Source organism: Triticum aestivum, chromosome 3B, assembly GCF_018294505.1.
Source record: "Triticum aestivum cultivar Chinese Spring chromosome 3B, IWGSC CS RefSeq v2.1, whole genome shotgun sequence".
Taxonomy (NCBI): Eukaryota; Viridiplantae; Streptophyta; class Magnoliopsida; order Poales; family Poaceae; genus Triticum; species Triticum aestivum.
Window position 1 is genome coordinate 829151152 of NC_057801.1, and position 144179 is coordinate 829295330.

The 144179-nt window shown below is 46.3% G+C and overlaps 2 protein-coding genes and 1 pseudogene across 49 annotated transcripts; 2 read left to right on the forward strand and 1 right to left on the reverse strand.

Moving 5' to 3' along the window:
• Positions 1-21397: 21397 nt before the first annotated feature.
• Positions 21398-24663, forward strand: LOC123066902 (uncharacterized). The gene is made up of 4 exons (XM_044489885.1): positions 21398-21505; positions 22074-22377; positions 22639-23151; positions 23242-24663. Exons 2-4 carry the CDS (start codon positions 22085-22087, stop codon positions 23396-23398), a joined length of 963 nt encoding a protein of 320 aa, XP_044345820.1. The 5' UTR covers positions 21398-21505; positions 22074-22084; the 3' UTR covers positions 23399-24663.
• Positions 24664-44346: 19683 nt separating this feature from the next.
• LOC123072724 (uncharacterized) lies at positions 44347-116254 on the forward strand. Of its 48 annotated transcripts, none has more exons than XR_006435360.1 (17): positions 44516-45300; positions 45973-46180; positions 50593-50700; positions 50784-50799; positions 51296-51722; positions 51793-51891; positions 52172-52286; positions 53292-53363; positions 54201-54421; positions 55176-55251; positions 56476-56673; positions 57585-57742; positions 112174-112223; positions 112386-112499; positions 113062-113357; positions 114147-114317; positions 114403-116254. XR_006435360.1 is itself a non-coding variant. In XM_044496349.1 (14 exons), exon 14 carries the CDS (start codon positions 81929-81931, stop codon positions 82913-82915), a length of 987 nt encoding a protein of 328 aa, XP_044352284.1. In that variant the 5' UTR covers positions 44347-45300; positions 45973-46180; positions 50593-50700; positions 50784-50799; positions 51296-51722; positions 51793-51895; positions 52073-52179; positions 52268-52290; positions 53292-53363; positions 54201-54421; positions 55176-55251; positions 56476-56673; positions 57585-57742; positions 79151-81928; the 3' UTR covers positions 82916-101060. The 48 variants fall into 48 exon arrangements, 22 of the variants coding, with proteins under 22 accessions (XP_044352284.1, XP_044352287.1, XP_044352281.1 ...); XR_006435364.1 differs by having other exon boundaries at positions 115598-116254; XR_006435371.1 differs by having other exon boundaries at positions 115917-116254.
• A 16954-nt stretch (positions 116255-133208) lies between these two features.
• Positions 133209-135432, reverse strand: LOC123066903 (GDSL esterase/lipase At5g03600-like; annotated as a pseudogene).
• Between the last annotated feature and the right edge of the window lie 8747 nt (positions 135433-144179).

Consider the following 144179-nt stretch of genomic DNA (forward strand, 5'->3'; position numbering starts at 1 on the left):
TGAAAAAGTATGAGCACCGACGTCTAGCAATGAGTGTGTGTGTGAACATAGATATAATGTCGGTGAGAAATACGTACGGTGAAAAAGTATGGCCTAAGTTGGTTTATTGCCAGGGATAGCCTGGCGGATACCCGTAGGTGTAGCTGGGGTCGTACTGCGACGAAGAATAATTGGGATCATACTGTGATGCAGCGGTTATCGCCTGCTGAGCTGCAGCGTGGAGTCGGGCAGCCTCCGCTCTCCTCTTGTACTCATCTGCCTCCTCCCTGGTGATGGTGTATCTTCGTTTTGCCTGAGCATCAAAGAAGGCAGGAGCAGGGAGAGTAATACGGATAATGTGCCATTTGTTAAAAATTAAACGATATAAGAGAGGTGATTCAGGCCTCTCGACAAACTGGTGCGAAGCCATAGAGTTATAATCTAAATATTCAGGAGGCAACTCCGTATCACCCTCACGAATGTCTATCTCAAGAAAATTAGCTAAGCAGGTTGCATAAATTCCTCCAAAGAAATCTCCATTATGTCTATTATGATGCAACCTACGAGCTACAATGGCTCCCATATGATAAGATTGGTCTCTTGACACAACACTCCTAAGAATGCTAAGGTCAGGGACACACATGTGACATGCTTCATCCTTAGCATTTATGCATCTACCAATGAAGAGAGCAAAATAATGTATAGCAGGAAAGTGAATGCTCCCTATGGTAGCCTGCGTTATATCTCTGGATTCCCCTACAGTTATACTAGCAAGAAAGTTTTTAAATTCAAATTTAGGGGGATCCCTGACACTACCCCAAGATGGAAGTTTGCAAGCAAAAGTGAAATCCTCTAAGTCCATGGTATAAGATTTGTCATAAAGATCAAACATGACTGAAGGAGAATTACGCGAAGATGAATACTCAAACCTCCTCACAAATGAGCTTGTGAGATCATGATATTGGGGGCATTTGTCAGCCTCAAAATCCTCAAGACTGGCATTGCGCAAATATGCTTTGAATTCTTCTTTAATTCCCGCATGGTCCATAAAATTTTCCGACGGCCATTAGCAAGGTCGTACTGGAGCGTCTCTTCATGGATCCTCGTCGGCATCGCGCATAGCAATCCTGGGTCCTTGCTTCTTAGAAGAACCACCTTGGAACATCTTCCTAAGCATATTGTTTTTCTCTGAAATTTTTTTAAAATTTTTAGTAACTTCAAACAAAAGTGAACCAACTTCAGTAAAACTGATAGCAACTACTCCTACAAGTGTCTAGAGCCTATATCAAGCATTAGAACTACTTGGAACCATATAAATTTGACATGCAAGCTCAAGAACATGGTCACCTATGCAGCACAAATTTGCAAAGAATAAAGCACTAGAACAAAAACTAATTGGACCAATGGAGGAGTCGCATACCAAGGAACAATCTCCCCAAGCAGTTTTGCGAGAGGTGCTTTGAGCAAGGAGATCAAAAATCACAGCAAAAGTGGCTGGAACTCGAGCTTGAGTTGGTTTTTCGGGTTTGTGTGAGACAGAGGAAGAAGATGGGTGCTGGGATAAGTGGAGGAGGGCCACCATGGGCCCACGAGGCAGGGGGCGCGCCCTAAGGGGGGTGCCCTCCACCCTCGTGGCCAGGTGGCAGCTCCTCCCGCGGTAATTTTTCCACAGTAAATCCTCAAATATTCCCAAAAAGATCATATTAAATTGGCATGCCATTCTGAGGACTTCTATTTTTGGGATAATTTTATATTGCACGGATAAGTCAGGAAACAGACAGAAAATACTATATTTACTTTATTTCTACTAAATAACAGAAAGTATAGAGAGGGTACAGAAGGTTGTGCTTCTAGTTTCATCCATCTCATGCTCATCAAAAAGAATCCACTAACAAGGTTGATCAAGTCTTGTTAACAAACTCATTCCGATAATCATGAAACTGGAGAAATTTCGAATAAAAATAAGTTACCTCAACGGGGATATGCACATCCCCAATAATAAGTATATCATATTTCTTTTTGACAGTAGGAAGAAGAAATTCAAAACCTCCAATTATAATCGATGGAATTTTTCCAATGGAGTTGATACTATGAACTTGAGGTTGTTTCCTCGGAAAGTGTACCGTATGCTCATTACCATTAACATGAAAAGTGACATTGCCTTTGTTGCAATCAATAACATCCCCTGCAGTATTAAGAAAAGGTCTTCCAAGAATAATAGACATACTATCATCCTCGGGAATATCAAGAATAACAAAGTCCATTAAAATAGTAACGTTTGCAACCACAACAGGCACATCCTCACAAATACCGACGGGTATAGCAGTTGATTTATCAGCCAATTGCAAAGATATTTCGGTAGGTGTCAACTTATTCAAGTCAAGTCTATGATATAAAGAGAGAGGCATAACACTAACACCGGCTCCAAGATCACATAAAGCAGTTTTAATATAATTTCTTTTAATGGAGCAAGGTATAGTAGGTACTCCGAGATCTCCAAGTTTCTTTGGTATTCCACCCTTAAAAGTATAATTAGCAAGTATGGTGGAAATCTCAGCTTCCGGTATCTTTCTTTTATTAGTAATGATATCCTTCATATATTTAGCATAAGGATTTGTTTTGAGCACATCAGTTAATCGCATACGCAAAAAGATAGGTCTAATCATTTCAGCAAAGTGCTCAAAATCCTCATCATCCTTTTTCTTGGATGGTTTCGGAAGAAAAGGCATGGGTTTCTGAACCCATGGTTCTCTTTCTTTACCATGTTTCCTAGCAACAAAGTCTCTCTTATCATAACCTTGATTCTTTGATTGTGGGTTATCAAGATCAACAACAGGTTCAGCTTCTACATCATTATCATTACTAGGTTGAGCATCATCATGAACATCATCATTAATATTTTCATTAGGTTCATGTTGATTACCAGAGTGTGTTTCAGCATCAGACATAGATATATCATTTGGATTCTCAGGTGGTTCAGCAATAGGTTCACTAGAAGTTTGGGAGGAAAAGGCATGGGTTTCTGAACCCATGGTTCCCTTTCTTTACCATTTTTTGTTGCAACAAAGTCTCTCTTATCATAACGTTGATTCTTTGATTGTGGGTTATCAAGATCAACAGCAGGTTCAATTTCTACATCATTATCATTACTAGGTTGAGCATCATCATGAACATCATCATTAACATTTTCACTAGGTTCATGTTCATTACCAGATTGTGTTTCAGCATCAGACATAGAGATATCATTTGGATTCTCAGGTGGTTCAGCAATAGGTTCACTAGAAGTTTGCACAGTTCTATCATTTTTCTTTTCCTTCTTTTTAGAAGAACTAGGAACATCAATATTATTTTTTTGAGAATCTTGCTCAGTTCTCTTAGGGTGGCCTTCAGGATACAAAGGTTCCTGAGTCATTCTACCAGTTCTAGTAGCCACTCTAATAGCATAATCAATTTTCTTACTATTCATTTCATCAAGCACTTCTTTTTGAGCTTTAAGTACTTGTTCTACTTGAGTGGTAACCATAGAAGCATGTTTGCTAACAAGTTTAAGTTCACCTTTAATATTAGCCATATAATCACCCAAGCGTCTAATCATATAAGCATTTTCTTTTAATTGTCTACCAAAATAAGCATTGAAGTCGTCTTTCTTAAACATAAAGTTACCAAACTCATCCAAGCACTGACTAGCAATTTTAGTAGGAGGGACTTCAGCTTTATCATATCTATAAAGAGAATTTACCTTTACTACCTGTGTTGGGATATCGGGATCAGGAGGTTCTTTGGTAAATAAAGAATTGAGATCATATGTTTCTTCGACATGCGGTAGATTAAGACCATGTATTTCTTCAATATGAGGTAAATTCTTAACATCTTCAGCTTTAATACCTTTTTCTTTCATAGATTTCTTTGCCTCTTGCATATCTTCGGGACTGAGGAATAGAACACCTCTCTTCTTCGGAGTTGGTTTAGGAATAGGCTCAGTAATTGGAGCAGGAGCTGGCTCAGGAGGTGCCCAATTATTTTCATTTGTCAACATATTATTCAATAGAATTTCAGCTTCATCCGGTGTTCTTTCCCTGAAAAGAGAACTAGCACAACTATCCAGGTAATCTCTGGAAGCATCGGTTAGTCCATTATAAAAGATATCAAGTATTTCAGGTTTCTTAAGAGGATGATCAGGCAAAGCATTAAGTAACTCGAGAAGCCTCCCCCAAGCTTGTGGGAGACTCTCTTCTTTAATTTGCACAAAGTTGTATATTTCCCTTAAAGCAGCTTGTTTCTTATGAGCAGGGAAATATTTAGCAGAGAAGTAATAAATCATATCCTGGGGACTACGCACACAACCAGAATCAAGAGAATTAAACCATATCTTAGCATCACCCTTTAACGAGAACGGAAATATTTTGAGTATATAACAATAACGCGATCTCTCATCATTAGTGAACAGGGCGGCTATATCATTTAACTTAGTAAGATGTGCCACAACAGTTTCAGATTCATAGCCATAAAAAGGATCAGATTCAACCAAAGTAATTATATCAGGATCAACAGAGAATTCATAATCCTTATCAGGAACACATATAGGTGAAGTTGCAAAAGCAGTGCCGGGTTTCATTTTATCTCTAAGTGATTCTTTGTTCCATTTAATCAATAACCTCTTGAGCTCATATCTATCTTTGCAAGCTAGAATAGCGGCAGAATGTTCTATATCAAAAACATAACCCTCAGGAATAACAGGCATATTTTCATCATCACTTTCATCATTATATTCAGATTCAATAATTTCTTTTTCTCTAGCCCTAGCAATTTGTTCATCAAGAAATTCACTAAGGGGCACAGTAGTATCAGGCATAGAAGCAGTTTCATCATAAGTATCATGCATAGCAGAAGTGGCATCATCAATATCATGCGACATATCGGAACGAATAGCAGAAGCTGGTTTAGGTGTCGCTAGCTTACTCATAACAGAAGGTGAATCAAGTGCAAGGCTAGATGGCAGTTCCTTACCTCCCCTCGTAGTTGAGGGATAAATTGTTGTCTTAGCGTCTTTCAAGTTCTTCATAGTGTCCAGCAGATATAAATCCCAAGTGACTCAAAGAATAGAGCTATGCTCCCCGGCAACGGCGCCAGAAATTAGTCTTGATAACCCACAAGTATATAGGGGATCGCAACAGCTTTCGAGGCTAGAGTATTCAACCAAAATCTATTGATTCGACACAAGGGGAGCCAAAGAATATTCTCAAGTATTAGCAGCTGAGTTGTCAATTCAACCACACTTGGGAACTTCATATCTGCAGCAAAGTGTTTAGTAGCAAAGTAATATGATAGTGGTGGTAACGGTAACAAAAGAGTAGTGCGAGCAATAGTAAATATTTTTGGTATATTGTAGTGATTGTAACAGTAGCAGCAGGAAAGTAAATAAGCGAGAACTAGTATATGGAAAACTCGTAGGCACCGGATCAGTGATGGATAATTATGTCGGATGCGGTTCATCATGTAACAGTCATAACATAGGGTGACACGGAACTAGCTCCAATTCATCAATGTAATGTAGGCATGTATTCCGTATATAGTCATACGTGCTTATGGAAAAGAACTTGCATGACATCTTTTGTCCTACCCTCCCGTGGCAGCGGGGTCCTAATGGAAACTAAGGGATATTAAGGCCTCCTTTTAATAGAGAACCGGAACAAAGCATTAGCACATAGTGAATACATGAACTCCTCAAACTATGGTCATCACCGGGAGTGGTCCCGATTATTGTCACTTCGGGGTTGCCGGATCATAACACATAGTAGGTGACTTTAGACTTGCAAGATAGGATCAAGAACTCACATATATTCATGAAAACATAATAGGTTCAGATCTGAAATCATGGCACTCGGGCCCTAGTGACAAGCATTAAGCATAGCAAAGTCATAGCAACATCAACCTCAGAACATAGTGGATACTAGGGATCAAACCCTAACAAAACTAACTCGATTACATGATAAATCTCATCCAACCCATCACCGTCCAGCAAGCCCACGATGGAATTACTCACGCACGGCGGTGAGCATCATGAAATTGGTGATGGAGGATGGTTGATGATGACGACAGCGACGAATCCCCCTCTCCGGAGCCCCGAACGGACTCCAGATCAGCCCTTCCGAGAGGTTTTAGGGCTTGGCGGCGGCTCCGTATCGTAAAACGCGATGATTTCTTCTCTCTGATTTTTTCTCTCCGAAAGCAAATATATAGAATTGGAGTTGGCGTCGGAGGGTCTCCAGGGGGCCCACGAGGTAGGGGCGCGCCCTAAGGGGGGCGCCCCCCACCCTCGTGGACAAGGTGTGGGCCCCCTGGTCTTCATCTTTGGCGAGGATTTTTTATTATTTTTTATAAGACATCCCGTGGAGTTTCAGGTCATTCCGAGAACTTTTGTTTTCTGCACATAAAACAACATCATGGCAATTCTGCTGAAAACAGCGTCAGTCCGGGTTAGTTCAATCCAAATCATACAAGTTAGAGTCCAAAACAAGGGCAAAAGTGTTTGGAAAAGTAGATACGACGGAGACGTATCAGGGACGTCAGGATGACACCAGCCCCCAGACTAGCCAGCATTTTGGAGCCGTCGAAGTGCATGATCCAATTGGAGTATGCACCGTACTCTTTAGGGAGTTCGGCTTCCGTCCATTCGGAGACAAAGTCGGCCAATACTTGCGACTTAATGGCTCGTCGGGGTTTGTATGTTATGTCGAACGGGAGGAGCTCAATGGCCCATTTGGCAATCCGACCCGTGGCGTCGCGGTTATTTATCATATCATTAAGTGGCACTTCCGAGGCTACTATCATTGAACACTCTTGAAAGTAGTGTCGCAGCTTCCGGGATGCCATGAATACCGCATAGGCTATCTTTTGATAATGTGGGTACCGTGAATTGCATGGAGTGAGGACAGTGGATACATAATATACCGGCTTTTGAAGGGGGAATTTATGTCCGTTCATTTCTCGTTCGACGACGAGCACTGCGCTTACAACCTGATGAGTTGCCGCTATGTACAACAGCATTGGTTCACCGATGTTTGGCACGACCAGGATTGGGTTGGTTGCCAGTATGGCTTTTATTTCTTTCCAATCCGGCTGTGGCAGCATCCGTCCACTCGAAGTGTTCGGTGCGCCGAAGGAGGCGATAAAGGGGTAATGCCTTTTCCCCTAAGCGGGAGATAAAGCGGCTTAGAGCTGCCACACATCCGGTTAATTTCTGGATTTGTTTGAGGTCCGTTGGAATAGACAACTGTGACAGAGCTCGGATTTTGGCCGGATTTGCTTCAATTCCTCTACTTGAGACAATGAAGCCCAGGAGCTTTCCGGCTGGTACACCGAAAACGCATTCTTCCGGATCGATCTTGATGTCGTATGTTTGGAGGTTGTCGAATGTGAGCCCCAGGTCGTCTATTAGAGAGTCAACGTGTTTGGTTTTGACGACCACATCATCTACATATGCCTCTACTGTTTTGCCGATCTGTTTCTCCAGACATGTCTGAATCATGCGCTGATATGTTGCGCCGGCGTTTTTGTGCCCAAAAGGCATTGTGTTGAAACGGAAGGGGCCGTATGATGTGATAAATGTCGTTGCGGCTTAGTCAAACTCCGCCATCTTGATTTGGTGGTAGACGGAGTATGCGTCAAGGAAACACAATGAATCGTGTCATGCGGTAGCATCGATAATTTGATCGATGCGGGGGAGGGGGAAGGGATCCTTTAGGCAAGCCTTGTTGAGGTCCTTGAAATCGACACATAGGCGCCAGGATTTGTCCTTCTTTGGTACCATCACCAGGTTTGCTAGCCAGTCCGGGTGTTTTATTTCTCTAATGAATCCGGCCTCCAATAACTTGGCTAGTTCCTCTCCCATAGCTTGTCTCTTAGGTTCAGAGAAACGCCGAAGATTCTGCTTGACCGGCTTGAATCCCTTTAGAATATTAAGGCTGTGCTCGGCCAGCCTGCGCGGGATTCCTGGCATATCTGAGGGATGCTAGGCGAATATGTCCCAATTCTCGCGCAGGAACTCTCGTAGTGCGGCGTCCACGGCGGGGTTTAACTGTGCCCCGATGGAGGCTGTTTTTGTAGGGTCCATTGGGTGGACTTGGAATTTGACTATTTCATCCGCTGGTTTAAAAGAGGTGGACTTGAATCTCTTGTCAAGTATCACATCGTCCATGTCCACTTTGGAGCGCAGTGCAGTTAATTCCTCGGCCGCAAGGGCTTCGGATAATGCCTCGAGGGCCAATGCAGTTGTTTTGTTTTCGGCGCGGAGTGTTGTATCCGGATCACTAGCGAGAGTGATGATTCCGTTGGGCCCAGGCATTTTGAGCTTCATGTACCCGTAATGGGGTATGGCTTGGAAGATCGTGAACGCCTCCCGCCCTAAAAGGGCGTGGTATCCGCTACTGAACGGGGCCACTTGGAATGTAATTTCTTCGGACCTATAGTTCTCCGCGTGCCGAATACCACATCTAGTGTGATTTTCCCAGCACAGCGTGCTTCCCGACTGGGGATGATTCCTCTGAAGGTTGTGCTGCTTTGCTCAATGTGGTTCCAGTCTACTTCCATTTTGTGAAGAGTTTCCTCATAAATGAGGTTTAATCCACTGCCGCCGTCCATGAGTACTTTGGTGAGTCGAAAGCCGTCCACAATTGGACTGAGGACCAGTGCAGCTGGTGCTCGGGCTGTTCGGAATTTAGGTTTGTCATTGGCATTGAAGGTAATAGCCGTGTCACTCCATGGATTTATTGCTGCCACGTGGCAGATTTCGGCAAGGCTGCGGAGTGTTCGCTTACGCCTATTATTTGATGTGAAAGTCTCAAAGACTGTTAATACCGTATTGTTATCCCCGGGATGGTGCTCTGTGGCATCTGGGATGAGAAGATCCTCACCACTTTTGGCCACCTGCCTGAGTACCCAACATGCTCTAAGGCTGTGTGTTGGTATGGTATCCGATGTACTATGAATTTTGCAGGGTCCGTTGAGCCATCCCTCCAATACGGTTCCATGCCCTGTAGAGGGTTTTTGCTTTTTTGTAATTAACTCGGGTGTCTTATGATAGTGCACCCTTTTACTTCGGACTGGGTGTATATTCGGAGCCGGATTATCCCAAAATTCCATTTCGGTTTTCCAGGCGCTTTCCATCGCACAGTACTTTCGTACTATGGACGCCAAGTCAGCGAAGCGTGATATGTCACAGTGACTTATGGCGTTAAGGATTCCCTTGTCCGTGCAATTATTGCAGAAAAATGAGACTACGTCTTTCTCGCGACAGTCCTTAACCTTGTTCATCACAAGGAGGAATCTGGCCCAATAATGATGTACTGTTTCTTGGGGCTCTTGCCTGATGTGGGAAAGATCGTTTATATTTGGGTGGGTGGGTGGATTTGAGTCCGAACCCTTACCCGATCTGAGACCCAGGGGCCGAGGAATTTCCAATCTTGGAAGTTCGGGTTCCGGGATGTTGCCCGATAAGTCTGGTCCGCTGCCTGACTCTAGGTCCAGGGCTTGGGTGATGTCCTCCCGTAAACGAGTATCCGGCTCGGAGAGCTCAGGAATCTGGACATAATTAGTCCTCAAGATAGAGGAAGAATCGCCGCATTGTTCCTCCACCACCGCAATATGATGGGTGACCGGTGGAGAGTTAATATCCCTTTGATCGGGTTTAAGCCCAATCCGACCATAGTCCGTAGCGACTCCCAAGGCGGCGATGCGATCCAAGATCTCGTTTAGGGAAGAGAGATTCATTGGATCCATCTGCTCGGCAAGTTCCGAGCCGACATGGAGGCTGTTTTCGATGACCCGAGAAGTCATCATCGGTGCAGCAGCCGAACAGGCGGTCATGATGAAACCGCCTAGCCGGAGAGTTTGGCCGACAACCAAGGCTCCCCCAGCGGTAATGTTGTCTTTAAAAACGAGACGAGACATCCTTCCTTGCAGTGATGGCACAGTGGAACTCTCAATGAAAGCACCAATGTCGGTGTCAAAACCGGCGGATCTCGGGTAGGGGGTCCCGAACTGTGCGTCTAGGCGGATGGTAGCAAGAGACAGGGGACACGGTGTTTTTACCCAGGTTCGGGCCCTCTCGATGGAGGTAAAACCCTACTCCTGCTTGATTGATCTTGATGATATGAGTATTACAAGAGTTGATCTACCACGAGATCGAGGAGGCTAAACCCTGGAAGCTAGCCTATGGTATGATTGTTGTTCTTGGTCCTACGGACTAAGACCTCCGGTTTATATAGACACCAGAGGAGGCTAGGGTTACACAGAGTCGGTTACAAGGAAGGAGATCTACATATCCATATCACCAAGCTTGCCTTCCATGCCAAGGAGAGTCCCATCCGGACACGGGACGAAGTCTTCAATCTTGTATCTTCATAGTCCAACAGTCCGGCCAAAGCATATAGTCCGGCCGTCCGAATACCCCCTAATTCAGGACTCCCTCAACTACTATCATATTACTTTGCTACTAAACACTTTGCTGCAGATATTAAGTTATCCAGGTGTGGTTGAATTGACAACTCAATTGCTAATACTTGAGAATATTCTTTGGCTCCCCTTGTGTCGAATCAATAAATTTGGGTTGAATACTCTACCCTCGAAAACTGTTGCGATCCCCTATACTTGTGGGTTATCAGTCCCGAGGATATGATATACTGCTTCTTTGAAAAATATTTTCCTCCTCATAAGAAACAAGTTGCTTTATAGGAAATATTTAACTTTGTGCAAATTGAAAAGAAGAGTCTCCCACAAGCTTGGGGGAGGCTTCTCCAGTTACTTAATTCTTTGCCTGATCATCCTGTCAAGAAAAACGAAATACTTGATATCTTTTATAATGGACTAACTAATGCTTCTAGGGACCACCTAGATAGTTGTGCTGGTTGTGTTTTTAGGGAACGAACTGTTGAACAAGATGAAATACTATTGAATAATATATTGAGCAATGATAATGATTGAACTCTACCTGAACCACCTCTTAAACCTACTCCAAAGAAGAGACGTATTCTATTTCTCAGTCCTGAAGATATGCAAGGGCAATGTCACTTTTCATGTTAATGGTAATGAACATACGGTACACTTTCCGAAGAAGCAACCTCAAGTGAATAGTATCAACTCTATTCGAGGAATTCCAATAATTGCTATTGGAGGTTTTAAATTCCCTATTCCTACTGTCAACATTATATTCATCTCTGTTTTAAAAGCTTCGAGCTCTGGCACCTCCGCAAATCCCTGCTTCCCTCTGCGAAGGGCCTATCTATTTACTTTTATTGCCGATTCATCATCTTCTTATAAAAGCACCAGTTAGAGAGCACCACTGTCATTCATATGCATTGCTATTAATTGGTATTAAGTTTGATTGTGACTGGATCTCTTTTGCCATGAACTATAATGTCCAGTCAGTCCTTGGTCTTCAGAGGTGCTCTCCATTTATGTTTTGCGGTCTCAAAAAGGGCTAGCAAGATACCATTATATCATATCGTATCATGATTGTTTTGAAAAAAGTGTTGTCATCCGAGATATCTTATTATTACTCGCTAGTTGATTATGTCAATGATATGAGTAAATGTGAGACCTAAATGTTATGCGAATATGGTTAGTTCATAATCTTTGCTGAAAACCTGAACACTAGTTAGACATATTTACAACAACAAGATCAAACAGAGTTTGTAAAAGTTTTTCTTTGTCGCTTTTAGTTTGTCAACTGAATTGCTTGAGGACAAGCAATGGTTAAGCTTGGGGGAGTTGACACGTTTCCATCGTATCTACTTTTCCAAACTCTTTTACCCTTGTTTTGGACTCTAATTTGCATGATTTGAATGGAACTAATCCGGACTGGCGTTGTTTTCGGCAAAATTGCCATGGTGTTATTTTTGTGCAGAAATATAAGTTCCCGGATTGACCTGAAAATTTACGGAGAATATTTTTGGAATTAATAAAAAATACTGGCGCAAGAATCAACTAGAGGGGGTCCACCCATTGGCCACAAGCCTGGGGGGCGCGCCTAGGTGGCTTGTGGGCCCCCTGAAGCCCCTCCGACCCTACTTCCAATGCTATATATTCACATCCAGAGAGAACAAAATCAAGGAGAAGAGTTCATCACGTTTTACGATACGGAGCCGCCGCCACCTCCCGTTCTTCCTCGTGAGGGCAGATCTGGAGTCTGTATTGAGCTCCGGAGAGGGGAAATCGACGCTGTCGTCATCATCAACCATCCTCCATCACCAATTTCATGATGCTCACCGTCGAGAATGAGTAATTACTTTGTAGTCTTGTTGGACGGTGATGGGTTGGATGAGATTTATTATGTAATCGAGTTAGTTTTGTTAGAGTTTGATCCCTAGTATCCACTATGTTCTGAGATTGATGTTGTTATGACTTTGCCACGCTTAATACTTGTCAATAGGGCCCGAGTGCCATGATTTCAGATCTGAACCTATTATGTTTTCATGAATATATTTGTGTTCTTGATCCGATCTTGCAAGTTGTAGACACCTATTACGAACTATGATCTGCATACCCCAAGGTGACAATAATTGGGATTCTTTTCGGTGATTACTGTAGTTTGAGGAGTTCATGTATTCACTAAGTGCTAATGCTTTGTTCTGATTCTTTATTAAAAGGGGGCCTTAATATCCCTTAGTTTCCATTAGGACCCCGCTGTCACGGGAGGGTAGGACAAAAGGTGTCATGCAAGTTCTTTTTCATAAGCACGTATGACTATATATGGAATACATGCCTATATTATATTGATGAATTGGAGTTAGTTCTGTGTCACCCTAGGTTATAACGGTTATGATGAATGCCATCTGACATAATTATCCATCACTGATCCAATGCCTACGAGCTTTTCATATATTGATCTTTGCTCAGTTACTTTGTTGCTGTCACGGTTACAATTGCTACAAAACTGCTAATGTTACTTTTGACACCATTACCGTTACTTCCATACTACTTTGCTACTAAACATTTTGCTACATATATTAAGTCTTTCAGGTCTCGTTGAATTCACAACTCAACTGCTAATACTTGTGAATATTCTTTCGCTCCCCTTGTGTCGAGTTAGTAAATTTGGGTTGAATACTTTACCCTCGAAAACTGTTGCGATCCCCTATACTTGTGAGTTATCATTGCCCAATAGTAATTTGTTTACCCACTGTATTCTATCGAGAGAGAAGCCTCTAGTGAAAACTATGGCCCCCGGGTCTATTCTTTACCATCTTCCAAAAATACTTTGCTGCAATTTATTTTCCTTTATTTTATTTTGTGTTTTTATTTATCAATCTACCATTATCAGATTTAATCCTTGCAAGTAATCGTTGAAGGGATTTACAACCCCTTTATCGAGTTGGGTGCAAGTATTTGTTCTTTCGTGTGTAGGTGCTATTAATGAGATCTTGATTGGTTCTCCTACTGGATTGATACCTTGGTTCTCAAACTGAGAGAAATATTTATCTCTAGTTTGCTGCATCACCCTTTCCTCTTTACGGAAAAAACCAACGCAAGCTCAAGAAGTAGCAGTTACCCATTAATGGCATCATGAGTGAGGTCAATGCGTAGATGTATATGCACGAGTAGAACACAAAAAAGGTGTGGGCGTTGATGTTCGGATTGCTTGACTCCCTTGTCTTATTTGGATTAAGCGGTATTGTGGGCTGAAGCGGTCCAGACCAATTTGTCCACGCACAAGAGACCGGTTTCACTAACTGACATGTAACTTGTATTGCATAAAATTGGCCGGCGGGTGCATGTCTCTCCTATTTTAGTTGAATCTTATTTGACAATGCCAGTCCTTGTAGAAGGTTAAAACTCAACTTGTATATCACCGTTGTGGTTTTGCATAGATAAGAACGGTTCTTATAGTTTTCCCTGGCAGTCACGTAAAATTTGCAACAACAAAATAGAGGACGTTTAACTTGTTTTTGCAGGGCATGTTGTGATGTGTCATAGTAGAGATAAGTATTTTCCCGAAAAGAATGGGAGATGTAGTATAGTAGAGATAAGTATTTCCCTCAGTTAAGAACCAAGGTTATCGATCTAGTAGGGGAACCACACAAACGCCAGTGAACAACATCTGCACGTACATAACCAAACACCCAACGCGAGCAAGAGGGTTGTCAATCCCCTTGAACTTGTTACTTGCAAGGATTAAATCTTGTATATGTAGATAGGTAAATTACAAAATAAAAAGAAAATAATAAAATTAAAGGAAGGTATTTTTTAATTTAATATCTTTATCTTTACCTAATATTAAAGGGAGTAAACTTTGATAGTTCTCCATGCGTTTATTAGTACCTTTTCTTGAGTTATTTGGTTTTCTTTGTGTCCTTACGATGGAAGTTTCCGTCGTCCGCACGAGGGAAATATAAAAATCATAGATAAATCGGGAGAAAACCAGCCTCATGTATCGTCTCCTCCTCCAACTTCCCTTGAACGACACCCCACATAAATCCGGAAAAATCAGCGAGACCGGCCAGAACTCCCATCTGATTCTCGTCGTGATGCTCTTCCAAGTTCCAACGCCTTCAATAAAAACAGGTCTCCAAGGTGTCCTCCCCGTGACGCACTACCCTTGCCAGCCACCGCTACGCATCTTGTCCCGGAGCAACTCGCCCGTGGTGCATTCCCTGCTGCCGGACGGTGAACAATCGGCACCCTTGCTGCTCACTCCAGCGTTGGGCTTGCGACCTGACGACATGGAGAACCGAGAGGGACAGGGGAACAAAAAAAAAAAGTTAGAGCCTGCCACTTTCGGGTTCAGGGTTGAGACGACGATCAATGGGCTGGGCGGGCAACGACGCCCGTGTCTAACGATGATGGAGACATCAGTAGTGTGGGCGCGGTGGCACATGTGGAGATTGCAGACAAACACCTTGTCGTGGCGCTTCTGGAGGTTGCACACGGCTATCCATTGGTACTCCCTCCGTTTTTTTTTGTCCGTATATAAGATTTGGTCAAAGTCAAACTTTGTAAAGTTTGACTAATAACTTTATAAAAAAAATTGACATGTCCAATGCTAAAGTTATATGTTATGAAAATTAATTTCATCATGCATCTAATATTATTGATTTCATAGTATGGATGTTGATATCTTTTTCTACAAAGTTAGTTAAATTTTATAAAGTTTGACTTTGATCAAATCATAGAAAATATGCAAACAAAAAGAAACGGAGGGAGTACATGCCCATAGGGACGCCGCCGAGACAGCAGGCTGATGTGTGGAGGCTCGAGTGCCAGTACTCGCACGGGTTGCATAAGAACGCACACAAAAGGAGCGGGGACAATTGAAGCATGCGCTGCACGTCAACGCAAGGATGGACTAAGTACCTCTCGCCACCGTCGAGGCACGTGATCGCCACAGGACACGCAGAGTCATCAACTTACATGCGGGCGCCGTCCACAAGCCAACGGTTGGCCTGTCGCTACATGCTCTGCCAGCCAATCTATGCCAAGCAGAGCGGCGGCTGCTCCACGATACAAGGGGTTGCGACACCGCCTCTACCAGCTTCTCTTTGCCCTGCAGCCGCATGCTGCTAGCCGACACGGCCGTTCAAGGTGGATGTTCTCCTTGGGGAGTATTGCACTCTCCGTGTTTGGCCTTTGTTCTTCGGCTCACATGCATAATTTTTCTGTGCTTTGCCAGATTAGGTATGGGATGCCTGCGTAACGAAGGCCCACTGGGAGGGTTTCTGGCTTAGGGTTTATTTATTATTCCCACTGGGACCGATGTGGAGGAAGAAGCAGTGCATATGAGCTGCTCACATGGGAAAATCATCAATTTGGAAGTCTTCTTCTAGGATGGCAAGTAGAGTACTACTATTCGTACTTCCACTCTGTTGGTTACGGGGCAAATTTGACTATTTTGACCTGTGAACGAAATCAATTCACAGAATGAACTGCCCGTGAAACAATTTTCACACCCCTGACCTTTTCGTGCAGCGCCCGCCACGACGGCGCCACACCCTATGGTGCAGCGCCTAGCTCGGGGGCGTTGCACTTCAGTCCACCGTGGCAGCCCCTGGGCCCACACCCAGCAGTGCAGCGCCTCTGAGCTAGACGCCACACGCGTAATGTGCAGCGCCTCCGAGGTAGGCGCCACACATTTAAAGTGCAACGGCGCTGCACATTACGCGTGTGGCGCCTAGCTCGGAGGCGCTGCACTGTGACTTATCCAGCCACTTGGCTGCCCCCCCCCCCCCCCCCCCCCCCACCCCCCACACCACACACCCAACCTGAGCTTTGCCCCCTCTCCCACTCTCTCCCCCTCTCAAATCCTCTCCCAAATCTTGCATATTCGAAGAATTTGTCCGTGGATTTCGAAGTCAAACCCTCCCTCAAGGTAATCTTCTCCGATCCCCTTGTTTTGATCCAAATAAAGTTCTCACATTGCTCATTTCTTGCTAGTTTGGGGAAACCCTAGTTTTGTTTGGATCTAGAGATTTGCATGGAGATGTGAGATGTTTGTTTGCCAATTTCTATGATTAGGCTTTGTTAGTATGCTAGGGTTACTCTTATGGGTGTTCTTATGTTGGTGCTAGGGTTAGGTTTAGGGCTAGGGTTATGGTTATGGTTATGGTTAGGGTTAGGGTTATGAATAGGATTAGGGTTGTTGTTTGATATATATATATATATTAGGGTTTCTATTCCGTGTTAATCCTTGGATTAGTACTCATGGAAGCAATGTTACCTTGTGTTTCTTGGAATGCTTATAGGGATGGGAAGAACATGTGTGTTTGTTCATCATGGGGACAAAGACGCCTTTTTGAGAGGCAATATAGAACCGGACCCGGATGAGCTTGACATGGTGTTTGATAGTAGTCCTAGCTATGCGGAGCTTTTGCAACAAGTTAGGAAAGATTTGAATTGGATGGACCCTAATGATATCATTGAGTTGGAGGAAAGGCATAATGTTGGTTTTGGAATGCACGTCCGTTGGAAGACAATGCGTGTCAACTCGGAGCAACGTTGGGTTGCATACAAGGAGACGGTGGCCGAAGAAGGTTGATTCAAGCTTGCATTTGGACTTGAACCGGAACCCCTCCCCTTTGGTTGCTAGTAGCCCCCCACCCTTGAAGCGAGATGAAATTGTTGAACCGCTAAGTCAAGGTGTGTGATATTTATTTCTCCCGTTGCAATGCACGGGCAATTTCCCTAGTATGATTTAAGTAGACTCGGGGGCAGTAGTTTTCACTAGAGGCTTCTCTCTTGAACACATAGCATACAGTGGGTAAACAAACTACTATTGGGCAATTGATAGAAAAGCGCATAGTTATGATGTTATTCATAGCAATGATCACATATATAGGCATCATGTCTGTAACAAGTAGACCGACTCCTGCTTGCATCTACTACTATTACTCCACCAATCTACCGCTCTCCAGCAGGCATCTATGTTATTAAGTTCATGACAAATAGGCATCTATGGTATTAAGTTCATGACAAACTGAGTAATGCCTTAATCAAGATGACATGATGTAGACAAAGTAAACCCAATCAATATGAATAAACCTCGTTATTTTATCCTTAATGGCAACAATACAAATACGTGTCTAGTCCCCTACTTTCACTGGGATACAGAGCACCACAAGGTTGAACCCATTATAAAGCACCTCTCTTGGTGAAGATAAATCAATCTAGTTGGCCAAATTAAACGGATAGATCGGAGAGAAATACAAAGCTATCATAATCATGCATAATAAAGTTCAGAAAAGACTCAATTACTTTCAAAGAATAATCTGATCATAAACCCACAATTCATCAGATCCTAACAAACACACCACAAGATTAAACCCATTACAAAGCACCTCTCCCACTGAAGATGAATCAATCTAGTTGGCCAAACTAAACGGATAGATCAAAGAGAAATATAAAGCTATCATAATCATGCATAATAAAGTTTAGAAAAGACTCGATTACTTTCAACGAATAATCTGGTCATAAACCCACAACTCAACGCATCCCAACAAACACACCGCAAAAGAAGATTACATCGAATAGAACTCCAAAAAGATCGAGGAGCACATGGTATTGAAGATCAAAGACAAAGAGAGAAGAAGCCATCTAGCTACTATCTATGGACCCATAGGTCTATGGTGAACTACCCACGCATCATCAGAAGGGCATCAATGTTGATGAAGAGACACTCCGCTATCGATTCCCCCTCCGGCAAAGTATCGAAAAAGGCCTCCTAATGGGATCACGGAAGAACGGAGACTTGCGGCGGCGAAAAAAGTATTTCGAACTCGTTTCTGTTGGTTTGGTAATATATGTGAATTTATAGAGTCGAAGTTAAGTCAAAAGGATCTGCGAGGGGCCCACGAGCTCAGGGGGCGCGCGGGTGAGCTCGTGGCTCCCTCGTAGAGCTTCTAGCCTCCTCCCGAATCTTTTAGGGTACCTTTTAAAAAAAGTCACCATAAAGTTTCATCGTGTTTGGACTTCCTTTGGTATTGATTTTCTGAAAAGTCAAAAAAAAAGCAGAAAACAGCAACTGGCACTAGGCACTTAGTTAATAGGTTAGTCTCAAATAATGATATAAAATAGCATAAAATGCATATAAAGCATCCAAGATTAATAATATAATAGCATGAAACAATAAAAAATTATAGATACGTTGGATACATATCATTGAACTTCACGAACCTCTATGTTGATGCCCAATCCTACTAGCCTGTGACCGCCGTTCTGCAATGTTTCCTTATTCTTCTCAATTCCTTGAACAATATGCTGCAGTTGCAAAAAAAGGAGGCAAATCTGATTAGCTAACACGACATACAGAATATATTGCTACTTACAAAACCTAGATGCAAAAGACCCTGTGGTGGAAAACAATGAGGGGCCATCTAATTAAAAAAATCATCATGTTGTAGTGCAGAAAACTGGATAAAATGGAAATAAAAATCTTGAGGATGCCAACGTGATATCATGTTGTTATGCAACTATAAACAATGAGCATGCCAACTAAAAATAGATGCTCTTGCGGAACTCTGAAAAAACTTATCTCTTCTGCACCTAGAAAAAAGGGGTGGCAAAACAAATTTCCTCTCTTGTGCAATTACAAAGAGTGAGGATGCCAACTTAATTATTGGATACTCTTGTGGCAACTCTCAAAAGAACTTGAGGGTGGCAAAAAAAATTAACACCTGTAGAACTATAAAGAGTGAAGGATGCCAACTCATAAGATACTCTTGCGGCAATTCTCAAAAAAACTTGAAGGTAGCAACAATTTTTCCTCTTGTGCAACTAGAAAAGATGAAGATGTCAACTCAGTTTACTCTCTTGTGCAACTCACTAGCTTGAGCATGCCAGATGCCGCTTCAAATACCCCCTCTCTGGGCGCCTTTCTTCTCTGCCGTTTTACTAAATGGGATTTCTCGCCACCCTAAATACCAATGGATCAATGCTCTGTACTAAAACAGGTTGAAAGAAGCATGTATGTGCTACTATGTAGAACAGGGGAAAATGTGAAAAAGAAAGAAGGGCCCAAAAAAATGAAGGGAAATAAAAAATACCAATGGACCAATGTTCTGTTCTCTTTTGGTCATCCTCTCCATACCCGTCGTTATCATCGCCATGCGGCTGCCGCTCAGCAGCCCGTTTTGAGTTCCGCCGGGAGACCTGATTTGCAGAACCCTACAACAACCAAAAAAGAAAAGCGCATAAAAAATGGTCAGCAAAAATATCAAAAACCTAAAGCATGATGATGGTTGATGTATATGATTGCTGAGGCTAAAAATGGAACAAGTTAAAACCAAAAAATAAGAAATCGGTACCTCTCCTTCACTGCCACGGACATGTCCTCCTGAAGCCATTTTTGTGTCTGCAAAAAGTAAAACGAACAAACGTATTGGTCAAAACTGCCAAAGCTGCACAGCGGGTGAAACTTGTCAAAGGTGTCCTAGGTTCAACAAGTACGAAGTTGGCAACTCGACATATCAGAGTTGCACATGGGGTGTGTGGTTGCCTAGGTTCAATATGGAGTTGGCAACTCAACATAACAGAGTTGCACATGGGGTTGTGAAGAAACGAAGCATAATTCCAGTGAAACTCATCCCCCCCCCCCCCCCCCTGCTTTAAAGCTCATTTAGAATCTTCAATTTGGCTAGTTGTATTAACAAATTGCACAAGAAAATCCTGGATAGTTGCACATGAAAAAATGCTGCCTGCCAAAAGTCAGATAAAAAAGCAGAGCGGGAGTTGCACGGGGCACGCCTGCCCAGTTGGACGAAGAGATGCCTGCCCCGGTTGCATGATTTGTTGCCTCATTTCATTAACAACTGCCATCCCCAACAAATATGTAACGAAACACAAACTAGTTAAAAAAAAGTTGCACCGGGGTATTGAATATAAGTTGGCAAACTAATTCTAACAAGTTGCACAAGGAAGCACACCTAGTTGCACATGGGGTGTTTGTGGTTGGTTAAGCTATTTCACATTATCCGTGCAACTAAAACAAGCGCCCCAGCCAACCAGTTAGTTCTAAGCTTGCAACCAATAATGGATGTATTAGGACTACTCTCTCTGTGACCTCTTCTGAACATGAAACTCGTCAGGGTTAAGACACCACGCCATTAACCGAGGCTTCTGCACCATTAACTGCAGGATGAAGATGTGACTCGAGACAATGCATTTCGGGCGCATTTTACCCTCAGGTGACACGGATTTGAAAAATCGACTGAGAAATGCACGACGACCATCCATCCCAACCCCGTCCAACCCCCTAACCACCCGCCCCCGTTCGCACGAAAATCCAGAGGGGGGGAGGGGGGGGGGGGTCGACCACCGACGCGCGCAGCCGTGCCATTCGCGAACATCGACCTTACCGAACCGGGCATGATGGATGCAAGCGAGGAGATAGGGGAGCGGAAAATGCGACGTCGAGAGCTGTCATACCTTCGCCGGCGACAAACAGGGGTACCTCCACAGCGCGTGCCTTCGCCTACCCCGCGCCCCGTTTTCCGCTGCAGAAGGGGACGGCGGCGGATTCCCCCTTCCCCTCTCCCCTCGCGGCGATGTCCGTTGGTTCGTCAATACTCCCTGAAATCGGGAGGAGGAGGAGAAGCAACGAGAGAGAAGAACGGATATTGGTGCACGAATTTTGAAAACAGCCGCCCACTATCTATGAGCGCGCACACTTTTTAGTTTTTAGGAAAAAATTTACCTTTTTTTAGGGGAAGGAAAAAAAATTACCTAATTAATAAAAAACGAAACGTGCTAATGTATCCAGCAATTACTTTTTATTTTTTTGAGAAAAACATCCAGCAATTAGTATGACTCATCCGAGGGCTAGCGGTCGATGGAGGAGGGCACGTGCATGGAGCCCCGAAAAAAGGGTGGGCCGGGCTGGGCTCTTTAACGCTCCACAAGATCAAACTGTCTGTCTCTTGATCCACTCCCGGAACGCGCACACACAGCAAAGCAAAGACCACCTCCCGAACTGTACGGCGGCGGCGGCGGCGGCGGCGGCGGCCGAGCGGCAGTGGCCGGCATTGGTCGCCGGAATTTCAAGGTAGGCCCTCGCGAAGCTTTGTCCGACTCTAGGCCCGCCCCTGTTTTCCACTAGCTTCAGTTTTCGATTGCTCGTTGACTAGTGTAACCCTAAGCGACGGCTGTCTTGTGGCCGGCGGCCCCAGCGACTCTCGGCAAGTCTGAGATTCATAAATGGAAGAACACGCGAACATTCTTCGCTGATTCAGCCTATTCAATGCCTGAGGTGTTGGTTGGATGCCTTAACGTTGCCCGGTGGGTTTGAAATTAATTGGGGATAACCGTGAATGCTCAGTGTGCTTTCACAATTTATAATGTGACCTTATTTCACATGTGCCTATACATAGTATCTATTGACAATAGCAGCACGCAGTTGGAGTACTTAACATAAATGACTCCTCATATGCTGGTATATTAATTAAAACAATAGTAGTAATTGGCAGAGACACAATAGGCGGTTACTAATGAATGTTAAGAGGGAATCCTGTGTCCTACTATTCGTTGTATCAGCCTAACACTTCTCTTTCAGCTAGATGGCTGACAATTTTAAGTAGAATTATACTATAATAAATTTATGTTGCAATTTTCAGTCATTTTCAACATGGAACCAAGTTTTGACATGCTGGAAGAGCAGATGCTGCCAAATTCAACTAATGTCTGGGTGGAGTGGTGTGGCAACGGTTTCACCGTGACCTTGCCATCAAATGCCAATATTGGGGCTTTGAAGCGGCGTGTCACCGAGGTCCAGGGACTGCCTATCAAGAGACAGAAACATACAGCGAGTGTCGTGACCAGACGTGCGAATAAACCAGATGACGTGACCAATGTTGAGTTGCATGATGATTATCGTCTTGTTTCTTCATTGACCAAGCCCCCCACGACTCATCTTGTTGGGTAATGACTTCTTTTTTTTCAATCGGTGAAGTACACATATCTGGTGCTTTGGAATCTGATTCTGTTATCATATTACCAACTTGGAACAACCATAAAAATTGCTAACAAATAATTATTAGTGTTCTCAATTTTTGTCGTTGTCAAACTATGAGTTGGTAGCATATTCCCGAATATACACATTCAAATCATCTATTTGTTAACATTGTTAGGTAAATATATAATCTGATTTCTATTAGCATTTATTTTGAAATCCATATATAGATTGAACGAGGTGGATGATGAGCTCTACAAGAGGCACTATGATGAAGTTAACAGGCAGTATACTTGCACCATGACTGGAATTAATAAGAAGAACTATCTTACTGATTATGGCAACATGAAGACCGAGACTGATTGTGGTAAAATGAAGACTGAGACTAATTCTGATAAAATGAAGATTGAGACTGATTCTAGTAATATGAAGACTGATACCGATTCTAGTAACATGAAGACTGAGTGGATAAGAGTGAATTACACTGTAGGCAGCATGACCATCGATTGCCTTGTCAAAAAGTACGAAGCAAGTCATAAATCAGAAATCCTTCTTTCGCTCCAAAAGATGAATACATGGAGGCATCCTAACGTGGTAGCTCTGGAGAACATGTACGAGAGAGGTCCAAGTTGTTGTCTTCTGGTATCCAGTTCGTTCGATCAAACGTTTAATGGATGGCTCAAACAAAATCAACCACTAAATCAAGATGGAACATTTACCCCTATTTTCAACAAGCTTATGTTGTAAGTAACCATTTCGTTAAAACTTAATATTTCTAATCATCTCTGTTTGACTGTTTCCACTCCCCCGTTAACTAATATACTGCTTTGCAGGGAGCTACTTGACGTCGTGGACAAGTTGGTTCAACGCAAGATCTGGCCAAAAAGCCTCACAACACAAAGTCTGTATGTGAAGATGCTGAATGATGAACCTCAACTTAAAGTACTCATTGACAACGGTAATTTTCTTTGCACTCTCCACTACAATTGAGCATCTGTAACATCTATATAAAATTATCGGTAGAATTTTATTTTGCAAGTAAGAGCACCTCGAATAACAGATGTAAAACATATTTAAAATCCACCTAACTGCAAAAGATCCTGAAAACAGCTCCAGCGGCATTACTTGTCCCATATACCTATCCCATTTGCTATCTCTATATTTAGGCCATAGCCTATTTTCTCTCCGCGGTCTATTTTCTCCCTCCATGTATCCACCTCGCCAAAACCCCGCCTCTCTCCGGCCTCTCTCTTGACCCCACCTGCACCTCCCCACCATTGCTAGTGCCACCACAACACCATTCCATCGTCTCTCTTTGGCACCTCCCCTAGCCGATGCCATGGTGAATTTACTCATGACGTGGTGACTTTCGATATACGACTACCATTGTGAAGCCAACAACCGTCCCACCAATGTCGCCTCTAAGGTTTCCAACTCGAGTTCCCGCCAAACTTCATGCCACTGCCGCGGCCCTAGGAACTCGATCTACTCCTCAAACTCCTACGGCGATCCTGAGAGCTCATGTGGCTGCGTCGAGCCCCCGGGCTGCCCTTCCGGGAGATCCCGTGGCCACGGTATACCCCGTCTTCCTCAAGCCCTCATGGCCGCACCAAGTTCCCCACTTCCTCGAGCTCCGTGGCTGCGCCAAGCACTTGCAACCAACCTTGAGCTCTTATTCGGCATGTGGAGTGTTTGACAACATGTCACACATCGCCCGGTCCAGGTCCAAGTTCGAGGATGGTGTTGATTGGTCGCTTGTAGAGCAAATATACAATGTCGCCAACGACAAAACTGATGAGGAGGAGGCCGCAAACATTGCCGCGGCCATTGCCACCTCCGAGAGGGACTTCATAGCAAGCCAGCACCAAGGTGTGTGCCGCCGCCTTGGCCTGGCAAGAGAAGGCAGATGTTAACGCATCCGTTGGCCAGTCCCAAGGGAAGGTTGATCATGATTTCCTTCGGTGACAGACATAGACTTCGACGACAAGTTGTCATCCCATCTATCTTAAGTTAGCATTGCTTAGTTTATTGAGCATTGAGGTTGATTGAGTATCTAATTAATTATCCATGTTAGTTATGGCATCTATGTCAGTTACGAAGTATCTTAGTTTAGCATAGCTCGATTTGTACCTAAACCTAAAACTTCAAATATTATGTGTGGAATTGTGGTGCTGTGTTCTAATATGTTTGAATATTTTTATATTGTGAAATATTCCAATTGTTTTGAGTGGAGAAGCACATACAAAGAGATATAGAATGGGTCTTAGTGCAGTAACCAAATTTAGGTATGCTGACCCACTCTTTCCTTCTTTATTTTATGCGTGAGTAGGGATATGTGATGGCCTGGCTTTTTATGGTTTTATTTTTGTGTTTTCTATTTTACTTTCCTGCCTCTTTTTTATTTTTTTGCAAGTGATTTTTAACAACAAAAGATCGGTGTCCTCGTGACATTAATTTTATATTGCATTTGTACTTTTTTACCATTTTTGTTGTTTCATTTTTGTTTATATTTTCTTCTTTTTATTTGCTTTCTAAATAATTTCCTTATTTATTTATTTATTTATTTATATTTTCTCTTTTTGTTGCTTTGGAAACATTTTCTTGTATGCCTTCTATTAGGACGAATTGTAAGTGTCACCAGTGACTGTAATTTATTAGTCTTTTGTCGAGGGAAGGGTGGTTGCATGTCTTCAGTAGGCATCCAACTGCAAGTGTAACCCCGACTGCAATTGCATGCCCACACAACCAACTCCAACTAACATTTATTTTGTAAGTGGGCGGTAGGAGAGGGAGGGGGAGTTGCTGTTGGAAATATGCCCTAGAGGCAATAATAAAAGTATTATTATATTTCATTGTTCATGATAATTGTCTTTTATTCATGCTATAACTGTATTATCCGGAAATCGTAATACACGTGTGAATACATAGACCTCAATATGTCCCTAGTGAGCCTCTAGTTGACTAGCTCGTTGTGATCAACAGATAGTCATGATTTCCTGGCTATGGACATTTGATGTCGTTGATAACGGGATCACATCATTAGGAGAATGATGTGATGGACAAGACCCAATCCTAAGCATAGCACAAAGGTCGTTTAGTTCGTTTGCTAGAGCTTTGCCAATGTCAAGTATCTCTTCCTTAGACCATGAGATCGTGTAACTCCCGGATACCGTAGGAGTGCCTTGGGTGTATCAAACGTCACAACGTAACTGGGTGACTATAAAGGTGCATTACAGGTATCTCCGAAAGTAGCTGTTGGGTTGACACGGATCGAGACTGGGATTTGTCACTCCGTATGACGAAGAGGTATCTCTGGGCCCACTCGGTAATGCATCATCATAATGAGCTCAAGGTGACCAAAGTGTTGGCCACGGGATCATGCATTACGGTACGAGTAAAGTGACTTGCCGGTAACGAGACTGAACAAGGTATTGGGATACCGACGATCGAGTCTCGGGCAAGTAACGTACCGATTGACAAAGGGAATTGTATACAGGGTTTGATCGAATCCTCGACATCGTGGTTCATCCGATGACAACATCGAGGAGCATGTGGGAGCCAACATGGGTATCCAGATCCCGCTGTTGGTTATTGACCTGAGAGCGTCTCGGTCATGTCTGCATGTCTCCCGAACCCGTAGGGTCTACACACTTAAGGTTCGGTGACGCTAGGGTTATTAGGAAGACTAGTATGTGACTACTGAATGTTGTTCGGAGTCCCGGATGAGATCCCGGACGTCACGAGGAGTTCCGGAATGGTCCGGAGGTAAAGATTTATATATGGGAAGTCCTATTTTGGCCACCGGAAAATGTTCGGGATTTTTCGGTATTGTACCGGGAAGGTTCTAGAAGGTTCCGGAGTGGGGCCCACCTGCATGGGGGGACCCACATGAACGTGAGTAGTGGGGGAAAGGCCCCACACCCCTGGTCAAGGCGCACCAAGATCCCCCCTTAGAAGGAATAAGATCATATCCCGAAGGGATAAGATCAAGATCCCTAAAAAGGGGGATAACAATCGGTGGGGAAGGAAATGATGGGATTTCTTTCCTCCCACCTTGGCCAACGCCCCAATGGACTTGGAGGGCAAGAAACCAGCCCCTCCACCCTTATATATAGTGGGGAGGCGCATGGGAGATCAACACAAGCCAAGGCGCAGCCCCTCCCCTCCCCAACACCTCTCCTCCTCCATAAGTGCTTGGCGAAGCCCTGTCGGAATACTACTACTCCAACTGCACCACGCCGTCGTGCTGCCATTGGAGCGTTCTTCCTCAACCTCTGCTTCCCCTTGCTGGATCAAGAAGGAGGAGACGTCTCCCGTCCCGTACGTGTGTTGAACGCGGAGGTGCTGTCCGTTCAGTACTTGGTCATCGGTGATCCGAATCACGTCGAGTACGACTCCATCATCACCATCCCCTTGCCAGCTTCCGCACGCGATCTACAAGTGGTATGTAGATGCAAACTCACCCCTTGACTCGTTGCTTAGATGAACTCATAGATGGATCTTGGTGAAACCGTAGGAAAAATTTTAATTTTCTGCAACGTTCCCCAACAGTGGCATCATGAGCTAGGTCTATGCGTAGTTCTCTTTGCACGAGTAGAACACAATTTTGTTGTGGGCGTGGATCTTGTCAACTTACTTGCCTCTACTAGTCTTTTCTTGCTTCAACGGCATTGTGGGATGAAGCGGCCCGGACCAACCTTACACGTACCCTTACGTGAGACCGGTTCCACCGACTGACATGCACTAGTTGCATAAGGTGGCTGGCGGGTGTCTGTCTCTCCCACTTTAGTTGGAGCGGATTCGATGAAAAGGGCCCTTATGAAGGGTAAATAGAAGTTGACAAAATCACGTTGTGGTTATTCGTAGGTAAGAAAACGTTCTTGCTAGAACCCAATTGCAGCCACGTAAAAGATGCAACAACAATTAGAGGACGTCTAACTTGTTTTTGCAGCGATTGATCATGTGATGTGATATGGCCAGAAGTTGTGATGAATGATGAAGTGTGATGTATGAGATCATGTTCTTGTAATAGGATTCACGACTTGCATGTCGATGAGTATGACAACCGGCAGGAGCCATAGGAGTTGTCTTTATTTTTTGTATGACCTGCGTGTCATTGAAGAACGCCATGTAACTACTTTACTTTATTGCTAAACGCGTTAGCTATAGAAGTAGAAGTAGTCGTTGGCGTGACAACTTCATGAAGACACGATGATGGAGATCATGGTGTCAAGCCGGTGACAAGATGATCATGGAGCCCCGAAGATGGAGATCAATGGAGCTATATGATATTGGCCATATCATGTCACAACTATATAATTGCATGTGATGTTTATTATGTTTATGCATCTTGTTTACTTAGGACGACGGTAGTAAATAAGATGATCCCTTACAAAATATCAAGAAGTGTTCTCCCCTAACTGTGCATCGTTGCTACAGTTCGTCGCTTCTAAGCACCACGTGATGATCGGGTGTGATGGATTCTTACGTTCACATACAACGGGTGTAAGACAGTTTTACACAGCGAAAACACTTAGGGTTAACTTGACGAGCCTAGCATGTGCAGACATGGCCTCGGAACACGGAGACCGAAAGGTCGAACACGAGTCGTATGGAAGATACGATCAACATGAAAATGTTCACCGACGATGACTAGTCCGTCTCACGTGATGATCGGACACGGGCTAGTCGACTCGGATCATGTAACACTTAGATGACCAGAGGGATGTCTAATCTGAGTGGGAGTTCATAATATGATTAGAACTTAATTATCATGAACTTAGTCTAAAACCTTTGCAAATATGTCTTGTAGATCATATGGACAACACTCATGTCAACATGAACTTCAACGCGTTCCTAGAGAAAACCAAGCTGAAAGATGACGGCAGCAACTATACGGACTGGGTCCGGAACCTGAGGATCATCCTCATAGCTGCCAGGAAACAATATGTCCTAGAAGGACCCCTAGGTGACGCTCCTGTCCCAGAGAACCAAGACATTATGAATGCTTGGCAAACTCGTGTTGATGATTACTCCCTCGTTCAGTGCGGCATGCTTTACAGCTTAGAACCGGGGCTCCAAAAGCGTTTTGAGCATCACGGAGCATATGAGATGTTCGAAGAGCTGAAACTAGTTTTTCAAGCTCATGCCCGGGTCGAGAGATATGATGTCTCCGACAAGTTCTACAGTTGTAAGATGGAGGAAAATAGTTCTGTCAGTGAGCATATTCTCAAGATGTCTGGGTTGCACAACCGTATGACCCAGCTGAATATTAACCTCCCCGATGAGGCGGTCATTGACAGAATCCTCCAGTCGCTCCCACCAAGCTACAAGAGCTTTGTGATGAACTACAACATGCAGGGGATGGAAAAGACCATTCCTGAAGTGTTCTCGATGCTGAAGTCAGCAGAGGCTGAAATCAAGAAAGAACATCAAGTGTTGATGGTCAATAAGACCACTAAGTTCAAGAAGGGCAAGGGTAAGAAGAACTTCAAGAAGGACGGCAAGGAGGTTGCCGCGCCTGGTAAGCCAGTTACCGGGAAGAAGTCAAAGAATGGACCCAAGCCTGAGACTGAGTGCTTTTATTGCAAGGGGAAGGGTCACTGGAAGCGGAACTGCCCCAAATACTTAGCGGATAAGAAGGCTGGCAACACCAAAGGTATATTTGATATACATGTAATTGATGTGTACCTTACCAGTACTCGTAGTAACTCCTGGGTATTTGATACCGGTGCCGTTGCTCATATTTGTAACTCACAGCAGGAACTGCGGAATAAACGGAGACTGGCGAAGGACGAGGTGACGATGCGCGTCGGGAATGGTTCTAGAGTCGATGTGATCGCCGTCGGCACGCTACCTCTACATTTACCTACGGGATTAGTTTTGAACCTTAATAATTGTTATTTAGTACCAAGTTTGAGCATGAACATTGTATCTGGATCTCGTTTAATACGAGATGGCTACTCATTTAAGTCTGAGAATAATGGTTGTTCGATTTATATGAGAGATATGTTTTATGGTCATGCTCCGATGGTCAATGGTTTATTCTTAATGAATCTCGAGTGTATTATTACACATGTTCATAGTGTGGATACCAAAAGATGTAAAGTTGATAACGATAGTCCCACATACTTGTGGCACTGCCGCCTTGGTCACATTGGTGTCAAACGCATGAAGAAGCTCCATGCTGATGGACTTTTGGAGTCTCTTGATTATGAATCATTTGACACATGCGAACCATGCCTCATGGGCAAAATGACCAAGACTCCGTTCTCCGGAACAATGGAGCGAGCAACCAACTTGTTGGAAATCATACATACCGATGTGTGCGGTCCAATGAGCGTTGAGGCTCGCGGAGGATATCGTTATGTTCTCACTCTCACTGATGACTTGAGTAGATATGGGTATGTCTACTTAATGAAACACAAGTCTGAGACCTTTGAAAAGTTCAAAGAATTTCAGAATGAGGTAGAGAATCAACGTGACCGAAAGATAAAGTTCCTACGATCAGATCGTGGAGGAGAATACTTAAGTCATGAATTTGGTACACACTTAAAGAAATGTGGAATCGTTTCACAACTCACGCCGCCTGGAACACCTCAGCGAAACGGTGTGTCCGAACGTCGTAATCGCACTCTATTGGATATGGTGCGGTCTATGATGTCTCTTACCGATTTACCGCTATCATTTTGGGGATACGCTCTAGAGACAGCTACATTCACTTTAAATAGGGCACCGTCTAAATCCGTTGAGACGACATCGTATGAATTATGGTTTGGGAAGAAACCTAAGCTGTCGTTTCTAAAAGTTTGGGGATGCGATGCTTATGTCAAGAAACTTCAACCTGAAAAGCTCGAACCCAAGTCAGAAAAATGCATCTTCATAGGATACCCTAAGGAAACTGTCGGGTATACCTTCTACTTAAGATCCGAGGGCAAGATCTTTGTTGCCAAGAACGGATGCTTTCTGGAAAAAGAGTTTCTCTCGAAAGAAGTAAGTGGGAGGAAAGTAGAACTCGATGAAGTACTACCTCTCGAACGGGAAAGTGGTGCAGCTCAGGATAATATTCCTGTGATGCCCACACCAAATGCAGAGGAAACTAATGATGATGATCAAGGTACTTCGGATCAAGTTGCTACTGAACTTCGTAGGTCCACAAGGACACGTTCCGCACCAGAGTGGTACGGCAACCCTGTCCTGGAAATCATGTTGTTGGACAACGGTGAACCTTCGAACTATGAAGAAGCGATGGCGGGCCCAGATTCCAACAAATGGCTTGAAGCCATGAAATCCGAGATAGAATTCATGTATGAAAACAAAGTATGGACTTTGACAGACTTGCCCGATGATCGCCGAGCGATAGAAAACAAATGGATCTTTAAGAAGAAGACGGACGCGGATGGAAATGTTACCATCTATAAAGCTCGACTTGTCGCTAAGGGTTATCGACAGGTTCAAGGGATTGACTACGACGAGACATTCTCTCCCGTAGCAAAGCTAAAGTCCGTCCAAATCATGTTAGCAATTGCCGCATACTATGATTATGAGATATGGCAGATGGACGTCAAAACGGCATTCCTTAACGGGCATCTTAAGGAAGAACTGTATATGATGCAGCCGGAAGGTTTTGTCGATCCTAAGAACGCTAACAAAGTATGCAAGCTCCAGCGATCCATTTATGGGCTGGTGCAAGCATCTCGGAGTTGGAATATTCGCTTTGACGAGATGATCAAAGCATTTGGGTTTATGCAGACTTATGGAGAAGCCTGCGTTTACAAGAAAGTGAGTGGGAGCTCTGTAGCATTTCTCATATTATATGTAGATGACATACTCTTGATGGGAAATAATATAGAATTTCTGGACAGCATTAAGGCCTACTTGAACAAATGTTTTTCAATGAAGGACCTTGGAGAAGCTGCTTATATATTAGGCATCAAGATCTATAGAGATAGATCGAGACGCCTCATAGGTCTTTCACAAAGCACATACCTTGATAAGATTTTGAAAAGGTTCAAAATGGATCAGTCCAAGAAAGGGTTCTTGCCCATGTTACAAGGTGTGAGATCGAGCTCGGCTCAGTCACCGACCACGGCAAAAGATATAGAAGAGATGAATACCATCCCCTATGCCTCAGCCATAGGATCTATTATGTATGCCATGCCGTGTACCAGACCTGATGTAAACCTTGCCGTGAGTTTGGTAGCTAGATACCAAAGTAATCCCGGCAAGGAACACTGGACAGCAGTCAAGAATATCCTGAAGTACCTGAAAAGGACAAAGGACATGTTTCTCGTTTATGGAGGAGACGAAGAGCTTGTCGTAAAGGGTTACGTCGACGCTAGCTTCGACTCAGATCCGGATGACTCTAAGTCACAAACCGGATACGTGTATATGTTGAATGGTGGAGCAGTAAGCTGGTGCAGCTGCAAGCAGAGCGTCGTGGCGGGATCTACGTGTGAAGCGGAGTACATGGCAGCCTCGGAGGCAGCGCATGAAGCGATTTGGGTGAAGGAGTTCATCACCGACCTAGGAGTCATACCCAATGCGTCGGGGCCAATCAAACTCTTCTGTGACAACACTGGAGCTATTGCCCTTGCCAAGGAGCCCAGGTTTTACAAGAAGACCAGGCACATCAAGCGTCGTTTCAACTCCATCCGTGAAAATGTTCAAGATGGAGACATAGAAATTTGCAAAGTACATACGGATCTGAATGTCGCAGATCCGTTGACTAAACCTCTCTCGCGAGCTAAACATGATCAACACCAGAACTCTATGGGTGTTCGATTCATCATAATGTAACTAGATTGGTGACTCTAGTGCAAGTGGGAGACTGTTGGAAATATGCCCTAGAGGCAATAATAAAAGTATTATTATATTTCATTGTTCATGATAATTGTCTTTTATTCATGCTATAACTGTATTATCCGGAAATCGTAATACACGTGTGAATACATACACCTCAATATGTCCCTAGTGAGCCTCTAGTTGACTAGCTCGTTGTGATCAACAGATAGTCATGATTTCCTGGCTATGGACATTGGATGTCGTTGATAACGGGGTCACATCATTAGGAGAATGATGTGATGGACAAGACCCAATCCTAAGCATAGCACAAAGGTCGTTTAGTTCGTTTGCTAGAGCTTTGCCAATGTCAAGTATCTCTTCCTTAGACCATGAGATCGTGTAACTCCCGGATACCGTAGGAGTGCCTTGGGTGTATCAAACGTCACAACGTAACTGGGTGACTATAAAGGTGCATTACAGGTATCTCCGAAAGTAGCTGTTGGGTTGACACGGATCGAGACTGGGATTTGTCACTCCGTATGACGGAGAGGTATCTCTGGGCCCACTCGGTAATGCATCATCATAATGAGCTCAAGGTGACCAAAGTGTTGGCCATGGGATCATGCATTACGGTACGAGTAAAGTGACTTGCCGGTAACGAGACTGGACAAGGTATTGGGATACCGACGATCGAGTCTCGGGCAAGTAACGTACCGATTGACAAAGGGAATTGTATACAGGGTTTGATCGAATCCTTGACATCGTGGTTCATCCGATGACAACATCGAGGAGCATGTGGGAGCCAACATGGGTATCCAGATCCCGCTGTTGGTTATTGACCTGAGAGCGTCTCGGTCATGTCTGCATGTCTCCCGAACCCGTAGGGTCTACACACTTAAGGTTCGGTGACGCTAGGGTTATTAGGAAGACTAGTATGTGACTACCGAATGTTGTTCGGAGTCCCGGATGAGATCCCGGACGTCACGAGGAGTTCTGGAATGGTCCGGAGGTAAAGATTTATATATGAGAAGTCCTATTTTGGCCACCGGAAAATGTTCGGGATTTTTCGGTATTGTACCGGGAAGGTTCTAGAAGGTTCCGGAGTGGGGCCCACCTGCATGGGGGGACCCACATGAACGTGAGTAGTGGGGGAAAGGCCCCACACCCCTGGTCAAGGCGCACCAAGATCCCCCCTTAGAAGGAATAAGATCATATCCCGAAGGGATAAGATCAAGATCCCTAAAAAGGGGGATAACAATCGGTGGGGAAGGAAATGATGGGATTTCTTTCCTCCCACCTTGGCCAACGCCCCAATGGACTTGGAGGGCAAGAAACCAGCCCCTCCACCCTTATATATAGTGGGGAGGCGCATGGGAGATCAACACAAGCCAAGGCGCAGCCCCTCCCCTCCCCAACACCTCTCCTCCTCCATAAGTGCTTGGCGAAGCCCTGTCGGAATACTACTACTCCAACTGCACCACGCCGTCGTGCTGCCATTGGAGCGTTCTTCCTCAACCTCTCCTTCCCCTTGCTGGATCAAGAAGGAGGAGACGTCTCCCGTCCCGTACGTGTGTTGAACGCGGAGGTGATGTCCGTTCAGTACTTGGTCATCGGTGATCCGAATCACGTCGAGTACGACTCCATCATCACCATCCCCTTGCCAGCTTCCGCACGCGATCTACAAGTGGTATGTAGATGCAAACTCACCCCTTGACTCGTTGCTTAGATGAACTCATAGATGGATCTTGGTGAAACCGTAGGAAAAATTTTAATTTTCTGCAACGTTCCCCAACAGTTGCATGTGTGATACCAGGCTTGCAACTACAAGGGTCGCCCTCGACTTAAATTGCATGCCCCCCTCCCGACTACAACTGGCCTTGTGTTTTTGTCAGAGAGGGGGCAATTGCATGTCCGACAGCAGTCCTGCAATTGCATGTGTCGCCCTTGGCTGGAACTGCATGCCTACACATCAGACTGCAATTGCATGCCCACACACCCAACTTCAACCGAAATTTTTGACTTGTTAGTGGGTGGCGGGAGAGGGGGAGGGTTGCTTGTCTCGTTCGCAACTGGGAGGACCTTTCTTTTGTCGGAGGGGGTGGCATCGAGAGAGATGGGGCCCAATTGCATGCCCCACATTAGGTACACAACTGCATGTGTTCGGCCATGGTCGCAACTGCATGTCTTATAACTTGGTTGCAACTCGACTTCCATTTTTGTTGTGCGGGGAGAGGCGCAAGTTGCATGTCACACAATGGGCACTCAACTCCATGTTTTCTAAGTTGGTCGCAACTGGAATGACCTTTGTTTTGTCGGAGGGGGGCGGGGGCATCGAGAGAGATGGGGCTGAGTTGCATGCCCCACACTAGGCACGCAATTGCATGTCTTCTAACTTGATCGCAATTGCATGTCTTATAACTTGGTTGCAACTCGACTTTCATTTTTATTTTACGGGGAGGGGTGCTAGTTGCATGTCCCACAACGGGCATGTAACTGTATGTCTTTGAGCATGGTCGCAACTGCATGTCTAATAACTTTGTTGCAACTCAACTTCCATTTTTTGTTGTACGGGGAGAGGCACCAGTCGCATGTCCCACACTAGGCATGCAACAGCATGTCTTCGACCATGGTCGCAACTGCATGTCTTATAACTTGGTTGCAACTCGACTTCCATTTTTATTGTGCGGGGAGAGCCACCAGTTGGCATGTCCCACAATGGGCAAACAACTCCATGTCTTCTAACTTGGTCGCAACTCGGAGGTCCTTTGTCTTGATGGAGGGGGCGGCGTCGAGAGAGATGGGCCCCAGTTGCATGCCGCACACTAGGCACGCAACTGCATGTCTTTCTAACTTGGTGGCAACTGCATGTCTTAACTTGGTTGCAAGCCGACTTCCATTTTTGTTGTACAAGGAGGGGCGCCAGTTGCATGTCCCACAACGGGCACGCAACTGCATTCTTCTAACTTGGTCGCAACTGCATGTCTTATAACTTGGTTGCAACTTAACTTCCATTTTTGGTTGTACGAGAAGAGGCACCAGTTGCATGTCCCACACTAGACATGCAACTGCATGTCTTCGACCATGGTCGCAACGGGGACGGTCCCTTGTTTTGTCGAAGGGGACGCCGCCATGAGAGATGGGGCCAGTTGCATGTCCCACAATGGGCATGCAACTACATGTCTTCTAACTTGGTCGCAACTAGGGGGACCCTTGTTTTGTCGAAGGGGGCGGCAACAAGAGAGAGGTGTCCAGCTGCATGTCCAACTATACTCATGCAACCACATGTCTTGTAGCATGGTTGTAACTTAGTGTCTTCTAACTTAGTTGCAGCTAGGTGCATTTGTTTTATCAGAGGGGTGACAACAAGAGAGATAGGGGGCAACTAGTCATGCAATTACAAGTGTTGTCCCCTGGACTATAACTACATGTCTTTTTACAAACATTTTTCACAACTAGTCTTTTTTGCTTGGTCGGAAGGGGGCAGCTCCCCCGTGAATCCCTACCCTCGCTATGTGTCACACGAGCACCTTAACACCCCTGTTTTTTGCCATGCCCGCAAACACAAATCAAGCACCCGATCTCACAACCAGTTTGTGTAATTTTTTTTTTGAAATCATACACATTTTCCCCCCTTTTTTTCTTTTTGCATTTTTTTGTTTTTCCAAGGATGAAGAAAAAAATTAACTTTTTTTTCTATCTGATTCTGACAGCGGAGCTCATTTTCTCCAAAAAAAGAGCATATTAAAGGAGAGAAGAGTTACTTGTCCAGATCCTCGGACACATTTTTAATGCTGTTGTGAAGGGAGTTTGCTAGTAGGCACGCAACTGCAAGCTTCGCCCCGACTGCAAACTGCAGTTCTTCCAATAGTTACGCAATTGCATGTGAGTCTTCTGATTGCAACTCCAACTCAGTACTGTTCTGTCCGAGTGAAGGAAGGCAATTGCAGTTGCTACTATGCACGCAAGTGCAAGCGTCGCCGGACTATAATTGCATGTCTTCAAAGAGACTGCAACTCTTGATTGTTTTGTGAGGGATGAGGGAAGATTCAAATTCGTATTTTAAATATTTGCCAGCAAACTTAATTATTTTCTTTTTTTAATATTTGGTATCAGGTGGCACACACATCGGCCACGTGAGTTGCTTGTCTGGCTACCCAGTTGCACACATGTCAGCCCCATGCAATTGCATGTCCTCGATCGAACACAATTACATGTCGCACACAATTACATGTTATTCGCATGCAAATTACTTTTTCTCCTTTCAAAGTAATATTGACACCCATTTGCACGCTAGTCGGCCACATATAGTTATTCGTTGGTCACAGACAATTAAAATTGTCTTCTTCTTTATATTTGTTTGTTTTTGTTGTTTTCTTTGTTGCATTAAATATTTCTTTATCATTTAAAAATACAAAATATTTTTTGTAAAAAAGATTAAAAAATATGACATAAAAAAAAGGAACAGAGCATTAGCAATGCTAGCGCAAAATATAAGAGCTACATTGTGCTGTGTAGCAATACACCAACGGGACAATGTTCTAGCAATTTCGGTAAAAAGCACAAATAAAAAAACAAAAAAGCACAGGCACAACAAATGGACAGTGTCAACGCACCCCAACAGCAGCCCACGTGGTGAGCCAACAAAGGCCAACGCAGGCCAACACAAAATAACGAACAAGGAAACTGACTCCAGCCATGCGAACGGAGCTAAATCGTGCGATCAATTTATATATGACGTCAGTCGACTTAGACTTCGCGAAGTCTAAGTCGACTGAGATCTAGACGGACCCTTTTGCTTTTGATCCAATGCGTCCTGTGCCCGTAATTGTCTCCCACACAAACTACACATCTACTTCCTGCGCCCATGGGGTGTTCGGCAGGGACTTCTTTGGCCATTCCACAAGCCGTTGTACACACATATAAATACACACCTACTCCCTCGGCAGAAGCCCCAGCACAACTTGTGTCGTTCCATTCTTGCTCGACATTGCTGTCTTGCGTCTCGTCGTGTTTTGGTGCCGGCGATGGCAGTTGGCTGCCAATGGGGCTATGTCCATTCCTTCTTTCGTTTCGATTATCGTTCCTTCCTCCGATTCCGTCACGGCGGCGTGAGCAGCGGCGTCGCTAGAAGAAGGTTGTCCAGGAGCAGGCCAGAGAGCCTGCGACGCCAGGTCAAACACTTTTTGTCCCAATGCCTCCATCTCGCTGAGCCTCTCCTGGTAGGCCCTCACGCTCCACCTTCCGGCATCTGTAGCTTCCTGAGACTAAGATACCACGATGAAGAAGGCGCCGCTGCAATCCTCGACCGCGTGAACCTTGTCCTCGCCGGATGTGTCAACGATCTTGGAACCGTCCAATCTTATCTCTTCTCACGCGTTGTCTAAGTAGGGCGGCCGCCAGCCTGAAGCACCTCGTGGCATCTTTCGGTGGTCAGTTCCGCTCATGACCGTGAAACTGACTTCACCCAAAAACTCAAACTGATGGGGAAATGTGGGTTACGCAATTATACATTCCTCCTCAAGTGACGCTTCCTCACGTGTAAATGTGGATCGAGGGTGAGCTACAATTTACTTGTGTCAGTCTAGTATTGAACATAAGACCTCTTGACTCCAACACCATGTAAAACTACACGCACAAATCACTTCACCTGAAAGTTCAAACTGATGGGAAAAATGATCTATGTAATTATACTTCAACAAGGACGCGTCGACCTCATGCATGGTACCGGCGCAGACATCCCCATGCCAGGTCGTGGCGAGGCGCACTGACCTCTGGTTGCTCGCCATGCCGAGGAAGGACTGGTCTCGGACAATGTCTGACAGCCGAACGTACAACAATGTGATGGCTTGCGTGTATCGCCATCGTGGGTCTCCTCGCGTTTGGATATCCTCGCGTTGGCTATCCCCACATTTCCCCATCAGTTTGAGGATATCCTCGCGTTGGCTATCCCCGCGTTGTCGCCATGCTCCGCACTCGCCTCGCCTCCCCTCCCCCTCCTCGGCATGCACTGCACGTACACTCTCCCTCGCGATTCAGCATTCCTTCACTGTGCATGTGCCGCTACGTCGTCCTGTCCGTGGCACGTAGGAGGCGAACCTGCGCCATGGCGGCGTCCGCTCCCTGGCGACCGGCGGCTTGAGAGTGGATGACATGCTGCTCCACGACGAAATTGGAGTTCGCCACGGTCATGGCCGCCATGGCATCCTCGGTCGCACGCTTGCCGTCGATCTAGCCCTCCGCCAGCCGGTGCTGCTTCAGAAGTAACTCCGACAAAGACGCAGGCACAGGTGCACCTCCACCATGGCGGCATGCTCCATGGTGAAGCCGGCGTGCACAGAAGGCGCGGGAGCTGGGGCGGTGTCGTCGGAGCCCGTCTCCATCGTGGGTGAGCTGGCCGGCAAGCCGGCCTCGATCCACCTAGCACGACGGCTTTGCCAGACAGCGGCAAGGGTGGGCACGACATGCTTCATCTCCGTGAAAAGGCTCTCTCACAGAGCTTCGCCGCCTGCAGTCATGGTGAATGCAATGCAAGGGAGGAAGGTGAGGAGCGGCTTGTGTTGTGGTGTGGAGTTAGCCGGGTGTGGTCGCCTTTAAATAGCCGGTTTTGGTGAGACGAGGCGTCCGGGTGCGTCAATGCGCGGCGTCGAGTGGGTTTCTCGACTGACGAGCGACATATGATCGGATGGGGCGTTGAACGGACGTGGTAGATGTCCATCCCGCCCCGTCTAGTCACGCGTCTCCGACATTGAACACGTGCAAACATCGGAGCCAACACCCCGCCCCAATGGTGGAGGCAGTGAAAGGTCGCGTTCGCTCTGAGTGGTCTTCAATATGGAGCGGCGCGCTCTACAGCAGCATGAATGCGGACAGCTGGCACCGGGCGAAAACACGCGCGGACGAGGAAGGAGGGGTTTGGGTCGGCCAGGGTGGTCAGAAGCGAAGTGGGAGCGGTCCGGTCTCTCATAAAACCCCGCATTTGTCTCCTGTTTGCGAGAGAAAATAGGTTCGAATTACGCCACGGACCGATACAGCCCCGCGTTGAATGACTTTGGCGGTTCAGGGTGACGAGAGATCTGAGGGTCGGGCGCTTTGTTTTTCCAATTTGTGCGAGTTGTATATAGTACTCGATGTAGAGCATAGAAGATGCATGTGAATGTGGTGTCGGCCATGCTCTGGCGTGAGTCATGGCCTCATGGGACACCGTTGCGTCCTTGAACCGCTGGGCTGGGCACATCGGCCGGCACAAAGCTAGCTAGCATGATGGGAGGCTAGCCTAGGCAGGGTGGGTGAAGAGACAGGACATGGCCGCGCGTGGGGAAGCGCGCGCACGCCGGAGTGGACGCCTGAACCAGCCCAACGGGCTGAGTGCACCTGCCCGAAGCAGATGAAGAAAATCTACCACAAGAGCGTTTGCTGCATTTTCTGGGATATACCGTTCAGGCTCCGCTTGGAATGGGTGTAAGATTATACACTTGTATTTATTTTACAAGTGTCAACACTTGATTTTGGCCTGAGATGAAAACGACGGGCCAAAATCAAGTGTTGACACTTGTATTACAAGTGTCTCAAGCCAGTTTTCTACTGGCACCCCACGTTCTGCTCCCGTGACCCCGTCCGTCAAGGGGCCTGCGGCGTGGCGTACTACTCGGTACTCTACTCGTCTGTGTCCGTCCTGCTCTCTCCCGCGCTTCGCGGTCAACAGGCCCTTCTCCAGCTCGACGCGGCCCTGCCAAGTGCCAAACATCAACATGCAGTGACCGCACCTCATCCAGTTTTAAGCTTGCTCGCCTGGAGGAACAGCTTGATACCTATTGGAAACAGAGGGCTCACGTACATTGGATGAAGGGAGGGGATCGTAATACAAAGTTCTTCCATGCCTCAGCCACAGAAAGGAGGAGGAGGAACAGAATTAGGAAGCTAGGGAGGGAGGATGGGAGTGTGGTAGAGAAGGTGGAGGAGATGAAGAAAGTGGCCACTAACTATTTTCTTAATCTGTTTGCGTCCCGTGCAGGCACACGACAGGACGAGCTGCTGGCCTCCGTTGACCCGCGTGTTACACCCAACATGAATGATCTCCTAATGCAAGAATTCACATGTGAGGAAGTGTTTGAGGCCCTGCAAAGCATAGGAGACTTGAAGGCACCTGGCCCGGATGGGATGCCTTCGATTTTTTACAGGAAGTGTCTTACAAAGTGAAGGTGAATGGAGAAAGCACGGATGAGATTGTGCCACAAAGAGGCTTGAGACAAGGTGATCCCCTTTCCCCATATTTGTTCCTCATTTGCGCGGAAGGGTTCTCATCTTTGCTAAACAGAGCGGAGGTCGATGGAACACTGAAGGGGATCCGTATTTGCAGCGGAGTCCCGAGCTTCAACCACCTACTTTTTGCGGATGATTCTCTAGTGCTCATTAAAGCTTCGCGGGAGAGCGCTAGATCACTGCAGAACATACTAACATTGTATGAGGTTTGCTCGGGTCAAGTTGTGAACTATGACAAGTTCTCTGTCATGTTCAGCAAGAACACAAGCCAAGTGAAAAGAAGGGAGGTTTTGGAAACTTTGAACATACGGGCGGAGGCTAAGACAGAGAGGTACCTAGGATTGCCGGTCTATGTGGGCCAAGCAAGAAAGAAAGTGTTTGAATACTTGAAAGATAGAATCTGGCAGAAAATTCAGGGTTGGCAAGAGCGATTGCTGTCCAAGATGGGGAAAGATGTCCTTATCAAGGCATGTGCACATGCCATACCTACATTTGCTATGTCTTGTTTTGATCTGACTAAGACACTTTGTGAGGAGATTGGCATGATGATTTGCAGATTTTGGTGGGCAAAGCAAGAGAAGAAAAACACCATGCACTGGCTAAGTTGGGAACTACTGACAAGGCCGAAGAAGGATGGAGGAATGGGGTTCCGCGACATATATGGCTTCAACATGGCCATGCTAGCCCGACAAGCATGGCGCATGCTGACGATGCCAGACTCTTTGTGTGCTCGGGTTCTGAAGGCGAGGTACTTTCCTCAAACATCAATTCTGGAAGCACAACCACACCCTGGAATTTCCTACACTTGGCGCAGCATACTCAAGGGTGTCGCTCTGCTGAAAGAGGGGATCATATACAGGGTTGGAGATGGCACCTCGATCAAAATTTGGAATGATCCATGGCTGAACAGGGAGGGTGTGCGCATCCCACTGACGCCAAGAGGAGGTTGCCTGCTTACTAGGGTCTGTGAGCTGGTAGATCCGGAAACCCAGGGCTGGGACGAGCAACTTGTCAAAGACATCTTCTCAGAGAATGAGGCAAAGATAATCTTGGCTACCCCTGTCAGAAATGATTATGATGATGTGTATGCTTGGTTTGATGACAGTAAGGGTCAGTTCTCCGTACGATCAGCCTATAAACTGTATGTCAAGGGGAGGGATGCTGGATTGCCAGAATCTTCTTGTCCACAGCCTGCTGTATGGGAATGGAAGGAGATTTGGTCCTTACCCTGTCAGCCGAAGATACAACAGTTCTTATGGCGCCTTGCCCACAACAGCCTCCCCCTAAAACTTAACATCAAGCGGAAGGGAATCGAGTGTGATACCCTGTGTGTCTGCTGTAAGCGACTAGACGAGGATGGGGCACACCTGTTTCTTAAGTGCAAGTATGTTAAAAAGGTTTGGCAGGCCCTACAGCTTCAAGAGATTCGTGAAAGATTATGCGCTTGTACTGATGCTAAAGAGCTAATGCATGTAATACTTCGACTGCCAGAGAAGGAAAAGCTCCGCGTGGTTTGCCTACTGTGGAGATGGTGGACATGGAGGAATAAACTGAATGCAAGAGACAGAGCCGGGCCGTTGGATAGTTTGCCAGCAGAGATTAATCATTGGGCGATTGACTCCCTGGCATTATGTAAGCCAACCAGCACTGGACATAGAACACAACTAATGTGTGAATGGACGAGGCCAGCTGAAGGCAGCCTAAAAATAAATTGCGACGGGGCCTTTTCTGAAGAGCATGGTACTGGTGGATGGGGCTTTGCGGTCAGGGATCATTGTGGCGATGTGAGGGGCTCAGGCGCTGGAGTGTTGCGGAATGTGGCGTCAGCATTGCAGGCAGAAGCCGAGGCGTGTGCTGCTGCTCTAGAGGCAGCGTCGAACTGGGGTATGACAGAAGTTCAGGTTGAGCTCGACTGTCAGTGCCTAGTGAACGGCAGTGATGCAGATTTAGCAGCCGAGGGTATCTTATTCAGAGAAATCCGTCATTTTGCCCGTCTGAATTTCAATCGCGTCTCCTTTTCTTTTGGCCCGAGGGCCTGTAATAGCTTAGCTCATGTAATAGCAGCTTTTGGCGCCCGTAGGCTTGTTAGTCGGGAACTATGGCCTGAGAGCCTCCCGGATGATGTATTGGTTCGTAAGGCCAGCGGCATGGCTAGACCTGTGTGAAGTATGGAATCCCAGTGTTCCATTTCAAAAAAAAAAAAGCTCCGTTGAACATTTGAGGACATTATTTCCTATTAAGTTTAGTTCAGAAAAAACAAGCGACGGGTTGATGCGATCGAGATTATAAGAAATAAGCGTCATAATTATATCGATTTGCTACTATCAGTGAACCAAAGGCTAACTTTAACAGAGAGGATAAGATGACATACGGAGCAACAGGGAGAGGATGCAGATGTGTCGTTCGTCGAGTCACTGAGGAGGTGGTCGACGTCTGGGATGTCGCCGTTCGCAACCACGATGAATAAGGATCCAGCAAGGGCGTTCCCCACAAACCTGGTCGTCTCTCTCCTGCACCACACCACCTTGTCATGCATGCATGAATGAGTCACGTGAGCCTCTAGGATTAACTACGAATCATTTACAGTATTCTAAGATACGTATTAAAAATGGGCCAGGCCCAGTAATTCCAACGAGCTCTCTTCATATGTATCACATGGTGCATAAAAGTGACGTCACCTCATCAAAGCAAACACCAACATGCTTATAAAGAGGAACATTCTACCTTGTAAAAGTTGCTAGTGTAGAAGAAGGCGACTTGATTGTATGTAATATATTGTCATTTTCTTTTAGTTATTATCCATCTAGTGTATTCTTTGATGATGATTTTGGTCTCGCTGACTAGCATCAGCCGTATTTTATGGTTTGCATCCGTGGATGCAAAGTCTAGGAGGTACAATCTTTCTTTTTTGAAAAATCCGTAGGGGTGTGACACTTGTCATTTTGCAAACATCTCTGTTAGAGTTCCTGCGTATATCTTCATATATCTTCTAGTCTTCATTTGGAGAGTAGTCCACATCGGTTCGAATCCAGATTTTGATAATAGATTGAGCACCTTCGGATCACCATTTAGTCAGCATGCCCCTTCGGTTTTAGAGGACCTGTTCCTCCCAAACCGCCATTTATAAAAGAAAATTATATTCCCTGTGTCCATGTGTACAAGGCCACCTCATAATTTGGGTCCATATTTTAACCATCGATTTGGCCAACGAAATGCTACATGTCACTTGTCTAGAAAATATATCATTCAAAACTTTTCTCAACTACAAATCGTTCAATTGTTCCGTTGGTAGCTTACCAAGCAAGACGCTTTGTAACTATATGAATCTAATAATATATTCTAGTGATATCCATATTTTTTTCCCCAAACAATAGGTGCGAGACGAGTGGCATGAAGCAATCCGGCCCTGACGTTTTTTACTACTAAAGTTATCATCCAAAAAAAAAAAAATCCAAATATTAATGGCCAAAGTTAGCTGTCGATTACAAGATGATTCTTTCTTTGCGATGGCATTGCGGGGTGGCATTGTATTCGTGTACGAAGAAAGTACAATTTGTTTCATTTAATCGGGAGGCTACTCAAAACATAAATTTCGTCAGCACGTATCCAAGATCATGGAGAAAGAACATTTCCACATTTCTAGGAAACTTAGACGGAGAAACAGTAATTAATGAATTAAATTTTGTCAATGAGACGATGTATGCGCATGTGGATTTTTTTAACAGAGTACATACGCAAACACTCATACATATGCACATCCTTATGCACACATACATATACTCTACACTTATGAGCACCTTCAAAAGATTGAGTCGGCACATCATGTTGATCAGCAGGGGAATCCTTTTGTACGGGTATGAAGAGAACACTCATAGTATGTTCACGAGGAAAAAACTTTCAGAGAAATGGAATGGCGTAAGAAATTCAGTCCACGGCATCGACGATGGATGGAACCGTGGATTTAATCCGTCATTTTTCTCTTATTTGGAAAAATTCCCACTGACCGACGGATCGATCGATCGGCGCGTTTGTGCAGCACACCACAGTAAAAAAATCTCCTCGAACTGGTTGAGCCGAACCATTCCCCCCTTCCCCTCTCCCCCACCCTCTCTCCCGCACCGCACCCGCACCCAGACCTAGCCACCACCAATGTCAGCGGCGCCGCCGCGCCGGCCGCCGGACGAGGTCCCCCTCCGCCTCCCGCCCGATGGCCCAGTACGCCTCCTCCGCGCCTCCTCCGCGCCTCCATGGCCCGCAAGACCTGGAGCCACAAGCGTCTCGCGCCGGGGATTCCGACGCCGCCTCCACGAGCTCCACCCGGCACCGCCCGCGCTCGGGTTCCTCCACAACCGGGCCGACGAGCGCAGCCCCTGCTTCATCCCCACCGCCGCCTCGTCCTTCTCCCTCGTCGCCCCGGACCGCCGCTTCCGGCGGGCCCTCGGCTGCCGCCACGGCCGCGCACCTCTTCCTCTCCAACGACGGGTGCGTGCGACCTCCTCGACTGCCTCGCGGGTCCTTTCCGCGAGGCCTTCCTCTTCGCCGTCGAGGGAGACGCTGACAACGACGCGTATGCTCGTCGGAGACTGGCTGCTGGGGCGAGCTGACCTCGATGCGCTGCGATGCGAAAGCGAGTTCTCCATGGAATTCACACAACATTCCTGCGTTCTCGTTGGCAGGTCTCTGCTCTATTCCATGTCCATGGGGACAGTGCGTCGATCGTGGAGCATGGCCTGGCAAGCCGCGACCTGACTCTGTTCGGCCAACCAGACAAGTACTACAAGCAGGGATGCTATCAAGGATGGGGATTTTGTCAACGCCTTTTAATGCGTCAGCCACAACCTCAAGATCAGGTTAGGGCTCTACTCTTGCACGCCTCACCTGTTGGGAGCCACACACAACCTTTTCATTGTCCAAACAACATTTGTATGGATGGAGTAGTTGGTTACTCTTTAGATCAGCCTTGATTTCTATTTGCCCATAGTTGCTTTGGGCTATTGAGTTTTGTAGTTTAGGAGATGAGTGTAGAGCAGTATTAGATGTTCTACAACGAGGTGGTTGCTAAGCGGTGTTTGTCCTTTTGTTCGAGGGCAAGCCTGATTGTGTGTGTGTGTGTGTTGGCATTTGAGGGGTTCAATGGGTCGAATTAGTGTTATTGTTATTCGATAGCAATTCTTCAGAGTTCAGAGTTAGGACCTGTCATCTTTTGGTATGATAAGTGTATTCTGATGAACATTCAATCAAAGTGCAGTTATTGGAGTAAATAAATGTTATCCTATTTGGGAAGAGTTATATGCCTCTGCTGTTGCCAGTTATAAAATGCGCCGTTTATTTGTATGGTACCTTGTAATTGTACTAAATAATTTGTGCAAACACTAGCCCGTTGTTAGAACGGAACATAGCACCTTGGGTCATTAAAACGGATGATTGAACAATTGTAGCTGTGCCACAAAACTTTCATGGCCTTATGTTATTTCTAACCTTAAAATTATAGACTGAAGATTTACACCTCTGTTTTCACCTAGGGCTCCTTGTTATGGAGAAGGTGCTCTCGAGGGTGCTAGCACACTCAACAAACATGGATGTGCCTTGCTACCCAAAGATTCTCCTGGTGATGTTCCTAAGAGGGCACCAGATGAAGAATCGGCGAAGGGTACAACCAGCAAAGATGATGCCGGGAACCTGACGACCTCTGATAGCAATGTTGATGGTGCTTCACCTTCTTCGGAGAAGGTGAGTCCGAATAATGTACTGTATATAATTTTTCCTTTCTTGAGAACATTGTCGGTGCCAGGACTGCACCTTTGTGTGGTGAAATGTGTGAATTCCACTGAGCTTGCATTGTTCATTAGGTTCTGTATGATTTTTCACTGGTATGGGGTGATTTCTCAAAGAAGTTCTTGAATTAACTGAGCCCACAATTTTAAAGCGGCATTGCAATATCCTCTAGACAGTCATATTACCCACATAGAACATGTTCATGTGCTTCTGTATGTGCGAAGTAACAGTCTTGTGTGGGACTTGGAACTCAATAGAACTTATCTCTTGAATTTACATCATCATTCTTTAAGGGGCCATTTAATTTTGGGTTTAAAACCTGTCTAGCAAGCGGCTGGGTGTTGGATGGATTGGCCAAGCACACAGTTAAAAAGGGAAATTTGCTACCCATGGCGACCCACACATACTAAAAGTAGTGTCACCTGGTCCCCGCACACACCCCACTGCCTTTTTTTTTCCCGAGAGTACACAAAATGCATACCATATTTATATGGGAGGCAGCAAAGTGTGTTACAAGAATAGCCTCTTCACATTGCAACCAATGCCACAGGTCAACACCACACCACAAGCCTAAGAAGCTACTTTCTCACAAAATTTTGTAAACACACTGCTCTGGCAGCCATCCAAGTCTGGAGTTCATCACGAATGTGAATCACAAGAGGCGGGATGGATCGCTGCTGCTCCACATTCTGGAATATCTTAGCATTCCGCTGTTTCCAAAGTTTCCAAGCAATGAGGATGACCACCGAGTCGAATTCCTTCTTTTGATCTTCGGTAACGCTAATTAAATATGGTCCAGGTGGCTCAGTGTCGTTTCCTTCTGTCCTTTGATGCCTTATTTCACATTACAGATTATTAGTGTTTTCCTGCAATGTTTTTAAGTTGGTCAGGCGAGGCAAGGCACGGGGGGGGGGGGGGGGGGGGGCACCGGATCTGCCCGAGAGGAGGGGGAGAAGCTGTCGGAGAGGAGGGTGGGGTGGATCTAATCTGCAGCTCCAGCTGCCGCCAAAGGTCCAGATTGGAGATCCCTCGCATGGACTGAAACGCGAGAGGGGTTCCATCTCCCTTCCCCGCCAACAGTTCCCGCCCTTTTCTTCCAATCTTTCTTTCGTCAACTGCATATTTCACCCTCTGGAGAATTTTACCTCCTCCCCCCCTAAAGGATTGCAGTAAAAAAAGGTTATTTTGGTATTAGAATTCAAATCGTGTTCCATCTCCAAACACAAAAACAACTACTCCCTCTGTCTGGTAATACTTGTCGGAGAAATGGACGTATCTAGACATATTTTAGTTCTAGATACATCCATTTTTTATCCATTTATGCGACAAATAATTTCGGACGGAGGGAGTAGGTAACTGGTTCTTAACCTAGGCCCCTCCCCATGCAAGAAATAGTTGCATGTTTTTCATGGGTATGTAGCACAAGAAAAAAAAATCTGCAATTAGAGGAACAACATGCATGACGTATGTTCACAAAATGAGAAACGGAAAGCAAGTTTGAAAGATGAAAATAACCAAGTTTTTTTTCTCGAATACACATGAGGCCTCTGTATAATTGCATTAAGGAGAACAAAAACTACCATTAGGTGGCAGCAGCTAACAGCTGCACCAAGCCCCTTGCTCCGACCATGCATTAGAGGTCTCCTTCCTCCCAAATTCGTCTAAGCACCAGCTAGGCACTCGATGTAGCACCATTAAACACACAGTCATTTGATGCTCCCACTACATCCATGCCCGCATGTGATCAGTGAGTTAAGCCCCTGTTTGAAGTTTCCCGGAGTCAAATAATTGATTCTCAGCCACCAAGCACAGAACACATCATTCCTGGCGTGTGGTGAGGAGTCTGGTAAACCAGAGCAACAGAAGATGATGCACCAAACTTGTTTAGAGAAGACACAGTTTGTCAAAATGTGTTAGATTGTCTCTGTCTCTTGATTACAAAGACGGCATTGGCTCAGGTGGGGCCGACCCTTTCGTGCTAATCTGTCGGCAGTCTAGCATCTATTGTGCGCTGCTGACCAGAGGAAAAACTGACACTTCTTTGTCACCCAGGACTTCCAGATAAGCTTTCCATGGCTCAAAATAAACAGCCCCATGGTATAAGGCCTTATAGGCTGAACTGGTTGAGAACTGTCCGGACTCTGTGAATTTCCATTGGTGTTCATCTTGCACATCCGGTGGCAGTTGCACAACCGAGATCAACTCCGAAATGTGCAAGAACTCAGCCAGGGCTGCGACCATGAGGTCGCCAGGACAATGTCCTGCATCCACCTATTGTCCAAAAGAGCCTCTTTCATGGTCCACTTGTCCACTCTTCGCTTAGGGATTACCGGCTAACTGAGTCATGAACATGTATAGAGAAAGCAGCCCATGACTTATCCGGTTTTGTCTTGGCCAGCCATAACCATCACATTCTCTGCGCCAATCCAGAGGCGAGTGTGCTGAACTACAGTTAGGCAAATTAATGGTATTGCTAGTCAACATGTATGTACTGGTACAATATATTATAATGGGATGTGTTTTTCGTTGATATGCCTAGAAAGTAGAAACCAAGAAGTTGGTAACCAATGCTATCAAGGAAGGGGACTTTGTCAACACCTTTAGGACCAGTAAATCAGGCACATAAGCAGCTGTCCGACGAGGGAACCAATCCTATCAAGGAAGGGGACTTTGTCAACACCTTTGAATGTGTCAGCCACGACCTCAAGATCAGGTTAGGGCTCTACTGTTGAGCGCCTCACCTATTCCGCAGCACTCAAACATTTGTATGGATGACATTGTCGAAAGAAACTTCTCTTTAGTTCGGTACTCTTTAGGACCAGCCTTGGTTTCTATGCGTCCTCAGTTGCTTTGGGCTTTTGAGTTTTGTAGTTTGGGAGATGAGTTTAGAACAGTATTAGATGTTCTAAGACGAGGCGGTTGCCAAGCAGTGTTTATCTTTCTTTTGTTCGGGGGTGAGCCTGATTGTGTGTATGTTGGCGTTTGAAGGGTTCAATGAGTCAAATTAGTGTTAGTGTTGTTCTATATCAATACTTGAGAGTTAGGACCTGTTATATTTTGGCATGATATGTGTATTGTGGTAAGCATTCAATCAAAGCGCAGTTATCGGAGTAAATAGATGTTATCCTATTTGAGAGGAGTTATATGCCTCTCGTGCTGCTAGTTGTAAAATGTGCCATTTATTTGTATGGTACCTTGTAATTGTACTAAATAATTTGTGCAGACACTAGCTAGTTATTAGAACAGAACTCAACAGAAACATAGTTAGCAGCTTGGGTCATTAAAACGGATGATGGAATAACTGTAGCTGCGCCACAAAACTTTCATGGCCTTATCTAACTAGGAAAGGTTGCTGCTCTACCCGGCCATAGGAGGCACTTGCGCTTGTTTCACCATCGTGGACCGTTAGATCTTTTTACTGTTGTACATTTTGACTGTCTGGCGTCTCCTTAGCCATCCGTCTTGTTCACGTTTGCACAGCCTCCAGGGGTAGATGACTGGTGGACCCTTTTACGTCCTTTTTATCACTATCCAGAGAGTTGAATAGGTCTTTTATTGTTGTACATTTTGACTGCCTGGCATCTCCTTGGCCATCCGTTCTCGTTCACGTTTGCACAGCCTCCAGGGTAGATGACTGGCGTACCCTTTTATTCACTATACAGAGAGTTGAGTAGCTTCCTCGGTCACTTAGATATTTTCAGTAAGAAAGCGCGGTGGCAACCAATCCCTTTATTTTGTCGAGCCCTGCGCCCCCTCCCCGTTGTCCTCTGCCTCCCCTGCTCTAGAAACCCGGTGCTCCCCTCCCCACGTTCGCCTTCCCTGCACCGCGCCGTCCGGCTCCGGCCTGCCTCGTCCTCCATATTCTCCTGCAATCGATTTTAGCTATTTGCCTGGTTTAGGTGGAGGATCTGCCTGCTGCGTGCTGTTTGGCTGGTTAAGGTGAAGGATCTGGTAGGGGGCGCACAGATGGCATTGTGAATTTGGAGAACTAAGGCTATCGTGTGGCGTACATTTGCTGTTTAGTATCATGTGCAAATTATATCTTGTGGGGTTAAACGTGTCATAAATGTTGTATGCTAATCACTTTTGATTTGTGTGTTGAAGTAGTAAGATCTCAAGACCAGTTAATGAATGGGCAGTTGTATCTTTTTTGCCATGCTGAGAAACAATATTCGACTTGTATCACATGGGAGGCTTGAGAGATAAACTGTTAGCTGAACCATATGTGTTTGGATGTTGGGGTGGGGTGGGGGCTGGCAATACGATCATGCCATCCTTTCTAGTAAATAAGAACATGCAGAATTGAACCCAACTTTCCCATGCTCGCCATATATGGTAACGCTTCTAAATTTCTTTTTGACTCTCAGGCTGGTGAGTTTTTCTATTCAGCTCAAAGAAGCGCTGTAGCACAAGAGAGGCAATTGGAAGCAAATCAGTCTGGTCAGAATTCACCGGAGAGTCTTTCCTTGGAGCAGGTAAAAATATTGTTTCAGAAACAGCATCCTTCCTTGCCCTGTTCTTTTATCTCTTCCTGATAGTTTGTTGGTCGAATGTATAGGATTCTCAATTGGCAGGTCAGGAATCATCTCCCGTTCAGCTAAGCTACATGTTCTTCGGTCGGTTTCGCATTTTTGCATTTTTGATAGTGATAACCCCTTTTTGTACAAGCTATAAATAGAGCATCAGGACATAAACATCATGCTGATAGACCAGAAGGGGTTCAGTATCACTATAAAAAAATGCGTACATGCTATAAACAGTTGTACATGTCTTCTGCTTATATTCTTAATTGGCAGCTAGGCATGCTAATAGACCAGGATTCTAAATATTTGTTCCTAAAGATACATGATGTTTATGTTCTATTAGATAATTTTATTCCTTTGTAATTTGATTTTAAAGATATTGTTTCAGAATGTAGTCGTTTTGCATCAGTCAAGCTTGCCGTTGTTACAAATAACTGTTCTTTTGTCCTCGATTGTTACTTTCACAGTTTTTTAGCACTACAAGCATTATTGTTCCAGTTTTTTTTTTTCCGTATTGATCATGCCATTGTTTTTTCTGCTCTTGTAGCTGAAAGATTAGTGAGACTGGTTGATTCTGAACATGTACCATCTGTTCCATGTGAGAGAAATAGCATGTCGATATCATCTTGAAATAATCACAGCTGGGGGGAACGAGGTTGGTTGCTGAGGGTGATGTGCAGAGCGGGAGGAAGGAGGTGTGAGGCTTGGAACTCTCCTTGTGAAGGGCTCAGGGACAGCAGTGAGGAGCATGGCAGGTGTCCAACTCGACCTCCTCGGCAACTGCAACAACAAGGGTGGCCGTGGCAACAAGGGAGGAGACAACAACTAGCAGAGCAATGAGATCGCTAAGTCTCTGATCCCGCCACTTCCTGCTCGATTCGCTTGGCTCCTGTGCTGATTTCTCTTTGTTTTCCCAGGTTTGTTGTGGTTGCAAAATGGCGCAGAGCAACTGGGAAGCGGACTACGGACATGATGTGAGCTATCTTGATGTGTTTTTGGGATGCTTTTGCTACTTCGGTTAATTTCTGGTGGTGGGTCTTGCAGGTGTGATGTACACATCCATGGCTATTTGCTCAAGTGGAACATCCAAACGGCCAACCTGTTCATGGTGGAGGGGGCGATGCCTGCTAAGTCCTCCAATTCGTAAGTATGCACTGCTGCTGCTTATGTTTGAATATACTTTATATTTGGAAGATTCACAAAATGTTACAAGCTTGCCCGATGCACTTTACTATTGAAAGATGCATAAAACGTGAAGGAAGGAGTCACATTTTGTGATTAGTCGTTTTGATGATTGTACTAATTTATGTCTTAACTTCGCTAGATTCTATTGATGTTGTCTTCGAATTTAAAAGGATCCTATGGATGGCTCTAAAATATATGTTCTAGAGAACCAAATATTTTCTACTTGACTGCTCTGCAGATGCTCAGGTGCAACCTGGAATCATTGGGTTTATGACATTGGGTGGCAGTATAATTCTCATGCTGACGACAATTATTTTTTTTGACGAGGATTCAGTGGTTGTCTGTGGCATGTGGTAGGTTTGTTCCCATCCTCCAGCCTCCCCATAGATACTTCATTTGGAAAACTAATGGCTTTGATTGTGGATATCATAGATATCGTAGATTGTGCCTAAACTTTGCTGCTAACCTTAGATCACCCTTTTGGCATCGGCACGGTTCACTCAGTTTGATGTTGCAAGCCCTAGGTCAATACCTTCTCTATTTGATTTCTGCTTCAGGAGTGCTTATAACATTTATTTTTCATGTGCTTGGATAAGAACTACTTTAAATTTATATCGTTGTTCAATTGTTCCTGCCTCATCTATCTTTGTCTGCTTGCTTGCTTCCATTTTGGCTCTAGCTAAACAGATAAAATATGCCTTTGGCCCAAGTGTTAGTTATGTACTCCTTCCGTTCCAAAATAGATGACCCAACTTTGTACTAACTTTAGTACAAAGTTGGGTCATCTATTTTGGAACGGAGGGAGTATGTGCGTTTAGTCAAGTCTTCTTTGTATGCTCTTGTCAAAGCCATGGCTGCAATGTTGTGTCTTAAACGCTTTCTAACTGAAAAGCAGCCTCTAAAAGTCTAAATGCAGTGTGAACTGAAATGGAAATTTTGGATAATATATACGTGTAAGGATTCAGTTTTGGTGCTATTTATGATAGTCCACCGCATCTACCAGTAAGCTGTGCTGTTGAAGCTTTTGTTGATCAGATGATACAACCTTCTGAAGAAGATTTGAGGGGCTGCACTTGTTCATATAGGGTGCTTATGGCTTCTGTTCTTTCAATCAGGCATTTATATTCCTGTCTCTTTAGCAGACCGTTCTCATGTTACAGCAAAAGTAGATTAATTAGGAAATTTGCAGCATGTCATGTGTTGCAAACCTGTTTTCACTATCCATGCACAAATGAGATACTCTCATATTTCTACATAAGTACCTGCAGATTTCTTTGGTTTGCTCTGACTGGTTTTGATCATTTCAAATTACTCCAGAGCATACTGTTTTGCTCTCTCCTAACAGTGATGCCTTTCAGTTCAACTAGGAACTCGTCATTATTGGAGTCTTTTCATCTGTATATACCAAAGCAAGGCGGGAGAAGAAGCAGGTGAGTGGCCTTTATTGTGTTTCTTTATGGCCCTCTCCTCTATTTAATGGCTGATACAGTGTATACCTTGAAGCATGTGATGTTTCTTTCAGTTTATATTGTGCCTTGCATCATTTGATAGACATATAGCTGAACCTCTTATTCCATATGTAATACTTTGCTAAAGAAGAATATATTAACAGTTACTGTTTGAAGGATTTTTACTGCTTCAGCTAGCCATTGTATAGGTATGGTGCTATAGATGGTGTATCAAAATGTGTTAATGATCACGATATGTTCAGCTTTTTCCACCACATACTCCTATTATAGTTTGTTCTGTTGGTTGGTTTTAAACATTTTTAGGCGCACATTAGTCAACATCTCCCGCGTGGCCTTTTAAACCTCAGTTTAGCTATAAAAGGTCTGCGATGATTCTTTTCTTCAGTTTTGTGTTGATTCTGTTTTTTGTAGTTAAAATAAGTGTGGTGTTAGTTCGCCATGCTGCTATTCATCATGGTGGAGTATACGAATTTCATAAGAATAGGGTTGCTTCTTCAAAACTGATTTTATGCCTCTTGAATCACCTTACGTGATTAAATTTATAAAAAAGATGTTGGTTAAGTGGCACCTACAGGCCAATGGGCAATCCAAGTATCACTCACTGTAACTCTAATCAACTGGAACGCTTAATTGTACTTAACTTCTTCCAAACATTAATGTTGATTATAGTACTGGATGGTTATTTTGCATCGCGATTGATGTGTGATTAGTAGCATGAGAGGTAACTCGGGCAAATCACTTAAATTTACCATGGCGGGTGAATATTGGTTTTAGTTTTTTTGTTTTGTTTTTGCGCAGATTGATTGATGAAGGAAACACATGAAAAAGAGGAAAAGAACAGCTAAATGATTGATGGGGCATGTGACTTCTCCCTGTTGGTTCTCATTTCTGCAAATTAAACCAATAATCGATATTGTCAGTTTGAGAGTATGCTGGTTGTGAGAGTTAATGAAGATGGTAACTCATGCTGTTGAAAGTACACAAGCAGTCACTATTAAGGTCTACCGAAAAACTTGTAGGTGAGGCCATTCATGTACATCACCTTTCTCTTTCTTTCTCCTTTTCTTTACCTTGATTCAGTCTGTACCAAGAGTGCTTATTTAGATTGTGCACATCGAGCAGAATTGATCTATCTCTGCGTTTCATATCATTTTGCTTTGCCCTTCTCTTGCACTAAAAAAAGAAATCTTTGTTCATAAACTTGCGATTTTGGTATTGTTTTCTGAAGGTAGACCACAGATTTTCATGGTCATGCACATTTAGTGTTGTTGTCCCTTCTCTGTTCCAAAAAGACGCCATTTTCACTGAATAATAAATTGTTTTCCCTTATTACCTTTATGCTTTTCTTTATCTTTTCCATTCCAAAAATAGATTTTATTTTGAACAAACGGCAAAAAGGTTTTGCTTTATTCTTCTAAGGATAGAAAGTATTTTCTTGAGATCGCCCTCTATCAAACTTGTGAGCCTCTTTTTTCTTTTTTAACTACAGTTCAATTTGTATGCTCCTATACTTCCCTTATCGGACCTATGTGAGTTTTCCCTTCACAGATATGTTTGGGAGCCTTTGTTGTAGCCAACAAATTGTTCCTCAGAAATTTATATTAGTTCTGGTGATTAAATATAAAGCAATGCCTCAAAATCTTCTACGGGACATATGTTTTTGACAAAGTCTACAGGACATATGACTAAGACAAGACTCATGCCATAAGGTTCTCCAAAATCCTTTGTTCAAGCAGAAAAACCTTTTTACACAACAACCTCATTTTTCTCCAGTTTGGGGATGGCAACAGTTCTACTCACGATGGTGCTGCATGCTGGAAGTACTCATTATCCTGTTGGCTCTACTCTGGTGAGTTCTCCCCTATTGCCCTCTTTGATTATTTGCCTCCATGTGCCGAACCTGACCCCCCTTCAAAGTTTATCATGGTTTTAGTGGTAGTATGACTGGTTTACATTTTGTAATTTTCGTGTTCGCTAGAAAGTGTTTGCTATGAAATTGAGATTATTGAGACGAATGTTGTTGTATAAGGTCACACATGTTTCTTACCTTTATAATTGGGTGATCAACTAATGGCCTTCGTTATATGGTGCGCTTCGATCCTCCCCCAAGGAACAAAGTCTGCATCGTCTATTTTGGTTTATTTAAATCCTTGCCAAATATTTTCTTTTGAGGAAAATCCTTGCAGAATGTTAATGCCATCATATGCTCTAATTCTCTGCTAGGCTGATTCGACGTGCTTAGTTGACAATTCAACTGTTACTTACTAATAGTTCTTGGTACGGATGGTGTATATAGCTATTGGGAATGTCTACTTAGTCTGTGGTCATCGCCAGTTATTAGTAACGTCCTGCATGATTATGTTGTTGCTAATAAAAATGAACAGTCAGTTCCAGACAATATAAGGCAACTGAGATATGGTTTTGACTGTGTCATGTTTATAGCGTACTATAGGTTGATAGCATGCTTCTAAGTTCTACATAGTTATTGTAATTGATTGTCTCTTTAAGTGTTGATGTAGGTGGATGTTGTTTGTGTAGATATTACATTTTGCTGGCATGATTTTGACATTCTTCAAAAGCCTTTATGTCATCCCGGATGCTATTTGGCTTGACATTCTTCAAAATTAGAGACTTAAATTTTCAGTTGGCTGATCAACCAACATGCAATTATTGTAGTATATCTATACGAACAATATCAGTTGCCCATTGTAAATTATTGGAGTGGCTGATGTTGTGCTGGTTGTTGGCAAGAAGGTTAGGATTAGGCACAAACTGTTTTCCTATGTTCATTGTTTGTGTACTTATCTAATGGCATGTTGAGAATCTCATGTCCCTGTCATGGTATGTTCATCGATCTCCTGTGTACTTATCTAAGCATTTGTTTCCTTTCGGGCCAATAATGAAAAAAATCTATGTGCAAGACTACAAGTACTCACGTATATAATGGTTACAAATACCCACATCATTCTCAGTTCTAATTGACTTATTGCGCCATGGGCGCAACGGGTCATCTAGTGTTATTTATAACCTTGAAATTATAGACTGAAAAATTTACGCCTTTGTTTTCACCTAGGGTTCCATATTATGGAGAAGGTGTTCTGGATGGTCCTAACACGCTCATAAACATGGATGTGCCTTGCTACCCTCCGGGTGGTGTTCCTAAGACGGGAACCAAATGAAGAATCGGTGAAGGGTACAACCAATAAAGATGATGCCGGGAACTTGACGACCTCTGGTAGCAATGTTATCGGTGCTCCACCTCTGGAGAAAGGTTAGTTTGAATAATGTACTGTATACCATTGTTCCTTTCTTGAGACCATTGCCGGTGCCAGTACTGCACCTTTGTGTGGTGAAATGTGTGATTTCCGCTGAGGTTTTGTATGAATTTTCAGTGGTATGGAATGATTTCTCAAAGAAGTTGTCGAACTAACTGAACCCAGAATTTAACGTGATATTGCAATTCCCCTTACAGTCATATTACACACATAAAACTAGTCATTACTCCTGTATGTGCAGAGTAACAGTCTTGTTTGGACTTGGAACCCAATAGAACTTATCTCTTGAATTTACATCATCATTCTCTATGGGGCCATTTAATTTTGGATTTAAGACCCATCTAGCAAGCGGCTGGGTGCTGGATGGATCGGCCGAGCCACAGCTAAAAAAGGCTGCCGGTGATGATCCACACATACTAAAAGTAGGGTCACCTGGTCCCCTGCACGCCACCAACTTGCAACCCAGCGTGTTGCGCTAATTAGATATGGTCCAGGTGGCTCAGGGTTGTTTCCCTCTGTCCTCTGATGCCTTAATTGAGATGCAGAGATTAGTAGAGTTTTCCTGTATCCTTCTTATCTTTCTTTCTTCATCTGCGTATGTCACCCCATGGAGAATTTGACAAAAGCAGCTAACTGAACGAGTACCAGATTTGGTTATCGCCTAAAATTCAAATCCTCTTCCATCTTAACTGGTTCTTAACTTAAATCCCCTCCCCAAGCAAGAAATAGTTGCATGTTTTCTACAGGTGGTTGAAAGATACTAGTAGCTGAGTACTTCACAAATCTTCTGTGTTATGCAGCCCTTTTGTTGGGTTATCTTGAGACCATAATTATTTTAAATGTACATGACTGACACGTTGTTTAGGGTCCACGTTCTCATAAATCCTTGTTCTTTATGTTGCTGTAGCATGTGGAAGATCATTTCCTTTGTTCTCTGAATTGCATGCACTTTGGTGAACAAAAAGTATGATTGGTGTTCCTGGTGAAAACTAGTGAAGCTAGAAGATGCTATGAGAAGGAACTTGCCAAGACTATTTGAAGAACAGCCTGATCTCCTGCATGAGGGTAACATTTTTATTTTGTGTAATGACCTAGTAATTATGATAACATGAACTCATTGTTTGCAACGTAACCTAGTAAATGCTTTTAGGAACTAGAGTTCATGTGGACTGGAAACTACTCCCTCCGTCCGGAAATACTGGTCGGAAAAATGGATGTATCTAGAACTAAAGTACGTCTAGATACATCCATTCCTCCGACAAATATTTCTGGACGGAGGGAGTACTTAGCATCCTTCAATGAATCAAAGAGAACATTATGCAATTTTCTTCAGTGAATGATTCACTTTATTCAGTATCATTGCCTGCTTTTTTATCTTAAAATCTTCATGATTTATAATTAGATTATTGGTTGGATAAACCATTGTGGTAGAGCTGCCTTATTGCTTTCTGCAAATATGCAGCATAATCGGTAATATGAGGAGTCATCCTGTTACGGACAGGTATCAGGGGCAGCACTATAGCTGCAGGCCCAAATCTGCACCACAGTCCGTAACCACACCAACAGCTGTGCCGCAGGCAGGCACATGCCAATCCTTGGTGGCCAAGAAGTCCTAGTTTATCCCTAGGAAATATATCTCTATTAGGAAGTTGTCTTTACTCTTTCCAAGATTTGGTTTGCTCTCCAACTTATGTGATCACTCTGATCTATAATAAGGGAGGATAGGTTGTATTAGAGTTATCAATCAAGAAATAGAGAGAATTGTCCCAAACTGGGAGTTCAGAGCCTACAGTGTCACGGCTGGGGGCGAACCTCGCTATCCCGTCCGACCATTCCCACCTCCAACTCCACACACGCAACGTCTTGGTATCAGAGAGGACCTTCCTTGGCCGCCCACCACCAACAGCCACCATGGCCGACACTGTCACCACTGAAAATTTGGAATCGTCGGTGTCCAAATCCCCCCCCCCCTGTCTCTACCTGACCTCAAACCGCTTCCTGAGCTATGGAATGATGTCGCAACATTGATCCATGGGTGCAAGGAAAAAAACTGCAGTTAGAGAAACAACGTGCATGACAAAGCAAGTTTGAAAGATGAAATATAACCAATTTTTTTGCTTGAATACGCATGAGACCTCCGTAGCATTGCATTCGATCATCAGGGATCAAACATCCCCGGTTCCATTTCATATATATGAAAATAAACCATGTCTCACATCATTCAGCCCGTACAAATAACAGTAAAAGTAAAAGACCTGGGGAGTATGCGATACAGATTTATTACATATCTGAACAACAAAAGGAGTGGGAGGGGGAGGAACAGAGAGGGCGGAAAAGAGAACATGTTCTTACAAACGGCACTGCATCAACCCCGGATCACGTGGATTGCATCTTCATCTGATGGATGCACTCGCAGGAATTCCTTTGTCGCATACCCACCGTGATCAGCTCCCAGCAAAGAAGCCCTCCAGGAAAGTCCATCAAGCATGTTCTTGTATAGTCAACCTATATCCAGCAGCAATCACCTGAGCAGATCCATCTGGTGTGATGCATATGCCTCCAGCATTGGACATTCCTGGTATTTGAACAGAACTTTCCAGATTTGGATGTTCCTCAGAACCAGATGCCAGACCTGCTTCAGGTTCAACCAGGTGCTACGATTAAAAACAATCTCATTTTTAAATAGCCATAAGGAGTGCAGCGGAGATTACGTTAAAAACTCATGCTTTTTGCACAACCATTTTGATGCCAAAGATTCAAAATCACAGATTCTTATAACAAATAGGCACAGTCAAAGAAAAGATGTTTCACAGGTTCAATTTCCATACAACGACTGCATTCTAGTGGCTTTGGAATCCCCATTCTCCTCAAGTTATCCCTAGTCAAAATTTTGTTTTGTGAAAACAGCCATAGGAAGAACTGAATCCTGGGAGGGATTTTAAGAGACCAAACAGCAGAAAAATTATTTACAAGGAAAACCTGACACACCAAATCACCCCACTACTAGACCAGGGAAAAAACGCGCCTGTTGCAAAAATTGGACGACCTAAGCTACCTCAAAAACGACCATTAGGTGGCAGCAGCTAACAGCTGCGCCAAGCCCTTTACTCCCAAATTTGTCTGAGCACCAGCTAGAGACTTGGTGTAGCGCCATTAAACACATTCATTCTGATGCTTCCACAACATCCAGGCCCCCAAAGTGGTAAGCGAGTTAAGCCCCTGTTTGTTTCCTGGAGTCAAAGAATTGATTCTCAGCCACCAAGCACAGAACACATTATCCTCGGTGCGTGGTGAGAAGTCTGGTAGACTAGAGCAACATAAGAGGATGCACCAAACTTGTCTAGAGAAGACACAGTTTGTTAAAATGTGTTGGATCGTCTCTAGCTCTTGATCACAAAGAGGGCATTGGCTCAGGTGGGGCAAACCCCTTCATGCCAATCTATGGACAACCCAGCATCTATTCTGGTTGGCAGCTGACACTTCTTTGGCGCCCAAGATATCCCAACAAGCAGCTTCCATGGCTTAAAATAAACAGCCCCATGGAATAAGGCCTTATAGGCCGAACTGGTTGAGAATTGGCTGGACACTATGAACTTGCAGCGATATTCATCTTGCACATCTGGTTGCAGGTGCAAAACCGAGATCAACTACCAAATGTATAAGAACTCAGCCAGGCTTGTGATCGTGAGGTCGCCAACAATATCTTGAATCCACTGATTGTCCAAAAGAGCCTCTTCCAGTGGTGTTCATCTTGCACACCCGGTCGCAGTTGCACAACCGAGATCAACTCCCAAATGTCTAAGAACTCAGCTAGGGATGCGACTATGAGGTCGCCAACAATGTCCCGAATCCACCAACTGCCCAAAAGAGCCTCTTTCATGATCCGCTTGTCTACTCTTTGCTTATGGACTAGTGCAAAAAGACTAGGGGCCAAGCCAGCAATTGATCTCCCTTCTAGCCTAGTTATCGGCCTAGAATAAAGTAGGTTAGCATCACGCACAATCATCATCATGGTGATTGAGAAGAAGGTCCTAACTAAGTCATGAACATGTATAGTGAAGCAACCTTGGCCAGCCATAACCATCACAAGGATTTTAGATCATGGATACCAAGTACTCCGAGCTCTTTAAGTGTTAGTAATCCTTGCAACAGCCAATCAATAAGTCAATCTTTTCCTTAGGTAATAAGCTAGTGAGTCAAGTATGTGTCTTAGGCTACAAGTCTGAGGGTCAAGTCAAGTTGTCGAGTAGTACTTGGGAGCTGTGCCACCTAAGTTCTCCCAGCTCGCCCTTTCCATAGAGACCCTCGACATCTCTGAATTATCGTTGGAGGAGGTCACAAGTCGGCTAAAGGTGGCAGAGGACCGTCTCGAGTTGCAGGAGCCTTCGCGTGAGCATGGTAGACTTCTCCTCACCGAGCAGCAGTGGCTGGAGAAGATGAAGGTGTGCCAAGGGAGCAACTCCTCTAGGCCTATGCGAGGCTGTGCACACGATGACGACCTTAGCGGAAGAAGGGTGGAGAAGGTGGCGACGATTGCCTGACATCTAGGGATGGCTAACATGATAACACATGCCGCAGTTGTGGGTATCATGACCATTGGGCAAAGGAGTGCAGGCAGCCTACAGGAAATAGAGGGCTCTCCTGGCAAAAGCTGAGGAAGACGAAGCTCCTCATGGCGGATGAGGAGCTTCCGCTCCAGCCCCATCCATGGATGTGTGGGGCAACACCATTCTAGCCCCACCATGGAGGTGTGGGACAACATCACTCTAGCCCCAGCTATAGTGGTGCATAATAGCATCACTCTTCACATCAATGAGCTGAAGGTGAAAGCCTACCTCGGTACAAGGAGTGAAGATGAGCAAAGCGCGGGCTGGCACCTCGACACCGGCGCCACGAACCATACGACGGGCCACATTCTTCGCTGAAATTGACCGAACTGTCACCGACACTTCAAATTTAGCGATGAATCTGTCGTTGAAATCAAGGGCATCGACACCATCATCTTTGTTGGCAAGAACGACGAACACAAGGTCCTTGGCGTTGTCTACTACATCCCACGGCTGAAGAACATCATTAGCATTGCTCAGCTCGATGAGAGCGATGCATGTGTGGTGATCCGAAGAGGTGTGCTTCGAATCTGGGATCAGCAAGGTTGGCTCCTTGTTCTGGTCAGGCATGGCCGGAATCGCCTTTACCTTCTACATCTTTAGGTGGCTCGACTAATATGTCTCTTTGCAAACCATGATGACATCATTTGGCAGTGGCATGAGATGTATGGACATCTCAATTTTGACACGTTAGAGATGGGACGCCTCGCCATGACATGCGTGTTGCCACGACTGGGTCATGTGGAGTAGCTCTACAACACTTGTGTCATCACCAAGCACCGTTGTGGTGCATTTCCTCGACAAGCAAGGTACCGCACGCAAGAGCTACTTGAGCTTGTCCATGGCGACCTATGCAGTCCTGTTTCGCCTGCCACACCTGGAGGGCAGCGCTACTTCTTGCTGCTAGTGTCCCACTCGCTACATGTGGTTGATGCTCCTGGCTGCTAAGAATAGTGCATCTGATGCCATCAAAAGGATTCAGGCAGGAGCAGAAGCTTAGAGCGGATGCAAACTGCACGTGTTCTGCACAGACAATGGCGGCGAGTTTACCTCGACGAAATTTGTTGCCTATTGTGCTGATGAAGGCATCCAATGCCACTTCTCTGCACCTTATGTTTGTAGTAGAATGGTGTTGTTGAGAGGTGGAACCTGATGGTGGTGGCAATGGCGTGTGCTCTATTAAAACAGAGGAGCATGCCTGCTGAATTTTGGGGGGAGGCCGTGAGCACTGTTGGTCGTCTTCCTGCTCAACCATGCTCCCCACCAAATCCCTTGCAGGAAAGACGCCTTATGAGCCGTTGCATGGCCACAAGCCGGTTGTCCACTATCTTCGGACCTTTGGGTGCATGGCGTATGTCAAAGAACACAAGAACCTGCATAAGCTTGATGACCGTAGCTCCTTCGTTGTGTTCATCGGCTATGAAGACGTACCGGTTGCTGGACCCTATGATGAGGCGCATCCGCATCGCCCGGGACGCTATCTTTGATGAGAACGTGGCTGGGATTGGGCAGCGGACAACGACGCACACTCGGGCGGCGACATCGATGTCCTGTACATCTGTCGTCACCCAGCTATGCGTCTAGCACAAGGGGAGTTAAGCCTGTGTCAACAGGACATGATACTCGGGGTACTTCACCTGCAGCACCACCATAATCTGCATCAGCTCCAACAACTCCAGAATTTGTCACACCACTAGGAGATGATGATGATCGACCCGATGTTGCTCACATCGACACACCAGTTTGCTACCGCACCATCGAGAATTTGATTGGAGGAGAAGAACCACTGCCCAGGTGGTACCTCAGAAGGACACCTTTCGGTATTTGGGGTCAATGCTGCAGGAGGATGGGGGTATTGATGAAGATGTGAACCATGGAATCAAAGACGGATGGATGAAGTGGCGCCAAGCTTCTGTCATTCTCTATGACAAGAGAGTGCCACAAAAGTTAAAAGGCAAGTTCTACAGACGGCGGTTCGACCCGCAATGTTGTATGGCGCTGAGTGTTGGCTAACTAAAAGGCGACATGTTCAACAGTTAGGTGTGGCGGAGATGCGTATGTTGAGATGGATGTGTGGCCACACGAGGAAGGATCGAGTCCGGAATGATGATATACGAGATAGAGTTGGGGTAGCACCAATTGAAGAGAAGTTTGTCCAACATCGTCTGAGATGGTTTGGGCATATTCAGCACAGGCCTCCAAAAGCTCCAGTGCATAGCGGATGGCTAAAGCGTGCGGAGAATGTCAAGAGAGGGCGGGGTAGACCGAATTTGACATGGGAAGAGTCTGTTAAGAGAGACCTGAAGGATTGGAGTATCCCCAAAGAGCTAGCTATGGACAGGGGTGCGTGGAAGCTTGCTATCCATGTGCCCGAGCCATGAATTGGTTGCGAGATCTTGTGTGTTTCACCTCTAGCCTACCCCAATTTGTTTGGGACTAAAGGCTTTGTTGTTGTTGTTGTTGTTGTAGAAGAACCACTGCCCAGACTTGCATCGTGCAACCTTGATGCTGAGCTACACCTATCCAACACGGGGGAGCCGTGCTCGTTTGCAAAAGCTGAGAGAGATGAGGCATGGCAAGCAAAACATGACGTGGGAGCTTGTCGATCTACTACGTGGGCATGGTGATCAAGCACACAACACAACTGGTCGCACGAGGTTTCATTCAGCAAGCCGACATTGACTTTGATGAAGTCTTCGCGCCCGTGGCTCACATGGAATCCATCGGCCGCTGCTTGCTTTGGCTACCTAGGAGTGGCCTGTCCACCACATGGATGTAAAATCAGCCTTAATGGAGAACTGAAGGAGGAGGTCTACGTGAAGCTGCCTGGTTTCATGTTCATCGGAGAAGGAAAGTCTTGCTACTGCGTAAGGCCCTCTATGGCCTTTGGCAGGCGCCATAAGCATGGAACGCGAAGCTTGACTGCACGCTGAAGGATATTTGTCTCAAACAGAGCGAGCACGAGCACGCGATCTACCGGCGATGAAATCCTGCTCATTGGAGTCTATGTAGATGATTTGATCATCACTGGTTCATCCAAGGGAGCAGTGAAGAGCTTCAAGGACGAGATGAAAGCAAAACTCCAGATGAGTGACTTTGGACTATTGTCATTCTATGTTGGAATCGAAGTTCAGCAAGACGGGGATGACATCGGCCTATGTCAGGCACATTCTGCGCCTCACATCCTTCAGCATGAAGGAATGGAAGGTTGCAACCTAGTTCACACTTCGATGGAGGAGCGACTCAAACTGAGTCGTGAGTGCACGGCAGAAAAGGTGGATGCCACAGAGTATCGGAGGATCGTTGTCAGCCTCTGCTACCTTGTCCACACACGGTCGGATCTGGCATTTGCCATTGGGTTCATGAGTTGTTTCCTGGAGCAACATACAGAGAAGCATATGATGGCAGTGAAGCGCATCCTTCGATATGTCGCTGGTACCAACCACTATGATCTAGGCTACAACGATAATGACCTTGTGCACACAGTCGGTAGACTGGAGAGACATGACTGGTTGGCTATAGCAACAATGACCTTGCCGGTGACATTGACACCAGGAAGAGCACAAGTGGCCTATGTTTTTAAGGCGACGCCTTGCTTTAAGGCGCTGGGGGGGCGCTTCGACGCCTAGGCGACGCCTAGGCGCCTAAAGCGGACGCCTAGGCGCCTAAAGCGCAAAGCGCTGGGGGGGCGCCTCGACGCCTAGGCGTCGCCTAGGCGTCGCCTTACGGACGCCTTTAAAACATAGCAAGTGGCACGATGTTCTTCCTTGGTAGCAGTTTGGTGAGCTGGCAGTCACTCAAGCATCGAGTGATGGCCATGTCCTCCTACGAGGCAGTGTATGTGGCTGCCACATTTGTCGCAACACAAGTACTTTGGAAGCTAAAGATTGCTGGTGGGATGGGGTTTTGAAACTTGGAGTTTTTCCATTTAGCCTTGCTTGGGAAGCACGGCTAGAAGCTCATAACAAGCCCGGAGTGATGAGAAACACTAGATGAGGAAAAAAAAAGCATGTCAGATTTGTTTGGCTAGTTCTAGATGCTTCCACTCTAGTGTAGTATGTCTTTTCTTTTCTTTTCTACCCTACCTACTATTTTCTAGAGTCTTCTAGTTGTGAGTAGCTATGAGTTGAATGGTGAAACTTAAATAATGTTTTCTAGAGTATTCCATTTATAAGTAGAAGTATGTGAAGGCTTCACAAAGCTCTATAAATAGAGGTCCTCACCTCTACTTTGGAACTAGACTATGTACCCCCACTACCTATAATAGAGCTTGGTGTTCTTATCTAAGATCTTGGAGTAGATCTCCTGCTTCATATTGGCCTAAATTCGCCTCGAGAGCGATATCTAGTGCAACACCTTGAAGTTGTTCCTTCAACACTTGTGCTGTACACATTGTAGCAGCAAGGTGGAATTGCTCCTCCACAATCTTGTGCTGCTTCAGGTGGTATCAGAGCCTTGTTGATCCATACAAGTTCTTGCTGTTCTCTTTGAGAGCAAGCTGCAGCAAGCAATGGAGTAATTGGAGAAGAGGATGGATACTGTAGAACGACAAATGAATGAGCTGCGTGAAGATCTCAATCGGAGATTTGACCAGCTAGTTGAGATGATAAGAAAGGGTGTCCCCCCTGCTGCCAATGAAGGAGATTCATCTAAAGAAGAAGATGTTCAACAAAGGAGAGGTAATCTTGAAGCAAGACCGCCACAACAACATGCTGTTCAACGTGCTTCAAGAAGGCCAATTTATGTTGAAGCTTCTGAAGGTGAAGAATATAATGATGCCCTTGAAGAACCTGATCTCTATGCATATCGGAGAGTACCCAACCCTACATATGCAAGGTGAAAGCCGAGATCCCAACTTTTAGTTGAAATGTTGATATTGAAGGGTGTCTAGATTGGTTATGTGAAGTGTAGACTTTCTTTGAGGTCATGGAGGTTTCGGAAGATCGTAGAGTTCCTTTGGTCGCATTCAAGCTGAAAGGAGGAGCCGATGATGGATAAGTCTGTGTACTAGGGTCCTTGTGGGGCTGCAGCACATGGTCCTTGTGGCAGTTAGGAGGATAAAGTCCTGGACCATCAAGGACTGGCTGTTAGGATAGAGTTCTGTTCTTGACCATCAAGGACTGTCAGTTAGCATCTTAGACTAGCATCTTAGACTGGCATCTTGGCAGCATCTTAGCATATGCCTTGGCTGGCTAGCAGCCTATAAATATGTATCCTCAACCCCTCGAGTTGGCATGGCATTGTGTGAGAAATAAACCAACGAAAATTGTCCCAACTCTCCTAGTGTCATCCACAACCCCTCGGGTTGGCATGGCACACAGCTACCTCGAGCATGCGGCGCCGGCAGGAGGCCGAGCGCGCCGTGGCAGAGGAGCGTGAGTGAGCGGCTGTAGCAGCAGCTGCTGCGGCGGCAAGAGTGTCGAGGCTGGCTGCAGCGGAGCTGGCAGCAGCCAGAGCGGAGGTAGAAGCAGCCAGGGCGGAGGTAGAAGCAGCAGCAGCAGCAGAAGCAGCCCGTGAGGCTACGGCAGATGCCAAGGCACTCCGCGGCAGCCCCGGCAGCTCCAGCAGCTCCGCGCCTGCGAACGACGGCGCCGACGCAGATTGCGCCAAAGTGGCGCAGGAGCGGACGGCGCAGTGGGCAGCCGAGCACGCCCGCGCTCCAGGTGGAGGCGCGCACCGCGACGGCGGCTGCAACGACCAGGACCGCGGCCTCTACGAGGTCCGGACTGTGGTCAGGGATGTTGGTTCCAGTGTTGGGTGGCCTACCCTCACTAAAACAAACTACGTCGAGTGGGCCGGGATCATGGAGGTCAGGCTCCAGGTGCGGCGCATGTGGGAGGCAGTCCAGGACAGCAACGTCGACCACCTAGAGGATCGACGGGCACTGGATGCCCTCATCGCCGCAGTCCCGCCCGAGATGCAGTTCTCGCTTTCCAACAAGCGGACTGGCAAGGAGGCTTGGGACGCCATCGCCGCAGCACGCATCGGCAGCGACCGTGCTCGCAAGTCCACCCTGCAGGCACTTCGTAAGGAGTGGGAGAACCTGGGCTTCAAGCCAGGTGAGGATGTTGATGACTTTGCTCTCCGTCTCAACACTCTGCTGCAGAAGATGGTGAAGTTTGGCGATGCCACCTACACCGAGGAGAGAGCTGTCGAGAAGCTTTTTCGGTGCATTCCCGAGAAGTACAAGCAGATGGCTCGCTCGATCGAGTCGTTGCTGGACCTCTCCACGATGACGATCGAGGAGGCGATAGGTCGTCTCAAGGTCGTCGACACCGACGAGCCACAGCCCCCCTCGGGGCCCGTCACCACCGGCGGGAAGCTGCTCCTAACTCGGGAGCAGTGGGATCCCAGCCTTGGTGACAGGAAGAAGGGGGAGCCTTCCTCCTTGACGGGCGGCCGCAAGCGTGGCAAGCAGCGTAAGGCGCGAAGAGGCCCCCCGGGCAGGGCACAAGGACGTGCCGAAGGTGACGCCCGCGGAGGCGCCAAGGACGGGGCCGCTGGCAAGCCCAAGCCGGCACAAGACAACAGTTGCCAGGCTCATGACAAGGCCAGGCTCACGTCGCACAGGCGAAGGAGGAGGAGACGGCTCTGTTCTTGGCGCATGCAAGCATTGAGCTACCCTCGGCGACTCCAGTCGCAAAGGCTTTCATCCACCTCGATGAGCCAAAAGCACACGCTCTTCTCGGAGATGGCTCCGGGAAGGACAAGGCTACAGGGTGGTGCCTCGACACCGGCGCCACCCACCACATGATCGGTCGAAGGGAATTCTTCGCCGAGCTCGACTCCGAGGCTCCGTCAAGTTCGGGGATGCCTCCGCTGTGGAGATAAAGGGCGTCGGCTCCGTCATCTTCACCACCAAGATGGGAGAGCACCGGCTGCTCACCGGTGTCTACTACATCCCCGCGCTAAGGAATTCCATCATCAGCTTGGGACAGCTGGATGAGAACGGCTCAAGCGTGCTGATTGAGCATGGGGTCCTACGCATCTGGGATCGCCAGCGTCGCCTTCTCGCCAAGGTGCCCATAGGTGAAAATCGACTCTACGTCCTTGATGTGCAGGTGGCACAACCGGTCTGCCTCGCTGTCCGTCGAGACGACGAGGCGTGGCAGTGGCATGAGCGCTTTGGGTACCTTCACTTTGAGGCCCTGAAGCGTCTAAGTGCCAAGGAGATGGTGCGAGGCCTGCCATGCCTCGACCATGTGGAGCAGTTCTGCGACATCTGCGTGCTGACAAAGCAGAGATGACTCCCCTTTCCCCAACAGGCGAGTTTTTGGGCTAAGGAGAAGCTGGAGCTTGTGCACGGAGACCTGTGCGGCCCGGTGACGCCAGCCACACCAGGAGGTCGACGCTACTTCCTGCTGCTCGTCGACGATCTCTCCCGCTACATGTGGGTGATGATCCTCGACAGTAAGGGAGAAGCGGCGGACGCCATCAGGCGCGCGCAGGTTGGTGTGGAGGCGGAGAACGGCCGCAAATTGCGCGTGTTGCGCACTGACAACGGCGGCGAGTTCACGGCGGCTGAATTCGCGTCGTACTGCGCCGATGAGGGCATCCAGCGCCACTACTCCGCGCCGTACAGCCCGCAGCAAAACGGCGTCGTCGAGCGGCGCAACCAGACGGTTGTGGGGATGGCTCGGGCTCTCCTCAAGCAGAGAGGGATGCCGACTGTCTTCTGGGGAGAGGCGGTGCTAACGGCCGTCTACATCCTCAACCGCTCTCCTACTAAGGCACTCGACGGCAGAACTCCGTACGAGGCCTGGCATGGGCGGAAGCCGGCGGTATCTCATTTGCGGGTCTTTGGCTGCCTTGCGTTCGCCAAGGAGCTCGGCCACATCGGCAAGCTCGACGATAGGAGCACTCCGGGAGTCTTCATCGGCTACGCGGAGGGCTCAAAGGCTTGCCGCATCCTCGACCCAAAGACACAACGTGTGCGCACAGCGCGAGACGTCGTGTTCAACGAAGGGCGAGGGTGGCAATGGGACAAGGCGGTGGACGATGGCTCGACGCCGACGTATGACGACTTCATTGTCGTGTACGCCCACTTCAAGGAAGCTAGGGGAGCAAGCAGCTCCTCTTCACCGGGCACGTCTACCGCGGCCCCCAAAACTACATCGACTGCGGCGCCTGCTACACCGACGACACCACAACCGGTGACGCCGCATACTTCAGCCCCGGCGGTCGCCACTCCGGGCTTGTCTTCATCAGCACCAGCTCACGCAGAGCACAACCCGATGAAGTTCGCTTCCCCGCTCACTCACGACGAGGAGCGTATCGACGCGTGGTATGACGGCGAACCGCTGCGGTACCGTACGATGGATAATCTGCTCGGCGACCAGCCGGTGCCAGGACTGGTGCCACGTGACCTGGAGGCGCAGCTACAACTCGTGTGTGAAGACGGCGAACCATGGTCCTTTGCAGAGGCCGAGAGAGACGCGGCATGGCGCGCCGTGATGCAGTTGGAGATGGATGCGGTCGAGCAAAACCGCACCTGGGAGCTCGCTGATCTCCCTCGAGGTCACCGCGCAATCACCCTTAAGTGGGTGTTCAAGCTGAAGAGGGATGGAGCCGGCGCCATCATCAAGCACAAGGCTCGCTTGGTGGCCCGAGGCTTCTTGCAGCAGGAAGGAGTCGACTTCGACGACGCTTTCGCTCCCGTGGCACGGATGGAGTCCGTGCGACTTCTCCTTGCGTTGGCTGCCCAGGAGGGCTGGCGTGTCCACCACATGGACGTTAAGTCGGCATTCCTCAACGGCGACTTGAAGGAGGAACTCTACGTGCATCAGCCACCTAGGTTTACGATTCCCGGCCAGGAGGGCAAGGTGCTCCGCCTGCGCAAGGCTCTCTATGGCCTGCGGTAGGCACCCAGGGCGTGGAACGCCAAGCTGGACTCCACGCTGAAGAAGATGGGTTTCGAGCAGAGCCCGCATGAGGCTGCCGTCTACCGACGGGGGAGTGGAGGAAATGCCCTGCTGGTGGGCGTCTACGTTGACGACCTGGTGATCACCGGCACCGAAGATGCAGAGGTGGCGGCGTTCAAGGAAGACATGAAGGCCACGTTCTAGATGAGTGACCTGGAGCTCCTCTCCTTCTATCTAGGGATTGAGGTGCACCAGGACCACTCCGGGATCGCGCTTCGACAGTCCGCCTACGCCAAGCGCATCGTTGAGCTAGCTGGGCTCACCGACTGCCATCCAGCTCTCACTCCGATGGAGGAGAGGCTGAAACTGAGCCGCGACAGCACGACGGAGGAAGTGGATGCTACGCAGTACCGACGCCTTGTGGGGAGCCTTCGCTACCTCACTCACACACGGCCGGACTTGGCATTCTCCGTTGGCTATGTCAGTCGGTTCATGGAGCGACCAACGTCGGAACACCAGCAGGCAGTGAAGAGGATCGTCCGCTACATAGCAGGGACCCTCGACCACGGCCTCCACTACCCTAGGTGTCCTGGGGCGGCACACTTCGTCGGGTACAGCGACAGCGACCACGCCGGTGACATCGACACCAGCAAGAGCACGAGCGGGATCCTCCTCTTCCTCGGCAAGTGTCTTGTGAGCTGGCAATCAGTCAAGCAGCAGGTGGTGGCCCTGTCCAGCTGTGAGGCTGAGTACATAGCGGCCTCCACCGCCTGCACTCAGGTGCTCTGGCTTGCTCGAGTGCTTGGTGATCTTCTCGTTCAAGACACCAGAACGGTGCAGCTCCTGGTGGACAGCAAGTCCGCCCTGGCCCTGGCAAAGAACCCCGTGTTCCACGAACGGAGCAAGCACATCCGACTGAGGTATCACTTCATCCGCAGCTGTGTGGAAGAAGGGAGCATCGAGGCGAGCTACATCAACACCAAGGATCAGCTCGCAGACCTGCTCACCAAGCCCCTTGGGAGGGTCAAGTTCCTCGAACTTTGCTCCAGGATTGGGATGATTCAACTCTCCCACAAGACGACGTACAAGACTTAGGGGGAGAATGATGGATAAGTCTGTGTACTAGGGTCCTTGTGGGGCTGCAGCACATGGTCCTTGTGGCAGTTAGGAGGATAAAGTCCTGGACCATCAAGGACTGGCTGTTAGGATAGAGTTCTGTTCTTGACCATCAAGGACTGTCAGTTAGCATCTTAGACTAGCATCTTAAACTGGCATCTTGGACTGGCATCTTGGCAGCATCTTAGCATATGCCTTGGCTGGCTAGCAGCCTATAAATATGTATCCCCAACCCCTCGGGTTGGCATGGCATTGTGTGAGAAATAAACCAACGAAAATTGTCCCAACTCTCCTAGTGTCATCCACAACTATCAATGCTCAGGCTGAAAGGTCTAACAGCCGATGCATGGTGGCATCGTGTTCAAGAAGAGCGCAGACTGAGAGGAGAACCTCGTGTAAGAACTTGGCGGCAAATGAAAAGCCTTTTGAAAGGGAGATTTTTACCCGTTCATTATGACCAGATCCTATTTATCCAATTCCAAAACTGTGCTCAAGGAAATAGCACTGTTTCAGATTACACGGAGGAGTTTCTAAGGCTACAAGTGAGGTGCAACCTTGCTGAAACTGAAGATCAACAAGTTGCAAGGTACGTCAATGGTCTCAATGATGCTATTCAGGATCGATTGATATGCAACAAATCTGGTCCATTGATCAAGCACTCTTGCCTTAAAGGCCGAGGGTTGAGGACAAGAAATACAACTAAGGCTCCATATCCTCATACCGAAGGCTCGTCTAGGGATCACACTAATAGAGTGGAAGAAAAGACCGCTCCACCAAAGGCAAAACAAACAATCCCGGAGCAAACTATTGGCAAGGGTAAGGCAAATGAAGGCCCAAAGTGCTATAAATGTGGTAAAGAGGGACACATATCCATGGTTGCCCACTAATTTTTTTGTTAACACTACGATTCATGATGGTGAAGACGACAAGGAAGAATATGAATCTGAAGATGTAGAGGGATAAGAGCTTTGTCAAGAAGAAGGTGAAGAGGTGGTATGTGTGATTCAGCGTCTCCTATGTTCCACACCATAGCCCGATGACACAAAACGGAATAAAATATATGAGAGCAAATGCACAGTGAATGGTAAGGTATGCAAATTAGTGATTGATAGTTGCAGTTGCGAGAATCTTATCTCCCAGAAGTTGGTGAACCATTTAAAGCTTGAGACTCATGATCATCCAAACCCCTATACTATTGCGTGGATCAAAGAAAGGATTGAATATGAGGATCACCAAACAATGCAACCTACTACTTTCTTTGGGAAAGCATCATTGCTCAAACATGTTGTGTGATGTAGTTGATATAGATGTTAGCCATGTTCTTGGGAGACCTTGGCAATTTGTTGCGGATACTACACACAAGGGCAAGGAAAATTCTTACTCTTTCATTTGGAACAAGAGAAAGACCATTATTCCACCAAACAAAATTGAAGACAATACCTCTAAGGAGGATGGGAAAACTATGTTAACTATCTCCAATACCTCATGAGTTTATGAAACACTTGAAGGAGGCAGATTTATGTGCTGCACTTGTTGTATAAGGAGAAGAGCACCTAACTGTGAAATTCTAGCAAAGGTACGTGGTATATTGGCAGAATTTCAGAACATACTTGGAGAGCCACAAGGCCTGCCACCGATGAGAGGAATCCAACATAGAATTGACTTAATTTCGGGAGCAAGTTTTCCTAATCTTCCACACTATCAAATGAGCCCAAAAGAGCATTATATGTTGAAGGAGAAAGTGGAGGAATTGCTGCGGAAGGGGCACATTCGAGAAAGTATTAGCCCATATGTTGTACCAACCCTGCTCGTGCCCAAAAAAGATGGATCTTGGCGCATGTTTACGGATAGTAGAGCCATTAACAAGATCACCGTAAGGTATAGATTCCCTATTCCCTGTTTGGGTGATATGTTGGATCAACTTAATGGAGCAAGAGTGTTTTCACAAGGTTAGATTTAAGAAGTGGATATCATCAAATCTGTATCAGACCCAGGGATGAATGGAAAACCGATTTCAAGACAAAGGAAGGGTTGTTAATCCGTATCAAACCCCGTATCAGACCCGGGGATGAATGGAAACCGCCTTGAAGATAAAGGAAGAGTTGTTTGAATGGCTAGTCATGCCATTTGGACCCTCAAATGCACCCAGTACTTATATGCATTTGATGAATCAAGTCCTTTGACCCTTCTTATCCCACTTTGTCGTGGTCTATTTCGATGAAGCAAGGATGAGGATGAACACTTTGATCACATTCGGAAGGTGCTAGAAGTACTAAGGGAATATGAGCTCTACGTCAACTTGAAGAAATGTGTTTTCCTGCGAACACAACTTCTTTTCCTAGGATTTGTCATAACATGTGATGGTATTCGTGGTCATGATTCCAAGGTCGAAGCAATCTGAGAATGGCCAACTCCAAAGACCATTTCTGAGGTAGAAGTTTTGTGAAGAATTTCAGCACTATCATGGCACCAATTATCGAGTGCCTGAAGAAAGAAAGTTCCAATGGACAGAAGCGGCTAAAGCTAGCTCGAATGAGATCAAGCAAAAACTCCCACAAGCTCATGTCTTGGTGCTACCTGATTTCAACAAGACTTTGAGTTGGAGTGTGATGCAAGTTGAGTAGGCATTGGAGCTGTTCTATCTCAAGAAAAAAGCCCATTGCTTTCTTTAGTGAGAAGTTAAGCGAAGCTAGACAGAAATGGAATACTTATCAACAAGAATTGCATGCTGTTTTCAGAGGTTTGAAAACTTGGGAAGTCTACTTGTTGCCTAAAGAGTTCATTTTTGATAGTGATCATCAATCCTTGAAGCATTTTAGAAATCAAAAGCTTGTTGACCGCATGCTAGCAAGATGGGCAACATATCTGAAGAGGTTTAACTATCTCATCGTGCATAAATCTGGGACAACTAACCGAGTGGCCGATGCTTTAAGTCTTCGTGCATGCCTCTTGACTTCTTTTGAGGCTGAACTTCTAGGCATGGATCAAAAGGAGTTGTATGAGGATGATGAATACTTTGGCCATGTTTGGGTTAAGCACATCAGGGGCTAGCCATCAGATGACGACTATTTGATGCAGACTGGCTATCTCTTTAGAAATGATTGTTTGTGCATCCCAAGGAGTTCTCTGCGTGACAACTAATTAGAGAACTCCACTCAAGTGATCTTAGTGGCCATGTTGGACCGGACAAGACTATCGCTAACCTGGAAGCTTGCTACTTTTGGCCACAACAAAAGAGAAATGCTGAAAAGTTTGTTCAGCGATGCCCTATATGTCAAACCTTCAAAAGCCAAGTTCAGAACACAGGGTTATACATGCCTTTGCATGTTCTTGTCGCTCCATGGGATGTCATCTCTATGGACTTCGTCTTGGGCTTGCCAAGAACAAGACGAGGGAGTGATGCTGTGTTTGTGGTCGTGGACAGTTCTCTAAGATGGCTCATTTCATCCAATGCCGCAAGACAAGGATGCTCATTATGTGGCAAATCTGTTCTTTTGAGAAGTGGTCAGACTTCATGGAGTACCAAGGTCCATCGCCTCAGACCATGATAGCAACTTTCTTGCTGCATTTTGGCTCACTTTGTGGAAGCAATTCAACACTGAATTAAAAAAAATAAGCCCTGCTCATCCACAAACAGATGGACAAATCGAAGTGGCGAACAAGTTTTTGGGCAATCTGATCCATTGCATTTGTGGAGAAAGAAAGGGACAATGGGATCTGGCTTTATCTCTTGCAGAGTTCTCCTACAATAACTCCAAGCATAGATCCACATGAAGGAGCCCTTTTCCCATTGTCTACACTAATGTTCCAACACATGTAGTGGACCCGGTGAGGCTACCATCAAGGGGAAACTCAAAATCAGCATTGTACTTTGCGGATAATTACACCGAGTTATTTGAAGAGTTTCGTTGTGTTTTGAAAGCACAAAATCAGAAATATAAACAACTTGCTGACTGCAAAAGGAGGCTGAAATCATTCCCAACCTGTGATAAGGTGATGGTATACCTCCGAGAAGAGAGGCTACCTTTAGGTGTTAAAGGGAAACTTAGGCAGCGAAGGTATTGGCCCTTCTCTATCGCGAGGAAGATAAATGGTAATGCTTATGTGATAGATCTTCCAAGCAACATGGGTATATCCAATAGTTTCAATGTTGCGGACTTGACTCTCTACCATCCAGAACAAGCGCTCTATGAAGATCTCGAGGGCGAGTTCCAAACTATCAGGGAAGAATGATGAGGAACACTAGATGAAGTAAAAAAATTGTATGTCAAATTTGTTTGGCTACTTCTAGGGAATGGCCTCATATAAAGCGTCCGGAGCTCCATACAGTAACTTGGTCAAGGGATATATTAGTGACCTGAGATTTGATGAGATCGGGCAAAAATTATCGCAGTTATGTCGGCTATCTCCAGGGACAATATTACTCATGGTAAGGCAAGTTAGGACCTGGTGCATTCAATGAAAATGACCTGGGAGGCCCTGTCGCTGCTGGAATTACCTGGGGAGCACGCGAGAATCTTGCCAGGTCATGGATGGAGACCTGTTGAGTTTGATTGCATAAAGATTAACTCTGATGGAGGAATATCTATGGATGCACGACTGGGTGGAGTAGGGGTGCGTTGCACGATCGTCCTTGGCCTACATGGGTGCTTGGTGTAAGCCTATTCACGGTGTCACTAGTCCACTTGTTGTGAAGGCAATATCTCTTCGTGAAGGTGTGGTCTTTTCTAAGCTTCGAGGCTTTGCGCGAGTAGAGATGGAAAGTGGCAGTTTGAAGTAGTTAATCTCTGGAACTCAAACCGTTTCTTTGTGCTTGTTGATAGCGCCGTTATTAGACATTGAAGGGCTAGCGTCTAGAGGTGATGAAGTGTTGGATGGACTCCGCCTGAGTTTTTGGTTACTAGCCTCATGGTTGACAGTGTCTGAGCCCCTTATTGAATAAAGCCCTTCAGTTCCCTGCAAATGGTGGACAACCAGTTCGCCTTGGCGTTGGCCAAGAACCCAGTCTTCTATGGACACAACAAACACATCGACTTGGATACCATTTTATAAAGGACTGCTTGGAGGATGGGAGTGTCAATGCCAACTAACATCAGGACCACAGACCAACTCGTTGACATTCTAATTCCATGAGCGGCGTGCTAGGATTGGGATGGTTCAAATCAATTCAAGTCTGATTTGCAAGGTTTAGGGGGGGGGGGAATTATTAGAGTAATCCTTGCAGCAGTCCGTCAATAAGTTAAGTCTTTTCCTTACGTAGTAATTAGTGAGTCAAGTCTGTGTCTTAGGCTACAAGTCTGTGGGTCAAGTCACGATGTCTTAGGCCTCATCAGCTGTATCTATTGCAACCAGAAACTGAGTCCCAAATCAGAACCTTTGCAAGTTACTACTAACATTAAGGCGACAAACTTTAGGCCGGGCAACCAACCAACCAAACAAGTCAAAATATAATATAATATCATATCATTATAACTTCGGCAATAACATTACATAGATATACATTATTTGACCAATTACATAGATATGCAAACCAACATGTGTTTGGCAATAAAAGAAAGCTATTTTTTTTCCTAATATAGATGTAATACTGCCAACGAGTTTGATCTAAATTATTTGGCACAAGACAGATTCAGGAATGAGCAATCTACATGAAAGAGCAATCTATCAAGTTATTTTCTTTGGATTAGCAAGATAAAGCTAAACCGAAACGAAAGGGGGTAGATCAAATTAGAGTATGCATATATAGCACATGTCGGCCCGGACCTGGCCTTGGACCTGGCCCGTGGCCTCAAGGCCAATTTCAAGGGGCCACGGGTCGACCCATTCTGACTAAATCCCGTGGCCTCGCTGGCCCATTGGGTACCCGAGGGCCGACCCAAAATTCAGCTAGAATTACACACAACATTACACTAATGCACAACCATACAAAAACTGAATGTACACAATCATACATATGGATCAATTCTCAGTATGGAAGATTCATCTCAATCAGAGAACAATACAAGGGAATTCTCCACAATCACTTATGCAGATTTAAGCAATCTCAACTTCAAACACAAATCTAGCTACTAATCAATTTTGCAGAAAATAACATGTGCACAGCCACTGCAGCTACGTGTGCAAGACGCAAGAAATCAACATAAATCCTACTAGCTACTAATCCTAGCTAGCAAGAAATTGCACAGCCGCTGCTACACAGCTACAACCGAACAGGAGTACAGGACGCAAAAAATTGCACAGCGCTGCAACTAGCCAGCTACCCGTGCTTGGCGACCGGGATGGAGAGCTCGACGGCGACCGGGACGGCGAGCTTGAGGCGCACCAGCGGGAGGAACGCCGGCGGCGGCAGATGGCCAGGGCCGGGCGGCGGCAGAGACGGTCGTGGGCGGCCGGTGGCAGAGACGGTCGGGGGCGGCCGATGGCGGAAGAGATTGGTCGAGGGCGGCCACAAAGATGGACTAGGACGTAGATCTCATCTGGGTCGACCCGTGTGATCCATCGGGTCAGACGGTGCCGGCTCCACTGACCCATCTTTTGCTTAAGGCCAACCCGCCTGGCCCATTGGGTCAGACGGTGCCGGCTCCACTGACCCGTCTATTGCTTAAGGCTAACCCGCCTGGCCCATTGTCCTCGAGATTTTGGGCCGGGTCAGTGACCCAGCGGGCGGACCTGACCCATTCCCATCTTGACTGTGAATCAACCGGATGGATATGAGCTGTGCAACAAGCAGGAAACGATGCTCAGTGGTGGCCGCAGATTAGGTATTCAAGCTCATGCTCATGCCCAATCATGTCAAGTTGAATGGCGTGGGCAGCTACCTAAGCTGATTAAGGCGGGCCTTTGTTGATCTTTAAGACAAAGGGCCTGATGGGATTTGTTCTTGGAGAAGGAAAGCTCAAAATGGAAGAAGTGGAGTGACGGACTCCCTGATACTGGTCTGGATGTTGAACTCTTTGATTCCCAGCCATTGCAGTGTTTGTTGAAGCATTGCCGAGTGCCTTTGATGCGTGGATTGTGCTGTTCGTCAAGGGAACAAAAGTATGATGGCGTATGTGAATTAGCTGTAGCACCTTTGGGCGGATCTAGACCAGTGTGACCCCCTTGAGCTTCCGCATGCTAAATCCACGGAGATTGCTAGAAATTGGGTTGAGCGCAAGTTTGTGATGCAGTTTCTAAAAGGCTTAGACTTAGATTTTGAGAGCAAGCATGCTGTGTTGCTACGTCAACCGAATCTTGTGTCCCTTATTGAGGCCATTGTTGCGATTTGCAAAGAAGAGATCCGCCTGCAGTCGAGAAGGGGTGATGCAAATGGATCTGCTTACAGGGTGGCTGACCAAAGAAGTTCCGAGGGGTGTTATAACTGTGGTCAACCAGCGCATATCAACTGGTTTTGCATTGGTCTGGAAAAGGCAGAGGTCGGGGTATAGTGGTGGAGTAGTAGTCGTGGTGGTCGAAATGGGAGTCGTGGTCGAAGGGGGAGTGGTGGTTCATGGGGTGCTCATTAGAATGCTCCCAAGGCAAATGTAACTGCTTTAGCTGAAGGGAAGCAGGCTGCAGGAGGGAAGCTATGCCAACTTTGTCGATACAAATGAAGGTAACATTGAACACATCAAATAACAACCCATTAAAAAAACTCTGAATGCGTTCTTTACTCTAGAGCATCTCAACATGTCATTGGAGACTTTAATGAGATGAAATCTTATGTTCCACACGACAGATGTCACAACCAAGACCATCAAAGGTTTGGGACAATTAGTTGCACACTGAGCATTGAATTATCCTTAGTGTTGCATGTGCTAGCTGTTTTCGTGAACTTAGCGTCCTTGAGTGCTTTGGTTGGCCAAATTGATTGTCGAATAATTCTTGACAAGGTTGGGTTCTTGATTCAGGAGTGTTGGAACTGGAACGAGGCGTAGGGGGTTGTGGTACATGGACCACAACATGACGAACCAGGAGGGGGTGCACATGCTGGCTGCAGTTGTTGAGGATAAGGAGACTAGAGTCCTAATCCATCACTGTAGGATGGGGCACGTGTCTTTTGATAAGATGTATCAAGTATTTCCTAATGTAATGAGTGGTGTGGATAGTTGCAATGTGATGCGTGTGAGTTTGCTAAACACACCAGAAACTCATATGTAAGAGGATCAGGAGCATATCTCTTTTTGTGTTAATCCACTTTGATGTATGGACATGTCCAGTGTTATCTGTTAGTGGTATGAAGTACTTTGTTATGTTCATTGATTGCCATTCACAGATGACTTGCGTCTATCTTATAATCCATAAATATGAAGTGTTTCAGTCTTTCGAAGTTTTTTATGCACTTGTCCAGACCAATTTAATGTAAAAATTCAAGCACTCGGATCTGACAATGGCACCGAGTATGTTAACAAGGCCATTGATGCCTTCATGTTGGACAAGGGCATCCTGCATCAAACATCTTGCCCGGACACACCTCCTCAGAATGGGGCGGCAGAGAGGAAAAATCGCCACCTGCTAGAGGTGGCCCGGGCGGTGATGTTCACTACGAATGTGCCCAAGTTCCCGTGGGATGAAGCTGTGATGATGGCCACCTTCTTGATCAACCGCACGCCATGAATGTGCCCAAGTTCTTGTGGGATGAAGCTGTCATGATGGCCACTTTCTTGATCAACCGCACGCCATCCCGGTAAGAGGTATTAAATCATTGTGTGAGTTGGTTTTCATAGAAATTAAATTCCTAGTTTCCCCCAAGGTGTTCTGTTACACTTGTTCTGTTCGTGGTCATAGGCCATCAATCAACAAGTTGGATCCTTGGGCAGTCAAGTGTATCTTTATTGGGTATTCTTCAGGACAAAAAAGGTACAAATGCTGGAGTCCCTGTGAGAGGCGGACATTTGTGAGCATGGATGTGGCGTTCCATGAATCGTTCCCTTTTATGGTGAGAAAACTGATCCAAGTGTCTTGTTTGAAGACCTTTACCAATGTCTCCCACCGAAAATAGGCCAAGTGGGGAGAGTAGTAGCACACAGATGCAGCAATCACAATCACCTTTAGCAACAAGTGGCTCAATAGTAACTCCTGTGTCTCCTTTGTTACAAGCATCGACTTCCACCGATGATGTGCAAATTGGCACAATGACACCAACTCTGATTGGTAGTGTGCTGAGGTGGACAATAGAGCGAGTTTTCCCCGTTAGGGTTTTGAGTTCCTCCGGTGGCGAGAACGCCGAGAGTAAACTTTCTCCGTCCACCGCTTCTCTACCCCTCGAGAGCACTCCGGTCCAGGGCTCGTCTCTGGTCGTGGCTGCCCCCGGGATACGGTGGTGTTGTTCTACCCTCTCAAGGTTAGGGTTTCTCGGGCAAGCTTGAGATGGCATCTCAGGAGGAGGCGGGCGGATCACGCCCAAGGAAGGAACCGATCGAGGATCTCCTGAAGCGCCTGGATCTGCAGGAAGAAGAAGAGGAAAACTTCGTTTGGGAGGAGGAATTCCAGGAAAATCAGGTGGAGGCGAAGTGGCTCGTGATAGCAAAAGTCCATACCGATAAAGGGTTTAGTCCATCTGCCCTGTACTCGCCTATGAGATCCGCCTGGAATCCGGCGAAGGAGCCGCGATGGCGCAGGGTTGAAGATAACCTATTCATGGTTCAGTTTGGCTGCCTGGGTGACTGGAACACGGCGATGAACACGGGGCCGTGGCTCTTCCGTGACCATGGCCTTCTGATTGCGGAATATGATGGGTTTACGAATCCAACTTCTGTAGTGCTTAACAAACTAGTGGTATGGGCAAGAATCTTGAAGCTGCCTAATAACTAACTAATTCCTGCAGCAATCAAGGGGGGGTGCAGGAAGATGGGGAAGATCTTAGAGATTCAAACTACCCTACTGGCGGGTTTTGCAGGCGAATTTGTTCGAGTTAGAGTGGAACTTGATGTCACAAAAAAGCTAATTCTGTTTGTTGGGATCACAAAGCAGGAAGTCACAGACTACTACCAAGTTCAATATGAGAAGCTACCTATTTTATGTGGGCAGTGCGGTCTGATGGGACATTGGTACCAAGAGTGTGGTACGGGGGAACATGATGTTCCCAAGCTTGAATGGGGAGATTTCCTGCTAGCAGATGGGGGTAGAGGCCGTGGTGCTGGACGAAATACGGGAAGAGGACGAGGTGATGCTGGAAGAAACGGAGAAGGTTTTGGTAGGGGCCGTGGCAGGGGTGATCCCATCCCTACCTCTGGTGGTATGAACATGAACATGACGACAAGCTGGCGTCATAATGCTCTCTATAATAATGGTGGGTCCCAAACCTTGGCTACAGAAGGTAACACTTTTGTGAGGACCGAGACTGATCATGTAATTGCAGGAACGACCATGGAGTCGGATTCCATGAATCTGCTGGGTAAGTGCTCGGCACCTGATTCTCTGGCAGAAAAATTGGGGCCGAGCTCGTCCCTTGCACTGATCCCGGTGGGAGGGCAGGCCGTACCAAAGGCGTCAGTGGTGACCAATCTAGTGGATCGCATTGAAAGAGATAATTCGGGGGAGGATAAGCAAGAGAATGCAAACACACCCCAGAAAAGTCTCAATAGGAAGAAACTGAGAACTGTGGATGGTGGTGCAGTTGACAATTCTGATGGTTCTACAACTCATGAGATATCGGCGTCCTCCAGCGAGGAGGATGTCCGGATGCAATGAAAATCATAGCATGGAACTGCCGGGGCCTTGGGAATGCCCCGACAGTTCGAGCTTTGCTGGATGTCCAGCAAAGATATCTCCCCGATGTGATGTTCTTGTCGGAGAATCACCTCGATCGCTATCCGGCTGAGGGTTTACGTAGAAGATTGAAGATGGATCAAAAGTTTGTTTGCACAAGTGATGGAAGGAAAGGAGGGTTGATGCTTCTCTGGAATAATAATGTAAAAGTCCATAAACTGGCTCTTGATGCGATGTTTATTGATGTAAGGATAGAGGAAAGCAACAACGTGTCCTGGCGCCTGACAGGAATGTATGGAGAGTTTAAGTGGGCAAATAAACACCTGACATGGAGCCGAATGAGACAGCTATATCAGAACAATAACCTACCCTGGCTTATGATTGGTGATATCAATGAGATTCAGTTTACCCATGAAAAGGAGGGAGGCAATCCTCGTCCTACACAATATATGCAAGCTTTCCAGGAAGCCATTGAGGATTGTGAGCTTCATGATCTAGGATTCCTTGGTGATAAGTTTACTTGGCGAAGAGGAAGAATACGTGAAAGACTAGATATAGGTCTTATAAGTGATACTTGGGCAGCCCTTTTCCCACATGCGGCATTGGAGAATCTAGAATACAATCACTCTGATCACAGGCTGCTCCTGGTTAACACAGACTACTATGATGGGTTGGGGAATAGTAGTGGCAGTGCGTGTCCAAGGAGATTTGAAGCGAGATGGTTTCGTGAAAAAGATTTCTGTAATCTGGTCACAGAAGCTTGGGCAGAAGCGGGCGAAACAACTGGCGTGTCAGTTATAGCTGCAAAGTTAAAGTTGATGCATGCTAAATTCCATGATTGGGATCAGTGTGTGTTAAAGAAGCCAAAGAAAAGATTACGCCAAGCCCAAAGGGAATTGGAGGAGGCGATGCCTGGTCCGATGGACGATGAATCTGACACAAAAAGGAAGGAGCTAGCTGAGTAGTGGAATACCTACTGGAAATTGAGGAGATACAGACAATGCAGCGCTCAAGGGCAACATGTCTCACTTATGGTGACCGAAATACAATTTTTTTTCCAAGCTTTTGCTTTTGCTAGGAGGAAAAGAAACTATGTCAAGAAACTGAAAGACGATGGAGGGAGCTTTATCGAGGGTAATCTTCCCACCAATTATTGATATTTTTCTTTATCCACCGAGACACTAGATTGAGCACTCACTATGGTTTTGGTCAACTGGGGTTGAAGCAGCTCAACCCAACATGCAAACATCATAGAGGAGGTCCAAGGTATAATTTCTTTGAAAGTTAGCTATTCCTTCTCGAGACCTGGCCACTTCCATACAAGGAAATACTTCAGTCGACCAAGATCTTTAAATTTGAAGGCCTTACTCACACACCCCTTTAACCTTGTTATCTCTACGTCATCGTCAATGGTGATAATGGTCTCATCAACGTAAAATGCAATGGTGGCCACTTTTCTTTTTAGAGTGTATAAAACAATGTATGACCACCATTGCATTGTCCATACCCCATGTCACATATCGCCCGTCTAAACTTGTCAAACCAATCTCTTCGAGTCCGCTTTCGTCCGTAAAGGGCTTTCTTCAGCTTGCGTACCTTTCCAACAGTCTTAGAAGTCGAGAACCTAGGTGGAATATCCATGTATACCTCCCCCTGCAAGTCCCTATGCAGGAAGACATTCTTCACATCGAGCTCATGTAAAGGCCACCTGGAATTTGCTATGCAGGAGATCAAAATCTTCACGACGCTACTAGAGCAAAGGTCTCAATGTAGTCAATGCCATATTTCTGCTTGTAGCCCCTCTCCACAATTCTTGCTTTGTACCTTTCAATCTTTCATTTTGCATTCTGCTTCATAGTGTTATACCCTGTTGCAGTTGACTGACTTCTTTCCTGTTGGAAGGGTTGTTAGAGCCTGTTTGAGACTGCTCTACTCCTTAAAATTCAGCTCCGCTCCAGAAAACATAAGCCAAACAGGGTAGCTCCACGATATGCCGCTCCGCAAAAAAACTAGAATCTGGGGTACAGCTTCCGGTTTTTTCTCTTCAAGGGGTGCTCCAAAAAACTCTAGAAGCTGGAGTTGGGTGGAAATTACCCACCACTGCCACCAGTAAGTGGATACCCCTTCGTTTCTCCCCCCTCAACCAACCAAATAGATCCTTAACACCAAATTTCTTATTCTTGAAGCTGGAGCTAGATGGCAGCCAAACATTCTCTTTGGTAGTACCACAACTTCTAGATGAACCTGCTCCAAAGTGAATTTAGTGGAGCGAAACCGATTTTTGTGAAGCGGAGCAGTCCCAAACAGGCCCTTAGTACCCATGTCTTGTTCTTAGACATAGCCTCCATCTCATGCACCATGGCCTCCACCACTTTGAGTCCTCCTTCACCTTCCAGTCAATTGGTACGTGGACTAAAGAGAAGCAACAGATGCTTTGTGGGTTGGAGATAATGCTTCATACAACAACAACAAAGCCTTTAGTCCAAAACAAGTTGGGGTAGGCTAGAGGTGAAACCCATTAGGATCTCGCGACCAACGCATGGTTCTAGCACATGGATAGCAAGCTTCCACGCACCCATGTCCATGGCTAGTTCTTTAGTGATATTCCAGTTCTTCATATCTCTCTTTACGGACTCCTTCCATGTCAACTTCGGTCTACCCCGACCAAGCTTCCACGCACCCATGTCCATGGCTAGTTCTTTAGTGATATTCCAGTTCTTCATATCTCTCTTTACGGACTCCTTCCATGTCAACTTCGGTCTACCCCGACCTCTCTTGACATTATCAGCACACTTTAGCCGCCTGCTCTACACTAGAGCTTCTGGAGGCCTGCACTGAATATGCCCAAACCATCTCAGACAATGTTGGACAAGCTAATATCATTTTCATTGAACCCATATCATTTCTCTGGTATCCCTTTTGTTGCCCGACTAGTTCTCCTCTAAACCATTGCCCGTTCAGCTTGATCCTTGTTAGAGGAGATGGAAATCACATCAGTACTTCCTTGTTTTGTCAATGGCTGATCTAGTTGGTCCCCTTGAAGTGCAACATGCTCACCTCTCTTGTGAATACACCTTTAGCTGCTCCTCTTGCTTTGTTGTCCACCTCAGCACAATACTGATCTGAGCTAACTTCCAAGAATACACCTTTTTTTTGAGGGAAGGCCATCATGGCTAGCTTTCTTACGAATTAAAACGGGATTACATCATCCAGGAGTTTGGGTATTACACAAGCTGGAGGATCGTTAGCCCAACTCCTATTAAGCTTATTACAATAACAATAATTTGCTAGCACATGCGCTACTTGGTTCGTTTCACGACCACAATGCATGAATTTAACCTTCCCAATCATCGATGCCACTTCCACACACTCGGCGAAGATGACTGCAGCAACATCCCACCATCTGTTTTGGCCTGAGCATTGTTCAATCACCGTTGTAGAATCTGATTCAGCTTTAACTCTAGGAAAGCCCAAGGAATTTGCCAATACAAGTCCATCCCTCATTGCTTGAGCTTCAGAGGATACCACATCCACAGCATGCGGTAGAAAGGTGCATTGAGCTGCCAAAAACTTCCCCTTCTCATCTCTGATAACTGCAGCTGTTGCCCCCGCCCTCTCATTCTCAAAGAATGCTGCATCAACGTTCACCTTGACAAACTTCGGTTCTGGTTTCGTCCATCTCTGTATCTGGTTGTCTCGGGGATTATGATTTGCTTCCTGGAAATTGTTGGCAATTGCCATTACCGACATAGACCATCTGGAGATTAGTGGAGGTGAGCCATTATGTGTGATCTCATGACTGATCCACCATAGATACCATCCCCCCACTGCAGTGACTTGCTTGACATCTAAACTAGGCTTAAGAGCAAACGAGCGATCATCCATCAACAACAAATTTTCCAGGACCACCGATCCTGATCGCTGCCCCTCCATAGCTTGTTCAACAATTTCTAATATTCCCAAACTTCTCCATAATTCCTTCGCATGCATGCAGCCGAATAGAAGATGTTTAATATCTTCAGGCCCTCCATGGCATATTGGGCACCCGCTTTCACTTCCAACATGGCGATTTGCGAGAATAGATTTTAGGGGGATAATTCCATGCAATGCCCGCCAACAGAAGATAGAAACTTTATGTGGGATCTTAAGTTTCCAAAGTTTCCTCCAAATCTCCGGAGTTTGAGAGCCCGCTGGACGCCCTGTCCTATTTGCATGCGCCCTAAAAGATCGCTCCCATTGCACTTTGTACGCTGATCGAACAGTAAAAATGTCGTTACGTTCAGGATGCCATGCAATGAAATCATCAAAGGAATTAGTGTTGACTGGGATCTGTAATAACCTCTGAACATCCACCGGATTAAAGATAGATCTGATGATCTCCTCATCCCATGTTCCTGTATAAGGATCCAGTAGCTCGCTAACTGAGGTTAGGATAGATTGGCCCCGACTTGAGATTACCTTTCGGTCTGGACTTGCAGGTATCCATGGATCCTGCCAAATGTTGACACTCTCTCCGGTACCAATTCGCCAGATATATCCCAACTTGAAAGTCTCCAATCCCTTCATCACACTCTGCCATGTGAATGAAGCACCGTTTTTAAGTGTTGCATGAAGTAAATCAACATTTGGGTAGTATTTTGCCTTTAACACTCGAGCACAAAGGGACTTAGGGTTAGTAATCAGGCGCAACACTGTTTTGAGAGCATTGCCAAGTTAAACGAGTACAAATCCCTGAACCCCATACCACCTTCAATTTTGGGGTAGCACATTTTCCACCATGTATACCAATGCATTCTTTTATGATCCTCATCATCTCCCCACCAGAACTCCGCAATCATATCTGTGATTTCCTTGCAGATCCCTTTCGGAATACTGAATACTGACATTGCAAACACTGGAATTGCTTGGGCAACAAATTTGATAAGTATTTCCTTACCTCCTGTGGAGAGTTGTTTCTCAATCCATCCTTTGTACCTTTCCTTGATTCTTTCACACAAGTGTCTGAAACAATCACTCCGGTCTGCTCCCACCAATGCAGGCAATCCAAGATACTTATCTGATAATGCTTCAGTATCAATATTAAGGATTTGGCAAATTTCAGTCCTAGATACAACCGAAGTGTTTGGGCTGAAAAACACACTTGATTTGTTCACACTCACCATTTGTCCCGAACTCTGGCAATAGGTTTCTATAGCATGCTGTAAGGAAGCTGCATTTAAGGTATCTGCTGTCATAAGAATCAAAGAGTCATCAGCAAATAAAAGATGTGATACTGATGGTGCATTTCTGCACACTCTGATTCCTTCAATGCCACCAGCTTCTTCATACTGCAGTAAACTAGAAAGACCTTCCGCACATAAGAGGAACAAATAAGGGGAGATAGGATCTCCCTGCCTTAAACCCTTGGTAGGAACAAGAACTTCTGTCTCCTGGAAATTAAGTCTTACTTTGTACTTAACAGAGGTCACACATGCCATCATCATATCTATCCAGTGTTCATGAAAACCCAATGCAGCCATCATATCATGTAAGAATGACCATTCAACCCTATCGTAAGCTTTATGCATGTCCAATTTTATTGCACAAAGGCCACTACCAGTTCTCTTATTTTTGATCTTATGCACACATTCATAAGCAATCAAAATGTTATCGGTAATCATCCTTCCAGGTACAAAAGCGCTTTGTGTGGGAGATATAATATCAGGCAGGATATTCTTCAACCGCAGTACTAACATTTTGGAGATGATTTTATGAAGAACATTACAGAGACTTATAGGACGAAATTGATTGACTAGCTCGGGTGTTTCAACTTTCGGAATCATTACAATTACCTTTCCAATCATCGGGTATTTTCCTGGAGTTGATTGCTTGCAACACCTCATTCGATATATCTTCTCCAATGACATGCCAAAACTTCTTGAAGAATATAGCATGGATACCATCTGGGCCAGGGGCTTTCAGATATACAAGAGTTAGGGACACCTTGTCAGGCATGGTTATTGTGGTGCTGATTGGGCTAGCTGCCTAGATGACAGGAGATCAACTTTAGGCCATTGTGTTCTCATAGGAGGAAATCTAGTGTCATGGAGAAGCAAGAAACATGTTTCCAAATCAACCACAGAGGTTGAATACAAAGCCATGTCCTAGGGATTGAGTGAGTTGTTATGGACAAGGAATCTATTAGAAGAGCTAAAAATATTTAAGACCAGTTGTATGAATGTATGGTGCAACAACAAGTCGGCAATTAACATAGCAAACAACCCAGTTCAACATGATAGAACCAAACATGTGGAGATTAACATATTCTTTATCAAATAAAAATTGCATGCTAGGATCAAGATAATGTGAGTTCAGGGCAGCAAATTGTAGATTTGCTTGGCTAAAGCACTGGGAACTATAGGATGCAGTTTAGCGTGTGACAGCATGGGAATGAGAGATATCTATCACCCCTCTTGAGGGGGAGTGTTTTATGAGTGCCCATCACCTGGCCCATGATGCCTAGGCCCACTATTGCCAAGTGACCTAGGAGGAGGGCGCGAGGATGTCTGCTCAGACAAGAGTCGCCAGTGCATCGACACACAGGTTAGCCCATGAGGCCCATGTCCACTACCGCCAAGCAACCTAGAAGGAGGGCACGAGGGCGTCTGCTCAGTCAAGAGCTACCAGTGCTATCGACGCCCTGGTTAGCCTCCATCTCAATAGTTCTTAATAGAAGTTAATATGCAACTTAATTGGTGGAGTTTAGTTAAGAACATTTAGCAACTTGGGAAACTCGTGGATTAGATAACGTGCAGCTAGTAGGCAATTTAGCGTTAAATAACCAAAACACAGAGCTATTAGTTGGGGTGCACCTATTATTTGACCCCTAGACAATGCCTATGATAAGGATTCTGAGTTGAGCGACTAGTCATACGGTCTTAACATCACTGTCGACCAGGTGTATCGACTTGACTCATAGAGGTAATCAATCGACTACTCGACTTCTCCATGACTAATCTTGGCTAGTCCAGGAATTTGAGTCGAGCAACTACTATTTTGTTGTAAAAGGGCCCATCCTTAGGTGTTAGGGCTGGGGGATAAAAGGCCATGCTCGTGGAACCTTAGCTCCAGAAGAAGCTCTCCAGCCCGACACCCATCCAACTGCCTCTTCCGTTGCCACCTCTACTGCCCTTGCCGCGTCGCCAACTGTTATTGCTCTACCCCTAGCTATCCTCCACGGCTGTAGTAGGTTGTTCCTACTATTGGTGTTTTTCTCCTTTGCCAGCTCTTCTCCCCTAGCTGATGTTGCTGTTGCTCTATGTGCTGCTTCGCTCCTCCTTCAGCTAGTGCTGTGGTGCTTGGTGTTGCTCCTCCCTTCTTCTTCTCATGGTCGATGGGAGAGGTACCAACAACACCGCACCCTGATGACAACGTCTCTGCCTAAATTGAAGTGGAGGATTTGGTTGCGCACTATTGGAGTCTCATCGTGACCGACTTGGTCGAGCTTTCCCATCGATTCAATCCATCCACTTAAGAGTGTTCTGGTTGTTGTCGCTGCTGTTTTCTGGGAGGTTAATACAAAGGTGGTCGCCGCCGAGCCGCATGGGAACCAGTGCTGGTCAGGATCGCTTCAGCGTCGGACCTCGCTGAGCACCACGTCCTGTTCAATATCCTTGTAGGCTAGGTGCCATGGCAGCCATTGTCGCGCTGCATGGGGGTGGGTGTTAGATTAATCATGTCCTTTGTTATTCGCTTTGCTTTCTTCTTTGAGTTTGTTGTAATAATAAACAGGTGCATAGGCCACAAAGTGTTGGCCATGCCCTGAACACTATGGGCTCCTTGACTTGCTAGGCACAACAGTCAGCAGAACTATAGAAGGCAGAGTGGATGAGCAGGGTGCAGCTGGCGGGCGCGCTCCTGAGTGTAAGCTGCTGCGGCAAAGGGTGCATATCTCCTCGGCTCTTGCCACTTGAGAATTAATCCCGAAAATACCAAAATGGCACTCGGTGTAGTGCCGACCAAAACACTCATCTTTTCTTGGTTCTCTCTTGATGGTATTCCTCTGCTTCTTGGTTGCAGTTTTAGTGTGCGCTCAACCCGTTTGAGCTTTTGCCTGATTTAGGTTCCTGTGAGATTGAGCGTCTCGTGGAATCCACGGTCATAATGAAGCCGAGGAAGGCTTGTAGACCATCATTTGGCATCGGAGCTCGAGGCAGGAGGAGAAAGCAATGGTAGATTCACCATTGCTGACGGAGATAGCCAAGGCAACGAAGAAGCGGATCGAGGTGCAACTTGCAGAATTGCTGGAAGCGGAGCAGAAGCTTAAGGCCATCAAGGACATCGGAGGTGGCTATGCAGCCCGTCATTGTGCCTCAGCGACCACGCCTCCATGTCACATGGCCGCAGTTCACGCGCACAAACTATATGATTTGGGCCATGAAGATGTGTGTGGCCCTGCAAATCGGCCCATGTGTGGGAGGTGATGGAGAGCACAACCGTGGACTATGACATGGATAGGGAAGCTTTGTTCACGATCTATTCTGCTATACTAGATTCCGTGACATCGTTCCTCGCTGGCTGCGATTATGCTAAAACCGCTTGGGATGCCATCAAGATATCTCATTTGGGGCATGATCGTGTGCGGGAAGCAAGTCTTCAGTCACCACGCAAGGAATTTGAGGAGTTGCAGATTGGAGACACGGAGTTCGTTGATGACTTCGTGAGCAGGATTACAATGCCCCCTTGCAGGGATCCGTGCACTTGGTGACATATTGTCAGAGTTGTTCGTAGTCCAGAAGTTCCTTCAAGCGGCACCGGTGCACTATATGTAGACTGTCACTTCGATTGAGCAATATATGCCGCTTAAACCCTCACTTTGGTGGACCTCGTTGGACGATACAAGGCGCATGACGAGTGAGTTTGTCAAACGCTTCGGCAACCCCATCGATGGTATGCACCTTATGGTATCTCGTTGTTTCGCTGGTAACAAGAGATCCGGGGTGAGTTCTCGGAGTGAAGAAAAGGTAGGAGGAGGTGGAAATGTTATTGCTAGTAGACAGAGCATAGAACAATTAATGGGGGAAGGGAAGCTTGCCAAGAAAAAAGTGAGATGTCATAATTGTGGCAGAAAAGATGGCCACTTAGGATGCTGATCTGCTGTTGTATGATCCTGAAAGAAAATTGCTGGCAAGAGTGAAAAGAACTCGAAATAGATTATATAGCCTTGATCTTAGTCTGACAAGGCCAATTTGCTTGACGGCAAATGCAGGGGATACTTCATGGACTTGACATGCTAGGTATGGACACCCAAATTTCAATGCATTGCGTGATCTTGCTAGAAAGCAAATGGTTGTGGGACTATCATAGGTAGATCATATAGAACAGATCTGTGATGGTTGCAGGGTAGAGCAATCACTAAGACTTGTGCATGCTGATCTATGTGGGCCTGTATCACTAAGACTTGTGCACGATGATATATGTGGGCCTGTATCACCACCAACGGCGGTAGGAAATAAATACTTGTTGGTTGTTGATGATTACAACAGATACATGTGGATAATTTTGTTAAAAAGTAAACATCAGGCTTTGGCAACTATACATAAAGTCAGAAAGAGAGGAGAGCTGAGAAGGAAGTGAGTTGTGAACTGAAATATCTTAGAATAGATAGAGATGGAGAGTTTAATTCAAAGAATTTTGTTGAATATTGTGATGAGCATGGAATTAAGCATTACCTCACTGCACCTTACTCACCACAACAAAATGGTGTGGTAGAACGCAAAATCAGACAATCGTCTCCATAGTAAGAATTCTTTTGAAAAGCATGTGTGTTCCTAGACCATTTTGGATAGAGGTAGTCACCACGGTTGTGTATATCTTGAATAAAGCTCCTCCAAAGTGTGAAGGATAGGATACCGTATGAGGCTTGGTTTAACAGAAAGCCAAAATTTATCACTTCCGCACTTTTGGTTGTGTTGCTTATGTAAAGATCACAAAGCCAGACCAGTCTAAGCTAGAGGACAGAAGCATCTGCGTTGTTCCAATTGGATACGAACCACTGACAAAAGCCTACCAGTGTTTCAATCCTACAAGCAAGCAAGTCATTGTCACAATGAATGTGGTGTTTAATGAAGCAAAACCGTGGGATTGGAGTGCGGTGTCTAATCTAGAGATGCAAAATAGGGGAATTGAGTTTTTAGTGTACTATCCTGCATTAGAAGCTACTACTGAAAGTGAAGTAGCAGTAAGGATCGAGCAAATCACTCGGCACTCATGCTCAACACCAGAAGTGGGTGTGAATGGAGCTGCAGATGAGGCAACTCCTAACACTCACCACAACCTGGTTTGATGGGGGGGGGGGGAGGGGATAACTTGAGCTCAGTGATCTCAACACAGACTTCAAGTGTTGGTCTTTAAGGGTATCGTAAGATTCATGATTTGCTGGATAATATCCTTGTGACCTTGACCTCAGTGATGAGAATGAGTGCATGCTTGGGGCAGAAGACTCGATGTCTTTAGAAGATGCATAGGAAGAGGCATGTTGGCGAAGAGCCATTGATGAAGAGATGTCATTAATAACTGAGAATGATACTTGGTTCCTAATCGATCTCCTGGGGGAACACAAGGCTATGGGTCTCAAATGAGTGTACAAAGTCAAAAAGAGTCAAAGTGGTGAAATTTTAAAGCGCAAGGCTCGCCTAGTTGCAAAAGGGTATGTGCAGAAAAAGGGAGTAGACTTTGAGGAAGTTTTTGTTCCTATACCTCATATTGAAACTATGTGGCTACTTGTTGTGTTGACAGCTCAAGAGGTTTGGAGTGTTCATCATATGGTCGTTTAAGTCAACTTTTTTGAACAATGAATTACGCAAAAATGTATATGTCAAACAACCTCTGGGTTACGAACAAGTAGGCAAAGAATTCAAGGTTCTGAAATTGAGAAAAACTCTGTATTGACTGAAGCTCGATGCAAGTTTATATCTTTGGGTTTTGCAAGGTCTCCTCTAGACCATGGTGTCTATACTAGAAACTCTAGTGGAGCTTGATTAGTTGTGGGAGTATATGATGATGATTTAATCATTACACACTCAAGTGATTCCGGGATTGCAAACTTCAAGAGTAAAATGATGGATTTGTTCAAGATGCGTGTTCTTGGATTGTTGTCCTACTATTTGATCATTGAAGTTGCTCAAGGTCCAGATGGTATCACACTCTGCCAGACATGATATGCCTTGAAAATTCATGAGAAGGCAGGGATGAGTGCAATTTAAGTTAGATTCCAATGGAACCAAAACTGAGGCTACACAAGTCAAAAGGATGAAGAGATGGTGCATCCTACAATGTATAGGAGTCTCGTAGGCAGCCTGAGGTATTTGTGTAACACCAGGCCATATCTTGCTTACTCAGTGGGAATTGTAAGCAGATCCAGGCAGGAACCTATAATGTCCCATATGGTTGCTATAAGTCGGATCTTGAAGTACATAAAAGGAACCACTTCCCTTTGTTGTCATTACAACAGAAAAAAGAAGAATCACCAACACTTGTGGGATACAGTGATACTGATCTAGTGGGAGACATCAATGACTTTAAGAGTACAAGTGGTAACATGTTCTTCCTTGGCTCGAATATCATCTCCTGGGTCTCACAAAAGCAAAGAGTAGTTGCTTTTTCATCTTGTGAAGCAGAATACATTTCTGCATCATCAACAGCTTTTCAGGGCTTGTGGCTAGCCCGTGCTTGGTGATTTGGGGTGCAAGGAAGTGGACTGTGTGAACATGAAGGTTGACAGCCAATTCGCCATCTCTTTGAGCAAGAACCCAGTTTTTTACGCCTACAGTAAACACATTCAAGTCGATATCATTTTATTCGTGATTGTGTAGAGTAAGGCAGTGTGGCTGCGGAGAATGTGAGGACAAGGACCAGCTTGCGTATATACTAACGAAGCCATTGCCGTGTTTGAAGTTCATCGAGTTGCAAGAGAGAATTGGTCGTTCAGTACCAAACCTTGGACAAGCTTAGGGGGTGGGGGGGGGTTGTTAGATTAATCATGCCATCTGTTATTTAAGCTTTGCTTTCTTCTTTGAGTTTGTTGCAATAACAAACATGTGCATTGGCCATGAGGTGTAGGCGATGCCATGAACACTATTGTGTCCTTGACTTGCTGGGCATAGTGGTCCGTAGAAGTACTGGAGGCAGAGTGGGTGAGCAGGGTGCAGCCGATGGGCGCGCTCCTGAGTGTATGCAGTAGTGCGTACCAAAACTCTCCTCTTGGTTCTCTCTCGCTGCTATTCCTCTGCTTCTTGGTAGTAGTTTCAGTGTGCACTCGGCCCGTCTGAGCTTTTGCTTGATTTAGGTTCCTATGAGATTGAGCGTACCATGGTGTCCACTGTCGTTGTGAGGTTGAGGGAGGCTTGTAACCATCGGTGGGCACTGTTCAGGATCGAGTGACATGAAAACATGTGAGGTGTGGGAGGTTCGAGATCAGGGAACCACTAGTGCAGAAAAGCCTACTAGCGGCGTTGGCAGAACGTCATTAGTGGTACTCGATCCCCACGTCGCAGTATGACGCCATTGGTATGGGTCACTACTGCCGGCCTCCCACGCCACTAATGTCACCCAGTTCAGCCCTGTTGCGCGTGGACGCCACTAGTAAGTTGTACACAGTGGCAGTGATGCGAGCATGCGCCACTACGGGCGGTCTTATCAGTGGTGTCTGATGGGTACCTGCGCCATTACTAGATGGTGTTGTTAATGGTTCTTGTTTTGCCATGCTATCGGTCTCCTTGATATTAGTAGCGTTTCTTTATTTGTTTGCGCCGTTGGCCGGAGAGCGTATCGATGGCATTCTCTTAATTATCCACGCTAGTAGCCTCTATTTTGCATTAAGCCCAAGAATGACAAGATAGCATGCATATTTAAAACACAAGTATGATCGGAGTAAACAAAAAAAGAACGCACGTTAACAAAATGCGAATCGTATATATTTTAAACAACCGAATCAGGTGTGTGCATATGTATCTTAAAAAACAGTGATCGATCAAGTGTTGACAAACGTGAAGACAACAAGAAATGTATTTTTGTGCACACCAACTGAACAAAGCATCTTCATCGTCGTTTACTATCTAGCGCTGGCTTCAATTGTTGCAATCGAAACACTGGCATAATGATCAGCGTCTGCTATCGTGGCAAACAGTAAGGAAATGTCTTCCCGTACTCCCTTTGAGCGCCCCACTCTCTCCGCTGGAGTTTCTACACTGCCATGGAATATCCCTCTAGCGTCGATGACATCCTTGTTAGTTAGATCCCAAGGATTGCAAGCTTCCGTTGGATGCGTAGAAACTCTTTTGTGTGTAAATTAGTTGAGATGTCCTGTAGGCCTTTACCCACTTTGTCATGTCAACCTCCACCTTAAAGGTTTTTTGCACCCTTAAGTATTCCGCCATATGATGGATGATGTAGTAGACGTCCATCACATTGTTTTCTGGTTGTTACATGGAACAGAAGGTGGTGTTGAGATCAAAGCATCCCACGTCGAATTTGTTCCTCTTTGACATTGACCATGATGTATCCTCCTCTGTATTTATAATCAAATAGAGCATCATCTTTAGATGGGTGTAGTCATTCTTCTTGTGTCTCAACAAATCCAGGGCATAAGCGGTTGCCAACTTAGGGGATACGATGATGAGGACCCAGTTGGTTATGCACAAACACAATGCATGGTTAATTAACATTGGTATGTGCAGGCATAATGGAATCGCACGAATTCATATTGGTGCTAGACTTACAGGAAAAAGTAGAGCACGAGAAGGTGGTCCTACTCCCTATTGGTAACCATGAAGTTCAAAAGGTATTGTTTCCCAGTCGAATTTTCTTTAGGGTTGCAAAGGTTGCCCTCATTCATGAGGTAAGGGCCTTGCTACCGCGGCAACCCAAACATTTTGGAGTGGCCAGATTGGCTTGATAGAGGGCTCATAGCCAGATGAAGGATGGGCTGAGCCGGAAGAAGCTGAACATTTTTAACATGTCCTAGCAATCCAGTTAGACTTTTTCCATGGGGAAAACATCCACGAAGTCAAGACCCGGTCGCACCTGCACCATGAAAAATGGGCGGTCTTCATCTCGACGCAAAATATTGTCCTTCTATCGAGCAAGAATGTCATGCAGAATCATCATTTCTTCATCGGGATGTTGTGAAAATTCCACGGTATGACCAGGAATATGATTCGGCCGCAACGGAGGTCTAGTACCCTCTGGTTGGTTCGATCCTTAGGATTTATTAACCTGGACCGCTTGGTTTCTTAAGTGGTTTTTGAATCTGTTTCTGGTTCGTAGTGCTCTGGAATTTTTTCTTTCTAGTAGTATCATGCTTTCTCTTAGGATACCCTGCCCACAATATCATCTCCGGCCACATTGTGAAGTGTGTTCGGAGTCGGCACCAGTAGGGTGGGTTGTTGCTCATCGATGCAATTATTTGGCGGCGTCTCAAACAATAGACCCTTCCAGCAAGCAGTTAAAGGAGCAAACATGGCATAGTAATGATTAAGAAACGAATCGACATCCACGACCTCATGAGCAGCCACTCGGTCCGCCGTCGGATTCGTAACACCTTCATTCTGTTTGGTTAGTCCTCGTGTACCGAGGTGGGGTGGGGGTACCGGTGGCGAGGGTGTTTCGTCTGGTGATGCCATGCCCAAGTAATTAGATCCTTCAGCTACCGAAGGGGCCAAATTCGGCAATCAGAGAGTTTCATCTTCTGTGATTCCGCCCCTTCAAGTTGTATAGGAGGCTTCACATCTTCATAACCGGGTTCCACCTGAACCACCTCAACCTTACACATCTTGGCTGGCAACTCCACATTATGGATCACTCTCTGTTTGCGATTAGGCCTTATTGCGACTTTCCTCCTCTCACCCCTCCACATGACGTGGAGAGTGTATGGCGTGTCTCCCTGTGAAGCATGTACAAACCACCAATGTTAGAGAATCAAACAACGAATCCATGCATGGAAGATGGTCGAGGTTGGGCAGGCGACGCTTACTATGAGGGCGTCGAAATTTGCCGGTGACGATCGATGGCCCATGAAAGGGACAGAGGGGCTGCTAGGAGGTCCTGCGTCAGGACTGCTATTGGGCACTGCCGAGGGGTGGCGGGAAGGCAACGTGCAGTGTTTCCCCAGGCGGAATACTATGCTTGATTGCGTCATTTATAGTACCCATCATGCTATTTACTTGGGCCGTGGCAGCGACCCTGGCTTCGAATTTCATTTTATCTTCATAAGTAGACTGGCAGGTTTGATAGGTCACCCCCAAGTTCTCGTGTTCAACACTATCCACGTCTTTGGCATTTGTATGGAATGTGTATCCGTTGATATCATATGATGGTCACGATATTGCAAGGGGGGAATGTGCAAGGTGAAGATGGTCTTTGACCTTGAATCAGTAACTGGCAATGGATTTTTCTTAATGTGATCCTCGAACCAAGTTGCGAACTTGGCGTTGTGCTCTTCTATAATTTGGTCCTCGTTCAGTCGTTCTTTGCTTGCCTTGCGTTCTTGTACCTTCTTATCGGGCTTTTGTGTGCATATGCCCAATCATCGACCATTTGTATGTGTTGTAACGCTACTGTGTGCTCTCTTGTAGCCGTCCTCTTGTTTATCATGATGCACATGCAAATCCGGTTTCAGAATGGCGCTACCTACTCATTCGAGCTTGTGAGCGTGCTTATTAACGGGCAAACCAATAGATTTCTCGACATCAATGTAATATGCAGAAAGAGACACACTCCTCGGTCTTATAGCCCTGCATGATGCTTCCATCTGGATGGGCCTTGTTTAGGAACGTATCCCTTGACGAACCCATTCATCCTTTTTAATGGGAACATGTTGTGAAAGAATACCGGTCCCAGTTTGATGATCTCATCAACAAGATGGACCAACGATGTACCATAACATAAAAAAATGCGGGCATGAAGTAGATCTCAAGCTCACATAGTATGATAATGATTTCTTCTTGTGGCCTTGCAAGTCGTTTCAAACTAATAGATTTATAATAGATAATGTCGAAAACATTGCAAAGGTCAAGAAGTGTATCGCGGACATGCATGTCCATTACTCTTAAGTGCATCCGGAAGTAACCTTGTCATCATCACATGACAGTCATGACACTTCATTCGAAGACCTGGCGTTTTTTCATGTCTTAGTTTCTGCATGGGCTCCCATAGTACCCGGAACTAACTTTGATACCTCCGAGGCACTTGAAATTTGATCGAGCTCCTTGTCATCTAGAGTGAAGCAAGCGCGGGGACAACGATCATGATGAGGAGACTATGTACCCACTACCTATAATAGAACTTGTTCTTATCTAAGATCTTGGAGTAGATCTTGTGCTCTAGGAGTCCTGGATTGAACTCTTGCTGCCATATCGGCCTACATTCGCCTCTAGAGCGATATCTAGCGCCGCATGTTGAAGTTGTTCCTTCAGCACTTGTGTTGTACACATCGTAGCAGCAAGGTCGAGTTGCTCCTCCACAACCCTTGTGCTGCTTCAGGTGGCATCAGAGCCTCGTAGACCCATACTAGTTCTTGTTGTCCTCTTCGACAAGAAGCTACAGCAAGCAATGGAGCAATTGGAGAAGAGGATGGATGTTGCAGAAAAACAAATCAAGAGCCGCGTGAAGATCTTAATCGGAGATTTGACCAGCTGGTTGAGATGATAAGAAATTGTGTCCCCCCTGTTACCAATGAAGGAGATTCATCTAAAGAAGAAGATGTTCATCAAAGAATGAGTGGTAATCTTGGAGCAAGACCGCCACAACAACATGCTGTTCAACGTGCTTGAAGAAGGCCAAGTTATGTTGAAGCTTCTAAAGGTGAAGAATATGATGATGCCCTTGATGAACCAGATCTCTACACATATCGGAGAGTACCCAACCCTACATATGCAAGAGATACATACAAGGTGAAAGCTGAGATCCCAACTTTTAATGGAAATGTTGATATTGAAGGGTGACTAGATTGGTTATATGAAGTGGAGACTTTCTTTGAGGTCATGGAGGTTCGAACTGTTCAACAAATGAGGATTTCTTTTCTGCTCCTCTTAGGTGGCCTTTGGCAGTCTCTTTTGTACCGTTGAACAAATCTCTACGACTTCTCCACTCGTCATCCTCCTTAGGCCACCCCCATGCTCTATGAACACGGTACTCTTAGAACTGCCTGTTATGCGCTTTAGCAGGACATAAGACGTATCATCCCTACACTTAACACAACCGCAGTGTTCGTGGCACACCTAGCCAAAGGCATGTCCATAATCGAGATACTCATGCACCGTTATAAGCAACACAATTCTCATACGAAAATATTTTCCTTAGCTGGCGTCCTAGGTTTTGACACCTTCAACAACGCATAATGTGAGTAGCTCCTCCTTCAGTACCTCGAGATACAAGTTAATACCATTCCTCGGTTGTGTCGGCCCTTGAAATATCATAACCATCTGTATATACTTTCGCTTCATGTAGAGCCAAGGTGGTAGGTTGTGGAACCATACAAAGACAGGCAAGGTTTTGTTTGTGCTGCTTTGGTTGCCGAAAGGATTAATTCCATCCGTACTCACACCCAACACGATGTTCCTTGCTTCTGATGTGAATTCCGGGTATCAATAGTTGAGTGCTTTCCATTGGCAAACCATTTGCAGTGTGCCTCAACACGTCGTCGTCTTTACCCACCAGCTTCCTATCTTTGTGGCAACGCAAGTGCTCCGCGTCTTTCTTGTTGGCATATAGACACTGCAAACAAGGAATGATAGGAAAGTACAATACAACCTTATGAGGAGTTTGCTTTCCCTGCTTTAATCGGGGTTCCTCGCACTTTCGACACTGTTCGGTCTTCATACTCATTCCAATAAATGATACAGTCATTGATGCAGGCGTGGTATCTTACGTGCATCAAATCAAGAGGGTCACGACCTTTGACTCATCGACGGTAGTAGGTAATATGTTACCATCGGGAAGAACTTCATGTAGATACTCCAATGTGGCATCCATGCTTGAGTCCATGCTTTTGTGTTTTGCCTTGCTGCCTAGAAGCTTGAGCATGACGTTGAGCTTGGTGTCCTTGGGATTACAACCAGGATGCAATGGAGTTTTCGAGAGGAAGAGAGTGAGGAAAGGAAGAAGAAAGGCTCACATGCCTACAGTGGGGTGAGCTCAATATTGGCCCCCCATACACATTAGTAGCATTGGCAACAGAAACTACGCCACTATTACGAAAAGCACTTTCGACCCTACAGACGAATCAACGCCACTAATAAAACATGCGCAGAGGCGCACATGGCATGTGGGTCCCAATATACCTAGTGACGAAGGTCGAAATAGACGAAATAGCCCACGCCACTAGTAAGTGAACCACAAGTGGCGTTGGACCAAAGGCAACGCCTCTAGATTTCGTGGCCCACATGGCATAAGCGGATAATGTTACGGCATGACCCTTACAGACCAACACCACTAGAGAAGGAAGTACTACCGACAAAGGATTTTTTCGGACGTTGCTAGCAACTCTTGGCTTCGCAGGTTGCTGGGTCCCATTTAATAGTGTCGTTGGCGTGTCTTCCAATGACACTAATGTGAACTCACAAGTAGCGCTGACAAAGTTTCTCACGCTTGTGGTCTTTTGCGAAGATACTAGTGGCGCATGGATTTTGGTCGGCGCCACTAACTTCGTCAACCTATAGTGTTTTCCTACCAGTGAACCAGAGAAGTAAGGGACTAAATAAGATAAGGAAGACCGGACGGGGCGGTGCCAAATCGGATGGTGCATGCATGTGTACTCGAACAAGACAACCAACACACAGACACACTTTTTAGCGTTTGGGCCTAATTTCTAATAGTGGTTGTTATTGAATTTTATACTAAAGATAGTGGACGACGTTGTGGAAAGCAATAGGCTTTATAATCTGCTTGTTCATGGGCTAGATCTTATTTTTTTCTTGTATTCATATGTCAGCTACTTGCTCTAGAAGTTTACACACTATACTTATTTAGTTATTTGTATCTTTCTTACCATTGATAATCGATTTTGATCTAGGAAGCATGAGTTTCGTGTCATGGGTACATCTAACATCGGTTTTGAAGGGGGTGCATGGGGGCTTTGGCTATGGTGAAAGGATCGATATGGTTGACTAGAGGGGGGGGGGGGGATGGGGTGAATAGGCAACTACCAATTTTTAGCTTTTCTTCACAAATTAGGTTTAGCAATAAATAAGTTGTCTAGATGTGCAACTAGGTGAACAACCTATATGATGCAAACAACCACAACAAGTGCAAGCAAATGATACAACATAATATAGACTTGCACAAAGTAAAGGGAAGAGATGACCACAAGTGGAGCCGGTGGAGACGAGGATATGTTACCGAAGTTCCTTCCCTTTGGGGGGAAGTACGTCTCCGTTGGAGCGGTGTGGAGGCACAATGCTCCCCAAGAAGCCACTAGGGCCACCATATCCTCCTCACTCCCTCACACAATGCGAGATGCCGTGATTCCACTAGTGGTGCCCTTGAAGGCGGTGACCGAACCTTTACAAACAAGGTTGGGGCAATCTCCACAACTTGATTGGAGGCTCCCAACGATACCACAGAGCTTCACCACAATGAAATATGGCTCTGAGGTGACCTCAACCGTCTAGGGTGCTCAAACATCCAAGAGTAACAAGATCCGCAAGGGATTAGTGGGGGGAATCAAATTTCTCTTGGTGGAACTGTATATCCGGGCCTTCTCAACCAATCCCTAAAAAGTCAACAAGTTTGATTGGCTAGGGAGAGAGGTCGGCGAAAATGAGCTTAGGAGCAACAATGGAGCTTTGGGGAAAAGAGGTAGGTCAACTTGGAGAAGAAGACTTCCTTTTATAGTTGGGGAACAAATCCAACCGTTACCCCCTCTTCAGCCCGCACAGAGCGGTACTACTGCTGGTAGCAGCGGTACTACCGCGCCCACCAGCGGTACTACCGTGGAGACTGAGAGCAGATGCATAAGGAGAACGGGAGGGAGAAGAAGAGTTTGGGCGGCACTAGTAGCGGTGGTAGCCGCGGTACTATCGCTCACGGGCGGTACTACCGTTGCTACTGCCGCTACTACTTCCGCACAAGCCGACACGAGAAAAGACATCCTCGAATCGAGGCGGTAGCGGTACCGAAATAGGACGGTACTTTCGCCGATGCACACAAGCGGTACTAGCACTGTGCGACAGCGGTACTGCCGCTTGAGGACCATGGGCGGTACTACCGCGTTGACGGCGGTACTACCGCTATCTCCTCACAATCCCCACTTCCGTTGAAACGACAAACTCCAAGGAGAGGTAAGGAGCTGGGGGTGCGAAAAGGAAGTGTACGTGTTGATTCCACCCTAGCCTTTCCAATATGGACCCCCTCTTGATAGTACGGTGTCCCCTATGACTCAAGTCCACCAAAACCGAAACGAAGGAGACTACACCTACTTCACTTAAAGCTTCGAGGGGAAAGAATCGTCTCGTGCCAGTGAATGAATCTCTGAAAAACTCAATGCACACGATTAGTCCGCAAAAGCATTGTCATCAATCCCTAAACTCAAACCAAACAAAAGCAAACTCGACAAATCCCTAAACTCTCTCCCCCTTTGGCATCGTGACACCAAAAGGGCAAAGAGTGCTGCTACGGCCACAAGTGATAGCATAACTGGCGATCTCCATCATCACATTCCCGCGTGATCGTCCGCTCCCCCGTCATTGGCAGGGGGCTGCTCGGTGTCCGAGTCTGTCCAAGGGCAGTGCTGCTGAACCCACTCCTCCTCATCGGTGATCTTGCCCTCAGATCCGCTGGCAACTGTCGCACCAAACTGACGCATGAGCTCCTTGTGGTGACTCCTGGCCTTCTTGTCAGACACATGAGCCATATACTGTCCATGAGACTCCATGCAGAAAAGTTTCTTCATCTTGTGCTTGAGCTTCTTGAGCCATAGTCCTCATCATCGTCAGCATCAGCCTCTGCCTCAACCTCGTCAGCTCCTGACGGAATCCCAGACTTAGGAACCGAAGTGCCCTAGTTCTCCTTCTTCCTCAGACGCTTAATCTCATGAAGGACCAACTCGCCAGTCTCCAGCACGACATCATGATAAGTGTGCTCCCAATCCTTCTCAATAAGCAACATGACAAAAGTTGCTCTGAAGGGCCATCACCTGGAACCAAACACACGAACACAAGAAACAACACGAGAGAACGAGCATAAGCTAGCAGAGAAAGCACCACGGATCAAAATTTGGTATGAAAATGATGGAGGTTGGCATACAGTGGAAGTACCGCGGTAGGGCAGCGGTAGTACCGCTCCAGGAGGGGGATGGCGGTTTCCCTATTGCCGCGGCCAAATCCGGTACTACCGGGGATGCCAAATTCAAAAATATTCCTACCAAACTTCAATGCAACTAGTCTAGTCGCCTTCTCCAACCTACTCAAGCCTTGACTTGGCCAAAAATCGGCAGATGCAAAGACTACTGCCCCTAAAGCCTAGATCTGAAAACTAGAAGCGAAGAGAAAGAGAGTGGGGGCAATACCAACATCGATGGCAAGAGGAGAGGGTGGGGATCGATTCCACCGAAGGAAAAGGTGAAAGACGGCGTGGAGAAGGCAGCTCGACGGCTACCTCCCGCGGCGAGTTCGTCGCTGGAGCACGAAGGAGACGGACGGGTCGAGTCGAATGGGTACGGGGGAGAAAAGAAACTCCCCTTGCCCGACATAACCCCCAGTCTTGCCCGCAGCGGTAGTACCGCTTGGGCGGGCGGTAGTATCGCTTGATGCCACTCAGCGGTAGTATCGCCCGTTCCCAGCGGTAGTACTGCCCAACCAACAAACTCGAAGAAGCAGACACAAAGACAGGCTTAGCTCAAACACAAAGAAACACGAGACAAGACAAGGGTGCAGCTCAAGGAGCAAAACGCACCAACTTAGAGAAAACAAAAAAACCACACACCTCTCAAGGAGAGGGCGGTGGCCGAGGCCACCTATGTTTGAGTCAATTGGTATGGCACCGCGAAGATTTTAACCTTGGGCCCATGACTAAAACTCATCTTTGAAGCACAAGTACCGTAGAAAATGGCTAATGTGAAAGACTTGATCAATTTATGTATAATGGGGGGAAGAAGAGTTCATTGAGAGAACAATACTCCCCATATGTCCATGCCTACATCTAAAGCAAGATATAGTGATGAGTGTTGTGGGGTGTGCCTAGATTCAAGCCACATTGCTTGAATCAATGATATTTAGCTCATGCCTTAACTCGCGAAATCTTGCTTCATCTAGAGGCTTGGTGAAAATATCCGCTAGTTGCTCTTGAGTGTTGATGTAGATGATATCAATATCTCCCCGCTTGATGTGATCTCGAATGAAATGATGGCGAACCTCAAGATGCTTCGTCTTGCTATGTTGCACCGGATTGTGAGAAATCATGATTGCACTTACATTGTCACATAGAAGAGGCACTTTGTCACAAGTGACACCGTAATCCTTTAAAGCTTGCCTCATCCATAGCAATTGTGCACAACAACTTGCGGCGGCTACATACTCTGCTTCGGTGGACGAGAGAGACACACAATTCTGTTTCTTTGAAGACCAACTCACCAAAGAGCGACCAAGGAATTGGCACCCTTCGGACGTTGACTTCCTCTCCACACAATCTCCCGTCTAATCAAAATCGGAGTAACCCATGAGATCGAAGCTTGCTCCTTTGGGGTACCATAAGCCAAAGTTTTGGGTATGAGCTAAATATCAAAAGATTTGCTTGACTGCCGCATAGTGGCTTTCCTTAGGTGCGGCTTGAAACCGTGCACAAATTCCCACACTCAACATGATATCCGGTCTAGATGCACAGGTAAGGATCCAATCATGGAACGATATACCTTTTGATCCACCGCTTTACCATTGGGATCACTGTCAAGCTTGTATTTGGTGGGCATTGGAAACTTGACCGGCTTGACATCTTCTAGCTTGAATCTCTTGAGCATGTCTTGGGTATACTTGGCTTGGTTGATGAATGTTCCTTCTCTTCTTTGCTTGACTTCGAACCCAAGAAAGAACTTCAGCTCTCCCATCATAGACATCTCAAACTCATCATTGAAAGATTTGTTAAGAGAACCAAAAATAATATCATCAACATATAGTTGGCATATGAACAAATCCCTTTGACCCTCTTAGTAAAAAGAGTGGGATCAATTTCCCAATTTCAAACCCAAGATCTTGCAACAACTCGGTAAGGTGCTCATACCACGCACGTGGGGCTTGTTTAAGGCCATAGAGCGCCTTATTGAGTTTGTATACATGAGTGGGGAACTTGGGATCCTCGAATCCCGGAGGTTGTTTGACATACACCAACTCATTCAAAGGGCCATTAAGAAATGCACTCTTCACATCCATTTGTTGCAATTTAAAATCATGATGAGCAGCATAAGCAAGCAACATGCGAATAGATTCAAGACGAGCAACGGGGCAAAGGTTTCACCGTAGTCGATATCCTCGACTTGGGAGTAGCCTTGTGCCACCAATCTTGCCTTGTTTCGAACTAACACACCGTTAGCATCTTGCTTGTCTTTGAAGATCCATTTGGTTCCGATGGCATTATGTTCCTCCGTTGGCCTTGGCACCAATTCCCAAACTTGATTGCGCTCGAAGTTGTTGAGTTCATCATGCATGGTTTCAAGCCAATCCACATCATCAAGCGCCTCACGTACCTTTTGGGGTTCAACACACGAAACAAATGCGTGATGCTCACAAAAATTTGACAATTGTTTACGAGTAGTTACCCCTTTTCTCAAGCTTCCAAGCACATTCTCCATGACATGTTGTTGACGCTCAAGCTTGGAAGCCACACCTTAGCGGTACGACGCTCCAAAAGTTCCTCGATGGGCATTTGAGGATCATCTTGCACATCTGAGCACCGTCTTGAACTTCCTCTTGATCTTGAGCTTGCTCTTGATCTTGAGCACCATCTTGAGCTTGCTCTTGACCTTGAGTTTGCTCTTGATCTTGAGCGAGCTCGGTGGCATGAACTTGATCTTGGGCATCATTCGGTGCATCACCATCTCCACGAGGTTGATCTTGCCCTTGATCTTGTTCATGGGGTTGAGGGCCTTCATTTTTGTTCTTCGGAGGCGTGTAGGTCCAGCGTAGGTAATGGCTCTCCCTGAGTAGAGCATTGTCCTCCTTCGGCCACAAGGGGTTCCTCAATGGGGAGTATTTGACCAATCCCCATTTTTCTTGTGGCTTGGGGAGGAATTTCATCACCTATATCACAAAGACCACTTTGCTCCACTTGTGAGCCGTTATTTTCATCAAACTCCACGTTACACGTCTCCTCAATGAGTCTGGTGGACTTGTTGAGAACACGATAAGCATGAGAGTTTGTAGCATAACCAACAAATATGCCCTCTTGAGCTCTAGGTTCAAATTTAGACAAACGAACACCTTTCTTGAGAATGAAACACTAACAATCGAACACCCGGAAGTACTTGAGGTTGGGCTTGTTGTTGGTAAGTATCTCATATGGAGTCTTGTTCAAGCCTTTGCGGAGGTAGAGCAGGGATGCATGACATGCGGTGTTGATGGCTTCGGCCCAAAAGTTGTACGGGGACTTGAATTCCGCCATCGTGGTCCTTGCCGCATCCATCAACGCCGGTTCGTCCTTTCCGCCACACTATTTTGTTGAGGGGTATAAGGTGCGGCATATTGGTGCTTGATCCCCTCATCACTTCTAATCATCAAGATCTTTGCATTATGTTGACGTTGAGCTTCATTTGCAAAGTTGATGACGGTTTGTTGAGTCTCACTCTTCCTCTTGAAGAAATATACCCATGTATATCTTGAATAGTCATCCACAATCACCAAGCAATACTTCCTTTCACCAAGAATTTCAAAGCATGGAGGTCCAAAGAGATCCATGTGAAGGAGCTCCAAGGGCCTCTTTGAATAGATGATAGTGGTGGGACGGTGAGCCGTTTCATGAAGCTTTCCTTCAATACAAGCACTTCAAGCACGGTCTTCGGCAAAACTCACATTTGTTAGTCCACGAACGTGATCCCGTTGAGGAGACTTTGCAAAGATCTCATATTGACATAGGCTAGTCGGCGATGCCAAAGCCAATCCACATCAACTTTAGCCATTAGGCAAGTCGTGATCTTAGTGGGACGCACCAAAAAGTTCACCACATAGAGACCGTTCTCGACATGCCCAACAAAGGCTACTTTAAGAGTCTTGCTCCACAAAAGGGCCATCGTATAAAGATCAAAGAATGTTGCAAAGCCCATAAGTGCATGTTGACGAACGAAAAGTAAATTGTATGCAAGGGACTCAACAAGCATGACTTTCTCAATAGTTAAATCTTGAGAGATGACCACCTTGCCAAGTCCCAATACCTTAGAAGTTGAGGCATCACCAAAATTGGACATGGGTGGGCATAGATGGAATTGGATGCACATCCACCACCAAGTCCTTGCTGCCGGTCATATGATTTGTTGCTCCACTATCGAGCAACCATGACACCCCATCGGAAGCAAACTCCTACAAGAGATCTATGCTTGGATTTAGGTACCCATTCTTGAATGGGTCCTTCGATGTCAGCAACAAGGGTCTTAGGAACCCAAATAGACCATTCAATGTACTGATAGTAAGAACCAACAAATTTAGCATAAACATGCCCATCACTAGCACGGCACAAAACATAAGTAGGGTTGAAGTCACCGGCTTTGTTGTTAGGGGCAGTTTTGCCCTTCTTGGCATTACCACCCACTTCCTTCTTCTTCTTCTCATGAGTACGCTCACCCGCCTTGACAAAAGTTTCCTCAAGTGGGAGAGGATGCTTGGTCTTGTTCTTGTTCTTCTTTTACTTGGGTGCAAATCCAAGTCCTTCCTTTGCTACAACTTCCTTTTGATTGCTCAAAAGGTCGTGGAGGTTCTTCTCTCCTTGAATGCAAGTCACAAGGCCCTTCTCAAGTTGCTCTTTCAACTTAGCATTTTCCTCCACAAGATGCACATGCTCACAACACGGGTTAGTAGCATGGGCATTATCAATTAGAACGAAAGGAGGACACGTGGAAATCTCTTTGGTTAGCTTCACTTGGAGTTGATCATGAGATTCTTTGAGTGAAGCATGAACACCCTTGAGCTTGTTCACAAACTTGGCTTTATCCTTCAACAAAGATCCGCAATCTCATCGGCATAGTCACGACTATGTTCCTCCAACTTAGAGATAGTATCCTCATGAGACTCGATGATATATGGCCTCACCAAGTTGTTCCAAAAGAGCAACAAAGTGCTTCTTGGTCTCACCCTTGAGCTTGTTCACAAACTTGGTGAACTCATTCTCATCAACTTTCTCCACCTCACTATCATCAACACAATCTAGCAATGAAGGAGTATTAATGATGGTGGTTTTGATGTTAGGAGTTACCTTGTTGATACCTTTGGCCATGAGACACTTGGCAATGGTGTTTTCGTTGGGGGCGGCGAAGAGAGACACCTTGGAGGGGGAAGATGTAGCAATAGCAATGTTTGTCGTTGCCATTCCTTCTCCACTTGTATCTTCCTCATCATCATCGGAGGCGTACTCTTCTTGTGCCACCAAGCCCTTTGGAGGAGGCTTCTTAGTGAAGTTGTTCTTGCTAGGGAAAGACTTGGCTTTATCCTTCCGAATGAGTTTGCCACCATTGTCTTCCCTCTTTTCGTAAGGGCAATCCACCACAAAGTGACTCACATTGCCACAATTGTAACAAGTTCTTACACGTTGCTTGCTCTTTGACCCACTTGAGTTGTTCTTGTGAAATTGGGCCTTGAGTTCCTCTTGTTGCTCCAAAATTGCCTTGACGCAAGAGCCATATGCTCATGGTAAGCATACTTGGTGTCCTCGGGGCCACACTCTTCTTGTTCTTGTTCTTCTTCTTCCTCTTCTTCTTCTTTCGAGATTGCCTTGGCCTTCAAAGCAAGGGACGAAGTGCTTTTCTTTGACCGGACCCGAGCAAGAGCATTGTCGGCGGTCTTGTTCATGATGTTCATGGCAATAAACTCATCCAACACTTCACTTGAGGTTAAGGAGTGAAAGTCCGGCCTTTGACGAATCACAGAAGACATGGCCTTGTTGAAGGGCATGATGGCTTTGAGGAACTTGCGCTTGATCCAAGTGTCATTCGTATCCTTGCTTCCATGGTCTTGGAGGGCAACCGCAAGAGTAGTCACCCTTCGGTAAAGATCACGCGGATCCTCATCTTCAAGCATCACAAATTCATCGGCCTCATCAAGGACCACTTCAAAGTTGGACTGTTGAATGCTTGAGCTCCCCTTGTACATTGAAACAATGTGCTCCCAACAATCCTTTGCATGAGTGAACGGGTGTAGGTGTGCTAGGTCTTCGGGAGGGACCATTTCTTGAAGGATGAACAAAGCGGAGTGATTGTATTGATTGTCCACTTCTTCTTTTGGGGTGAAGTTGTTTGGATCGTGAGGGTAGAAACCTTGCTCAATAGTTCTCCAAAGGTTAGTTGAACAATGATTCAAATGAGACTTAATGCGAAAGATCCAATTAGCAAAATCACCCTTAACAAGCTTGGGAGGAGGGCCATGAATATTAATGCGAGCGGTAGGGACCGGTCCTCCATAGACCGGGGGAGGGGGAACCGAGGCAAAGGTTCCCGTCCCATTCTTGTCGTGAGGGGGCGAACAACCTGTATGATGCAAACAACCACAACAACAAGTGCAAGCAAATGATACAACACAATATAGACTTGCACAAAGTAAAGGGAAGAGATAACCACAAGTGGAGCCAGTGGAGACGAGGATGTGTTATCGAAGTTCCTTCCCTTTGGGGGGGAAGTACGTCTCCGTTGGAGCGGTGTGGAGGCACAATGCTCCCCAAGAAGCCACTAGGGCCACCGTATTCTCCTCACGCCCTCACGCAAATGCGAGATGCCATGATTCCACTAGTGGTGCCCTTGAAGGCGGCGACCGAACCTTTACAAACAAGGTTGGGGCAATCTCCACGACTTGATTGGAGGCTCTCAACGATACCACGGAGCTTCACCACAATGGAATTTGGCTCCGAGGTGACCTCAACCGTCTAGGGTGCTCAAACACCCAAGAGTAACAATATCCGCAAGGGATTAGTGGGGGGAATCAAATTTCCCTTGGTGGAAGTGTAGATCCGGGCCTTCTCAACCAATCCCTAGAAAATCAACAAGTTTGATTGGCTAGGGGGGAGAGATCGGGCGAAAATGAACTTAGGAGCAACAAATGGAGCTTTGGGGAAAAGAGGTAGGTCAACTTGGAGAAGAAGTCCTCCTTTTATAGTGGGGGAACAAATCCAACCGTTACCCCCTCTTTAGCCCGCACAGAGCGGTACTACTGCTCAGTGGAGTGGTACTACTGCTGGTAGCGGCGGTACTACCGCGCCCACCAGCGGTACTACCGTGGAGACTGAGAGCAGAGGCATAAGAAGGAGAACGAGAGAGAGGAGAGTTTGGGCGGCACTAGTAGCGGTGGTAGCTGTGGTACTACCGCTCACGGGCGGTAGTACCGCTGCTACTGCCGCTACTACTGCCGCACAACCTGACACGAGAAAAGACATCCTCGAATCGAGGCGGTAGCGGTGCCGAACCAGGACGGTACTGCCGCCGATGCAGACAAGAGGTACTACCGCTGTGGGACAGCGGTACTGCCACTTGAGGACCATGGGCGGTACTACCGCTATCTCCTCACAATCCTTGCTTCCGTTGAAACAACAAACACCAAGGAGTGGAAAGGAGCTGGAGGTGCAAAAAGGAAGTGTACGTGTTGATTCCACCCTAGCCTTTCCAATGCGGACCCCCTCTTGATAGTACGGTGTCTCCTATGACTCAAGTCCACCAAAACCGAAACGAAGGAGACTACACCGTCTTCACCTAAAGCTCCGAGGGGAAAGATCTGAGAGGTGCCTGTGGGCGTTGAGGTCCCTCTCCTCGCGGGTACGGTGGGCGTTGGTGGTGGTCGAGGCTGCGGAACGCTGTCGGGCAGATCAGCGTCAAGGGCCATGGACGTGGCGTCGTGAGTCATGAGGTAGTGTATTCCCCGGTCCATCGGGACTGGCTGGAGGCGTCGACCCATACTCCGTGACTAATGCCGGGCTAGGAGTGAAAGGAGCTCCCTTTTACTCCTACCGAGGTGGATGCACCATGACGGCCCTGGATGGTGGTCCGCATGGTTGGCTCTCTAGCAGGCACCATGACGGCGGTGATGGCATTCCTTGTTGGTCGTGTGAGCGGTGGGAGGTGGTGCAGTGGGTGGCTCGGGCACGCTCTTTGTCTCTGCCAATGGCGTCGCCTCGATCCGGATCTAGAGTGCTGGGCTCGTCACGCTTGCTCTGGAGACCTTGTCTGGTGACGCAGGGAGTTGCTGAGCGAAAGCTCCACGCTTTGTCATCGACGACGGCGACGCTCGGGGGCGCTGTCATCGACGACGGCGATGCTCGGACGCGCAGTGGTCCTCTTCGTGTTGGGGGTCCGGGTGAAAACCTATGTTTGTTCGGGACTCGGTAACGGCGACGCTTAGCACTGTTCTCCCTCCTGGGGCGTTGTCGTGGAACTTAGGTGATATGGGGCTTAGTGTGGTGTTGTTCTTAGTACGGTAGCGTAGTCGCGTGCGTGCTGTGTGATCCGTTTAGCCTGGGATCGCCATTGTTGGAGGGCTACCCCATCCCCTTGTATCGTTCGGCCGTGTACTCTGTTTGATTGGTGCTTTATATATAAAGTGGGGTGAAAGCCTGTTTCGAGAAAGAGTGTTGGCCGACTAAAAGGCGACATGTTCAAAAGTTAGGTGTGGCGGAGATGCGCATGTTGAGATGGATGTGAGGCCACACAAGGAAGGACCAGGTCTGGAATGATGATATACGAGATAGAGTTGGGGCATATTCAGTGCAGGCCTCCAGAAGCTCCAGTGCATAGCGGACGGCTAAAGCGTGCTGATAATGTCAAGAGAGGTCAGGTAGATCGAACTTGACATGGGAGGAGTCCGTAAAGAGAGATTTGAAGGACCGGAGTAGCACCGAAGAACTAGCCATGGACAGGAGTGCATGGAAGCTTGCTATCCATGTGCCAGAATCATGTGTTGGTTGCGAGATCTTATGGGTTTCACCTCTAGTCTACCCCAACTTGTTTGGGACTAAAGTCTTTGTTGTTGTCGTTGTATGCAATCAACTGTCTAAATCGTGTGTTTATGTTGTGTAGGTTTTGCTGCATAAAAGAGCTGCAAAAACGTCTTATATTATGGGACAGAGGTAGTACCTTTTTAGCAATCATGTGTTACGCCTCGAGTGTTTGAGCATCTGTTCTTAAGAATCCAGAAGGCATGCTTTGATAATATGTTGATTCAGATGTCTAATTTTGTGCTGTAGATGGTGTACTATCACCAAGGTAAACTTTTCAACTGCTATTTGCAGGAGAAGGAAGTAAGAAGAGGAGAAAAACTCAGTTTTACTTGCAGATGCTCATTCCTGGAGATATGTAATGAGCAGATTTTGGACTTGCTCAATCCAAATGCAACAAATTTACAGGTAATCATTAAAATGTAGTATCTGCATATAGCTATTTGGTCGTTGCATCTGCCTGCGCGCCGGGGCTCCCCTGCTACGAGCGCCGCCGCTAGTCATCCGCTTGCTCGAACCCTGACGCCATCGGCATGGACCATCTCCTGCAGACCTACCATGCCCGTGGTAGCTGCTGACAGAAGCACATTCGTTCTGGGCTGCTGCTACAATCTCTCTCTCGGTTACGTGTACAGAAATGTTAGGTTGTTGTTGCTGCTGCTCTACCTCCTTCTCTCCCCCTGACCGTGCAAACTGCAAAGGCTGCTGCTCTTCTTTCTCTCAGGAGCTTCTCTCTTTCATAGCAAAATACAAGATCTTGCAATAGAATTAATGTATCAATCCAAAATGTGATTTTTTTATTGTTATGAAAAATATTTGTCTAATGTCAGGTTTAATGCAGAGAAACCTTGACAATAATGTGCACATATTGTATTCTTGATGTTGCTATTTCATGCCCTATATCTGTTTGCTAATATGTCTACAACAACTAACCATCTGTTTTTATGTTTCTCTGCCTCCATCCAACTAGGGTTCTTTTGTGTGTGCAGGACAATCCCAACGATTGTCCATTCATTTCATCCGTCGTGTACATCTTGGAGAACGGAAGCGCCAAACTTCATGTGCCGAACCAACCGGTATATTCTGCACCTACGAATAGCAAAGTAGAGCATGCAACAGGCAATACTCAAAATTCAAAGAATATGCTAACTTACAGTTCTAGAGTGAAGATAGGTCAGTTATCACATTACAAGATATTTTGTAAAGGGGCGCTCAGATCAGATAGATGCAAAGGTGGTTGGTTATGAGGGTACATTCCATTTCCAGGTCCATTATTCATGTTGCTAACCCTCTTTCTTTCTATAACTGCTCATGCTCCTAATTCTCTTTCTTTCTTTTAACCCATTCATGTTGCCAAACTTAGTAAGCTGTGATAAGATGACAAAGTGAAATTCCAAATTACACAAAATGACAGTAGGATGCAAGCATATTACACTTTGATTGTAAATTTGCATTCGGATCAGACCAACTACTAGAATTGTCGAGATGATATCTGCATGTCCATTTTATTTTACTGCATTTATTGTGCCTTCCTCTCCCTAAAATAGTAAGTTGTTTTTAGCAGACCTGGATAAGCATTGGACCATTGTCTTAATTGATCTGCTTTTGTGGGGCTTCATTAAACCAACTAAGTAAACAGATTTAATTGCCTGCTATTGGAAAAAGAAGAGTGGAGATATTTTTAACTGCTCATGTACTTCCTGTTTTATTTGTACCAAGGCTCATACTCACTCAAACATTTCATGTTTCCATATAGTCCTTTGTTTTGTTACAGAGAATGTATCATCGTAGTAAAATAAAATAAAATTAAAGTTTGCTTGTGGTTGATGCATTTGTAGAAATAATGTCTACTTTATTATAGCAAGACCAAATTAGGTTAGGCTGCATATGTTGCAGTTTTCCAATATAGAATACATTCTACATACCAGTAAGCATGAGGTATGCCATTAATGTCATATTTTTTTCTAGTGATCTAAACGCTGTTATATTAGTTTACGGAGGGAGTACAAGGGAGCATCACTGATAATTAAAATTACATGTGGTGTTTTGGTTCAGATTGCAGAGGCCAAACCTGATGTTACCCCATTGTTTTGTAATGGGCAAGTTAAGCTTCTGATGCTACATAGTTGGCATGCAGCAAAATCTAGCAACCATTGGTGCAGTGCCAAATAAAATAACGACAGCCGGTTTTATCAACAGAGTCATATTTCAAAGGCACCCCTTCGCGTAAGTATGAAACAGTTCTTCGGCTTAAGAAACTAGAGTCTTAGCTTACTATATTAAATCTTATTAATAGCTCATTTTTTATTAGAAATACATGATTCAGGACCATGAGAAACCAATACTTGCGTGGTTCAGGAAAGCATTCAGGATATCGTGTAGAGGATAACACGTGCAAGGGTTATTTAAATCGAGTTGAATTTGGACTTCCAATCGTGGTATTTTCTTTTGAATGTCTACGTTGGTCAGTGCCAGTTACTATATAGCTTGCTCTTCCTAACAAAAGTAACACCAATTACTATACCTTGAACTTTGCAACCTTAATATGGAAGTCATGAAACAACATTATCCAACTGCAGGTATGAGTCAGAGGTAGTTTATACTTGTGGAAAGAGAACTCAAGAAGTAACATGGCGATTTTATAACATTATAAAAGGCATTGCAGCATTCAAACTTAACCTGATGAAAAGTTGCGATTTAAAATAGTAAAGAGTTGTAAAAATGATTGAGGCGTCTGACGTGAGGGCCAAGAAAAATAACGTTTAAGCTGTCTAGACAATACATGCACATGGGTAGTTATTTTGAGGGCTTCAGACAGATAGGCCCAGTAGGGATCAAATCTCTTTGGCCGTGCAAGCCTTACCGTGTAGAATCTACTTCCAATTCTGTACCTGTTGTTACATCTCTGATGGCCATGTTCTCTATGAAATGAAATCGATTTTCATTGTTGCTTACAAACTTTGTCTGGTTTTATTATTAACTTCACGATTTTCGTCGGTAATATATTAAGTAAAACATACATGCATGCATGAAAATATACTTATATATTCCTTGGAAAGATGCTCAGAGGTTTATCATTTTTGTGATGCTTCCAGAAAAACAGGTACAGGTTCTTCTGTTGACATGCTTTGATCTTCAATTTCACCTGATCTTTCTTTGCAGAGATATATATATTTTGTCGTAGAACTTGATATTCCATCAGTTGGCAAGTCAGTGATTTTATTTAGGGATGATGCTATTTTAGATGCTGACTTTTTACTTGACTGTCATACGAGTAATTTCTTGGAAAATCTTGGGTGTCTGCAGAGTCATGTATTCCTTGGAGAACTTTGTGCTACACTCCTGCAATTATATGCAGAACCAACAGATGGGCTGTTGTCTGCCTTTAACCTGAAGTTACTTTTACTTGCAAATGATAGCAAAGATTAGGATAACAGTTTAAATAAAATCAACACTGTACAGCATCTTTAATTTGACATATATGATTATTTTATTTTCATTTACAGATGACTATATTCCAAAAGGTTTTATTATGAAGAGATTACCCTAAAAACAACAATCAGGATTTTCGTTCAAGTTGCTTCTCTGGTGCATCATATTCACCTTATTAATCAGAAGGATTTGAGTCGACATCAAAACTCGCTCCAACCATTAACCTTTGCTGTTTTTCTCAAGTTCAAACCTCATGAACAGCTTCCTCTGCCTGCTACTCCCTCTGTCCCAAAATATAAGAACGTTTTTAACACTACACTAGTGTCAAAAACGTTCTTATATTATGGGCGGAGGGAGTAGTTCATAATAATGACGGATATAAAATGGTTTCAGAAAGCGCAGGCTGGCTAGAATGAACCCGAGGGCATTGACCATGATGCTGTTGCTACGATGGATTTCAGAAGTTTGGCATGTCGGACAAGTGCATTCCTCTTTAGGTGGGATCTTTTGGTCCAACCCAAGACATGGATGTTAGCTCGTTGGTACATGCAACCTCAGGATAGCGCCAGGCACAGCTCTATGATGCAAACCTATTGGAGTGATCAAACTCTGTTGTGATGAACGGTGTTCTTGTTGTAAATTGGCGATCATCTGAAAAACGTTTCGTCTTTGAGAAGTATGATAATGATCACTCACACGTTTGCCTCGGGTACAAGAGAGCAATCGAAGTACTCTGTTGTCAAGACTCGTCTTTCTACTCTTGCTGGTTCTCTGCCGGAATTGTTTTGAAAAGGACTTCATTTTGGAGTAATTAAATAGCATAGGCATTGTAGATAGTTCTGAGTTGCTGGCCATTCGGTGAAAGATATGTTCGAAGCAAGTAGTATATTTCTTCCTAAAATGAACATCACTTCCTGGAACACAACAGTTTATTTTTGCCAAAGGGAATTTCCTTGTACACAGTAGAGTGCCGCGTGTTGCATCATCGTTCACAGGGATAGAGATCAATGTGACTGGTAATGTCTGGGCAAGCAAGCAATGCCTGGTGAATTGGGTGAGGAGGCTGGACAGGAGCAGGACAATGCCCTGGCGGCGTTCTCCGGCTGAGCTGCTAATCTGTGCGCATGGCGGCGTGACGTTGTCAGCCATTGCTGTGCTTGGGTCGCCTCCAAACCAGTCTTATGCCTAAACTTGGGTCGTCCAAGCCCAACTCCGCCATGTCGAATATGATTTTATCTCTGGTGGTCGTGAGATCCACCCAGCCCTCACGTCTTGGCTTGACTCATCTGTTAGGACTTGGGAGCAGAGTAGGATTGGGGAATCGACTCTGGTGGGATTCGAATCCACTCCCAAGGCCATTCTCAAATGTCCGATTACAATCTGACGGCTCTCAGCCGCTTACCAATTCGCCCAATGACAATGCACGCGGCACCCCTCCTTTATAGCTATAGCCTAGGACCCAGTCTATCGGACTGTAATGCCGCGACTTTGTGCCGTTACGCCTGACAAGTGGTTTGGGACGGCAGCCGCCTCCTCTGCATCTTGGTTATCAGTAGAAATGTTAACATTCCTCCCCTTCCTCGAACACCAAGCTGGTACGTGAGGGAAACTTTCCAGAGCTCTTCGAGGTCTTCCCAGCTTACCAATGTCCCCGGTTGGTGTTGTTAGCAGAATACGTACTGGTGTGTGTATGTATGCGTACTCACCGCATGATCTCTCTCTCTGAGACGTGCTTTGCATCGTGGGTTAGTGGAGCTAGTGGCTCTCACACATTCTCTCTGAACTGCTCCTGTAAACTTTATATATGCAGCGTCAGATGAATGGAAGTGGTGTGAGTTGAGTCCTATTCCTCGTCAACATGGTACCTGAGCAGGACCTGCACAATCCCTTTGGGCAGAGCTTCGCCAACCTTTCCGCTGCTGCCATGGACACCAACCCAGTTCAGACCCTGTTAGAATAAACCTGAGGCCAGCGTCGATCTACCGAGGACCAAGCAATTACATGAGCACGACATCGAGATTTGTTAACGAGGTTCACCGATATGGCTACATCCCGGGGCCTGACTATGGGCGCTCCTTCCCATGACACCGCTACAATACCGCATCCGGTCGCCCTGAACACCGGCACATGCCGCTGGCTTTCCCTGCGTTCCGGTGCTATTATGTTGGCATAGGTTACATCTTGTGTCTACCCCCGCTATATAAGAGAGGCCTAGGATACAAGTGTCCTATTAGGACACGACTTCATATCCTATCTAAACACAATACTACTTAGAGTCCAACTGTAACCTACCTTGTACACTATATTCGACACAACTCCAACATACCCCACCCTCCTCCCTCGCTAACGAGGACGGCGACGTCGGCGCTCCTTTGCATCCGCCGCCCCCTGCCGCTTCTGCTCCAGACGCAGCCACGCCGACGCCCCTCCGCATCGCTCCAGCGGCGCCGGTTGCGGCGCCCGCTCCGACGACCCTAGCCTCCTCGGTTCTCCAGACCGTGGGCATCCGCCGCCACGTCCCCGTTGTCCTCGATCTCACCGCCGGGAACTATGCTCAGTGGCGCCGCCACTTCGATGCAGTTCTCGGCATGTTCGGCCTGCGCGACCACGTCGACGCCGCCGCTGTTGCGTACTCCCCTGACCCCGAGTGGGTGATGGCCGACCATGCCGTCGTCCACTGGTTGTACGCGACGATCTCCCCCGAGCTGCTTGATGCTGTGATGGAACCTGAAGACACCGCGCTCTCCGTCTGGACGGCCGTCGACGACATCTTCCGGGCAAACCAGCTGTCTCGTGCGGTCTACATCGACGCCGAGTACCACGCAGTTGTGCAGGGCGACCTCACCGTCATGCAATACTGCACCAAGCTCAAGCTCTACGCCGACCAACTGCGCGATCTGGGACAACCCGTCACGAAGACGCGCCAAGTCTTCCACCTCCTCAGCGGCCTCAACCGCCAGTACCACACAACGCCATCCGGCACATCACCGCGCGCGTGCCGCTGCCCACCTTCCTCTAGACGCGCTCGTTCCTTCTCCTGGAGGAGCACCGCGCCGAGCGGTCAGCATGTCAGCAGGCTGCCCATGCTCTCTACGCTGCACGCTCGCCCGGCCCTGCGCCCACCCCGCCCGCACCTGACTCTGCTTCGTCGGGCGGCCGTGGTCGTGGCCGTCCACGCAAGCGTGGCCGCGACAAAGGGGGGCCTCTTCCTCGTCATCGCCTGCCCCGCCTTCACCACGGGCGCCGTCCCTGCCTGCCCCGGCGCCGGGCGCGAACTCCTGGACCGGCCTCGTCCAAGTGTGGCCTATGTCGTGGTGCGCTCCCGGCTCCGGCGTACTTGGGCCGCGTCCCGGAACTCCACACCAGCAGGCCATGATGGCCATGGCGCCGCCCTACCCCAACCCGTATGGCTATGGGGGCGGCTCCTGCCCAGGCTTCGCGGCTCCTCCACCATACGGTGCTACTCCTGGCGCGGCGGCCGCGCCCAACCAGGCTCTGGACATGGCGTCCCTACAGGCGGCGCCGCCCTACCCCAACCCGTACGGCTATGGCGGCGGCTCCTGCCCAGGCTTCGTGGCTCCTCCACCATACGGTGCTGCTCCTGGCGCGGCGGCCGCGCCCAACCAGGCTCTGGACATGGCGTCCCTACAGGCGGCGCTGCACAGCGCCACCGCTGGGCCTTCCTCGTCCGGGAGCAACTCCGACTGTTACCTCGACACGGGTGCCACAGCACACATGTCCGCGAACCCCGGTACACTCTCCTCCTTGCGTCCATCTTCCACTTCTGCATCTATCTTCATTGGAAACGGTGACCACCTGCCGATCACGCATGTTGGCACCGGGTCTATCATCTGGCACATCACCTATTCTTCTTCGTAACGTGGTCGTCTCTCCCTCCCTCATAAAGAATCTTCTTTCTGTTCGACAACTTTGCCATGACAATCCAATCACTATTGAATTTGATGAGTTTGGCTTTTCTGTTAAGGACCGCCACACCCGGATGGTGATTCTGCGCTCTGACTCCACCGGCGATCTGTACCCCATTGCTGGTGGCTCTCTGACGCGTCAGGTTCAGCACTTCGTTGGCACTGCCTCCGTCGGTCTTTGGCATCAACGCCTCGGGCATTCGCATGATGGATCGCTCTGGCGCCTTGCGTTCGACTGCTCCAAGTCTGCGCCACACTCTTGCCGTGCATGTCGCCTTGGCAAACACACGCGGCTGCCTTTCTCTTCATCCACCACCAGTAGCTCATTTCCCTTTCAGTTGCTGCATTTAGACGTTTGGACATCTCCTATTGTAAGCATTTCTGGCTACAAGTTTTATCTTGTAATCCTTGACGATTATACTCATTATGTATGGACGTTCCCCTTGCATCGCAAATCTGATGTCTACCCCATTCTCGTCGAGTTCTACGCTTACACGCGTACTCAGTTTCAATTACCCGTCCTTGCCATGCAAACTGACAATGGCCGAGAGTTTGACAATGCCGCTGTCCGCGCTCTCCTTGCATCCCATGGCTCGGTGCTTCGCCTCTCATGCCCATACACCAGCAGCAAAATGGCAAGGCCAAGTGCACCTTGCGTACACTCAATGACAGCGTGCGCTCCCTCCTATTCCATGCCTCCATGCCCTCGCGCTTCTGGGCTGAAGCTTTGAACACGGCCACGTTCTTGATGAACTGCCGGCCTTGTCGAGCTAGCTCTCCCCGCACAACCCCATGAGCTGCTACTGGGCACCGCACTGGACTACGCCTCGCTGCGTGTGTTTGGCTGCCTCTGCTACCCAACGTCTCCGCCACCGCCCGCCATAAACTCGAACCTCGTTCCATCGCCTGCGTGTTCCTCGGCTACTCTACCGACCACCACGGCTACCGATGTTTCGATCCCACAACCCGGCGAGTTCTCACCTCCCGTCATGTCCGCTTCGATGAGGAAACCTTTCCCTTCGCAGCCGTCCCGTCGTCTAACCCTGCACCGGTCACCTACTGCTCGCCGCCCGTTTTGCAGATTGCTCGCGACTCGGCTGGCGTCAGCGCGGCTCCCGCGCCCGCGAACGCCGCCGGTTGGTGTGAGGGAAACTTTCCAGAGCTCTTCGAGGTCTTCCCAGCTTACCAATGTCCCCGGTTGGTGTGACCATTGTATCAACCCATGAGGAACTCTTGTAGCTCCTCACCGACCAAGGCGGCACTGCAACACGCGAACAAGCACCGCAAATTGAGCATCAGGAGGAGAAACTCGGGCTGTACTTTGAGCCGAACGCTTTTTAAACTTGAGACACATGCAGAACAGGATGAATCCGGTTGTGTGTTCAGGAAGTTGAAGACAATAAGCAGAAGTTCCCACGTGGTTCAACACTTCAAAATGTCGATAAAATTTGAACAACAGCTTGTGGTGTGCCCATGGCGCCACCGAAGATTGAATATAAGGCTACAGTTTGAGGAAGAAATCACCCCCGCATTGTAATGATGATAAGAATGTTTCTTGTCTGCTTGATGTTTCATGTGAGCATGAACACACCCCAGGTGTTGTTTTGTAACAGCCCAATTAAGGACCATTGCACGATCTTGAAGTAAGGAATCCAGATCTGAAACTTCACATGCTTCTGACAGCGATATGCTGAATTGCCTTGGAGTTTACCTGAATCTTACCTATAACCACACCTTTTGCCTTCCAAAGCAGAATGAGGGCTGGTCTTGTACCAATATTCTGCTGGTGACAACCGTTTTGCCCACTCCACAAGACAATCATGAGAGAAACAGCGCAAGTACGCCTCCAAACATTGGTTGACACGTTCAGACTGCCCGTCGGTTTGAGGATGATGTGGCGAACTCATGCGTAGCTTGTTTTTTTTTAGAAAAGGAGGATGACCCCCGGCCTCTGCATCTGGAAGATGCATACGGCCACTTTATTGATTATTCTCGAGGACCTTACAAAGTATTACAACAATATGTCTGAATCCGCCATCTTGGCAAATTATGCCACTACTCCTATCCAAATGATGCAGGGGTGCTACCTGGGCCACATACCCAGACTACTCACCTAATCCTATCATCAAAAGCCAGAAGCCCCAGCCGAGCCACATACCGGGTCTGGGGCATAAACTGGTCAGACACACTCACATGTGTCGTCGCCGCCATCTTCCACAGGTCCGTCTTCAGAGCAGATATTGAGGCTTCTACCTTGTCAGGTCACTCCGTCATCGATGCCACCTTGACGCCAGACAACTACCTTCACCTGCGCGAGTCCATCACCGCGCATCGGGCGCCGAGTCTCCATTGCACCACGCCGTCGAGATCCGCCGTCATCAATGTGAAGGATGAAGCACCGCTCCACCAAAATGGCGCCCGCTGGTCCCTCGATCCCGTGTACGCCTCCAAGAATGATGCCCCCAAGGAGGAAACGACACCAACGCGTCGCCGTCATCCGATCAACTGATCTAGGGTTTCCCTCGGAGGTAGCGGATAGAGGTCTAGAGCTTCTCCACGGCGATGCCTTCAAGAAGGTAATGACACAAAAGGGTGCCACCAACGCCGGTCTTGGCATCAAGCCGAGCACAAGGTTTTCACCCGGATCCGCTCAAAGAACCTCCATCACGTATTGTGTGCACAGGTCGCCGCTGATCTGAGCCGCCGCACATCGAGCAGGCCGCACCAGCCAGATCAGATCTGTCCGGAGGGCACAATCCGCATGGTGCCGAACCAACCACCACGCCCTCCATGCCGCCACCGCCGATCCGAGGTCAGATGGTTGTCGCTGCAGACCCGGCCGCCGCCGCCGAACGCCGCCACGTTGCCCGAGGCAGAGCCGGCTGCCGCCCCCCCACCATCGCCGCCCTTGGCCGAGGCAGCCGCCGCGCCGCCGCCGGAAGGCAGGCCAGGCCAGATCGGCCCTTGGCCGAGGCTGCCGCCGCCGGAAGGCAGGCTCGCCGCGCCTCCAGGCCAGATCGGCCGTGCCACCCACGCCGCGGGGCTCCGCACCGCCCCCACGGCGCAGGCAAGAGGGAAGACCCCCGCCACCGCCGTCAGCCCCGAGCTATCGCCGGCGGCGTCCTTCGGCGGCAGCGGAGGGAGGGGAGGAAGGATGGGGACCCCCGGCAGCTAGGGTTTCAGATCCCGCCCGAGTCACCCCTCATGCGTAGCTTGTGAAAATCCGGTCACGATCAGTCACCATGGACTCATGCATGCCATGAAGTTTATGAATATTATCCATGAAAGTTGTTGCCACTATAGAAATTGTGAATGAATGTTGTAAGCCAATGAAATGGGGGTACGAGACAACTTATCAACTACCAGCAGGACATAGTTGAAATACGCAGATCGTCGCAATCCTTCCATGAAATCCATGGCCAACAATTAACAAAATTGTTTAGGAGCTGGCAACGGCTCCAATAGTCCAGGATAACGTGCACGATCAGGTTTAGCGATCTGTCAAATAACACACTCTTGGAAAAACTGTATGACTTGAGCTCGCATGACCTTCCAATAAAACAATTTATTGATTTTGCACAAGGTGATGGGAATACCTGAATGGCCACCAATTGGGCTGGAATGGAAGGCTTCGAGTAAATTGCGTCTTTGGGAGGTAACCACACTCGTTCTTTGTAGTGAATTAGTCCATCCTGCAAGGAAAGTCTGCCATCACTCTACATTGTGACAACCAAATGAATGAGGAGTTCTTTAGCTTGATCATTATCCTCGTAAATGTGTATTGGATCTCCTGCATATGCTATGGAATGGCCTTGTTGAACAAGAAGAAGAGCCCCCACTCCCGTGTCACACGCGTTAGTTTCCACCACAAATTGAGAAAAATCTAGGAGAGCTAGAACTGGCACATACACGAGGACAGATTTAAGCAATTCAAAAGCACTTTGGGCTTCCGGTGACCAAAAAAAGGGCGTGTCCTTGCAAAGAAGATTGGAAAGTCGTTGGTTGCGTACTGACACGAAAACTTGCGATAATACCCTGATAAAGCTAGGAAACCAGCAATTCTTTCAGGTTGCTAGGTCTTGGCAAATTTTGCACATCAGAAACCTTGGATGGATCGGCCTGGACACCCTTTTCAGATAGCATAAACCCCAGATAAGATGTGCCGCGTTGTGCGTAAGCACATTTAGATCCCTTCATTTCTCCACTGGTTTTGTTGCAGCGGTTGCAACACTTGTTGCGCATGGTCTAGGTGCTCTTCAAAGGTTGCACTGTGAATCAGAATATTGTCAAAGAACACCAGTGCGCACTTGCGAAGTACTGCAGCAAGAGTTGTATTCATCATTGATTGAAATGTTGCAAGGGATCCAGTTAGCCCGAAAGCCATGATGTTGAATTCATAGTGTCCATTATGAGTATGAAAAGCTTTCTTGTATTCGTCTATCACTGTCAGAGAGTAGATTTAGGTGACGGTAGTGCACACAAAGGCACCATGTTTGATCTTTCTTCCTGACCATGATGATAGGGAATGTGAACGCACTGTTGCTGACAGAAATGACCCTTGTAAGCAACATTTCAACAATCTTTGTTTCAGTCTCAGACTTAAGCTCGGGAGTATAGCCAAGATCCTTTGAATCAAAGGAGAGTTGCTAAGGCTGCGGAGTCTTCGGCCGTCTCTCGCGACCCACCCCATGCCCCCTCCGCCTCTCGCGACCAACCTAGCCCCACCACCGTCGCCGCCCCCCACCGTCGCCGCTCCCACCGCGCACCAAGCGAGTGCAGGCGCGCTTCTGCCCTCCTGCTCCCTCCCCCATGCCGATCCGCATCAGATCAATGGGGATCCCGCTGGGGGGAGGGGGGGGGAGAGGGGATATCGAGTGCCGCTGCCGTTCGTCTATCAGGCGTTCCCAGATCTGCTGCAACGGATCGATTCGGTCTCGCCGGAGGTCCTTGTGACGACGAGAGAGAAGCGCTGGCGGGGGTGTGCGAGGAGGGTCATGGACGACGCGTTCTCATGGTCCGAGTGCACCCGGGAGTGGAAGGAAGCAGAGGAAGATCTGGATCCAGAGGATGGGGAGAATTCGAGGGCCCGGAGATATGTTCAGATTTGCAAGGACCATGTCAATCGGGAGCTGCTGAATCTCGCCTGGCGCATCTATTTCAAGGGCACTTGGGAGGAGAAGCGCAGGATGCCGCACCCGAGGGAATCGCCAATGGAATTCGTCAATTGGGCGAGGAGAGAGGCACGTTCTGGAGATCCGCAGAGGGAAGAGCGGTGGAGCTGTATCCTCGGTTTGATGCCGGTCAGGCCCCCATCAGTCGCGGAGCAAGTCGATCCCCTCCCCTACCTCTCGCCTCCACCGGCTTCGGATTGAGGCAACAACCGCTAGGATCTTCGGCCACATTAGATAAGGAATCGGAACCAGCCTTGGATTTTGATTTTCGGGACGCAAAGCGGACGAGCGAGAAGATTCGGCCTTGGTACTTCTCTGCTTACCATCTGGATCATGACTGTGAGCATGGGTGCAGATTGAAGTGGAGCCCCGGGAGGACAGATCGAATTGGTGTGCAGAATTCATGTGTGGTTGCGGATAAGCCACCATCTGAAATTGGGGGCGACTCTGAACGCAGTCAGGTTCCTTCTGAAGTGATGGTTGAGGATCAGCAATCCGCCTTGTTCATCGCTGATGCGGCAGTTCGTGTTGAATCCGGGCGAGACAACAACGATTGCGCGAATAGAGCTCTTCAGCACTCTGTGCTGCAGCATTGATGGACACTGCATTGCTAGCGCTCCAACATTCAGGCGGATTTGATTTTCTGTTGAAAAAGGAGCGGGGGGAAAAGTGTAGCAAAAAGACGGCTGACGGGGACGCCGACATGGCACTTATCGAGTTCCACCGTCAGCTCTGACTGCCTATAAATCAAGACCATTCTGAGGCTCCCAGCAACCCTAATTCACTCCCAATCCCCCAAACACCACCGCCACCACCACCCCGCACCCTGCCATGTCGGACGGAGGCCGAGGAAGAGGACGCAACAAAGGGAAAGGGGGAAGAGGGGATGGAAATTCGGGCTGGGGACAAGATCACTCGCAGATGCCGCCGCCGATGGGCCCTCCACCGCAGCAGTTTTTTGGCTATGGCTTCAAAGGGCCGCCTCCGCAGTGGGGTTTCCTCGGTGGCTTCCCCCACCCTTTCCAGCAGCAGGCGTGTTGGGGAGGGCCACCGCAACCGTGGTTCGGTCCTCCGGCTCAGGGCGCACACCCGCAAGGCTCAGGAGGGGGTGCGGATCTGCCACAAGAAAGAAGCAACTCAGGGAACCACACAAGGCCCAGGCAAAAATCAAAGTAAGAATTCGCAGCGCAGGAAGCAGGATCAGATCCAGAAAACTGCCCCAACTAACTCCGCTGGCCTGATGTCTTATGCCATGGTGACCTGCTACAACTGTGGTGAACCAGGTCATCACAAGGATAAGTGAGAGACCCAAGAACTGCTTCATTTGCAAGATGGTTACTCATGTTGTTGATAACTGCCCTGTTAGGAAGAAAGCCCACCTCGCAGCTAGGTATGTGGGGAGTGCAGCACAGGGTTTAGGATTCTACCATGTTGATGTTGCAGATGTCAATGACCAGCACCTGGGTAGTCTGAAGAATGTTGGGATAGTGCTTGTAGAATCTGGAGAGGTCAATAAACAGGAACTAGCAGAGGAGTTTGCTGACATATATAAGACTAATTGGCCATGGCCTATCAATGCCCTGGATGATTGGACTTTCTTGGTGAAATTCCCTTCAGAAATAGATGTAGCTCATGTGGCAAGCTATCCCTGTTTTGGCTTGAAGAAGGATAATGTGATTGTCAATGTAGAGGTCTGGAAAGGTAATGTGGAAGCAGAGGATGACTTGCAGGAGATCTGGATCAAGATCAGGAAGATGAACCCTAAATGGTGTGAATGGTCAATGCTTGATCAAATCACTTCCGCCCTGGGGGTGTTGCTGGATGTAGACTGGCAGCACAATTTCAAATCCTTCTATGAAAAAGTCAGGGTCAAGATCTCATGCAAGGATCGCACTAAGATTCCAACAGAGAGGCTTTTTGGCATCAAGGGTAAAATCTATAGACTGTTGTTTGAAGTTGAGTCAACTGACAGTGATGAAGCCATAGCTGCAACCAACCCTTCAATGGATACCAATACTTCTGTGGAAACAATGTCCAAAGACAGTGCCTCAAATGATGGGAGATCCCAGCATGGATCCAAGACTGGTTCTGATTCTGGCTCCCTTACTGGGACTGGTAACTCTGCCCACAGAACTCAAGTCACAGGACAACAACACTCCCATGAGGCCTCCACCCCAACCTCCATGCTCAGGAACCAACTGCCTGAATCTCAGTACCTACCCAGGATTCAAGCTCTTGAACAATTGCTCAATTCAGAGCAAGGTGACTCTGTGGGATTCAACCTGTTGAGGGAAATAGAACTGGTAGGGGAAGATGAGATTGAGACTGATGATGATGAGAATGAAGTTTTGGATTCCACCATTGAAAATAATCAACCTGAAGAGCAATATGAGATTGATTTCCCTGCCATGAACACTGCTGCTGACACCAAGAAGTGGGGCCCTGACCAAGCTGCCAGGACAAGTTCAAGGATTGCTGGTGACAAGAGGACCATCATGGAGAAAGCCCAGCAGCTCAAGGAAGTCCAGAACTTGGAGGTCCAGAAACCACATGGTAAGAATCAAAACTCTTTTAACATGTTTTATGATTCTGCTTTCCTTTCAATTGCCACTAGCATTGGTGTAGAGGTTGATCCAAGACAAGAATCTAGTATTTCCTCTTCACACACTATGGTGGGACTAAACAAAAATCAAACCATGACTGAAGGTCATGTGTCTGAACCTACAATATTGACCCCTGACCCACCATCAAGTCCTAATGAGGGTCTTTGGTCACTAGTTAGGAAGAATAGGCGGGGCAAGCACCCCAGGACAGAGGTGATTAAATGAATGCCATATTCTGGAATGTTAGGGGTATTTCAGCTGCAGGCAGAAAACCTCTCATTATAGACACTTTAGCCAAAACCCATGCCAATGTCATTGGTTTTCAGGAAACCAAAAAGGAAGAGTTCTCCCCTTCCTATCTTAAATATTTAACGGGGCATAAGGATTTTGCCTGGCATCACCTCCCTGCCACAGGCACTGCTAGGGGCATCCTGGTGGGAGTGGAGCAAGATGTCTTTGAGGTGATCTCCTGGTCACACTTAAATTTTTCTGTCAGTTGTGAGCTAAAGCACAAAGCCATGGGTCATATTTTTAGGGTGATTGTAGTATATGGCTCCTCTTATGAGGAGGGCAAGGCAGCTTTTATTTCGAAGCTACACTCTTTGTTTGTAGACAATCACTTGCCCACCCTAATTGGAGGGGACTTTAATCTAGTTAGGAATGCTAAAGAGAAAAGTATGGAGTAATCAATCATAGATGGAGCAATAATTTCAATGCCTGGATTGAGATCTGGGGACTTCTGGAGATCAAGCTCTCTAGCAGAAAAATTCACTTGGGCTAATAACCAAGTGGACCTCATCATGTCTACTATTGATAGACTCTGCTGCAATACTGACATGGATGCTCTTTTTCCTCTAGCTACATGTAGATCTTTACCTATATGTGGCAGTGACCACACACCCCTCCTTTGGGATTCTGGGATTAATGTCCAACCTAGGAAAAGTAGTTATAAGATGGAAAAATGGTGGCTGCTTAGAGCTGATTTTTCTGATCTTATTCTCAAAATTTGGTCTAAACCTAACAATGCCATATCTAGCATAGATAATTGGCAGATCAAGGTTAGAAGCCTTAGGAGAATCACTAAAGGCTGGAACTCCAATGAAGAGGCTAATCTTAGAAGATATAAAAAAATCTTAGTGGAGGAGTTTGACACTTTAGATGTCAAATCTGAAACCTCTGATCTTTCTGAAGGGGAGTTCAACAGAATGAAATTCATTCATACTGAACTCCAGAAAATTTGGCTTCAGGAAGAAATTAAAGCTAAACAGAGATCTAGAGATAGAGATATTAAAGAAGGAGACAGAAACACTGCATACTTCCATGCAGTGGCTAATCAAAGGAGGAGGAAAACCCTCATCCACTCTTAGATGGCCCTGATGGGTCTGTCAATGATATTAAAGATATGCTTGGAGTAGCTGAAGACTTCTATAAAGATTTGTTTAAAAAAGAGCACAATAGTGGCTTCACACTGAGCTCTGGCTTTTTCTCTGCAGAGGAATTAGTCACACCTGCAGAAAATGAGACCCTAGAATCACCTTTTACTGAAGAAGAGATTAAGAAAGCAGTCTTTGACTCCTACCCTGATGGTGCCCCTGGACCAGATGGGATTCCTTTATTCTTTTACCAACATTTTTGGGAGGTGATTAAGGTGGATCTAATAGCCATGTTTAATGATTTTCATAAGGGAGAGTTGGACATACATAGACTTAACTTTGCCATGCTCTCCCTCATCCCTAAGGAACCCGATGCTACTTCCATGAAGAAGTTTAGACCCATCAGCTTGCTTAACTGTAGTTTCAAATTTTTTACTAAGGTCCTCACCAACAGGCTGACTAGGATTCTCCAGAGGCTTATTGCCAGTAACCAATCTACCTTCCTCAAAGGCAGATACATTCTAGAGAGCGTGGTCACTGCCCATGAAGTAGTGCACTCAGTCCATCCTGGGAAAAAACAAGGTTTGGTTTTGAAACTAGATTATGAAAAAGCCTTTGATAAAGTAGACCTTGGTTTCCTCCTGGACCTCCTCAAAAAAAGAGGCTTTGGTGATACTTGGATTAATTGGATCCAGCAGATCACCCATAATGGCTCGTTTGGGGTCAAAATTAACAATACTGAAAGTGACTTCTTTTTAGCTGGCAAAGGGCTCAGGCAGGGGGATCCTATTTCCCCATTACTTTTCAACTTAGTAGTAGATGTGCTGACCAAGATGCTGTCCAAAGCAGCTAGCTGTAACTTGATTGCTGGACTATGTGCTGAAGTCTGCAATGGAGGGATCATTTGTCTGCAGTATGCTGATGATACCCTGCTATTTTTAGATAATGACCTTACCCATGCCTCCAACCTCAAAACTATCCTCACCTGTTTTGAGCAGGTTTCTGGCATGAGGATCAACTACTCTAAGAGTGAGTTGATCCCAATTAACATGGAAGACTCTGATTTCATGCACTTTCTTGCTGCCCTAGATTGTAAGGGGGGGTCTTTCCCTATTAAATATCTTGGCATCCCCCTGCACCATGGCAAGCTTAGGAAGGAGGATATCCAACCTCTCATAGATAAAATTATGAAAAGAATTGCTGGTTGGAGAGGTAAGCTCCTCTCTTATAAAGGTAGGCTCATTCTGATCCAGGCTTGCCTGGCCAGTATTTCAATCTATCTTCTATCCTTCTTTAAGTTCCCTAAATGGGCCATTGAGATGATCAACTCTCAAATGGCCAACTGTTTGTGGAATGATTTTGAAGGCCATAGGAAACTTCATCTTGCCAACTGGAAAATGGTGTGTATGAAGAAAGAATTTGGAGGCTTGGGAATCCCAAACCTCCAAGATGTCAACTTATGTTTACTAGGTTCCTGGGTGAAGAGATACTATGAGAGTGAAGGAAAACCATGGAAAATGATCATTGATCACAAGTACATGTCTAGTAAGATTAATATTTTTGCTCCTAACCTATCCCCCAGTGCCTCCAGATTCTGGAAGGGGCTGAAAACCACTATCCAAGCACTTAAACTTGGTTATAGGTGGAAAGTTGGGTCGGGTGAAAAAGTTAGGTTTTGGGAAGACACCTGGTTTGGTACCTCACCACTGGCAGTGCAATTCTGGCCTATCTACTCAATTTGTAATGAACAAACCAATAGTGTCAGGGAAGTGTGGGATGGTACGCAACTTAGGCTCACTTTTAGAAGGATTTTTGATGATAGACTCATGGAACAGTGGTATGAGTTAGTGGAGATAACTAGTAGCCTGACCCTTACCAATGAAACCGATGCCCTTGTCTGGCAGTTAGAGAACATGGGGGTTTACTCCACTAGCTCACTTTACCATGTGATTAATTTTAGGGGGGCGCAACCAGTCTTTATACCCTCGGTGTGGAAGCTAAAAGTTCCATAAAAAATCCATGTCTTCCTGTGGCTCCTTGCCAACAACAAGCTAATGACCAGGGATAACCTCAGGAAAAGACAGATTATTAAGCCGCTTGAGTGTGTGTTCTGCTCTGAGGCTGAAACATGCTCGCATTTGTTTTTTGACCGTGTGGTCTCTAGACAGATCTGGCCTCTGGTCTCAAATCACTTCGGGGTGGATATTGGAACTGATTTTGAATCAGTGGTTAGACTCTGGATTGCTAACAAAAAACACTCTGCTCTCAACACGGCCAATGCAGCTGTACTTTGGTGTATTTGGAAATATAGAAACTCTATGATTTTCAATACCACCATGTGGACATCCATTAAGCAGGTGATGAGGCTGATTCTAAAAACCATCAAGAACTGGGTGATCCTGTCTTCGGATGGGGTGGCAGAAAGGCTGGAGGCCTTCATGACACACCTGGCGACCGATCTGAGACAACCACTGATGATCGGTGGCTGATCATGAAGCTCGCTGGAGCCCCGTTGGTGACTCCATGGGACAAGCTGAAGATCTCAGACGACGCAGTGGGCTTCTCGTCCCCCTCCAAGAAGCGTTCAGAAACTGCATCGTTGTCGAGTTCGACCTCGACACTGGTGGCTGCCTGGTCCCCTCAGGCGGTGACTGCACCGCCGCTGAAAGCGCGCAAGGCATCTCAGGAGCTGATCTGCAGCTGATACTAGCAGTGCATATGATCCGGTTGCTTTACCTTTGTACTGGCTTAAAGCCATCGTTTCTTCTTTCTAAACTGCTCCTCTTAGTGAGCTTATGTAATAACTGAATCTGAACTGAATTTGGTTTCATTAATATAATGGAACCGGGGAAGGCTCCCTGTTCTTCTAAAAAAGTATAGCCAATGGCGGAGCCAGAATCAACTCACGCCCCAGGCAGCCTTGTGGCTACAGTCTGCTACAGTGGTTCTGTACGCTACAGTCATTGAAGGATATCTCGCCCACGTCCCAAGCGGCGGCCCGGCCTGCCAGGGGCCTGACGCCGCCATTGAGTATAGCGATAAGCTCTGATATTCACTAGTCTAGAACCTTCGATGAGAGGAACATTATGGCCACTTGACTTTCTTGGAGACAATTCAGTTAGTTCTGAGAATAGCTCACCAGACTATTCCAAAATAGCCTGAATTTCAACCAGAGGTATTTCTGTACTTCCATCCTGCACCAAATGTATTTCCACCACTCTGCAACACTAAATTCTTCTGGTGGGTGACCTTGCAAGCAAACTTATGTTCCTTTATGATCAAAGGACAACCATTTTTGTTCCCAATTTACTTGCATAGTTCCTCTGGCGCCTAGCCAGTCCATTACAATTTGAGAGGTAAAACCTTGAAATCGGACTGGAATTAATGACCAGTTGTAGTCCATTAACAAGATGGAATAATATGGGTGCAGTATAATTGTCTCCCTCCAGCAATTCCAACCTTCTGTTGCGTGGACAATGGTCTTCTACCAGGTAAGTGCTGAGCCAGTCTCGAAGTGACAGATGAATGGGAACTGCTCGAGTCTAGCAACATTAAGCTATTGTGTAATCTAACCTGATACCTGTATGAGTGCTTTTATCTGATTGAGTTTCTGCTGACAACACCATCAAATTATCATCACTGTCATCAGACTCAGCTGCTTCTGACGAGCCAAATTACAGCATCTCTGCATAATATGTAGCTGCACAGTAATGTTGCATTTATGGTCCTTGCACCATTTTTCTCCACAGATAAAGCACAGACCCTTAGCCCTTTGGTATGCCTTCAGAGTAGCAAGCTTATATGCCACTTTGTTTACCTCTCTCCTAGTCAGCGTGGGCAGTTCTTGTGTGCATAAGAAGATGAGATACGACTTCATTCAGATTTTCAGAGTATAACCATCAATCGATGATCGCCGTCTCTGGCCAGCGTTTGGATGAGCTTGATTGCCTCCATGGATCGATCAATGTACTGCCAACTTATCAGCATCGTGAGATTGGGGGAAAATTATATGACTAGCTCAATTGAAGACTGTCCGGCATGTGTCAAAGTAAGTATGCATCCTTTTACTGCCCCTAATTAAGGGGGCAGACCGAGTCTAAGCCAATCTCACAAGTTACTGATGATTGTCTATGTGCATCAATGAAGGAACCATGGACTGAAATGCAGCTGGAATCGAGGGAGGCTGACTATGTCTATACGCATACATGTACACACTTGTAACGAAAACAAGTTACTACTTTACACCCTTATTTGGTGGATATGTTCAGGCATCAATGTTGGCTACGTAGGTTTGTACGATTGAAGGTAGCAACTAGAAAACAAGCCCATACAATAGATATATCAGTCGAGTCAACCGCATGTAACCTTTAGTCCATGGTTAGTGAACTACTGTTTAGATGTTTGGAAAAAGGAGAACTCCGGGATGGCCATAGGCTAGTGAACCATCGTGGACTGTTTGAAGAAAAAGCTATCGGTCCCACCAATCGAACTGTCGGGTCTAGTTGCGGGGGTATAGAGTTATGTCCATGTGTTCACAAAAGAATATGCAAATACAATATAATATTCATCATGAAATCGGGAAAATCCTTTCTTCGAAATACTTGAAACCATGAAATAAATCAGAATGTTGCCATCATGGATGCAAAGCCCTACACGGATATATAAAACCAGCTACCTAGGCTTGATTTACAAACTCCCTCAAGGGCTTTTCCAATTGTTTTATCACAACCTTCCATCCTGCATGGGTCGGGTGCATGTCGTCTCAATAGAAAAATTTACTTGACTTGTCACACACAGTGTACAGGAGCTCCGCGGATGACTCGTCTTGCTGTCCGCAGTAACCCTTCGAATTCAAACTCTCGCGGCACGGCGATAGTTTGTGCTTGAATTGTTTGGACAACTCCGAGCCTTTACCTACATTAATGCACATGAAATTTAAAATGTTTAGATAAAGTATTTCAAGTACACGATCAAACCCATCTAATTAGATTAAGATAATTCTAAAATAATGAGACACTTTTGAATGAATGTAGATACATACCTGCCGCATGATCCACAATATTAGCGAATGCGGTGTACACGTCGACGATGTAGACATTCTTCTTTGATGTCATAACTTGTTTCAGATTATCGTTGTGGATGGATGCACCCAAGTTTTCAAAAAGATCACACGTGGTGTAGTTGTTGGTTCGGGTGTGTGATGGCATGCAACCGATAGGGTGCAAGTTATTGACAAGAACCTTGGTCACCCCAAGCTTCAACAATTGATCCACATTAGCTGCAATCTCTTTTGTCACCTTTCCAATATAAGCATTAATCTACATACCGCATACATGAAAATTATAAGTTGATAAGATGCGCAACCGAATTAATTGTTTAAATTAGTGTATGCATATATACATTGTGCGTTGATATGATACTCACATCGTTGGGGCTACTTAGGCCAATGACGTCGGTGCCTGCATAGTCATTGCCGGAGAAGGCCACGAGCGCTACAGAGCGAGTCAGTTGATTCTCCGTGATGGTCCCGTCCTTGACCATCTTCCTGAAAATGTTGACCTGCTTGGCAAGGGCAGGGACCTCGTGCGACGTACTGTCCAACACGCCTGCATCACCGGTAGCAAAGGTCATGCCAGACGGGTCGCAGGTTTTCTCCGCCGTGTGGGCATGCGCCGGAGGGGCTTCCTTCAATCCCAGCACTGTTGTTGCAAGTTATCAATAAAAAAATGGGTAGGGTTAATTGTGATGCACCATAAATTGCAGCATAGCATGAGATTACAATACAACAGAGTACCTTTTTAGGGTAATATAACATACTAGCTAGTACTTATCGATGAAATCCGACTGGACTTTGTAGTTTGAGAAGCGCCGGACGGAGTATTCGGCCGTGGAAACCCATCGGCATTGACGTAGTTGGAGCCATGGGGGTAGGCCCATTGCCACGACATCTCAGTGATGGGGTCGGTCAGAGGGAGGTTCCCGTTGTCGACGAAGTCATCCCCGAACACAAAGAAGGTGTAGCTAGACGCCTTCTTCTGATGGTCGCCGGTAGGCGCAGGCCGGGCCTCCACACCATTGGGATTCAAAACGAGGAGCAGGATGAGGACGAGGCCGAGGGCGGCCGGAAGAAGCTTCATCGATCCCGGCAGCGCGGAGGGGGATCGTTCTACTTGTTGGGGCTGAATCTCTCAACCCCTCTTCTTCTTCCTCTAGCTGCTGTCTCTCACAACTCACGGAAGAAACACAGGAACACAAGAAGTTTGGTGAGCTGCTGTTTCACACAGCCGAAGCTTTTTTCTTCTCTCTATTCACTTGTTCTGAAATAAACATGCTCTACCACACTTAAGTACCACGCACGCACGCACGCACAGCCTGGGCACACTTGCCCACTAACACCATCAACAAACTAGCGCATGCACGCACTAACCCAGGCCACTAACACACACATGCAGCTAACAAGAATTGACCACATCTACTACTACGGACCTCTTCTCAAGGCCTCAACAGACTCCTATCCATCAGCTCCAACTTGTGCAGGTCGTTCGCTTCAGAGCTTCATGCATCACCATCTCACACGGCAAGCTAGCTTCACGCCACAGCTTGGACTTTCTCCATGCATGCTCTCAGAACTGAAACATCCTACTCGTACGCATCGCACGTACCTCCGCACAGACACACTACTACATACTCTAGCTACATGCAGAAAGAAAGCAAACTAAAATGGGGATACAATCAAGATTAAACCTAACACTACTACCACTGGCCCGAGGATCAGGATCACCCAGCCGTTACTCTTTCGCCAACTAAAAACCAGGAACGCAGAGCGCTTGTCGATCTGCGATGCTCGTACACCATGGCCGGCCTCTCCCTCGTCAATATATGGAACCACGGATGGGACCAGCAAAACAAGTCGAAGTCGGGCTAGCGACCTCTACCGGAGTCGGAGCCATAGCACAGTCGGACACGGATTGACGCCCACCAGGCATCAGGCTCCAGCTGTTCGTCTTGCGAGGCCTGCCGCCTGCGCATGCCCTCTTCCCCTGCTCCTCCCCGCTGCGCACCGCCGTCAGCTCGTCGCGCGGCCGCGCTGCCGGTTGTCCTCGCCCCTCCGCCGGACGGTGTTCTCTCCGGTTTTGCTATTAACCTCGCCCCAGTTGGAGCCGTCGGCGCGTTACCTTCTGCTCTGTATGAGGCTTTGTAGCAGCTCAACGTTGGCGGTTGTACCTTCTCAGTAACTTATACTGTAATAATGGTCTACCCGTAGAACCTAAGTACGTATTTAACCAGTCATACTTGAATGGGAAGATGCTCATGCATGCTCATAAGAAGCTGAGGACTTGTTGGTACTAATAAGCATAATGTTCCTCTTACAAAAGTGACTACCAAAGTAAAAATTGGTACATTATTCAACATGGTATCAGATGCCAGCCTCTCTCCTACACGATGCAACTCCGTGTGTGCTCCACCTCAACTGCCGTCGCTGCTAGTCCTCCTCCCTAGCCTGCCTCGCCCAGACCGTCCCCTGCCCGGATCCGCCCGCCGCCGGCCATCTCCTGCTCAGCCTCGCCTGGATCCACCACCGGCCAGCCGTCTCCTGCTTGGCCTCGCCCGGCTCCGCTCGCCGCCGGCCGTATCCGGCTCCTCCTCGCCCAGATCCACCCACTGGCGGCCACATCCGGCTCGTCCTCGCCCGGATCCACTGCCCGGCCGCCGCCTTGCTCTGCCTCGGTCCCGCTGCGACCCCACTCTCCTCTCCTACTCCGGTCACCGCCGCCTCCAACCTGTCCAGCCGCGCCACCACTAGTAGAAAACGGGGCTTTGGTCCAGTCCATATAAGGGCATTAATCCCGGTTCTCTTACGAACCGGGACCAAAGGGTGCATCAGTCCCGGTTCGTGAGGCCAGGGCGCCGGTCGGGCCTCGGGGGCCATTGGTCCTGGTTCGTCTGACCCCTTTGGTTCCAGACACGAACCGGGACCAATGGGCCTCGCTCCTGGCGTAGCACCTTTAGTCTCGGTTGGTTGCTGGAACCGGGACTAAAGGTCAGTCTTCTGTCCCGGTTCTGGCCACCAACCGGGACTAAAGTGATGCCTATATATACCCTCGCCCTTGCCCACCCTCTCCTCAGTTTTTTGGCCGTGTGGGAGGTATGCATGCGCTGCTCTGTTCTCCCTTCTATGCATGCACGTAAGGTGTTCGATGAAATGCCCGAGCCAAACTTAAGCTTTCTCCTCTCCAAGCTCGACCTTCAAACTTCATTTTCCTCAAGATTTGTCTAGGTTTGGCGGTCCGCCCCGTCCTGTCCCCATCCTCACCGTCCTCGATCGCCCACGCCGATCTCGTCGCCGGCACCACTGTGGTGAGCCTCTTGTTCTTATCTTCTTTCTTAAAGAAAAAATAAATCTTACTTGTATGATTTAGATAGATACTTGTAAAAAAATTTTACTTTTTTTAATTATATAGTGCCATGGTTTTGGTATCGGCCCCCGTCGGCCCTCGTCATGTCTATGATTCGGATGTGGTATATTATCTTTTATAACTATTTGTTTCGTCTAGTGTTTATGACAATTATGCCGACCAACGTGACATAGATGTTTTTATCTAGGAGGCATGTGAACCGGAAATTTTAACCGACCCTCTTGTCAAGAGGTTAAATTTAGTTGAAAAAGAAAACAATTACTTGAATAAAAAATTGAAAAGAATTGAGGAGGAGAAGGTGGAATTGGAGTTGCATGTTGCGGATATCGTCGATGATCACAAGATCAAGATGGATGCAATGCGCTTGAAATTAGAAAGATTAGAAAATATGCCATTGATCCTGAGGCTTGGTATCATTATGCCATTGGATCAATTGTTACCTTAGTTTCGATTATGGTCGCATTTGTTGTTGCATTAAAATGTTTTACATAGTTTTAATGTATGTTTTAATTAGATGCTCTAGAGAGCTATATGTTGTTCAATAAGAACTATGTATGAACTTTATGTATTTATTTTTTCAGTAATAGCATTTGATCACTACTGTACTTTGGTTTTAATGTGATGATGAACTTGTATTAATTTGGTCACTTCTCTATTCATGATGTTCTGTAATGGTTTTTGATACACTTGATTATATAATGCATGCAGATGAACCGGCTATGGATGTACGGTGACAGACGCACCTTCGAGTACATAGAGGGCATGCATAATTTTCTTGAAGTGGCTGAGGCAAACAAGCAGAATGGTTTTATGTATTGTCCATGCCATGTCTGTGGGAATACGAAGGATTACTCCGACTCGAAAACCCTTCACGTCCACCTGCTTGAGAAGGGTTTCATGCCACACTATAATGTTTGGACCAAGCACACTATAATGTTTGGACCAAGCGCGGAGAAAGAGGGGTTATGATGGAAGAGAACGAAGAAGAAGAGGATGATGACAACTATCCCCCTGAATACGGTGATACTGCAACGGGGGAAGCTGAAGATCAAGAGGAACCAGACGATGTGCCCGATGATGATCTTCGCCAGGTCATTGTTGATAGAAAGAGACAATGTCATACTGAAAGGGAGAAGTTTAAGTTCGATCACATGTTAGAGGATCACAACAAAGGGTTGTACCCAAATTGCGAAGATGACAATACAAAGCTCGATACCACACTGGAATTCCTGCAATGGAAGATAGACAATGGTGTATCTGACAACGGATTTGGGAAGCTACTGAAAATAATGAAGAAGTTTAAAAAGGATAACGAACTACCCAACAATACATATGAAGCAAAGAAGGTTCTATGCCCTCTAGGTTGGAGGTGCAGAAGATACATGCATGCCCTAATGACTGCATCCTCTACCGCGGTGAGTACGAGGATTTGAACGCACACTCGGTATGCGGTGCATTACGATATAAGATCAGGCGAGATGACCCTGGTGATGTTGAGGGCGAGCGCCACAGGAAGAGGGTTCCTGCCAAGGTGATGTGGTATGCTCCTATAATACCACGTTGAAACGTCTGTTCAAAAACAAAGAGCATGCCAAGTTGATGTGATGGCACAAAGAGGACAGTAAGAAAGACGGGAAGTTGAGAGCATCCGATGACGGGTCGCAGTGGAGAAAAATTGAGAGAAGGTGGGGGGACTTTGCAGGTGACGCAAGGAACGTATGATTTGGTTTAAGTGCAAATGGAATTAATCGTTTTGGGGTGCAGAGCAGCAATCATAGCACCTGGCTCGTGACTCTATGTATCTATAACCTTCCTCCTTGGTTGTGCATGAAGCGGAATTTCATTATGATGCCAGTGCTCATTCAAGGCCCTAAGCAACCCGGCAACGACATTGATGTGTACCTAAGGCCATTAGTTTAAGAACTCTTGGAGCTGTGGAATGGAAAAGGTGTACATATGTAGGATGAGCATAGACAGGAGGAATTTAACCTACATGCGTTGCTGTTTGTAACCATCAATGATTGGCCTGCTCTCAGTAACCTTTCAGGATAGACAAACAAGGGATACCACGCATGCACGCGTTTAGATTACACCGAAAGTATATATTTGGAGAAATGCAGGAAGAATGTGTACCTGGGACATCGTCGATTTCTTCCGACCAACCATCAATGTCGAAAGAAAGGCAAGAATTTCAAAGGTGAGGCAGATCACCGGAAGGAGCCCGCCCAACGCACTGGCGATCACATACTTGCTATGGTCAAGGATTTACAAGTAATCTTTGGAAAGGGTCCTGGCGGACAATCTGTTCCGAATAATGCTTAGGGACGCGCACCCATGTGGAAGAAGAAATCTATATTTTGGTACCTACCCTATTGGAAAGACCTAGAGGTCCGCTCTGCAATCGACGTGATGCACGTGACGAAGAATCATTGCATGAACCTGCTAGGCTTCTTGCGTGTGTATGGGAAGACAAAAGATACACCGGAGGCACTGGAGGTCCATCAACATGTGCACGAAAAATACGGCATGCATCCAAAGCAATATGAAGGTCCTGCCAGCGACACTCTTACCAAAGAAGAGAAGGAAATCTTCTTTGAATGTCTGCTCAGTATGAAGGTCCTGTCTGGCTTCTCGTCCAATATAAAGGGAATAATAAATATGGCAGAGAAAAAGTTTCGGAATCTAAAGTCTCATGACTGCCACGTGATCATGACGCAACTGCTTTCGGTTGCATTGAGGGGGCTTCTACCGAAAAATGTTCGATTAGCCATTGTGAAGCTATGTGCATTCCTGAATGCAATCCCTCAGGAGGTAATCAATCTAGAAATCCTACCAAGGTTAAAGAGTGATTTGGTGCAATGTCCTGTCAGTTTCGAGCTGGTGTTCCCACCATCCTTCTTCAATATCATGACGAGATTGACATTTTGGGCCCTGTACTTCTACACAATATGTTCCCCTTTGAGAGGTTCATGGGAGTCTAAAAGAATTATGTTCATAACCGTGCTAGGCCAGAAGGAAGCATCTCCATGGGCCATCAAACAGAGGAGGTCATTGGGTTTTGTGTTGACTTTATTCGTGACCTTAAGCCGATTGGTATACCTCAATCGCGGTATGAGGGGAGACTGACTGGAAAAGGCACGCTAGAGCGGACTCAATAATATGTAGGGACGGGCATTCTTGGGCTCAACCACACTACACAGTTCTACAAAATTCTACCTTGGTGACCCCGTATGTCAATGAGCACAAGAATATTTTGCGCTCCGGACACTCGGAGCAGTGTAACGATTGGATTACATGTGAACACATCAGGACTTTCGGTAGTTGGTTGCAAACACATCTCATGGGTAACACCACTATTGCAGATGAGATGTACTCGTTGGCCAGGACACCATCTTCGACTGTATTGACTTTCAAAGGGTATGAGATAAATGGGAATACATTTTATACGATCGCCCAAGATCAAAAAAGCACCAACCAAAAGAGTGGTGTCCACTTTGATGTAGCAACCAAGAGGGGAAAGGACACATATTATAGTTCCATAGTGAACATATGGACATGAGTTTAAGGTCCCTTTGTTTTGGTGCAAATGGGGCAATCTGTCAGGAGGCGGGGTACAGGTAGACCCACAGTACGGAATGACAATAGTGGATCTGAACAATCTTGGGTTACAGACGAACCATTCGTCCTAGCCAATGATGTGGTGCAGGTTTTCTATGCAAAGGACATGTCTACCAAACTGAGAAAAAGAAAAGATAAGGAAGCGAATATATCAGATGATGAGCCAAAGCGCCACATAGTTCTTTCAGGGAAAAGAGACATCGTGGGAGTGGAGGGCAAGACAGACATGTCTGAAGATTATGAAAAATTCCATGAAATTCCTCCCTTCAAAGTTAAGGCTTACCCAAGCACCATGTTAAACGATGAAGATTATCCATGGTTATGGCGCAATAAGCAAGGGACACACGCGAAGAAAAAGTGAAGCATGATATGATGATGGCTCTGATTACGCGAAAAAAATGAAATGCTTTTTGTAACAGATGAGTTTTCGTCCGAAAACCCTCATACTTCGAAAGAGATTGTCCATTTTGTACATGAAGTGCATCCAGGTTTTGTGGTAACCCTCTCAACTTTCTAGCACATGCTATGTGGGTGAAATGATGATACCATGCCAACTTTCAACCTTTTCAGAGTTCATTTGTAGGGCTTTTCAATTTCAGGGTCATTTAGATAAAAAAAATCAGTAAATGCATGAAAAATACCAAATGAAGTCGGAAAGGGTTGAAAATTGATGATGTAGTTTTGAATGGTGCATGTTGAACACACAAAAAGTCTGGATTTGAAATAAGTTCAAAAAAATGAAATCTCTTTATAACAGATGAGTTTTTGTTCGAAACCCTGATACTTCGAAAGAGATTGTTCATTTTGTACATGAAGTGCATCCGGTTTTTGTCGTAACCCTCTCAACTTTTTAGCACATGCTATATGGGTGAAATGATGATACCATGCCAACTTTCAACCTTTTCATAGTTCATTTGTAGTGCTTTTCAAAAGAATGAACTAAAAAGCTTTTATAAAACTCTAATAACAATAGAATGAAGTAAAAAGCTTTTACAAAACTCTAATAGCAAAATGAATGAACTAAAAGAATCAATTAAATTATTTTGTTATGATCAACTAAAACAAAACTATATATTCTTCAATAGCAAAAAGAATCAACTAAGAAGCTTTTATAAACCTCTAGTTATTATCAAAAAATATTAACTTAAAATTATATAAAATTTATGCAACTAAAATTATCAAAGTATTTTTTGTTAAAAACTTTAATAGCAAAAAGAAATTCCATAAGTATTTTAAGGTTAAAAACTTTAATAGCAAACTAAATGACATCAAAAATAAAAAAATATATCAAAATAATATTAACTTAAAATTATATAAATTTATGCAACTGAAATTATCAAAGTATTTTTTGTTAAAAACTTTAATAGCAAAAGGACTGTTCTTAAAGTATTTTATGTTAAAAACTTTAATAGCAAACTAAAATGACATAAAAAAATGTCGCCTGCTGGGCCACAACGGCCTGCATACGACTAGAAGCCCATTTGTACATGGGCCAAGATGCATGCCCAACATGGCAGTGACAAAGGTTAGACAAGTACTACCTGCATTAGAGAGGAGCTCGAAAGCTCAGCCGCAACGCGCCTTATAAACCAGTGTTGCCCTGTCTCAACTACAAAGGTGGGATTAAACTCCCACCACACAACTGTGTCATGGTATTGGTCCCAGTTGGACGCTCGAATCGGGACCAAAGGCACCCGGTTTGAGCCATCAACCGGGACTAAAGGTATCTGCTTCTCGCCCTTTGGATTGCTGAAATTGACCTTTAGTCCCGGTTGGTGTCACCAACCAGGGCTAAAGGTTAGGGTATATAAGCCCAAAATTAGGAAATTTTCATAGTTCATCCGCAGTTTCCCCCGACGACGCCGAGCACATCGACGCCGCCAGGCTGCCCCGATGTCGTCCGCCGCCCCCACCGTCGCCATCGCCGCGCCCCTACCCGTCATCACTGTCGCCGTCGTCCTCCCTAGCCCGTGTCCCTGCCCCAGCCCGCCCCCGTCATCGCCGTCTCCGCGCCACTGCCCCGTCGTCGCCGTCTTCTCCCTCCTCCCCGAGCCCTCGCCGCCCCCGCTGTGAGCCGCCGCCGCCCCGGCCTGCTGTGCATTTTTTATATGATGAATTTGTTTTTGTTCATATATAATGTATATGTAGATGATTAGTGTTTATTAATCATGTGTATGTATGTATGTGTCTGTATATGTACATATTGATATGATTCATATATAATGTATATGCAGAAGCTTAGTGTTTATTAATCATGTGTATGTATGTATGTTTATGTATATATAAATATTGATGTGATGAAAATTGTTTTCGTTCATATAAAATGTAGATGTATATGTATGTATGGATGGATATCGATGGATGTATGTATATAAAAAATTCATAGAAAATTAACCGTAACTCCGATGAAAATAATTTATGTATGAAAATCAATCAGAAAAATATGACGAATCCGGATATGCCCTCTGTTTGTCTGTCACAAGCAGCTAGCATAGCGAATCTGGAACCTCTCCACCGGTTCATCTGTCTGAAATTATTACAGACTTCGGGAAAACATTCCCGAATGTTATCCCCCTTCACCTGTATCGTGTAGTACCGTGTTAGAACATCCCTAACTCTCTCGGATTTCAACATATCCCCGATAACTTCGACATGAGGAGGGGGGTGGGTCTGTAAGCATCCTTGACGACCATGAGAGAGGCCGTCCGCAAAGTATCCTTTCTCGAAAGATAGGACGACTCATCAGACATGAGGGGGAAGTAGTCCTCGACGATCGTCTGAAACTGATTGTTATAGAACTTGTCAACTTTGCATAATGTTTGCCACTAATCCATTGCTCATATGCATATGATTCCTTGTTATGATATTAAGTCCATGTTTGCCACTAATCCATATCTCATGTTTGTATATTTGCCATGTTTTAATATTTGCAGAAAATATGGACGGAGACCTAGAAAAAGAAGAGTTGTTGGGGGATATAATCCGCGACGGAGGTGATCCCTTGTCCTTTATCAATGACATTGATTGTCAAGAAGGAGAGGATGACGGCTCCGGTGATCCAACAATGGAGGAGGAAGGAGATCATGACGGCTCCGGTGACCGAATGGCGGAGGAAGGAGATCATGATCACGGCTCCGGTAACCAAACGGAGGAGGGAGCCTTAAATGTCGCAAAGTCCGGCGAGTTATATGTATTAATTAAGCCTATGTACATACAAACATAGGGTAAGCATTTGTGGCCTACAAGAAATCAGACAAGGGTAAGCAAAGGTCACTAACAAACAAGCAAAATGTTGCAAAGAAGAAGTATCACCATACCACGGGGTTAGGTGGCTACAGCAAAGTCCAGCCGTTGTGGAACAAAGTTGAGCAAGACCTGCTTGCTAAAGGTGTCCAACTAGCGACGTTGCACTGGCCAGATCGAGCAAGGACTTGGTTCTTCGGGGTTGGGGGGACTTTGGACCCAGAATCAGGGAAGTGTGTTTGGACGAAAGCTCAACTTGCAATACCCATCAAGAAGCTCGAGGAAGCAATCCAGGCAGTGCAAGA

Excerpts from the sequence above, each read along its gene's own strand:
- LOC123066902 (XM_044489885.1), top strand. The coding sequence starts at position 22,085 with ATGGAACCAAGTTTTGACATGCTGGAAGAGCAGATGCTGCCAAATTCA. Across the intron at positions 22,378-22,638 it reads CCCACGACTCATCTTGTTGG|ATTGAACGAGGTGGATGATG; the intron begins GTAATGACTTCT and ends ATCCATATATAG. Across the intron at positions 23,152-23,241 it reads ATTTTCAACAAGCTTATGTT|GGAGCTACTTGACGTCGTGG; the intron begins GTAAGTAACCAT and ends ACTGCTTTGCAG.
- LOC123072724 (XM_044496349.1), top strand. The coding sequence starts at position 81,929 with ATGAAAATCATAGCATGGAACTGCCGGGGCCTTGGGAATGCCCCGACA.